Source organism: Oncorhynchus nerka, linkage group LG2, assembly GCF_034236695.1.
Source record: "Oncorhynchus nerka isolate Pitt River linkage group LG2, Oner_Uvic_2.0, whole genome shotgun sequence".
NCBI lineage: Eukaryota > Metazoa > Chordata > Actinopteri > Salmoniformes > Salmonidae > Oncorhynchus > Oncorhynchus nerka.
The window spans coordinates 79,423,680-79,536,803 of NC_088397.1; the positions used below are offsets into that span (position 1 = coordinate 79,423,680).

The 113,124-nt window shown below is 44.8% G+C and overlaps 2 protein-coding genes across 3 annotated transcripts; one reads left to right on the top strand and one right to left on the bottom strand.

The window, feature by feature from the left end:
• Positions 1-35,558: 35,558 nt before the first annotated feature.
• Positions 35,559-56,023, bottom strand: LOC115143108 (ubiquitin carboxyl-terminal hydrolase BAP1-like). Of its 2 annotated transcripts, none has more exons than XM_029683201.2 (17): positions 55,794-56,023; positions 55,493-55,522; positions 55,328-55,382; positions 47,359-47,491; positions 45,624-45,743; positions 45,470-45,531; positions 43,845-43,987; positions 43,398-43,476; positions 43,181-43,304; positions 42,576-42,723; positions 42,161-42,333; positions 41,867-41,988; positions 41,212-41,714; positions 40,601-40,836; positions 37,219-37,311; positions 37,002-37,074; positions 35,559-36,678 (listed from the first exon to the last, which is right to left on the bottom strand). In XM_029683201.2, the coding sequence occupies exons 1-17, from the start codon at positions 55,828-55,830 to the stop codon at positions 36,545-36,547; spliced, it is 2,265 nt and encodes a 754-aa protein (XP_029539061.1). In that variant the 5' UTR covers positions 55,831-56,023; the 3' UTR covers positions 35,559-36,544. The 2 variants fall into 2 exon arrangements, with proteins under 2 accessions (XP_029539061.1, XP_029539069.1); XM_029683209.2 differs by having other exon boundaries at positions 41,242-41,714; positions 55,794-56,022.
• Positions 56,024-56,554: 531 nt separating this feature from the next.
• LOC115143127 (helicase ARIP4-like) lies at positions 56,555-91,547 on the top strand. The gene is made up of 22 exons (XM_029683239.2): positions 56,555-56,661; positions 63,427-63,593; positions 64,934-65,549; positions 67,328-67,461; positions 69,133-69,333; positions 69,819-70,054; positions 70,671-70,853; positions 71,013-71,146; positions 73,815-74,011; positions 74,485-74,827; positions 75,072-75,249; positions 78,017-78,241; positions 81,223-81,341; positions 81,531-81,655; positions 84,614-84,713; positions 85,131-85,336; positions 85,593-85,768; positions 85,954-86,150; positions 86,384-86,568; positions 87,010-87,099; positions 87,504-87,596; positions 87,799-91,547. Exons 2-22 carry the CDS (start codon positions 63,470-63,472, stop codon positions 88,785-88,787), a joined length of 4,851 nt encoding a protein of 1,616 aa, XP_029539099.1. The 5' UTR covers positions 56,555-56,661; positions 63,427-63,469; the 3' UTR covers positions 88,788-91,547.
• Positions 91,548-113,124: the final 21,577 nt, after the last annotated feature.

The window sequence follows — 113,124 nt, forward strand, 5'->3', positions numbered from 1 at the left end:
CACTGTTATAACGCTGACCACACTGTTATAACGCTGACCACACTCACTAAATGACTCTGTTATAACTCTGACCACACTGTTATAACCTTGACCACACTCACTAAATGACTCTGTTATAACTCTGACCACACTGTTATAACCTTGACCACACTCACTAAATGACTCTGTTATAACTCTGACCACACTGTTATAACCTTGACCACACTCACTAAATGACTCTGTTATAACTCTGACCACACTGTTATAACCCTGAGCACACTCCCTAAATTACTCTGTTATAACCTTGACAACCCTGTTATAACCATGACCACACTGTTATAACCCTGACAATACTGTTATAACCATGACCACACTGTTATAACCCTGACAACACTTATAACCCTGACCACACTGTTATAACCCTGACCACACTCCCTAAATTATTCTGTTATAACCCTGAGAACACTGTTATAACCATGACCACACTGTTATAACGCTGACCACGCTGTTATAACGCTGACCACACTGTTATAACCCTGACCACACTCATTATAACCCTGACCACACTCATTATAACCCTGACCACACTCCCTAAATTATTCTGTTATAACCCTGACAACACTGTTATAACCCTGACCACACTGTTATAATGCTGACCACACTGTTATAACGCTGACCACACTGATATAACGCTGACCACACTCACTAAATGACTCTGTTATAACTCTGACCACACTGTTATAACCTTGACCACACTCACTAAATGACTCTGTTATAACTCTGACCACACTGTTATAACCTTGACCACACTCACTAAATGACTCTGTTATAACTCTGACCACACTGTTATAACCTTGACCACACTCACTAAATGACTCTGTTATAATCTTGACCAAAGCCCTGCTCAGATCATCTCTACCATTGTGTCGCTGAGTTGTCGTAGTGCTGCAGCAAATGTACATTGTCCAAGGGCTTTGCAGCTCATCCGGCACTATCAGTCCAAACATAACTATCACTGTCATGTCTACCTCGGATAAGCCTCCCAGTAAAGCAATAAAAACAATTGAGAATCCCAGAAAAGTTCTATAAACAGCCCACATTAACATATGTAGCCTAAGAAAAAAGGTTCATGAAATCGATAACTTGCTAGTAACTGACAACATTCATATACTATCTCTGAAACTCACATAATACATTTGATGATAAAGTGGTAGGAATACATGAATCCAACATCTTCAGAAGAGACAGGCATGTCAATGGGGGCGATATTGCTGTATTCAGAGCCACATGCCTGTAAAGCTTTGAAAGGATCTCATGTTAAATACGGTTGAAGTAATATGGCTACAGATTCACCTGCTTGACTTAAAGCCCATTCTTGCGGGAAGCTGCTATAGACCAGGTACTAACAGTCAGTATCTGGATAATATGTGTGAAATGCTTAATAATGTAAGTGATATCAACAGAGAGGTATATTTTCTGGGTGATTTAAATATTGACTGGCTTTCATCAAGCTGCCCACTCAAGAAAAAGCTTCAAACTGTAACCAGTGCCTGCAACCTGGTTCAGGTTATCAGTCAACCTACCAGGGTATTTATAATCAGCACAGGAATGAAATAATCAACATGTATTGATCACATCTTTACCAATGCTGCAGAAATCTGCTCGAAAGCAGTATCCACATCCATCAGATGTAGGGATCACAATATAGTAGCTATAACTAGGAAAACCAAAGTTCCAAAGACTCGGTCTAATATAGTGTATAAGGTCATACAAGACATTTGCAGTGATTCCTATGTTGAAGATGTTAAGAACACTTGCTAGTCTGTGGTGTGTAATGAGGAGCAACCAAACGCTGCATTTGACATATTTATGAAATTGCTTATACCAGTTACTAATAAGCATGCACCCATTAACAAAATGACTGTAAAAACTGTTAAATCCCTGTGGATTGATAAAGTATGATTGAGAGGGATGAGGCAAAAGGAATGGCAAATAAGTCTGGCTGCACAGCCGAATGGCAAACATACAGTCAATTGAGAAATCATGTGAATTAACTTAACAAAAAGGAGAAACTGTACCGTGAAACAAAAATAAATGGCAGGTAGCCTAGTGGTTAGAGAGGGGTGGCAGGTAGCCTAGTGGTTAGAGAGGGGTGGCAGGTAGCCCAGTGGTTAGAGAGGGGTGGCAGGTAGCCCAGTGGTTAGAGAGGGGTGGCAGGTAGCCTAGTGGTTAGAGAGGGGTGGCAGGTAGCCTAGTGGTTAGAGAGGGGTGGCAGGTAGCCTAGTGGTTAGAGAGGGGTGGCAGGTAGCCCAGTGGTTAGAGAGGGGTGGCAGGTAGCCCAGTGGTTAGAGAGGGGTGGCAGGTAGCCTAGTGGTTAGAGAGGGGTGGCAGGTAGCCTAGTGGTTAGAGAGGGGTGGCAGGTAGCCTAGTGGTTAGAGAGGAGTGGCAGGTAGCCTAGTGGTTAGAGAGGGGTGGCAGGTAGCCTAGTGGTTAGAGAGGGGTGGCAGGTAGCCCAGTGGTTAGAGATGGGTGGCAGGTAGCCTAGTGGTTAGAGAGGGTGGCAGGTGGCAGGTTAGCCTAGTGGTTAGTGGTTAGAGGGGTGGCAGGTAGCCAAGTGGTTAGAGAGGGGTGGCAGGTAGCCCAGTGGTTAGAGAGGGGTGGCAGGTAGCCTAGTGGTTAGAGAGGGGTGGCAGGTAGCCTAGTGGTTAGAGAGGGGTGGCAGGTAGCCTAGTGGTTAGAGAGGGGTGGCAGGTAGCCCAGTGGTTAGAGAGGGGTGGCAGGTAGCCTAGTGGTTAGAGAGGGAGGCAGGTAGCCTAGTGGTTAGAGAGGGGAGGCAGGTAGCCTAGTGGTTAGAGAGGGGTGGCAGGTAGCCTAGTGGTTAGAGAGGGGTGGCAGGTAGCCTAGTGGTTAGAGAGGGGTGGCAGGTAGCCCAGTGGTTAGAGAGGGGTGGCAGGTAGCCTAGTGGTTAGAGAGGGGAGGCAGGTAGCCTAGTGGTTAGAGAGGGAGGCAGGTAGCCTAGTGGTTAGAGAGGGGAGGCAGGTAGCCTAGTGGTTAGAGAGGGGAGGCAGGTAGCCTAGTGGTCAGAGGGGGAGGCAGGTAGCCTAGTGGTTAGAGAGGGGAGGCAGGTAGCCTAGTGGTCAGAGGGGGAGGCAGGTAGCCTAGTGGTCAGAGGGGGAGGCAGGTAGCCTAGTGGTTAGAGAGGGGAGGCAGGTAGCCTAGTGGTCAGAGGGGGAGGCAGGTAGCCTAGTGGTTAGAGAGGGAGGCAGGTAGCCTAGTGGTCAGAGGGGGAGGCAGGTAGCCTAGTGGTCAGAGGGGGTGGCAGGTAGACTAGTGGTTAGAGAGGGGAGGCAGGTAGCCTAGTGGTCAGAGGGGAGGCAGGTAGCCTAGTGGTCAGAGGGGGAGGCAGGTAGCCTAGTGGTTAGAGAGGGGTGGCAGGTAGCCTAGTGGTCAGAGGGGGAGGCAGGTAGCCTAGTGGTCAGAGGGGGTGGCAGGTAGACTAGTGGTTAGAGAGGGGAGGCAGGTAGCCTAGTGGTCAGAGGGGGAGGCAGGTAGCCTAGTGGTCAGAGGGGGAGGCAGGTAGCCTAGTGGTTAGAGAGGGGATGCAGGTAGCCTAGTGGTTAGAGAGGGAGGCAGGTAGCCTAGTGGTCAGAGGGGGAGGCAGGTAGCCTAGTGGTTAGAGAGGGGAGGCAGGTAGCCTAGTGGTCAGAGGGGGAGGCAGGTAGCCTAGTGGTTAGAGAGGGGATGCAGGTAGACTAGTGGTTAGAGAGGGGTGGCAGGTAGCCTAGTGGTCAGAGGGGGAGGCAGGTAGCCTAGTGGTCAGAGGGGGTGGCAGGTAGACTAGTGGTTAGAGAGGGAGGCAGGTAGCCTAGTGGTCAGAGGGGAGGCAGGTAGCCTAGTGGTCAGAGGGGGAGGCAGGTAGCCTAGTGGTTAGAGAGGGGATGCAGGTAGCCTAGTGGTTAGAGAGGGAGGCAGGTAGCCTAGTGGTCAGAGGGGGAGGCAGGTAGCCTAGTGGTTAGAGAGGGGATGCAGGTAGCCTAGTGGTTAGAGAGGGGAGGCAGGTAGCCTAGTGGTCAGAGGGGGAGGCAGGTAGCCTAGTGGTCAGAGGGGGAGGCAGGTAGCCTAGTGGTCAGAGGGGGGAGGCAGGTAGCCTAGTGGTTAGAGAGGGGTGGCAGGTAGCCTAGTGGTCAGAGGGGGGAGGCAGGTAGCCTAGTGGTTAGAGAGGGGATGCAGGTAGCCTAGTGGTTAGAGAGGGGAGGCAGGTAGCCTAGTGGTCAGAGGGGGGAGGCAGGTAGCCTAGTGGTTAGAGCGTTGGATTTGTAACCGAAAGGTTGCAAGATTGAATCCCCGAGATGACAAGGTAAAAAACTGTCGCTCTGACCCTGAACAGACAGTTAACCCACTGTTCCTAGGCAGTTAACCCACTGTTCCCAGGCCGTCATTGAAAATAAGAATTTGTTCTTAATTGACTTGCCCATGTTAAATAAAGGTAAAATGTAAAAAAAATATATATATATACAAAAGTATGTGGACACCCCTTCAAATGAGTGGAATTGGCTATTTCCGCCAAACCTGTTGCTGACAGGTGTATAAAATCAAGCACACCACCATGCAATCTCCATAGACAAACAGTGGCTTTAGAATGGCCTTACTAAAGAGCTTGGTGACTTTCAACGTGGCACCATCATAGGATGCCACCTTTCCAACAAGTCAGTTCGTCAAATTTTTGCCCAACTGTGCTGTTAATGTGAAATGGAAACGTCTAGGAGCTACAACGGCTCAGCCGCGAAGTTGTAGGCCACACAAGCTCACAGAACACCAATTGCTAAAGCAAGTAAAAACCATCTGTCCTTGGTTGCAACACTGACTACAGAGTAACAAACTGCCTCTGAAAGCAATATCAGCACAAGAACTGTTTGTCGGGAGCCTCATGAAATGGGTTTCCATGGCACACAAGCTTAAGATCACCATGTGTAATGCCAAGCGTTGACTGGAATGGTGTAAAGCTCACTGCCATTTGACTCTGGAGCCGTGGAAACGTGTTCTCTGGAGTGATGAATCACGCTTCACCATCTGGGACTGTTATTCATGGTTCAGGCCCCTTAGTTCCAGTGAAGCTAAATCTTAACGCTACAGCATACATTGTTGACAATTCTGTGCTTCCAACTTTGTGGCAACAGTTTGGGGAAACTCAACAAGAAAGTCTGATTTCATTATTACTTGTCACGGATCCCTCCGGAAAATTCATCACGCACACCTGTCGACCTATCCCCACTGATTAGTATTTGTATATATATGTGCCCTTTTGTTTCCATTGGGCTGTCGATTATTGTTACAATGTCTGTTGGTGCGTGTGAGTACCTTTGCTGTGTGTTTTGGGCTTTCGTGCCCTTGTGGATTGCGCAGATGATTACGGGTCTCGTCCCGTGCGTTAATCATTGTGCGCGTGTGTTATTTATTCGAGGTACTCCTCGCTCTTTTGTTTGGGTTTCTACCGTGTGTTTTGTATAGTGTTTGTTTGGTCTTCGTCCCCGTGCCTTTACACGGCATCCGGGAATTTGGGTGTAATAAAAACCCTTATTATTTGACCATGCTGGTCATTTATGAACATTTGAACATCTTGGCCATGTTCTGTTATCGCCACCTGGCACAGCCAGAAGAGGAATGGCCACCTCTCATAGCCTGGTTCCTCTAGGTTTCTTCCTAGGTTTTTGCCTTTCGAGGGAGTTTTTCAGAGCCACCGTGCTTCTACACCTGCATTGCTTGCTGTTTGTGTTTTAGGCTGGGTTTCTGTACAGCACTTTGATATATCAGCTGATGTAAGAAGGGCTACATATGATTACATTTTTAATTTTATATATTTGAGGGAAACAACCTTCCAAGCTCTGCAGATTTTGCTGCAAAAAGACAGGCATTAGATTATTATTTTGGTACTGTCCATATGTACAGTTGAAGTCGGAAGTTTAAAACCCGTTTTTCAACCACTACACAAATTTCTTGTTAAAACCTCTTGGTGTTAGGGGGCAGTATTTTCATTTTTGGGAAAAAAACGTTCCCGTTATAAACGGGATATTTTGTCAGGAAAAGATGCTAGAATATGCATATAATTGACAGCTTTGGATAGAAAACACTAACGTTTCCAAAACTGTAAAGATATTGTCTGTGAGTATAACAGAACTGATGTTGCAGGCGAAAGCCTGAGAAAAATCCAATCCGGAAGTGCCCCAGGTTTTGAAAGCGCTGCGTTCCAATGACTCCCTATTCAGCTGTGAATGTACCATCAACGAGCTTACGCTTTCTACGTATTCCCCAAGGTGTCTACAGCATTGTGACGTAGTTTTACGTATTTCTGTTGAAGAATAGCCGTAGGCGGCCACATTGCGTAAGTGGTCACATGGTGGCTCCGAGAGAGATTCTCACGTAAAATACAGAGGTAGCCATTACTCCAATCGGTCCTAGTGAAAAACGAATTGTCCCGACGGATATATTATCGAATAGATATTAGAAAAACACCTTGAGGATGGATTCTAAACAACGTTTGCCATGTTTCTGTCAATACTATGGAGCTAATTTGGAATATTTTGTGGTGACCGCATTGTGGTGACTGCAATTTCTGGGCGATTTCTCAGCCAAACGTGAAGAACAAACGGAGCTATTTCACCTACAAAAATAATCTTTTGGGAAAAAATTAACTTTGGCTGTCTACCTGGGAGTCTCGTGAGTGAAAACATCCGAAGTTCATCAAAGGTAAATTATTTAATTTGATTGCTTTTCTGATTTCCGTGACAAGGTTGCCTGCTGCTAGCAAGGCATAATGCTATGCTAGGCTATGATAAACTTACACAAATGCTTGTGAAGCATATTTTGAAAATCTGAGATGAAAGGGTGATTAACAAAAGGCTAAGCTGTGTTCCAATATATTTCACTTGTGATTTTCATGAATAGGAATATTTTCTAGGAAGATTTATGTCCGTTGCGTTATGCTAATTAGTGTCAGATGATGACAACGGTCCCGTTCACGGGATGGGGTGTCACTACAGGTTAACAAACTATAGTTTTGGCAAGTCGGTTAGGACATCTACTTTGTGTATGACACAAGTCATTTTTCCAACAATTGTTTACAGACAGATTATTTCACTGTATCACAATTCCAGTGGGTCAGAAGTTTACATACACTAAGTTGACTGTGACTTTAAACAGTTTGGAAAAATCCAGAAAATTATGTCATGGCTTTAGAAGCTTCTGATATGCTAATTGACATCATTTGAGTCAATTGGAGGTGTACCTGTGGATGTATTTCAAGGCCTACCTTCAAAGTCAGTGCCTCTTTGCTTGACATCATGGGAAAATCTCAGAAAAGTCTGGTTCATCCTTGGGAGCAATCTTCAAAAGCCTGAAGGTACCACGTTCATCTGTACAAACAATAATAAACACCATGGGACCACGCAGTGCAAATCAATCCCAGAACAACAGTAAAGGACCTTGTGAAGATGCTGGAGGAAACAGGTACAAAAGTATCTATATCCACAGTAAAGTATATCCACGAGTCCTATATCGACATAACCTGAAAGGCCGCTCAGCAAGGAGGAAGCCACTGCTTCAAAACTGCCATAAAAAAGCCAGACTACGGTTTGCAATTGCACATTGGGTCAAAGATCGTACTTTTTGAAGAAATGTCCTCTGGTCTGATGAAACCAAAATAGTACTGTTTGTCCATAATGACCATCATTATGATTGGAGAAAAAAGGGGGGAGGCTTGCAAGCCGAAGAACATCATCCCAACCGTGAAACACGAGGTGGCAGCATCATGTTGTGGGGGTGCTTTGCTGCAGGAGGGACTGGTGAACTTCACAGGATAGATGGCATCATGAGGTAGGAAAATTATGTGGATATATTGAAGCAACATCTCAAGACATCCGTCAGGAAGTTAAAGCTTGGTCGCAAATGGGTCTTCCAAATGGACAATAACCCCAAGCATACTTTAAAATTTGTGGCAAAATGGCTTAAGGACATCAATGTCAAGTTATTGGAGTGGCCATCACAAAGCCCTGATCTCAATCCTATAGAAAATGTGTGAGCAGAACTGAAAAAGCGTGTGCGAGCAAGGGGACCTACAAACCTGACTCAGTTACACTCAATTAGTGTTTGGTAGTAGCTGGTGTATGTAAACTTCTGACCCACTGGGAATGTGATGAAAGAAATAAAAGCTGAAATAAATCATTCTCTCTACTATTATTCTGACATTTCACATTCTTAAAATAAAGTGGTGATCATAACTGACCTAAGACAGGGAATTTTTACTATGATTAAATGTCAGGAATTGTGAAAAACTGAGTAACACATATACAGTTGAAGTCGGAAGTACACATAAACCTTAGCCAAACATATATAAACTCAGTTTTCATAAAAAAATACACAGCGGGGACTGTGAAAAGACACACACACACACAGACGCACGCGCGCACGCACGCACACACACAGATTTTGTGTTGTAGATATGTGGTAGGAGAGTAGTGGCATGAGGGCACACACTTAATGTGTTGTAAAATCTGTTGTGAAATGTATTATAGTGTTTATAAAAGTTTACAACTGCCTTCATTTTGCTGGACCCCAGGAAGATCATAACAAATACAAATACAAACCACATTCTATGACCCTGACCACATTGTATAAACCTGACCACATTGTATAAACCTGCCTTCATTTTGCTGGACCCCAGGAAGAGTAGTTAATGGGGATCCATAACAAATACAAATACAAACCACATTCTATGACCCTGACCACATTGTATAAACCTGACCACATTGTAAGTCGCTCTGGATAAGAGCGTCTGCTAAATGACTTAAATGTAAATGTAATGTAAATGTATAAACATAACCACATTCTCTATTCCTGATGTCCTAACCAGTTCAAACGTATCATACAATGTCAAATATACTGATATACATACAGTGGCCATATTAGGACAGCCTTTGTGTCAGTGGGAGCTGATTCAGTCTCAGAAAGAAAACTGAGGATGTCCTAATATGGACACTGTATAAACAAACAATCTCATCAGTAGGCACAGTAGCACATGATCCACTGTTTGTTCCTACCTCGGTGAGGTGCGGGTTGGGGTTGAAGCCACACTGGTTGCACACCATGGATCGGCACTGGGTGCAGGTGCTGCAGTTTGGCTGGTTGTCCTCCGTGGTGCCTGTCAGGTCAGCTGTCTTACAGACGGGGCACAGCTTGCTGCTGGGCATGGGGGCGATCTGGGGCACAGAGTAGGGGGAGGTGGGGGTGATGGCGGGGGACACCGACGGGGAACGTCCCATCCTGCTACTACCCACGTCCACCTGGAGGTTCTTACGGGCGGCGTGGCCCTGGCCCTGCTGCTCCCCCTGGGATGCCAGGCGGTCCCCTGTACCAGGCCCAGTCTGGACCCCCGCCTTGGGGCTGGACCCAGGGTCTGGCTGGGGGGGTCTTCCAGAGACACTGTGGATGACAGATATGTGGTAGACTCTTGTGAGAGGATGTTGTGTTACATCTCAGAACAGCATGGCTTTAAGGCTGGGGCTTTGAAGCAGAGCTTTACAAATAGGACAATACACTTTCAAATCAAAGTTTTGTCAGATGTTTTCAGACCTCTAAAGTAGTCTAATGTCAAAATGAAACCACATCACACGACATTGATTGTGTAGATGCAACTATACTGCCCTACAGAGCAAAAAGGCAGTAACTGCTCATTTGGTCGACAATTAGTTAATGTCATTTTTGCCACATTAAATACATGCTTAGTCAAGTGGACATGTATCCTGCCTCTATTGTGTTTTGGAGAAAATGGGGGGTCATGTTTAGCAGTAACTGCATAAAGTTACTGTGAAACCAAGGTAAATAAAAGCCACATTTATCAGTTCCATGCTATGAGCAGTTAGTGCCTTTTTGCTAGGTAGAGCAGTATATGCCTCAAGAACAAATACACAACCATGTATGGCAATGAATCTTGAATGAAAGGGTTTACAAGTGGGACATTTGCTTTGCCCAATGCCAATATGGGTACATGAAAAAAGAAGAGTGGGTGAGTTGGAAAAAGAAACGGTTTTATCTTGATGAGATAAGGATAGAACAGGATTTTCAAAGAGCTGAGAATTTTTCTTCCTTTCTGTTTCACTTCTTCCTCCTCCTCACCCACACTTTCAGTCTTCTGACCCCTGGCAGTGGAAAAGACATGGGCTGTGTCTGAAATGGCACCCTATTCCCTATATAGTGCACTGCTTTTGACCAGGGCCCGATATAGGGAATAAGGTTCTATTTGACACAGACAATTTCCTCACGGTAAAGTTACTCTGGAGGAGGCAGTAGGTAACTAAAGAAACACTCACCCTCTCAATCATACACACACATACACACACCTTTCTAACCCCACTGTCCGCTGAAGAGCTGAGCTGAGCATGCATACCTGTAGTGGTCTGTGTTCAGTTCATATGGTATAGACATGGTAGTGGTCTGTGTTCAGTTCATAGGCCTCCTGGGCCATATACAGCGTTCCTCACTAAGTTCCCTGAATTCCTATCGGACCTTGTAGTGATAGCAGATAATATTACATTTTTTAATATTCACATGAAAAAGTCCACAGACCCACTCCAAAAGGCTTTCGGAGCCATCATCGACTCAGTGGGTTTTGTCCAACATGTCTCTGGACCTACTCACTGTCACAGTCATACTCTGGACCTAGTTTTGTTCCATGGAATAAATGTTGTGGATCTTAATGTTTTTCCTCATAATCCTGGACTATCGGACCACCATTTTATTACGTTTGCAATCGCAACAAATAATCTGCTCAGACCGCTTCCAGACAAAATGGAATGGAAATGGCACCACACCAAACTGGAAGTCTTCCAACTAGCTTGGAAAGACAGTACCGTGCAGTATTGAAGAGCCCTCACTGCTGCTTGATCATCCTATTTTTCCAACTTAATTGAGGAAAATAAGAACAATCCTAAATGTATTTTTGATACTGTCGCAAAGCTAACTAAAAAGCAGCATTCCCCAAGAGAGAATGGCTTTCACTTCAGCAGTAATAAATTCATGAACTTCTTTGAGGAAAAGTTCATGATTATTAGAAAGCAAATTACGGACTCCTCTTTAAATCTGCGTATTCCTTCAAAGCTCAGTTGTCCTGAGTCTGAACAACTCTACCAGGACCTAGGATCAAGGGAGACACTCAAGTGTTTTAGTACTATATCTCTTGACACAATGATGAAAATAATCATGGCTTCTAAACCTTCAAGCTGCATACTGGACCCTATTCCAACTAAACTACTGAAAGAGCTGCTTCCTGTGCTTGGCCCTCCTATGTTGAAAATAATAAACGGCTCTCTATCCACCGGATGTGTACCAAACTCATTAAAAGTGGCAGTAATAAAGCCTCTCTTGAAAAAGCCAAACCTTGACCCAGAAAATATTTAAAAACTATCGGCCTATATCGAATCTTCCATTCCTCTCAATATTTAAAAAAAAGCTGTTGCGCAGCAACTCACTGCCTTCCTGAAGACACAATGTGTACGAAATGCTTCAGCCGGTTTTAGACCCCAGTGTGGCACTGAGACTGCACTTGTGAAGGTGGTAAATTACCTTTTAATGGCGTCAGACCGAGGCTCTGCATCTGTCATCGTGCTCCTACACCTTAGTGCTGCTTTTGATACAATCGATCAACACATTCTTTTGGAGAGATTGGAAACCCAAATTGGTCTCCACGGACAAGTTCTGGCCTGGTTTAGATCTTATCTGTCGGAAAGATATCAGTTTGTCTCTGTGAATGGTTTGTCCTCTGACAAATCAACTGTAAATTTCAGTGTTCCTCAAGTTTCCGTTTTAGGACCACTATTGTTTTCACTATATATTTTACCTCTTGGGGATGTCATTCGAAAACATAATGTTAACTTTCACTGCTATGCGGAAGACACACAGCTGTACATTTCAATGAAACATGATGAAGCCCCAAAATTGCCCAGAAACTTTCTGTCCAAAAATTATGCAGAAAAATTAATTCATGCTTTTGTTACTTCTAGGTTAGACTACTGCAATGCTCTACTTTCCGGCTACCCGGATAAAGCACTAACTAAACTTCAGTTAGTGCTAAATACAGCTGCTAGAATCCTGACTAGAACCAAAAAAATTGATCATATTACTCCAGTACTAGCCTCCCTACACTGGCGTCCTGTTAAGGCAAGGGCTGATTTCAAGGTTTTACTGCTAACCTACAAAGCATTACATGGGCTTGCTCCTACCTATCTTTCTGATTTGGTCCTGCCGTACATACCTACATGTATGCTACGGTCACAAGACGCAGGCCTCCTAATTGTCCCCAGAATTTCTAAGCAAACAGCTGGAGGCAGGGCTTTCTCCTATAGAGCTCCATTTTTATGGAATGGTCTGCCTATCCATGTGAGAGAAGCAGACTCCGTCTCAACCTTTAAGTCTTTACTTTATGGGTCAGGTGATTGAGTGTAGTCTGGCCCAGGAGTGTGAAGGTGAACGGAAAGGCTCTGGAGCAACGAACCGCCCTTGCTGTCTCTGCCTGGCCGGTTCCCCTCTCTCCACAGGGATTCTCTGCCTCTAACCCTATTACAGGGGCTGAGTCACTGGCTTACTGGTGCTCTTCCATGCCGTCCCTAGGAGGGGTGCGTCACTTGAGTGGGTTGAGTCACTGACGTGATCTTCCTGTCTGGATTGGCGCCCCCCCTTGGGTTGTGCTGTGGCGGAGATCTGTGTGGGCTATACTCGGCCTTGTCTCAGGAAGGTAAGTTGGTGGTTGAAGATATCCCTCTAGTGGTGTGGGGGCTGTGCTTTGGCAAAGTGGGTGGGGTTATATCCTTCCAGTTTGGCCCTGTCCGGGGGTATCATCGGATGGGGCCACAGTGTCTCCTGACCCCTCCTGTCTCAGCCTCCAGTATTTATGCTGCAGTAGTTTGTGTCGGGGGGCCAGGGTCAGTCTGTTATATCTGGAGTACTTTTCCTGTCTTATCCGGTGTCCTGTGTGAATTTAAGTATGCTCTTTCTAATTCTCTCTTTCTTTCTCTTTCTATCTCTCGGAGGACCTGAGCCCTAGGATGTCTCAGGACTACCTGGCATGATGACTCCTTGCTGTCCCCAGGCCACCTGGCCGTGCTACTGCTCCAGTTTCAACTGTCCTGCCTGCGGCTATGGAACCCTGACCTGTTCACCGGACGTGCTACCTGTCCCAGTCCTGCTGTTTTCAACTCTCTAGAGACAGCAGGAGCGGTAGAGATACTCTTCATGAGGCCAACTGACATTTACTCCTGAGGTGCTGACTTGTTGCACCCTCGACAACTACTGTGATTATAATTATTTGACCATGCTGGTCATTTATGAACATTTGAACATCTTGGCCATGTTCTGTTATAATCTCCACCCGGCACAGCCAGAAGAGGACTGGCCACCCCTCATAGCCTGGTTCCTCTCTAGGTTTCTTCCTGGGTTTTGGCCTTTCTATGGAGTTTTTCCTAGCCACTGTGCTTCTACACCTGCATTGCTTGCTGTTTGGGGTTTTAGGCTGGGTTTCTGTACAGCACTTTGAGATATCAGCTGATGTAAGAAGGGCTATATAAATACATTTGATTTGATATGGAATAGATATGGTAGTGGTCTGTGGTCAGTTCATATGGAATAGACATGGTAGTGGTCTGTGTTCAGTTCTAGGTGCGGCAGGGTAGCCTAGTGGTTAGAGCGTTGGACTAGTAACTGGAAGGTTGCAAGTTCAAATCCCACTGTTCCTAGGCCGTCATTGAAAATAAGAATTTGTTCTTAACTGACTCTCCTAGTAAAATAAAGGTAAAAAAAAATAAAATGGAATAGACATGGTAGTGGTCTGTGTTCAGTTCATATGGTAGTGTCTGCTGCTTATGCAAGGTTTAGGATGCGAACTGGTGAGGGCCCAAAAAGGTGACACTTCTTTTTATGTTGCACTGAAACATGCAAAACATCCCTGCTAGGAGGAAATATAGGTTTTTAAATAATTAAACAACAAAGAATATGATCTACATGATCAGTCTCTGTGTGTAAAATAAAAAGTGGTTCATATGAACCTAACTCACAGCTAGAAAAATGTAAAGAAAGCCATCCAATGTTATTTGTTGCCTATAATTTACTGCAAATGACACTCAAGTCATGAGAAAAAAACAATACACTAATATTGCAGTTAGCCATGACAGCCTTTATAATAGAACGCTTGTGACCACACACACATCTAAATATTGCACTTGGGGGAAAAACATCTTAAAGTAGAAACAGAACGAATCAAACAGGCATTCTATTTTTGCTCTATTATAGTGGCCACTATAGTAGACATCGATCAAGTGCACAAGGCTACATGAGTGCAAAAATAACATTCACTGAGTAAAAAGTTCAATAATCCTCCCTCCCTCACACACACACACACGTATTACTGTCAAGTTCAACACAAAAGCAATATCTTTGGGCTACAGTGCAGGTTATTACATTGTACACTTCCTGCCTGTTGACATCTGTTCTACAATGTGCCAGCAGCAGAGCATGAGACCCTTTGCTGGCATAATTGATCTCTCAGGCAGAGTACACCTGGCAAACCCCTTTTATCCACTGTATTGAACAAGTGAGAAATAGGCAAGTGTGTGGTGTTCCTTTCACCTCTACACTGTCATCCAGCTTAGAAACAGAATAAACTAAAATAATTCTGTATTTATTTCAGATGTATCTGTTATATTTTAAGCAATAAGGCACCTTGGTGGTTTGTGGTATATGGCCAATATACCATGGCTAAGGGCTGTATCCAGGCACTCCGCATTGTGTCGTGGATAAGAACAGCCCTAAGCCATGGTATATTGTGCATATACCATAAACCCCTGAGGTGCCGTATAGCTTAAATATAACACAGATACATGCGCATGTGAGGTTTCCAATAATAATGTTACTACTACTAGCTTGCTCTCTCCCTACTTCTCCTGAACATGTTGATCTGATAGAGCTAGTTGTTATTGTTCTTACTTGCTCTTCCAAAGCAGACTTTTCTCCTCCTCGCTAGTCTTCAGATGCTGTGGCTGTAATATGGACATTACATTTGAACAAATAGTAACACTCTTCGAAAAAAGGATTCCAAAAGGGTTCTTCAGCTGTCCCCATAGTATAACCCCTTTTGGTACCAGGTAGAATCCTTTTGGGTTCCATGTAGAACCCTTTCCACAGAGGGTTCTACATGGAACCCAAAAGGAACCCAAAATGGTTCTACCTGGAACCAAAAGGGTTACCAACAAGGGTTCTTCAAAAGGGTTCTTCCTATAGGGACAGCTGAATAACTTTAAGTTCTAGATAGCATATAGGATTGAGCCACTAAAATACCTTGACTTTGTTGTCCTTAAGCCATTTCGCAACAACTTTGGAAGTATGCTTGGGATCATTGTCCATTTGGAAGACCCATTTGCAACCAAGCTTTAACTTCCTGACTGATGTCTTGAGATGTTGCTTCAATATATCCACATAATGTTTCAATCTTCATGATGCCATCTATTTTGTTAAGTGCACCAGTCCCACCTGCAGCAAAGCAAAGCACCCCCACAACATGATGCTGCCACTCAAGGTATTGGAGTGGCCATCACAAACCCCTGACCTCAATCCTATAGAACATTTGTGGGCAGAACTGAAAAATTGTGTGCGAGCAAGGAGGCCTAAAAACCTGACTCAGTTACACCAGCTCTGTCAGGAGAAATGGGCCAAAATTCGCTCAACTTATTGTGGGAAGCTTGTGGAAGGCTACCCGAAACGTTTGACCCAAGTTAAACAATTTAAAGGCAATGTTACCAAATACTTATTCAGTGTATGTAAACTTCTGACCCACTGGAAATGTGATGAAAGAAAAGCAAGCTGAAATAAATAATTCTCTCTACTATTATTCTGACATTTCACATTCTTAAAATAAAGTGGCGATCCTAACTGACCTAAGACAGGGAATTTGTACTCTGATTAAATGTCAGGAATTGTGAAAAACGGAGTTTAAATATATTTGGCTAAGGTGTATGTAAACTTCCGACTTCATGTGTCATGTGTTGCTGCCAGGTCTCTCTCTTGACGGAGGGGAGAGGAAAAGAGAGACGAGGAGAGGTGTCACGACTTCCGCCAAAGTCGGTTCCTCTCCTTCTCGGGCGGCGTTCGGCGGTCGACGTCACCAGTATTCTAGCCATCGCCGATCCACCTTTCATTTTACATTTGTTTTGTCTTGTTTTCCGTCACACCTGGTTTACATTCATTACTAATGTAATGATTACCTCATTACTTTTTTTTTTTAAATTCTTCTTTTTTTTTACCCCTTTTTCTCCCCAATTTTGTGGTATCCAATTGTTGTAGTGGCTACTATCTTGTCTCATCGCTACAACTCCCGTACGGGCTCGGGAGAGACGAAGGTTGAAAGTCATGCGTCCTCCGATACACAACCCAACCAGCCGTACTGCTTCTTAACACAGCGCGCATCCAACCCGGAAGCCAGCCGCACCAATGTGTCGGAGGGTACACCGTGCACCTGGCAACCTTGGTTAGCGCACACTGCGCCCGGCCCGCCACAGGAGTCGCTGGTGCGCGATGAGACAAGGACATCCCTACCGACCAAGCCCTCCCTAACCCGGACGACGCTAGGCCAATTGTGCGTCGCCCCACGGACCCAGGGACTCCCACGCGAACCCAGGGACTCTGATGGCACAGCTGGCGCTGCAGTACAGCGCCCTTAACCACTGCGCCACCCGGGAGGCCCATTCCCTCATTACTTGTCTTGTATTTAACCCTCTGTTCCTCCCATGTCTGTGTGTGAAATTGCTTGTTGTAAAGTGCTTCTGCACTCTGACTGGTTCGCGACGGGTTATTTTGTACCCATATTTTGTTGTTCTGGGTGCCGTTGGTTTTGCATATTAAACTGCTCCGGTTATTACCCAGTTCTGCTCTCCTGTGCCTGACTTCCCTGCAGCCAGTCACGCACCCCTTACAAGAGGAAGAGCGGAGAGAAGAGAAATTAAAAAACGAAAAGTGACGAGATCAGTTGAGAAGAACGATGGTTTATCATATGTCTGCAGCACTAATGACTTCTCTTTTGTCTCTGTCATTCTGGCCTGTAGACACCCACGGCCAGCCCGTGGATTAGCCACAGCAATTAAAATAGAAATCATAGCTTTCTGCTTTCTGTCACAACAACAACGCTACGCAGGCCTTGTTTTGTCGTTCACATCTTCTTCAAAGGCCAGTAGTCAGTACACTGCTCGGCAGCCAGCCACCACTTCCAGGGTGGGAGAAGGAGATGGAAATGAGGGAAGAGAGAATTAAAATAGAATTGTTTGTGACAGTGAGTCACTGAAGATGGGCTGAGCAGAGTAGAGCAGAGCAGCTGGTTGTGAAGCAGCACAAATCACCCAGTTCCTCTCTTTCTTTGTCTCTCTCTCTTCAGGAATCATTCTGTTCACCTAAGACCTGTTCACAGAAACACTAGCACTATATAAAGGCTTGGCAAAAACTGTCCTTAAAAGTCTTCCTGGCGGTGTGCCATCTCCGCAATAGAATCTGTATTAATGAGCCAAATGAATTGAGCTGAGCTAGGCTCCTGGTTACATCAAATACAAATCTATGAAATTAATTCTTTTCTCGTTAGAAAACCGCAAGCATTTCGTTCTACATTGGGCAAAGTGATGGATAGCTCAGTTGTAATCACAATGGACTCTACTACTTGCTCTGTTTCTATGACAGAAATAAACACTGTTATTATAGTGTTGAATGGTCATTATGGTGATTGTCAGGGCCTTTGACAGAAGCGGACCAAGGTGCAGCGTTGTGAGCGTACATGTTCTCTTTATTAGAAAAAGACCCAGAACAAAACAATAAACACTACAAAACAAACCGTGAAGCTTCAGGCTATGTGCCATAAACAAAGTCAACTTCCCACAAAGACAGGTGGGAAAAAGGGCTACCTAAGTATGGTTCTCAATCAGAGACAACGATAAACAGCTGTCCCTGATTGAGAACCCTACCCAGCCAAAACATAGAAATACAAATAATAGAACATAGAATACCCACCCCAAAATCCCACCCTGACCAAACCAAATAGAGACATAAAAAGGATCTCTAAGGTCAGGGCGTGACACAGTACCCCCCCCCCCCCCAAAGGTGCGGACTGCGGCCGCAAAACCTGAACCTATAGGGGAGGGTCTGGGTAGGCATTTATCCGCGGTGGCGGCTCAGGTGCGGGACGCAGACCCCGCTCCACCACTGGCTCACCCCACTTTGGTGGCACCTCTGGTGTGGGGTACGGCCCCGGACTGGAGACCATCGCTGGGGGCTCCCGGACTGGAGACCATTGCTGGGGGCTCCCGGACTGGGGACCGTCGTTGTAGGCTTCGTGGCATGGATCATCACTGAAGGCTTCTTGCCATGGATCATCACTGGAGGCTTCGTGCCAAGGATCATCACTGGAGGCTTCTTGCCAAGGATCATCACTGGAGGCTTCGTGCCAAGGATCATCACTGGAGGATTCGTGCCAAGGATCATCACTGGAGGCTTCTTGCCATGGATCATCACTGGAGGATTCGTGCCATGGATCATCACTGCAGGATTTTTGCCATGGATCATCACTGGAGGCTTCTTGCCATGGATCATCACTGGAGGCTTCGTGCCAAGGATCATCACTGGAGGCTTCTTGCCATGGATCATCACTGGAGGATTCGTGCCATGGATCATCACTGCAGGCTTTTTGCCATGGATCATCACTGGAGGCTTCTTGCCATGGATCATCACTGGAGGCTTCTTGCCATGGATCATCACTGGAGGCTTCGTGCCATGGATCATCACTGGAGGCTTCTTGCCATGGATCATCACTGGAGGCTTCTTGCCACGGATCATCACTGGAGGCTTCTTGCCATGGATCATCACTGGAGGCTTCGTGCCATGGATCATCACTGGAGGCTTCGTGCCATGGATCATCACTGGAGGCTTCGTGCCATGGATCATCACTTGAGTGGAGAGAGGACAGGAGGCCTGGCTCTGGGGAAAGGCACAGGACTCACCAGGCTGGGGAGAAATTACAGGAGGCTTTGTCCTTGGCAGAGGCACCGGATACACTGGGCCGTGGAGGCACATTGGCGGTCTCACATTGTGCCCCTCCCCCCAAAAATGTATGGGGGTAACCTCTCGTGCCTGCTTCGATGGTTAGCCTCCTCATATCGCCGTCGCTCAGCTTTAGCTGCTTCCAGTTCCTCTTTCGGACGGCGATATTCCCCAGCCTGCCTCCAGGGTCCTTTCCTGTCCAGGATTTCCTCCCAAGTCCATGAATCTTGAACACGCTGCTCCTCCTTACCATGCTGCTTGGTCCGTTTGTGGTGGGAAGTTCTGTCATGACCGTTGAAAGAAGCGGACCAAGGTGCAGCGTGGCGAGCGTACATATTCTCTTTATTAGAAAAATATGCTGAACAAAACAAACACTACAACACAAACCGTGAAGCTTAAGGCTATGTGCCATAAACAAAGTCAACTTCTCACAAAGACAGGTGGGAAAAAGGGCTACCTACAGTGGGGCAAAAAAGTATTTAGTCAGCCACCAATTGTGCAAGTTCTCCCACTTAAAAAGATGAGAGAGGCCTGTAGTTTTCATTATAGGTACACTTCAACTATGACAGACAAAATGGAGAAAAAAATCCAGAAAATCACATTGTAGGATTTTTAGTGAATTTATTTGCAAATTATGGCGGAAAATAAGTATTTGGTCACCTACAAACAAGCAAGATTTCTGGCTCTCACAGACCTGTAACTTCTTCTTTAAGAGGCTCCTCTGTCCTCCACTCGTTACCTGTGTTAATGGCACCTGTTTGAACTTGTTATCAGTATAAAAGACACCTGTCCACAACCTCAAACAGTCACACTCCAAACTCCACTATGGCCAAGATCAAAGAGCTGTCAAAGGACACCAGAAACAAAATTGTAGACCTGCACCAGGCTGGGAAGACTGAATCTGCAATAGGTAAGCAGCTTGGTTTGAAGAAATCAACTGTGGGAGCAATTATTAGGAAATGGAAGACATACAAGACCACTGATAATCTCCCTCGATCTGGGGCTCCGCGCAAGATCTCACCCCGTGGGGTCAAAATGATCACAAGAACGGTGAGCAAAAATCCCAGAACCACACGGGCGGACTTAGTGAATGACTTGCAGAGAGCTGGAACCAAAGTAACAAAGCCTACCATCAGTAACACACTACGCCGCCAGGGACTCAAATCCTGCAGTACCAGACGTGTCCCCCTGCTTAAGCCAGTACATGTCCAGGCCCGTCTGAAGTTTGCTAGAGAGCATTTGGATGATCCAGAAGAAGATTGGGAGAATGTCATATGGTCAGATGAAACCAATATATAACTTTTTGGTAAAAACTCAACTCGTTGTGTTTGGAGGACAAAGAATGCTGAGTTGCATCCAAAGAACACCATACCTACTGTGAAGCATGGGGGTGGAAACATCATGCTTTGGGGCTGTTTTTCTGCAAAGGGACCAGGACGACTGATCCGTGTAAAGGAAAGAATGAATGGGGCCATGTATCGTGAGATTTTGAGTGAAAACCTCCTTCCATCAGCAAGGGCATTGAAGATTAAACGTGGCTGGGTCTTGAGATAAACTTTTGTTATTTACCAAATACTTATTTTCCACCATAAGTTGTAAATAAATTCATTAAAAATCCTTCAATGTGATTTTCTGGATTTACTTTTCTCATTTTGTCTGTCATAGTTGAAGTGTACCTATGATGAAAATTACAGGCCTCTCTCATCTTTTTAAGTGGGAGAACTTGCACAATTGGTGGTTGACTAAATACTTTTTTGCCCTACTGTAAGTATGGTTCTCAATCAGAGACAACGATAGACAGCTGTCCCTGACTGAGAACCCTACCCGGGGCCAAAACATATAAATATAAATAATAGAAAATAGAATACCCACCCCAAATCACACCCTGACCAAACAAAATAGAGACATAAAAAGGATATCTAAGGTCATGGCGTGACAGTGATACTGAATATCATTGATAAGTGTTCAACTCATGGCAATCAGTATTTGCATTCTATACTTTTCAACTGAACTGTCTTCCTAACAAACAACAACAGTTTTGGAAAAGGGTTAGATATAAGAGTATTAAAAAGTTGTTTTGGGATATTTCACTGTTTAAAACAAAATGTTATGCTTATAACAAAGGCTTGTAGAATTGAATCCCATGTGCTCCTTAGAAAGCCCAAACCTCAGGCATCACAGGTATTAAACCAAAGGGCAAAAATCCATGGAAGGTATAGCAGCGCTTCTCAGCCAATGAGCACTCTGTTGACAGGGCTAGGGTTAGGGCCAGTGAATAACACTCTGTTGACAGGGTTAGGGCCAGTGATTAACACTCTGTTGACAGGGTTAGGGTTAGGGCCAGTGAATAACACTCTGTTGACAGGGTTAGGGCCAGTGAATAACACTCTGTTGACAGGGTTAGGGCCAGTGAATAACACTCTGTTGACAGGGTTAGAGCCAGTGAGTAACACTCTGTTGACAGGGTTAGGGCCAGTGAATAACACTCTGTTGACAGGGTTAGGGTTAGGGCCAGTGAATAACACTCTGTTGACAGGGTTAGAGCCAGTGAATAACACTCTGTTGACAGGGTTAGGGCCAGTGAATAGCACTCTGTTGACAGGGTTAGGGCCAGTGAATAGCACTCTGTTGACAGGGTTAGGGCCAGTGATTAACACTCTGTTGACAGGGTTAGGGCCAGTGAATAACACTATGTTGACAGTGTTAGGGCCAGTGAATAACACTCTGTTGACAGGGTTAGGGTTAGGGCCAGTGAATAACACTCTGTTGACAGGGTTAGGGTTAGGGCCAGTGAATAACACTCTGTTGACAGGGTTAGGGCCAGTGAATACAACTCTGTTGACAGGGTTAGGGTTAGGGCCAGTGAATAACACTCTGTTGACAGGGTTAGGGTTAGGGCCAGTGAATAACACTCTGTTGACAGGGTTAGGGCCAGTGAATAGCACTCTGTTGTTAGGGTTAGGGCCAGTGAATAACACTCTGTTGATAGGGTTAGGGTTAGGGCCAGTGAATAGCACTCTGTTGACAGGGTTAGGGCCAGTGAATAACACTCTGTTGACAGGGTTAGGGTTAGGGCCAGTGAATAACACTCTGATGACAGGGTTAGGGTTAGGGCCAGTGAATAGCACTCTGTTGACAGGGTTAGGGCCAGTGAATAACACTCTGTTGACAGGGTTAGGGTTAGGGCCAGTGAATAACACTCTGTTGACAGGGTTAGGGCCAGTGAATTACAACTCTGTTGACAGGGTTAGGGTTAGGGCCAGTGAATAACACTCTGTTGACAGGGTTAGAGTTAGGGCCAGTGAATAACACTCTGTTGACAGGGTTAGGGCCAGTGAATAACACTCTGTTGACAGGGTTAGGGCCAGTGAATAACACTCTGTTGACAGGGTTAGGGCCAGTGAATAGCACTCTGTTGACAGGGTTAGGGCCAGTGAATAACACTCTATTGACAGGGTTAGGGCCAGTGAATAGCACTCTGTTGACAGGGTTAGGCCCAGTGAATAACACTCTGTTGACAGGGTTAGGGCCAGTGAATAACACTCTGTTGACAGGGTTAGGGTTAGGGCCAGTGAATAGCACTCTGTTGACAGGGTTAGGGTTAGGGCCAGTGAATAGAACTCTGTTGTTAGGGTTAAGGCCAGTGAATAGCACTCTGTTGACAGGGTTAGGGTTAGGGCCAGTGAATAGCACTCTGTTGACAGGGTTAGGGTTAAGGCCAGTGAATAGCACTCTGTTGACAGGGTTAGGGTTAGGGCCAGTGAATAACACTCTGTTGACAGGGTTAGGGCCAGTGAATAGCACTCTGTTGACAGGGTTAGGGCCAGTGAATAACACTCTGTTGACAGGGTTAGGGCCAGTGAATAGCACTCTGTTGACAGGGTTAGGCCCAGTGAATAACACTCTGTTGACAGGGTTAGGGCCAGTGAATAACACTCTGTTGACAGGGTTAGGGTTAGGGCCAGTGAATAGCACTCTGTTGACAGGGTTAGGGTTAGGGCCAGTGAATAGAACTCTGTTGTTAGGGTTAAGGCCAGTGAATAGCACTCTGTTGACAGGGTTAGGGTTAGGGCCAGTGAATAGCACTCTGTTGACAGGGTTAGGGTTAAGGCCAGTGAATAGCACTCTGTTGACAGGGTTAGGGTTAGGGCCAGTGAATAACACTCTGTTGACAGGGTTAGGGCCAGTGAATAACACTCTGTTGACAGGGTTAGGGTTAGGGCCAGTGAATAGCACTCTGTTGACATGGTTAGGGTTAGGGCCAGTGAATAGCACTCTGTTGACAGGGTTAGGGTTAGGGCCAGTGAATAACACTATGTTGTTAGGGTTAGGGCCAGTGAATAACACTCTGTTGACAGGGCTAGGGCCAGTGAATAACACTCTGACAGGGCTAGGGCCAGTGAATAACATTCTGTTGACAGGGTTAGAGTTAGGGCCAGTCTAAACCACTCACGTATACCAAATACCAATGTCACTGACGATCAAATGATCAGCATTGCTTACCTACACAGGTCAACAGTGCAACTGCAGAAGGTCTACAGCTATTGACAGTATACTATATAAAACAACAGCTATATTCTCAGTCATTACAAATGAAACTACTTAGTGTATACTCTCAGTGCAGACACAGGGCCTAGCTGCTACATTCAGCACACAGAGCTTCTCTCAGAAGAGACAGAGATTCTGTCACAAATGGCACCCTATTCCATAGTGTACTTCGTTTTACCTAGCCCTATGGGCCCTGATCAAAACTAGTGCACTATATAGGGACAGGGTGCCATTTGGGGTGAACACACAGACAGAGCTGACCTCAGAACAGACACTGGGTTGTTCTCACTAATGACTCTTCATGTGAGGCCTTTTAACTGTGAAATATTCTAATCTATACTTAATATACAGTATATTGAACTAAATGGACAGGCAATGAGTGTTTCCTTTATGAACATGGTAGGTGGCAGTGAATTCAATGTCAGCAGTAGAGGCAGATAGTGCTGGAATTGCATCCTAAATGGCACCCTTTTCCCTTATAGTACACTACTTTAGACCAGGGCCCATAGTCATACTGTAGTTGAGTGCCACAACTTATTTGTACTTATCTGTAGAAAATATAATTGGTTAATTGGTTTGACTTGATGATATATACCTGGGGCAATTGACATTCAGGAGAATGGACATTTACAGAATGTTCAGACATAAATCAAATCAAAGTTTATTCGTCACGTGCGCCGAATACAACAGTGAACAGTGAAATGCTTACTTACAGGCTCTAACCAACAGTGCAAAAAGGTATTAGGTGAACAAAAGGTAACTAAAGAAAAAAAACAACAGTAAAAAGACTGAAATATAACAGTAGCGAGGCTATAACAGTAGCGAGGCTATAACAGTAGCGAGGCTATAACAGTAACGAGGCTATAACAGTAACGAGGCTATATACAGTAGCGAGGCTATAACAGTAACGAGGCTATATACAGTAGCGAGGCTATAACAGTAGCGAGGCTATAACAGTAACGAGGCTATAACAGTAACGAGGCTATATACAGTAGCGAGGCTATAACAGTAACGAGGCTATATACAGTAGCGAGGCTATAACAGTAACGAGGCTATAACAGTAACGAGGCTATAACAGTAGCGAGGCTATAACAGTAGCGAGGCTATATACAGTAGTGAGGCTATAACAGTAACGAGGCTATAACAGTAGCGAGGCTATAACAGTAGCGAGGCTATATACAGTAGCGAGGCTATAACAGTAACGAGGCTATATACAGTAGCGAGGCTATAACAGTAACGAGGCTATAACAGTAGCGAGGCTATAACAGTAGCGAGGCTATATACAGTAGCGAGGCTATAACAGTAGCGAGGCTATAACAATAGCGAGGCTATATACAGTATCGAGGCTATATACAGTAGTGAGGCTATATACCCAGAGCATAACGGACCTATTTATTTTTCATTCCCGGATTCATCCCCGGATTCCCACCGCAAACGGAACATTTTCCAGCTGGATCTTCACAACTAGCTATCTAGCTATCTACGAACTGTTAGCTTGCTTTTTTCTCTTTTTGATTTTTAATTTGTTTATACCTTCCGGAAACCTGCCTCACCCAATGTGATACGGAATCGCTATTATTTTTAATTTTTTAGAACACACTCAAGAACCTCCAGAAGCTAAGCAGCTAACTAGCTACAAGCTATTTAGTCATTGTTAGTTTTTTTTAACCTGGATAACACTCGCCAGTCCAGCTTCCCTGCCCCATCCACCGCTGCCCCCTGGACACTGATCTCTTGGCCACATAGCTGATGCACGTTGGACTGTCCATTAATCACGGTACTCCATTCTGCTTGTTTGTTTTATCTGTTGGCCCCGTTGCCTAGTCAACGCCATTTTACCTGCTGTTGTCGTGTTAGCTGATTAGGTGTTGTTATCTCACCTACTGTTTTAGCTAGCTTTCCCAATTCAACACCTGTGATTACTGTATGCCTCGCTGTATGTCTCTGTCAAATGTCAATATGCCTTGTATACTGTTGTTCAGGTTAGTTATCATTGTTTTAGTTCACAATGGAGCCCCTAGTTCCACTCTTCATACCCCTGATAACTCCTTTGTCCCACCTCCCACACATGCGGTGACCTCACCCATTACAACCAGCATGTCCAGAGATACAACCTCTCTCATCATCACCCAGGGCCTGGGCTTACCTCCGCTGTACCCGCACCCCACCATACCCCTGTCTGCGCATTATGCCCTGAATATATTCTACCATGCCCAGAAACCTGCTCCTCTTATTCTCTGTCCCCAACGCTCTAGGCGACCAGTTTTGATAGCCTTTAGCCGCACTCTCATACTACTCCTTCTCTGTTCCGCGGGTGATGTGGAGGTAAATCCAGGCCCTGCATGTCCCCAGGCACCCTCATTTGTTGACTTCTGTGATCGATAAAGCCTTGGTTTCATGCATGTCAACATCAGAAGCCTCCTCCCTAAGTTTGTTTTACTCACTGCTTTAGCACACTCTGCTAACCCTGATGTCCTTGCTGTGTCTGAATCCTGGCTCAGGAAGGCCACCAAAAATTCAGAGATTTCCATACCCAACTATAACATCTTCCGTCAAGATAGAACTGCCAAAGGGGGAGGAGTTGCAGTCTTCTGCAGAGATAGCCTGCAAAGTAATATCATACTTTCCAGGTCCATACCCAAACAGTTCGAACTACTAATTTGGAAAATTACTCTCTCCAGAAATAAGTCTCTCACTGTTGCCGCCTGCTACCGACCCCCCTCAGCTTCCAGCTGTGCCCTGGACACCATTTGTGAATTGATCGCCCCCCATCTAGCTTCAGAGTTTGTTCTGTTAGGTGACCTAAACTGGGATATGCTTAACACCCCGGCAGTCCTACAATCTAAGCTAGATGCCCTCAATCTCACAGAAATCATCAAGGAACCCACCAGGTACAACCCTAACTCTGTAAACAAGGGCACCCTCATAGACGTCATCCTGACCAACTGGCCCTCCAAATACACCTCCGCTGTCTTCAACCAGGATCTCAGCGATCACTGCCTCATTGCCTGTATCCGCTATGGAGCCGCAGTCAAACGACCACCCCTCATCACTGTCAAACGCTCCCTAAAACACTTCTGTGAGCAGGCCTTCCTAATCGACCTGGCCCGGGTATCCTGGAAGGACATTGACCTCATCCCGTCAGTTGAGGATGCCTGGTCATTCTTTAAAAGTAACTTCCTCTCCATTTTAGATAAGCATGCTCCGTTCAAAAAGTGCAGAACCAAGAACAGATACAGCCCTTGGTTCACTCCAGACCTGACTGCCCTCGACCAGCACAAAAACATCCTGTGGCGGACTGCAATAGCATCGAATAGTCCCCGTGATATGCAACTGTTCAGGGAAGTCAGGAACCAATACACGCAGTCAGTCAGGAAAGCTAAGGCCAGCTTCTTCAGGCAGAAGTTTGCATCCTGTAACTCCAACTCCAAAAAGTTCTGGGACACTGTGAAGTCCATGGAGAAAGCTGCCGCAGTCATCCCCCTCTTCAAAGGGGGAGACACCCTGGACCCAAACTGTTACAGACCTATATCTATCCTGCCCTGCCTATCTAAGGTCTTCGAAAGCCAAGTCAACAAACAGGTCACTGACCATCTCGAATCCCACCGTACCTTCTCCGCTGTGTAATCTGGTTTCCGAACCGGTCACGTGTGCACCTCAGCCACACTCAAGGTGCTAAACGATATCATAACCGCCATCGATAAAAGACAGTACTGTGCAGCCGTCTTCATCGACCTTGCCAAGGCCTTCGACTCTAGTCAATCACCATATTCTTATCGGCAGACTCAGTAGCCTCGGTTTTTCGGATGACTGCCTTGCATGGTTCACCAATTACTTTGCAGACAGAGTTCAGTGTGTCAAATCGGAGGGCATGCTGTCTGGTCCTCTGGCAGTCTCTATGGGGGTGCCACAGGGTTCAATTCTCGGGCCGACTCTTTTCTCTGTATATATCAATGATGTTGCTCTTGCTGCGGGCGATTCCCTGATCCACCTCTACGCAGACGACACCATTCTATATACTTTCGGCCCGTCATTGGACACTGTGCTATCTAACCTCCAAACGAGCTTCAATGCCATACAACACTCCTTCCGTGGCCTCCAACTGCTCTTAAACGCTAGTAAAACCAAATGCATGCTTTTCAACCGATCGCTGCCTGCACCCGCATGCCCGACTAGCATCACCACCCTGGATGGTTCCGACCTTGAATATGTGGACATCTATAAGTACCTAGGTGTCTGGCTAGACTACAAACTCTCCTTCCAGACTCATATCAAACATCTCCAATCGAAAATCAAATCAAGAGTCGGCTTTCTATTCCGCAACAAAGCCTCCTTCACTCACGCCGCCAAGCTTACCCTAGTAAAACTGACTATCCTACCGATCCTCGACTTCGGCGATGTCATCTACAAAATGGCTTCCACCACTCTACTCAGCAAACTGGATGCAGTCTATCACAGTGCCATCCGTTTTGTCACTAAAGCACCTTATACCACCCACCACTGCGACTTGTATGCTCTAGTCGGCTGGCCCTCGCTACATATTCGTCGCCAGACCCACTGGCTCCAGGTCATCTACAAGTCCATGCTAGGTAAAGCTCCGCCTTATCTCAGTTCACTGGTCACGATGGCAACACCCATCCGTAGCACGCGCTCCAGCAGGTGTATCTCACTGATCATCCCTAAAGCCAACACCTCATTCGGCCGCCTTTCGTTCCAGTACTCTGCTGCCTGTGACTGGAACGAATTGCAAAAATCGCTGAAGTTGGAGACTTTTATCTCCCTCACCAACTTCAAACATCAGCTATCTGAGCAGCTAACCGATCGCTGCAGCTGTACATAGTCTATTGGTAAATAGCCCACCCATTTTCACCTACCTCATCCCCATACTGTTTTTATTTATTTACTCATCTGCTCTTTTGCACACCAATATCTCTACCTGTACATGACCATCTGATCATTTATCACTCCAGTGTTAATCTGCAAAATTGTAATTATTCGCCTACCTCATGCCTTTTGCACACATTGTATATAGACTCCCCCCCTTTTCTGTAACAGTAGCAAGGCTATAACAGTAACGAGGCTATAACAGTAGCGAGGCTATATACAGTAGCGAGGCTATAACAGTAGCAAGGCTATATACAGTAGCGAGGCTATAACAGTAGTGAGGCTATAACAGTAGCGAGGCTATATACAGGCACCGGTTAGTCGGGCTGATTGAGGTAGTATGTACATGTAGATAATGTATGGTGTAGATCAAATATGACTGTCAGATAGACATATACAGAATAGGAGATTGTGTGTGTGCTCTATTCATTCAATTTATATCTATGCAATTGCAGATACAGCCCTGCCATTAGTTGAAGGCAGCCAATCCAATAGTTTAAAAAAATGTGTCACTTCCTGAGAAATAGTTTTAAAAAGGGGGATCTGTATTCAAATATTATCCCAGTTCTGCTGCATACTGCAATCTATCTATGCTCCTGTGTGCTTTATCCACCCTCATCATGTATGATGAAGACCAATGGGGAAAACGTTGTCAATAAAGCTTAGATGTAAAGACAGCGAGTCCATGGCTCAGTCACCACACATGGCCAGCGGTCCAAATGGCCCCCCTATTCCTTCCTATATTCCCTGTGGGCCCTGGTCAAAAGTAGTGGACCACAAAGGGAATAGGGTGCTATTGAGACAGCGCCAGCGTCTATCTGTTCCCTTTGGATTTGGGTCTCCCTGTTTAAGGCAGTTGTCAGGAATATGAGGCTACGATAGCAGTGAGCCTTTAAACCACCTACTGGGTTTTTAAATGAGACATCACAGTGGGTTTCTATCTTCTCTCTCCCTCTCTCTTCTCTCTCCAGAGAGACAGCGACACACATCTATGTTGCAGTCTCGCACCAATTCATTTACATGGGCTATTGGCTGAGATACATTATATGACCAAAGGTATGTGGACACCTGATCGAATATCTCATTCCAAAATCATGGCGATTAATATAGAGTTGGTCCCCACTCTGCTGCTATAACAGCCTCCACTCTTCTGGGAGGACTTTCCACTAGATGTTGGAACATTGCTGCGGGGACTTGCTTCCATAAGCCACAAGAGCATTAGTGAGGTCGGGCACTGATGTTGGGTGATTAGGCCTGGAACTTGGTAGTGAATGTTGCAGCTGAGGACAGACGATTGTTACGCGCTACGCCCTTCTGCACTTGATGGTCTCGTTCTGTGAGCTTCTGTGGCCTATCACTTTGCGGCTGAGCTGTTGTTGCTCTTAGACGTTTCCACTTCACAATAACAGCACTTACAGTTGGCCGGGGAAGCTCTAGCAGGGCAAACATTTTACAAACTGACTTGTTGGAAAGGTAGCATCCTATGACCGTGCCACATACAGGCCATTCTACTGCCAATGTTTGTCCATGGAGATGGCATGGCTGTGTGCTCGATTTTATACACCAGTCAGCAACGAGTGCAGCTGAAATAGCAGAATCCACTAATTTGAAGGGGTGTCCATATACCTTTGTATATACAGTGTATCATCATAAAACATAACTGGAGAAAATGCAGAGCGAACAGAACCAAGCGTCAACCCATCTGTGCTCGTCACCGCTTGGTGATGTGTGAGATACCACCACCATCCAGCAAGTTGGAAAGACACTGACACGTGAGGAATCAATATTATATTGCACATGTAAAAATAGAACCTGAGTGACAAATCCTTGTCACTCATTGTCATGCCAAACGGACAAGAATAGTCCTACATACGATACATACTGTAACACACAGAAAATACATGCCTTCATACTATACAACAGAGAACCTTTTTCAGCAGACATACAGGCTGTCAGAGGTAAGCTACACACTGGATGAGGTTACGTCCTAATTGGCACCCTATTCACTATATAGAGCTCTAGTCAAAAGTAGTGCACTATGTAGGGAGTAGGGTGCCATTTGGGACGATAACACAGTAAAAGCAGGCAGCTGTATGTGAGTATTCTGGTCTCCTCAGTTTGTCATCCAGTCACACCGATGCTAGGGACCAACCATCTGTAGGTAATCTACACATACAAACTCACCACAGACAGGTCTTCATCTCAGCATTCTGTGTGTGTGTGTGTGTTACAATTGAATAATGAGTTGCAAATTAATATTAACAGCAAACACACCATAGGAGGCTACACTGTACAACTTACTAAAGGCCACAGTGGGGAGGGAAAGCACTATTCTTCACGTGGGGCATATTATTCACTAAAATTCGGCGTTGTTGTAACATTAACATTAATCAGGAATGCAGCTTGTAAACTCGAGTTTGCACAATCCACTTCATTGTCTCGTTCGTGGTAAAATATTGATGTTTCATAAACGATATGGTGTTCCAACAGCACATGCGACCATTTACAATGTGTGGCGATACAAATTATTCAGAGGCTACCGGGAACACACGTTGACTCCCTATGCTTCCATCCCCTCACCCCGCCTCTATGGAATATTAGCCTAATAAACGTTGTTCTTTTTCTATTGGAATAATCTCGATAGGCTATGTGATGATGGATAGTATGCTATGTTTTAAACTCGAGTGAGTAACGGTCGCCTATTAGACGGGCAATTATCAGGCGACTTTGGTCATTGGTGGGAAAGAATAATTGGTCTCATGGATAGCCCATTATCGATATTCTCTGAATCTACGTCACGTGAGAAGGCCACTAAGGTCACAGCAGTTGTTATCGTCACAAGTCACGCCCATCGTGGAATCAAAGCGTACAAATGAATGGAATTGCTTATCAGCTAAATACAGGTACATATTTTAGATGGTATCGCTCGTAAAGAAAACGTAAAATAACATGAACAAGGTGTTTCGGTCCATTTTTACAAAGAGATGGCCCCTCTAGTCTAGCTACAATCTGATGGCCCACACTCACCGTGCGAGGGCGGGCGTGGAATCTTCATCAATGAAAATGTTCAGTTTGGTGGCTACAATACGCACGCTGTAAATTACACAGTTTAGAGCTGTGGCCATTCACGATTTAAAATGTCTACTTCCCCTTTATAGCTTATACAATAGCCTTTATCTTACCCGCCTGTTAACGTGAGGTTTTTGCTATTGTATGCATGCATCACATTTGTAAATGTAGCCTATGTTCTAAACATACCCTACAATGTAACCAAAATATTAAAACTAGGAATCATCAGGAATCATCAGTATGTGTTACGGCGATATTGTAAATGAATAATTAAAACATCAGCTGTATTTTCTCCCCATTCTGAAAAACGGTCACTATAGGCTAGGCTACATGACATCCGCCACGATAAATAAATATCCTCGAAATGGAAACACTGTCGTTTTATTGTCACGGTTCTGCAGAGAACTGTCCTAGATTGTAGCCTACCTGTTAATCCCCGTGCCGGGTCCGGCCCCTGTACCTCCTGTTGGCGCACCATTGCTGGGCTTGATGAGCTGTCCAGAGACCGCTGGTGCTGAAATGGAAGATGGAGCACTCGCAGAAGGAACAGTGGAGCCGGGCTGTCCCTCTCCCTCGATGCTGCCTTCATTTCCCATCGTCTAGGGAGATGATTAGGAGGAGAGAAACGATGTAGCAGAGGTTTCTACAGTTAGAATAAAAACTCATAGACAACTCAACGCTGCTCTCCTTCCGCCATCATCACCTACAATTCAGTTTCCTGCACGGAGCTCGCGCACTGGCAGAAAGGGTAGGACGCGTGCTGACGCAAACGGGAGAGCGCTCGTACGGGCGCGTGCCCTAAATCCTAATTTGTCTCGGCTGCCTAAATAGATCCTAGTAGGAGGCGTAGGGGTCACGCAGTGCCCGAGGAGGGGGCAAGACACTTGAACCCACTGAACCACTATGAAAACAGACCTTTTTCCAATATAGAGGAAATTTGATCCATGTGACCTGTTATTCATCTCCATTTTCTAAGGCATGTGTAGACCTAGTGTTTGTTATAGACCTACTGTATGCTCCATGGAGAGGGTTGTCAGTGGTGCTCTCCAGGTTGTACACCCTCTTATGTGCTCCATGGAGAGGTTTGTCAGTGGTGCTAACCAGGTTGTACTAAGAATGAATCTCTGAGAATGAAAATGAGTAACCACTAAACAGCAGAAAATAAATCTTCAATGAAGCCTGCACGTTCTCTTTCTCTTAAAAGGGTACATTCTCAAAGGGCACTAGACAGAGGATGGATTCCAAAGGGCACCCTATTCCCTATTTAGTGCACTACTTTTGACCAGGGCCCATTGAGCTCTGATCAAAAGTAGTGCACTATATAGAGAGTAGGATGCTATACGTGATGTAGACAAACTCCCTGTCCCCTTCCCCTGTCAAGCCTCTCTGGCCACTGTGTATCGGTGAGGACTGAGGAGTCACCTGATTAGACTATTGACCAGACGCTGTGCTCTGCAGGACCCAAGGGAATAAACATATCTAATTTCCTCTCTAGCCCAGGCTACTCCATCATTGACAGGGCTATCTATATTCTCTCCCCTCAGCACCATTAATACTTCTGTGAAAAGCCAGTCAATGGTTCATTTTGGACCGAATGGGATGAAAGAGATTGGCAGATAGATAGGTTCACTGACACAAAGACAATGATGGATGTGTGGTTGTTGTAAGAAATGGTTAGTATTTCTGTGTGATCAGCACTGATGTGCATGTACCTCTGCCATGGAAATGTTAAATGAGCATGTCAAGTCATAATTCCTTAAAATGTTTAATCTTCCCTGTAACTTTTCAGGAAATGGACAAACGGGCACATTTTATGAACTGAATGAACACGTATTACAAAACATCAGAAGCTATTTTGAATACATCTCCTTGGTCCTAAAGTCATTAAATGTTCAGATGTTCCAAGTACATTGGGGGGAGTTACTACATTCAATTCAGCTCATCTCCCTGGCATTGTGCCAGTGACATTGAGTTATGAGGGAACATTTTTGTTGTTACACAATCTAATATTAGATCCTGTTGTTGTGTTGTGTATTGAACCGGCAGAACAACATTTTTAATTGAGGCATATGAGACGAAATTACTTGGTTAAGGTTAGGCTTAGGAACAAGGTTTAGGTTAAAATTAGGTATAATGTCAATGAGAATAAGGTTAGGGTTAAGGAAAGGCATGAAAGTTAGCATTGGGTTAGCATACTGTCGTCCACCTCCATTTATTTTCTGCCAGTTAAATATACACTGCCTAAAAGAGAAAGATAACATCCTTTTTAAATGCCTGTACCAACGTGGTCATGTCACTGCACTGTTGACCCTGAGTGAGTGTGCTGGAATATCTACATAGGCGTACAGAGGCCCATTATCAGCAACCATCACCTGTGTTCTAATGGCACGTTGTGTTAGCTATTCCAAGTTTATCATTTTAAAATGCTAATAGATCATTAGAAAACCCTTTCACAATTATTATATTATTAATTAAATGTTAGCACAGCTGAAAACTGTTGTCCTGATTAAAGAAGCAATACAACTGTCCTTTTTTAGACTAGTTGAGTATCTGCGGTATCAGCAAGTGGGTTCGATTACAAGCTCAAAATGGCCAGAAACAAATAACTTTCTTCTGAAACTCATCAGTCTATTATTGTTCTGAGAAATGAAGGCTATTCCATGCGAGAAATTGTTCAGAAACTGAAGATCTCGTACAACGCTGTGTTCTACTCCCTTCACAAAACAGCACAAACTGACTCTAACCTGAATAGAAAGAGAAATGGGAGGCCCCAGTGCACAACTGAGCAAGAGGACAAGTACATTAGAGTATCTAGTTTGAGAAACAGATGCCTCACAAGTCCTCAACTGACTAGCAGCTTCATTAAATAGTACCCGCAAAACACCAGTCTCAACGTCAACAGTGAAGAGGCGACTCCAGGATGCTGGCCTTCTAGGCAGAGTTGCAAAGAAAAAGCCATATCTCAGACTGGCCAATAAAAATAAAATATGAAGATGGGCAAAAGAACAGACACTGGACAGAGGAACTGATGGTTGCTGATAATGGGCCTTTGTAGATATTCCATTTAAATTAAATTAAATTCAAATAAAAAGCTTTTTACAGCTTCAACAGTTATTTACAACAATGTCTACACTGTATTTCGGATCAATTTTATGTTATTTTAATGGACAACAAAATGTTTATTTAAAAAAAGACATTTCTAAGTGACCCCAAACTTTTGAATGGTATTGTATGATACTATTGGACAATGTGCCTAAAAGTATCCAACCTGGCACTGCATTGGAAGGAATCCATGTGGTGCGAAGCCTTGCTGACGGTGGAGAAGTCTTGACTATATAACTGTCCGTGACAAAAACAAAAAAAAGTTCAGCAGCACTCATCCTGTAATCACAGCTACACCTAGTGGACATCGGCAGCAACTGCACAAAAAGCCTGCTTGGCAACAAGCATTACTCACTCGCCCCATCGCGCAGTTTTGACTGAATGGGGTACCGTACAGCTTTTGTCTGACTTTTCGTAGCGGGTTATAATTGACCTTAGCAGGTGGTATAATTAATGCAGCAGGTTAGGATAATTAGATTAAGAAAAGCGTTACATTTCAACTTTTGATGTTCATTTGACAAAAGCTTCTAGCCATAACCCTGTAGCACTGACTGGCGCATAGCATAGCGCAGCAACAAAGGCTCTTCTCCATTGTGGCCCTGCTGATGTTGTTGTAACTGTCTCGACTGTTCTCCGCCACGTTGTCTTGAGCCTCCCCTCTGGTGTCCAATGGACAGCTATTCTTGGAATAGAGTCTGTGTTCTTTCAAAGAAACGTGTCCTATCCAGCTCCAGTGGAGTCTCACCATGTATAAAGCGATTCAAGTTATGAAACAAATGCACTGTCAAAGCCAGGCCCCAGTGATTTTTCAGCTCACCAAATATGACCCAGACATCCACCTATGACATGATGAGTGAGGTCCATAGTGCTTTTGTTGAGTTTATTGTAGTTATTCATGTGACTAGGATAACATTTTTATTTATTTTTTAAAACACTTCCATTACCACTGATGCTGAGCAGACAGATACATACTGTATGTACAAAAACACACTGACAATGCTCTCCAATGATCAGAATCTTAATTGAGAGATTTACAGATAAAACATTAAATGAGTAGATCTCATCTATACAGTTACAGGACCTCCAAAGAGATTTAGATTAAGTCCCAAATGGCACCCCATTCCCTAGTGCACTACTTTTACCAGAGCCCTTGGGCCCTAAAAGTAGTGCACTTTATAGGAAATAGGGTGCCATCTGGGATACAACCACATACAGTACTGCCAAAGCATGATACAAGCAAGCAAATAGTGGTGAACCAGCCCTGCTTGCCAGGAATGAGGATTATATCATGTGACATGATCAGACTAACTCCCAGACTTCCAAGCAGCTTCCTGTGTCCCTCACAGTCAGTTGAGTCATCCCTGGGGTGTGTTCATTAGGCCCCCAATTGAATGGCTATCCGGAATTGCAAATGCTTATTTTCCTATTGCAAAACATTTTCTGCCCTAATGAACATGACCCAGTACACAGTGGGATGGCACAGACAAAGGTCCTTTTAACATGGAGACTAGGTGTTCATCCCAAATGTCATCCTATTCCCTATATGGTGCACTATTTTGACCATGGCCCATAGGGTAGTGCATTATATAGGAATACGGTGCCATTTGGGACTCTAACATGCTTTTTTTTTTTTATGTTACAGGAAAGCATAACGTTACATCATTTGGTTCAGCTAATCAACAGATGGTCCATTGGATGAAAAAAACAGAAAAAAACACTGACACTAAAATACAACATGAATGAGTAATTTTGTCCCTGAAGTCCCAGGACAGTGTCGTGAGTGCAACAAGGGTTTTTGCCTTTTCTCTGCCATGATTGGTGCAGAGGGAACCCAAGCGAGCACTTCCTGGGGTCACTGGCGCTTGGCCTTGTAGGGTCGCGAGCGTTTCCTGCGGTCTGGTTTCCTCTGTTTGTGTAAACGTCCGATGCTCACTCCCTGGCGACGACGCACAGAGATATTCTGCTCAACCAGACTGGCCAACATGCCTGCAGACAGAAAGCTGATCAGAGGACAAATAACAATGACTGAACTCCATTGATTTGATTTAAAAGAGGTTCCTGTAAAATTGCCTGAGATATATATAAAAACATTTCCTGCATGAAAACCCTTGTCAGAGAAGAAAAAGCATAATTTATTAACTACTCTCAACCAGCATGGGTCTCAGACTGCACAGCAGGCAGTAGGGGTGAAATATAGAGATGTGCCATTAGTTAATATGAGTGAAAGGAGAGAGGGAGGTAGAGGAAAAGACAGAATGTGCATGAAAATCCACCTCGGTTGCTATACCAAAGGAAAGAGGTGGCCTTACCTTCTTGTGCCAGCATGGATATGAAGGTGCAGATGAACTCGTCATAATTATGGGTCCTCCTCTGGTCATCAATCTGGTCAGAACATGGGTGAACATTGAGATTGGCACACCAACATACAAAACCCACACACAAAATGCAGAACAAACACACCCACATAGATTTGGAGGTCTGTGATTAAACGTTTTAATGGCTCTGCTTTAGAGCAACTACAATAACCTTGTATTTTTTCCTCTTCTCCACCTCCTCCTTTAGAAACACTTCATAGTTGGCGATGTCAGCCTCCACACACTTGAGCAGAGCAAGCAGCTCCTGCAGGAAACAAGTGAGAAACAAATTGTGACACACTCGAACTGAATTGAGAGCAATTCAAGGGCTTTATTGGCATGCCAATTATATGTTAACATTGCCAAAGCAAGTGAAGTAGATAAAAGTGAAATAAAACAATAAAAATGAACAGTAAACATTACACTCACAGAAGTTTCAAAAGAATAAAAGACATTTCAAATGTCATATTATTAGCAAATAGTTCAAGTACAGAAGGGAAAATAAATAAACATGGGTGTATTTACAATGGTGTTTGTTCTTCACTTGTTGCCCTTTTGTGGCAACAGGTCACAAATCTTGTGGTATTTCACCCAGTAGATATGGGAGTTTATCAAAATTGGGTTTGTTTTCGAATTCTTCGTGGGTCTGTGTAATCGAGGGAAATATGTGTCTCTAATATGGTCATACATTTGGCAGGAGGTTAGGAAGTGCAGCTCAGTTCCCACCTCATTTTGTGGGCAGTGTGCACATAGCATTTCTTCTCTTGAGAGCCAGGTCTGCCTATTGCAGCCTTTTTCAATAGCAAGGCTATGCGCACTGAGTCTGTACGTAGTCAAAGCATTCCTTAAGTTTGGGTCAGTCACAGTGGTCAGGTATTCTTCCACTGTACTCTCTGTTTAGGGCCAAATAGCATTGTAGTTTGCTCTGTTTTTGTTCATTCTTTCCAATGTGTCAAGTAATTATCTTTTGGTTCTCATGATTTGGTTGGATCGAACTGTGTTGCTGTCCTGAGGCTCTGTGGGGTCTGTTTGTGTACAGAGCCCCAGGACCAGCTTGCTTAGGGGACTCTTCTCCAGGTTCATCTCATTGTAGGTAATGGCTTTGTTATGTAAGGTTTACATTGTACGCTGGGGATATTTTTGCAGAATTCTTCATGGAGTCTCTCAATTTGGTTGGTGAGCGGATCTATAACTGTATTTTTAGCCAGATCCTATTTGGTATGTCAAATTTTATGTTCCCTTTGATGGCATAGAAAGACGATATCACTGATATGCTTCCATCTAGACACCGTTGCCCTAGAGCACAAAAAAAATGATGCATACCTCGGCCTAAATATCAGCGTCACAACGAGCTGTTGCCTTGTCGCTCAGCTCGAGCTGTGGCGCTGATGTTAAAGCCGAGGTATGTATCGTTTTTTGTGCGCGCTGGGGCAATGGTGTCTAGATGGTATTTGTGGTCCTGGGAACTGGACCTTTTTTGGAACACCAACATTTTTGTCCTACTGAGATTTCCAGTCAGTCCAGGTCTGACATAATCTGTGCAGAAGATCCAGGTGCTGCTGTAGGCTCTATCCTTACTCATTCCAGGGGTTTCATTTATTTGAACTCTTTTCTAAAATTATAGAAGAATACTTTAGACATCAAAACTATGAAATAGCACATATGGAATCATGTAGTAACCATATATTTTATATTTTGAGATTCTTCAAAGTAGCCACGCTTTGCATTGATTAAAGATTTCTACACTTCCGCATTCTCTCAACCAGCTTCACCTGGAATGCCTTTCCAACAGTCTTGAGTTCCCACATATGCTGAGCACTTGTTGGCTGATTTTGGTTCCCAAGCCATCTCAATTGGGTTGAGGTGATTTAATGCATTTGAATGCATTCCAGGTGAAGCTGGTTGAGAGAATGCCAAGTGTGTGCAACGCTTTCATCAAGGCAAAGGGTGGGTACTTTGAAGAATCTCAAATATTTTGATTTGTTTAACACTTTTTTTGCTTACTACATGATTCTGTTTTATTTCATCATTTTGATGTCTTCACTATTATTCTACAATGTAGAAAACAGTAAAAAACAGTGTCTAAACTTGACTAGTACTAATTATATAAACTCAGTCCCTTTTTCAGGACCCTGTCTTTCAAAGATAATTAAAATAACTTCACAGATCTTCATTGTAAAGGGTTTAAACGCGGTTTCTCATGCTTGTTCAATGAACCATAATCAATGAACATGCATCTGTTTGAAGATTCGATAAGACACTACCAATTTACAGACGGTAGGCAATTAAGGTCAGTTATGAAAACTTAGGACACTAAAGAGGTCTTTCTACTGACTCTGAAAAACACCAAAAGAAAGATGCCCAGGGTCCCTGCCCATCTGCGTGAACGTGCCTTAGGCTTGCTGCAAGAAGGCATGAGGACTGCAGATGAGCCCAGGGCAATACATTGCACTGTCCGTACTGTGAGCTGCCTAATACAGCGCTACAGGGAGACAGGATGGACAGCTGATCGTCCTCCCAGTGGCAGACCACGTGTAACAACACCTGCACAGGATCGGTACATCTGAGCATCACACCCGCGGGACAGGTACAGGATGGCAACAGCTGCCCGAGTTACACCAGGAACGCACAATCCCTCCATCAGTGCTCAAACTGTCCGCAATAGGCTGAGAGAGGCTGGACTGAGGGCTCGTAGGCCTGTTGTAAGGCAGGTCCTTACAAGACATCACTGGCAACAACGTCGCCTATGGGCACAAACCCACCGTCGCTGGACCAGACAGGACTGGCAAAAAGTGCTCTTCACTGACAAGGGGTCTCACCAGGGGTGATGGTCGGATTCGCATTTATCATTGAAGGAATGCACGTTACACCAAGGCCTGTACTCTGGAGCGGGATCGATTTGGAGGTGGAGGGTCCGTCATGGTCTGGGGCGGTGTGTCACAGCATCATCGGACTGAGCTTGTTGTCATTGTATGCAATCTCAACGTTGTGCGTTACAGGGAAGACACCCTCCTCCCTCATGTGGTACCCTTCCTGCAGGCTCATCCTGACATGACAATGCCACCAGCCATACTGCTCAGGAATGTCAGTGTTTTGCCATGGCCAGCGAGCCCGGATCTCAATCCCATTGAGCATGTCTGGGACCTGTTGGATGAGGCCTAGGGCCATTCCCCCCCAGAAATGTCTGGGAACTTGCAGTTGCTTGGTGGAAGAGTGGGGTAACATCTCACAGCAAGAACTGGCAAATCTGGTGCAGTCCATGAGGAGGAGATGCACAGCAGTACTTAATGCAGCTGGTGGCCACATCAGACACTTACTTTTGATTTTGACCCTCCCTTTGTTCAGGGACACATTATTCCATTTCTGTTAGTCACATGTCTGTGGAACTTGTTCAGTTTATGTCATGTCTCAGTTGTTGAATCTTGTTTTGTTCATACAAATATTTACACATGTTAAGTTTGCTGGAAATAAACACAGTTAACAGTGAGAGGACGTTTATTTTTTTTCTGAGTTTATCACCAGATGTGTTTCTAAGAAAGAGGGAAAGGACTTACTTTAGGAGAGTATTTTTCCCCAGATGGTTTGTTGCTTCCAACAGTTTCTGTGGAGATGACCTTTTCCATGCTGGGTTTGACCTCTGTTGCATCTCTGATCTCTTCCTCTTTCACCTCCACCGATGGTCCCTCCTTCCCCTCCTCCTTCACTCCGTCACCCTCTACTGCTGGATTGCTACCTTGCTCTTTTACCTTCTCTGGAGCGCCTGCCTTCTTCTCTTCAAGAGCTGTATCAGCTGTACAGGCAAGAAACAGACCTATTTAGCAGCTATAAACCAGACCTGGGTTCAAATACTCTTAAAATCTTTCAAATACTTTGAGTGTTTGCTTTAGCCTGCCTGGAATGCAATTAAGCACAGATAGTCTTAAAATAATTCAAATAGTGCTTGAACCCAGGTCTGGTTCCAACTCAGTGATATCGTCTTCCATATGCATCTCAAGAGCGGTGTGACTCTGGTATTAGATTAGTATAATCCAGGTATTAATATGGATAATGTAATTAGGTCTGAAGGTAAACAGATGCTCTTTGAAATGTAATTTACGATGATCTTAATCAAGTGCCCATGTTCGCTTCCCCACAGGTCCAATACCTCAATTTCAATCGCTCTCACCCACCCACGCACACACCCGTCCTTCCTCACCGGGTGGTGGTACAGTGTATATAACCCCGTCCTCCTGTAGGTGCAGCAGGGCGGTGCTGACGGAGGGCCCCAGCTCTCTGACGGCCCGGTTCTGTCTGGCATCCAGCCTCAGCAGACCCTCATCCTCCCCAAACAACACCCGGGACAGGTGGGATGCCACAGGGCTGGAGGGCCGCGTGGCCGCCTGGGAGCGGGCCGGGGAGCGCAGTGGTGAGTTGAAGGCGCTGCCGATCTCCGAGGCGGTGTCGGTGCTCTCGTTGCTGGGTGTGGGCGAGGGCTGGGAGGCGGCTGTGATCACGATGCCCCCAGTGCGGCCCTCGGTACGGACGGAGAGGGGCGTGGCCAGAGAGTCCTTCCTCTGGACTTCCTTCTTGAGTTTCTCGGCCAGGACGCCGAGTGCCAGCTTGGTCTCTACGCCGCTGCCTCCCCCGACACGGCCTGTACGGGAACGCAGCACCCCTTTACGCCTGAACCTACGCACACAAATACACGGACAAATGCCCAAACATAACCAATACATTTCAAGCACTCCAATTGCTTGGAAGAGAACATTTTGATCCTAGATCAGCACTCCTACACTGAGACGCTTTGTGAATACGGGCCCATGTGATGTGAAGGAGCTGACCTGGTTGGTGTGCCAAGCTCTTCCTCCTCTTCATCCTCATAGTCATCGTCATCAGAGTAAGGGGGCTGGGGCGCACCGGGCACCCGGGGACGACCCACCCCTGTCGCAAGGTCCTCATCCTCCTGTCAGAGAACAATCAGCGACCTTGCCAAGGCAAACATACAGTATTGGCTTCGAGTCAAATCCTAACTTGAGATAGGAGTATGTAAGTCAAGACTGTTGTAAAAATCATCATGCATTAGAGATTTGTATGGAAATGTTGAGTTATGTCACATCAAAACCCGTCCCCCCGACCTGCATGGGGGACTTGGCGTAGTTGTGGTTGTCCAAGAAGGCTGGTAGGCGAGGGACGATGGGGCTGGTGACAGGCTGGGAGGTCCCCGCTCCCCCCAATGGGGCAGCTGGCTTCCCCATGGCGTTCCCCTTGCCTGAGGAGCTCGGGACCAATTGGGACTGGGCTGCTGTGTCTGCACAACAGGGGAACACATGGTCAGAGTCCATGAATGTCAATGTACCAGTTGAAGCACATCATACCCTGCAACAGGCAGCATCCCAAATGACACCCTATTCCATATATAGTGCATTTCATTTGACAGGGCCCTGGGCAAAGGTAGTGGACAATAATGGCAATAGGGTGACTCATAAGACTCACATTCTCATGTCTATAAAGATAATCAACATTGGGGAGGTTCAGAGCTGAATTTAATACTTGTGGGAGGAGTCTGCTCAGCCCCCTGTGATGTAACAGGTTGAGGGTCCGCCTCTTCTTTTTTGATAGTAGGGGGTGTGTCATCTGAGGGGGAGGAGTCTGGCTTCTTCCTGTCCTGTACAAGCTCTGGCTGGGTGACCCGGATCAGCTGGGGAACAGGTCACACTCATATCAAGTCAATCAGACAGACATTGTGCATGTCTGTATATCTGTGTGTATGAGTCTATGGGTGCATTCATTTTAGCTAACCAAGGGCACCAGGCAAGCTAATGCACCCACAGACACATATAAACAGATATACAGACACGCACAGTCTCACTGGGCGGTATCAGTGGGCTCCGTTGTCTGTGTCCAGATCTACTGTAGCCACTCCAGAACCGTTTGATAGTTATGATTTCACACACACTTTAATCATTTTACAGGCACTCTTATCCAGAGCAATGAAGGTTAAGTGCCTTACTCAAGGGCACATTGACAGATTTGTTTTACCTAGTCGGCTCAGGGATATAAACCAGCAACCTTTCGGTTACTGGACCAACACTCTTAACCGCTAGGCTCCCTGCCACTGTGCGCTCACACACGCACACACCCCTGTGTCTCCTGACCTGCTGTAGACCCTCCAGTACCATCTGTCTGTTCCTCTTCAGGATCTCCAGTTTTGACTCATACTTCACCCTGCGGTCCGGAACCACTGCCATCAGGTTGAAGCGGATATCATGGTAGGGCTCTCTGGGAGGGGCGAGAAAAGTGTGTGTGAGAGAGAGCTAGAGTCTGAACATCTCATTCAGTGTTACTGAGGCAGGAGATTGGCCCCTGACTCACCCAGCCGTGGCCAAGCCAATCCTCTCCATAATGACCCGCCGTGCCTTATCCGTCCACTCCTCCTCCTCTCCCCATGGCCCTGAGAGAGCGAGAGAAAATTAAAGTGTTTACAATTGACCCCCCTCTAAAAACTGCTTTATAGAGCCCATGAGGTCACTGGAGTGTACACCTAGTGTGTGTCCCAAATGGCACCCTATTCCCTATATAGTGCACAAATTCTGACCCTAGCAGAACTGGCCAAGAGTAGTGCACTATACCTGGAATAGGGTAGCATTTGGGAAACAGCCATTGTAGTCTAACAGTAGTCCTCAGGCGTTATATCGTTATATTATAAAGCCACGCTGTAGATTAGAGAAGTCAAGGTACTTTGAAGGCGCCAGGCTGTCTCAACGTGAGTTAGTGGTACAATGCTGCTTCTCTAAGTCCATCACAGTTTGCAGTTCTTACCGTGGTCAATGGGGTACGCCTTGAGGCCGTCTAGCTCAAACAAGCGGTCTTTGATGGGCACGTAGCTGACAAAGTGGAATGCTTCCATGGTCCGCACGGCGCTAATCCCGTTCTGCTTCTCCGGCAGGTGCCTGGGCTCCGGTCTCCATGGAAAGAGAAGGAAGAGGTGTGAGAATTGGACAGAGCTGAACGTCGCTGGTAGCCCTTTCCATTCACTGCCCGCAACCAAAATCAAATCAAATCAAATGTATTTATATAGCCCTTCGTACATCAGCTGATATCTCAAAGTGCTGTACAGAAACCCAGCCTAAAACCCCAAACAGCAAGCAATACAGGTGTAGAAGCACGGTGGCTAGGAAAAACTCACTAGAAAGCAACCTTGTTCTGTACACCTCCAAAACAAAGGTCATGTGGTTTGATAAGAAGATTGCTGCTCCTCTCCCCATAGGTGTGATTACTACCTTTGAGGGTTTTGAGCTTGAGGTAGTCACGTCATACAAGTACTTGGGAGTATGGCTAGACGGTACACTGTCCTTCTCTCGGCACATATCAAAGCTGCAGGGTAAAGTTAAATCTAGACCTGGTTCCCTCAATCATCTGCCAAACTAACCCTGATTCAGATGACCATTCTACCCATGCTAGATGACAGAGACATCATTTGTAGATCAGCAGGTAAGGGTGCTCTCGAGCGGCTAGATGTTCTTTACCATTCAGCCATCAGATTTTCCACCAATGCTCCTTATAGGACACATCACTGCACTCTATACTCCTCTGTAAACTGGTCATCTCTATATACCCGTCGCAAGACCCACCGGTTGATGCTTATTTATAAAACCCTCCTAGGCCTCACTCCCCCCATCTGAGATATCTACTGCAGCCCTCATCCTCCACATACAACACCCGTTCTGCCAGTCACATTCTGTTCAAGGTCCCCAAAGCACACACATCCCTGGGTCGCTCATCTTTTCAGTTCGCTGCAGTTAGAGACTGGAACGAGCTGCAACAAACACTCAAACTGGACAGTTTTATCTCAATCTCTTCATTCAAAGACTCAATCATGGACACTTTTACTGACAGTTGTGGCTGCTTTGCGTGATGTATTGTTGTCTCTACCTTCTTGCCCTTTGTGCTGTTGTATGTGCCAAATAATGTTTGTACCTTGTGCTGCTGCCATGTTGTGTTACTAACATGTTGTCATGTGTTGCTGCCATGCTATGTTGTTGTCTTAGGTCTATATAGTGGTGTGTTTTGTCCTAGATTTTTTATTATTATTATTTTAATCCCAGCCCCCGTATGAGGCCTTCTGCCTTTTGGTAGGCCGTCATTGTAAATACGAATTTGTTCTTAACTGACTGACCTAGTTAAATAGAAAAATAAATGCAATACCAGTCAATCATGGTGGCAGTGCCACATTTGTATACAGCAGGGTTGTATTCGTTAGTGCACAGCATAGCAAAACATTTTGCAACGAAAAATGAAAACAATCGTTTCTTATCGGACAAGTTCAGGTAGGTCATTTCCTGTTTCAGTCTTTTCTTACGTGCCTAGTGAATAAAACCTAGTGCTAGACCCAGAATGAAGGGGCATACACAATAGGGAGTGGCAGGTGCAACAGTGCCCCCTACCTGGCATGGCTGTTGTGTGCTTTAGCCAGCTCTGGGGCATTTCCAATGGCGTAGCCTTTACTCTGAAAGAAATAAAATACCATAATGTAAAATTGATTAATCACAACACCACAGTAAAAATTGGAGAGAGGTGTGTGGTGTGTGTACACCTCACCTCTGGGCCGAAGCCTTTAGTGAAAGTCTTCATGCGACTGAGGGTAGTGCCCAACTCAACCCCACTACAGTTCAGGAGCACACTCAGAAGTGCATGGGTGGCGCAGGAGTTTGGGATCAGCTGGACACAAAAATAATAACTGAAAGGAACTCAATGGCATAAAAAGAAAAACAATGCCTTCCTAGGACACCGTCGGCACAGTAGGACATGACGGAATGCACCACTTTCTGACATCAATATACAGTGTCTTCGGAAAGTATTCATACCCCTTGACAAGTCCACATTTTGTTACAGCCTTACTCTAAAAAAAATATGTTTTATTATCCTCAGCCATCTACACACAATACCCCAAAAATCCAAAGCGAAAACATTTTTACTAATTTATACAAAATTTTAAAAAAAACATTTCAGAGCCTTTGCTATGAGACTCAAAATTGAGCTCAGGTACATATTGTTTCCACTAATCATCCTTTAGATATACAACTTGATTTGAGTACACATGTCGTAAATTCAATTGATTGGACATGATTTGGAAAGGAACACACCAGTCTATATAAAACGTCCTACAGATCACAGTGAAAATAAAAGGAAAAACCAAGCCATGGAGGTCAAAGGAATTGTCCGTAAGGCGCAGAGACAGGACTGTGTCAAGGCACAGATCTGGGGAAGGGTACCAAAACATTTCTGCAGCCCTGAATGTCCCCAAGAACACAATGTCCTCCATCATTCTTCCTAGAGCTAGCGGTCTGGCCACACTGAGCAATTTGGAGAGAAGGGCCTTAGTCAGGGAGGTGACCAAGAATGGGATGGTCACTGAAAGAGCTCCAGAGTTCCTCTGTGGAGATGGGAGAACCTTCCAGAAGGACAACCATCTATGCAGAACTCCACCAATCAGGCCTTTATGGTAGAGTGGCCAGATGGAAGCCATGCCTCAGTAAAAGGCACCTAACTCGCTTGGAGTTTGCCAACAGGCACCTAAAGACTCTCAGACCATGAGAAACAAGATTCTCTGGTCTGATGAAACCAAGATTGAACGTCACTTCTGGAGGAAACCTGGCACCATCCCTACGGTGAAGTATGGTGGTGGCAGTATCATGCTGTGGGGATGTTTTCCAGCAGCAGGGACAGGGAGACTAGTCAGGATTGAGGCAAAGATGAACGGAGCAAAGTACAGAGAGATCCTTGAAGAAAACCTGGCTTTGGGACAAGTCTCTGAATGTCCTTGAGTGGCCCAGCCAGAGCCCGGACTTGAACCTGATCGAACATCTCTGGAGAGACCTGAAAATAGCTGTGTAGCAACACTCCCCATCCAACCTGACAGAGTTTGAGAGGATCTGCAGAGAAGAATGGGAGAAACTCCCCAAATACAGGTGCGCCAAGCTTGTAGCGTCATACCCAAGAAGACTGGAGGCTGTAATCGCTGCCAAAGGTGCTTCAACAAAGCACTGAGTAAAGGGTATGAATACTTATGTAAATGTTTTTTTTAAATAAATTAGCAAAAATTTCTAAAATCCTGTTTCTGCTTTGTCATTATGGGTTATTGTGTGTAGATTGATGAGGAAAACATTTTGTTTTATACATTTTAGAATAAGGCTGTAACCTACCAAAATGTGGAAAAAGTCAGGGGGTCTGATAACTTTCCGAAAGCACTGTAGCCTCCCAGCATTCAAATATGTATTAAGGCAAACTGACTGCCCTGAACCGTACAGTGTAGTCAAGGATTAAACAGACTCACCTGGTGGGCAAAGAACATGTCATTAACAATGTCATCATCAATGACAGAGGTCTCATCCACCAAAGTGGAGACTTTCCTCCTAGACCTTCGCTCCTCGATCCACTTGAACAGGAAGATGAAGCCATACACAGGGCTGGGGGGGGGGGGGGTGATAGGAGTTATAGGAGCGGTCCACAGATTTGGGTCTCTCATACACAGTGGGGTTCATTTACATTAGTAAGGCTTTCAAAGAGGTTGTCAGTGTGAAATAGGGCTCTGGTCAAAAGTAGTGCACTATGTAGGGAATAGGTAGCCCTTGATCTTGAGTAAGTTCCATTACACATACCAATAATGCTACATTTACATGGTACACAGCAAACCAGATGTCTGTTTTCAACGACAGCATGACGGTAAATGCTGTCAAGGCTGGCAGTGGATGCTGGAGTTCAAATATCTGCCATAGCCTTGTTTTCTACCGGATGTTTGTTTACTGAAATCACCATAGCAACATACTGATTTTTATAACTAAACCAAGATAGACCACAGCCCGTTGTTTCAAATGGGAACAAATTAGTCATACTAGGCAGAAAAAGCAAAGAGCTGGTCAGAGCCAAGTACGAGCTTGAGTTAGGGAACGCCTACTTTGAAGTGCATGTGCGCAATAACTCAATTCACCTTTGCACTCCAAAACAAAAAATAAATAAAAATAGGGCACTTTAGCAAAGGGTCTACAAAATGCAAAGCAAAGTCTACAAAATGTTGTCCTCTCTGTTCATAACAGATTCTAGTTTTGGGAAGAGAACTCTATGGAGAGCAAATGTTCCATTGATGAGAAAATTTGCAGGATGTCGGCCAAAAGCCATCTCGTTCCAGCTTCTCCAACTGCGGGACACTTCGCTTCCTCTCACTACCATATTTGGCTCTCACTACCATATTTGGTAGTGAGTGGAAACGCCAAGAGGATGCTTCACATCTATACATCCGGTGAAATATCTGTCTCACTGCTCTATCTGTGCCGGCTTGCTTATGCAGTCACCGTCTTTCTTGCCCCGCTATGCTGACTTGTATGACGTTTTTTGCGACCCACATCTAAACACAGCATAAGTCATTGTACAAAAGATGCGTTTGTACAAGTAAGTTTTGTTAAGATGCAGTCTGAACAATTCATCCCAAAGGTGTTCGATAGAATTGAGGTCAGGGCTCTGTGCAGGCCAATCAAGTTCTTTCACACCGATCGACAAATCATTTCTGTATGGGCCATGCTATATGTAGGGGGAATTGTCATTCTGAAAAAGGGAAAGGGCCTTCCCCAAACTGTTGCCACAAAGTTGGAAGCATAGAATCATCTAGAATGCCATTGCATGCTGTAGCATTAAGGTTTCCCTTCACTGGAACTAAGGGGCCTTGCCCAAACCATGAAAAACAGCCTCAGACCATTACTCCTCCTCCACCAGATTTTACAGCTGGCACTATGCAATGGGGCAGGTAGCGTTTTCCTGGCATCTGCCAAATGGTGAGGCATGATCCATCACTCCAGAGAACGCGTTTCCACTGCTCCAGAGTCCAATGGTGGTGAGCTTAAAACCACTCCAGCCGAGGCTTAGCATTGCCCATGGTGATTTTAGGCTTGTGTGTGGCTGCTTGGCCATGGAAACCCCATTTCATGAAGCTACCGACAAACAGTTATTGTGCTGACGTTGCTTCCAGAGGCAGTTTGGAAATTGGTAGTGAGTGTTGCAAACGAGGGCAGATGTTTATTACGCGCTACAGAACTCAGCGGTCCCGTTTTGTGATCTTGTGTGGCCTACGACATCGCAGCTCCTAGACCAGTGGTTCTTAACCTGGGTTCGATCGAACCCCAGGGGTTTGGTGAGTCAGTCTCAGGAGTTCGGCGGAGGTCAAGACACACATCCGATTCATATGATTCGTGATGACACGCCCCGCTTGGCCATCATTGGCTGCAGGTGATCACGCTACATCGCTTGGCCTAACTGTGCTGCAGGGAATTTGGTGTGCTCAGTAGTCGACTTGTGACTGTCGTGATGGTATGTCTTGTGATTTCTTTCTTAATATTTTAATCCCTTCATACTTATGTCGAGCAAAAAAAGAAAGTGGTTGGACGAATATGTACAATATGGATTCACATGTATAACGGAACGTGATGGGAGTCAGTGTCCTAACTGCATGATTTGCAATGCCAAGTTGAGCAATTCTAGTTTAGCACCGGCAAAACTAAGAGAACACTTCCTTAAGCTGCATGGAGATGGAAAATACAAGAGCACAACGCTCACTGAATTCAAGGTGAAGAGAGCCAGATTCAATGAAAAGGCTACTCTGCCTGTTCTCGGCTTTGTACCCTTCAACAAACCGATCCTCACAGCATCGTACGAAGTTGCTTACCTGATCGCAAAGCAGGGCAAACCACACACCATTGGTGAAACACTCATAAAACCAGCTGTGTTGAAGATGGCGAATATCATGCTGGGAAAAGAGGCTGAAGTTAAGTTATCCCAAATTCCTCTTTCAAATGACACCATTAGCGACAGAATAGAGGACATGAGCAAAGACATCTTGGCTCAAGTAGTTGCAGATCTGATTTCATGCCCGGCAAAATTCAGCCTTCAACTTGACAAGACCACAGACGTTTCCAATCTAAGCCAGCTTGCTGTATTCGTGCGCTATGTGAAAGACGACGTGATAAAGGAAGATTTTTTATTTTGTAAGCCTCTTACAACAACAACTAAGGCAGCCGATGTGAAGAAACTTGTGGATGACTTCTTCAAAGACAACAATCTTTCGTGGGATATGGTTTCTGCAGTTTGTTCGGACGGAGCTCCAGTCATGCTGGGAAGAAAGTCTGGTTTTGGTGCGCTAGTGAAAGCCGATGCACCACACATCATTGTTACGCATTGTATTCTGCACAGGCATGCGTTGGCAACAAAAACATTGCCTCCAAAACTGTCAGAAGTATTAAAAATTGTAGTGGAATTTGTGAACTATGTGCGAACTAGTGCTCTGCGGCATCGCATCTTCAGTGAGCTGAGCTGTGTAAAGAAATGGGCTCTGAATTCGAGGTACTTCTGTGCCATTCTAACGTTCAGTGGTTATCCCGGGGACAGGTGCTGAATCGTGTTTTTGCCGTGCGTGTGGAATTAGCCCTGTTTTTGCACGAGCACCAACATTGTCATGCAGATTACTTCAAAAATTCTGAGTTCATTCTCATTTTAGCGTACATGGCCAATATCTTCGCAGCTCTCAATCATCTCAATCAAAAGATGCAGGGCGGTGGAGTCAACATCATCGAAGCGGAGGAAAACCTGAAGGCTTTTCAAAAAAAGCTACCGTTATGGAAACGACGAACAGAGAACAATAACTTCGCAAACTTTCCCTTGCTGGATGACTGTGTAAGTAAGATCGAAGATGTATCTGGAATCAGAGACATTTCTGTAGCTGCGGAACTGAAGCAAGCAATTGCCACGCACTTAGATGAGCTTGCAAAGTCTCTCGACGGATACTTCCCTACAAGAGAGTCCTATCCAGCATGGGTGAGACAGCCGTTCACGTTTAGTGTTGAGACAACAGATGTCAATGATGAATACCTCGATGAAATCATTGAAATTCAGCAGAGCCAGGTTCAACAGCAACTCTTCAGAACAACAACACTTTTAACGTTTTGGTGTCAACAAATGGTAACGTACCCTGTTATTGCTAAGAAAGCTCTGGAGATTTTCATACCGTTTGTTACAACATATCTTTGCGAGCAATCGTTTTCGTGGATGCTGGACATAAAAAACGAAGAAAAGGAACAGACTGTTGCGAAAATGACATGAGAGTGGCACTTGCCAAGGTGAAGCCGCGCATTTCTGAACTGGTCTCTGAAAGGCAACAGCAGAAGTCACACTGATTTGCAGTAAATATTAATTATTATGTTTTTGTTTTTGTGTGAAAATCATGTTTTGATGATTTTGTTCTTTGAACACAGTGATGTTGATGCACGGTTCATTTTGTGCACCAGTCAAATATATACCTATGTTTTGAATTTGAAAAAATAATTGTATTTTTCCAATTAAGAAGGGTTCGGTGAATGCGCATATGAAACTGGTGGGGTTCAGTACCTCCAACAAGGTTAAGAACCACTGTCCTAGACGTTTCCACTTCACAATAAGGGCACTTACAGTTTGACCGGGGCAGCTCTAGCAAGGCAGAAATTTGATGACCTGACTTGTTGGAAAGGTGGCATCCTACGAGGTTGCCACATTGAAAGTCACGGAGTTCTTCAGTTCGGACATTTATACTGCCAATGTTTGTCTATGGCAATTGCATGGCTGTGTGCATGATTTTATACACCTGAAATAAACGAATCCACTCATTTGCAGGGGTGTCCACATATATTTTAGTGTATACAGTTGAAGTCTGAAGTTTACATACACCTTAGCCAATTACATTTAAACTCAGTTTCACAATTCCTGACATTTAATCCTAGTAAAAATGCCCCGTCTTAGGATCACCACTTTATTTTAAGAATGTGAAATGTCAGAATAATAGTAGAGAATGATTTATTTCAGCTTTTATTTCTTTCATCACATTCCCAGTGGGTCAGAAGTTTACATACACTCAATTAGTATTTGGTAGCATTGGCTTTAAATTGTTTTTACTTGGGTCAAACGTTTCAGGTAGCTTTCCACAAGCTTCCCACAATAAGTTGGGTAAATTTTGGCCCATTCCTCCTGACAGAGCTGGTGTAACTGAGTCAGGTTTGTAGGCCTCCTTGCTCACACACACTTTTTCAGTTCTGCCCACACATTTTCTATAGGATTGAGGTCAGGGCTTTGTGATGGCCACTCCAATACCTTGACTTTGTTGTCCTTAAGCCATTTTGTCACCACTTTGGAAGTATACTTGGGGTCATTATCCATTTGGAAGACCCATTTGCGACCAAGCTTTAACTTCCTGACGGATGTCTTGAGATGTTGCTTAAATAGATCCACATAATTTTCCTACCTCATGAAGCCATCTATTTTGTGAACTGCACCAGTCCCTCCTGCAGCAAAGCACCCTCACAACATGATGCTGCCACCTCCGTGCTTCACGGTTGGGATGGTGTTCTTTGGCTTGCAAGCCCACTTTTTCCTCCAAACACAACGATGGTCATTATGGCCAAACGGTTATATTTTTGTTTCATCAGACCAGAGGACATTTCTCCAAAAAGTACAATCTTTGTCCCTATGTGCAGTTGCAAACCATAGTCTGGATTTTTTATGGCGGTTTTGGAGCAGTGGCTTCTTCCTTGCTGAGCGGCCTTTCAGGTTATGTTGATTTAGGACTCGTTTTTCTGTGGATATAGATACTTTTGTACCTGTTTCCTCCAGCATCTTCACAAGGTCATTTGCTGTTGTTCTGGGATTGATTTGCACTTTTTGCACCAAAGTACGTTCATCTCTAGGAGACAGAACGCGTCTCCTTCCTGAGCGGTATGACGGCAGCGTGGTCCCATGGTGTTTATACTTGCGTACTATTGTTTGTACAGATGAACGTGGTACCTTCAGCCATTTGGAAATTGCTCCCAATGATGAACTAGACTTGTGAAGGTCTAAAAAAAAAATTCTGAGGTCTTGGCTGATTTCTTTAGATTTTCCCATGGTGTCAAGCAATGAGGCACTGAGTTTGAAGGTAGGCCTTGAAATACATCCACAGGTACACCTCCAACTCACTCAAATCAGAAGCATCTAAAGCCATGACATAATTTTCTGGAATTTTCCAAGCTGTTTAAAGTAGAGGTCGACCGATCATGACTTTTCAATGCAGATAACGATTATTGAAGGACCAAAAAAGGCCGATACCGATTCATCGGCCAATTTTTATTTAACATATTTGTAATAATGACAATTACAACAATAATGAATGAACACTTATTTTAGCTTAATATAATACATCAATAAAATCTATTTATTCTCAAATAATGAAACATGTTCAATTTGTTTTAAATAATGCAAAAACTAATTGTTGGAGAAGAAAGTAAAAGTGCAATATGTGCCATGTAAAAAAGCTAACGTTTAAGTTCCTTGCTCAGAACATATGAAAGCTGGTGGTTCCTTTTAACATGGGTCTTCAATATTCCCAGGTAAGAAGTTTTAGGTTGTAGTTATTATAAGACTATTTCTCTCTATACCATTTTGTATTTCATATACCTTTGACTATTGGATGTTCTAATAGGTACTTTAGTATTGCCAGCCTAATCTCGGGTGTTGATAGGCTTGAAGTCATAAACAGCACAATGATGGAAGCAGAGCGAACAGCTGCTGGCAAATGCTCCTGCATTTGTGTGGTGTTTGAATTCATGCTTACGAGCCTGCTGCTGCCTACCACCGCTCAGTCAGACTGCTCTATCAAATCAGACTTAATCATAATAACACAGAAATACGAGCCTTAGGTCATTAATGAGAACTTGTTCTCAACTAGCCTACCTGGTTAAATAAAGGTGAAATAAAAAAAAGAAATGAATATGGTCAAATCCGGAAACTATCATTTCGAAAACAAAACCTTTATTTTTTTCTGTGAAATCCGGAAGCGTTCCGTATTTTATCTAACGGATGACATCCCTAAGTCTAAATATTGCTGTATGTCATAATTATGTACCATTCTGGCAAATTAATTACAGTTTTGTTAGATAGAAATGGTCTTCACACAGTTCACAACGAGCCAGGTGGCCCAAACTGCTGCATATAACCTGACTCTGCTTGCACAGAATGCAAGAGAAGTGACACAATTCCCCTAGTTAAAAGACATTTGTGTTACAAGGCAATATTAACTAAATATGCAGGTTTAAAAATATATACTGTATTGATTTTAAGAAAGGCATTGATGTTTATGGTTAGGTACACATTGGTGCAATGACAGTGCTTTTTTTTCGCGAATGCGCTTGTTAAATCACCCATTTGGTGAAGTAGGCTGTGATTCAATGATAAATTAACAGGCACGGCATCGATTATATGCAACGCAGGACAAGCTAGATAAACTAGTAATATCATTAACCATGTGTAGTTAACTAGTGATTATGTTAAGATTGATTGTTTTTTATAAGATAACTTTAATGCTAGCTAGCACCTTAACTTGGCTCCTTGCTGCACTCGCATAACAGGTAGTCAGCCTGCCACGCAGTCTCCTCGTGGAGTGCAATGTAATCGGCCATAATCGGTGTCCAAAAATGCTGATTACCGATTGTTATGAAAACTTGAAAATCGCCCCTAATTAAAATCGGCCATTCCGTTTAGTCGGTCGACCTCTAGTTTAAAGGCACAGTCAACTTAGTGTATGTAAACTTCTGACTTCCTGGAATTGTGATACAGTGATTTTGATAAGTGAAATAATCTGTCTAAACAATTGTTGGAAAAATTATTTGTGGCATGCAAAAAACGATAGTTTGTTAACAAGAATTTTGTGGAGTGGTTGAAAAACTTGTTTTAATTACTCCAACTTAAGTGTATGTAAACTTCCGACTTATACTGTATAGTGTCTTTCATATTAGCAATAAATAACTTTCAAAAAATAAAACTATAAATTGATACACCTTTATAGGGTTAGTGTTCCCACGCAGCAATGTTACAGCACGTGTTTACGGAAGACAGAGGGACCACCTGTGCTAGCTATCTATCTAGATAACTCTGAAACACCTGTGTGTAATGGAAGAAGGCCGCCAGAAACGTGTTGTCACTGAAAAATACTGTTGGCTATAATGACAGTTAAAACACTAAGTGTGTATTTTGCATTTGTGAAATTAAAGTAGAGGGCTTTATGTTTCTATAACCGTACAACAACTGTGTATCAATTCACGTTTAGATGGGAGTATTTGGCTGTTTTGGCAGACAGAGCCAGCCTACCTCTGAAAATAACATAAGGGTATAACGATAGGCTCCTTAAGAATACATCTTTGGCTAGAGAATAGGGTGCCATTTCAGATAGTGACAGTAGCCAGATTATCATGACTCCATACCTTGGACACTTGCTTTGTAGGTCGTATATCTCCTCTACCTGGACCCCCTTCACACCTACATTATAAACACACATGCAAAACACACAAAGGGATGCTCAAAGTATGTGCTGTTCAAACTTATCTAGTACATGTTACTTTAACAACCAGCCTGTCAAATCAACTCACCAAAATCCTCCACCAAGAGCGTGAAAAGCCCTGCAAACACCATAGAAAACCCACACGTTAATGAAGCGTTTAACACTATGGCATCGACCATAGAGATTATTATTCCTCCTTGTGCAACTGGCTAAGGAACAATATAGCTATTAACGTTAGTTGTGGTAATAACATACGACTATAACGTTAATTGCTATTATTAAACGTGTTGATGTGTTTAGTGACAGTAAAACATAGAATATAAAACATTTCGATTACAGATTAGATTTGACAACGAATTGGTTAATGTTAGCTAGCGTTAGCTTCTTACCCGGGTCACTCTCGAGCTCCAGCCACCCTTTGTTCATTTTTGCATGTACACACAGTCAATCGATATTAAATCTAGTCCGCCAGTCCATATTTATAGAATCACTACATATAGTTTATCCAATTAGCTAACGAAACGAAGAAAAATGCATTTCTAAAACGTCGTAGCTGGTTGAGAGATAAACACAAAAGAATGACAGCTCGGACGCCTGAAATCTACGTAATTTAGATGCGACTTCGATAGAGTCGCGTTCAAGAGGGTTTCCACTAGATAGCCGACCTAAAATTGCTCTATTATACAAATTCATGAAAACAAAATGTGCTTTTTGGTCTTAATATAAGGTTAGGGTCAGGTATACGGTTAGCGGTGTGGTTAGGTTTAAAATCAGATACATTTTAGAAATAGACGGGGTTTAGACAAAAACAGTACAGTGGTTTAGCCATAATTATGACTTTGTGGCTGTGGTAACTAGTGACGACCGTCATTCAATCCATTTATCCAGCAGATGGAGCCATAATATACTTTCTCGTGTGCATTTATAGGCAAATTACATAAATGCTCTAATTACTATGCTATTATCATTGAGTCAATTATTTCGTGTTGCTAGGTACAACACAAACTTAAATAAAATAGGAATTTTGGGCCCTGCCTGAAAGCAGTTTTGGGCTGCTTTTAAACTGTTTTGGGGAATTCGAGTGTTCCTCCGGAACTATGTTCTGGCGTGTTGTTTTTCCATGCGTGTAGGGAACATTGTTACTGTTACCCTTGAAGAAACTGTGAGGGGGGAATCAAAAAATAGCTAGCTACACTGTTTATTAAAAAAAGATTAATCATTAACATATCGTCACTATTTCCTAAGGGAATGCAAAATGTAAGTACATAGTTTGGCACCTTTTTGTTTCGAATTTAACTTGTTTTTCAGTAACATAAGGGGCTTTCTAGATTAGCCATCCCCTGGACAATAGACGTTGGCTGAGAACAGCGATTTGTATGCTAACATGATGCTAGCTCGCTAACAACAAGCTAGCTGCTCAATCACGCACGAACTAGCTACTATCTGGCTGTATTTAGTACGACTTGTTTGTTCATATTCATAGAAATCGTTCAGATTTAGCTAGCTAACTAATTGTGGCAAAACAAAATATAGTAGATAATCTGGTTATAGTTATCGCGGTAGCTAGTTTACCCAGCCTTAGAATAATACTGTCTTTTGAATGGGCACGGTAGCTAGTGCTAACGTTAGCTAACTAGCTATTTCTTAGCAGTGTTCCAACCCAGATTAGCGTTAAAAAAAACAGTATCTGATTTGCTTGCTAATATTCGTAGATTCTACATTTTTTATAATGTTGATGTTCGCTAACGAATAACATATTAAACGTTAGGAGGGTGGGTACAGAAAACAAGTAAGCCAGGTATCGGCTACCTATTTATGGCTGTTCGTCATAGCCACTTACAGAAGCTAGAGTTGGATACAATATTTTGCATTTATTTAGCATGTTTATGTAACACACTGCACTATGGCTCAGTAGTAGTGTGTGGGAGAGGAAGTTATGTTTTCTTAAATCTAAATTCAAATAACACACAATTATTGCCTTGGGATCATAGTTTGATATGCAGGAGGATAGGTATTATTACATGCTGCTCAGTGTAGTGGCCATACAGTTGATATTTTGTAAGCAGCTGTGCAGGAATGTATAAATATTTTATGCTGGACATGCATGTATTATTGAAAACCTTATAATGTATCGGCTGACTCTATCTGGGTTCACCATGGATACCGATCACAAAGAAACTGAATGTTGAGATTCTTGAGTTTGAGATCTGCGATCTGTGATTCTGACTGACTGTGCTGCAGCTTTCTTCCTCTGTCAGATTTGACACTATATTTTGTTTTTTTTACACAAGGTTTTCACCTCTAGTGTTCTCTCAATCAGCTCTGGGCCCCTATCCACAAAGCTGGTCTATGAACAGTTTAGCCTTTTATATAATAATTTATGAACAGTGGGAACCTGATCCTAGATCAGCACTCCTAAATACAGTCCCTGTTAGCCTACATAGAAAACCTGAATAACACAGCTAGTGAGATATATATAGGCAATTCCACGGTAACATAATTATGATTTGACTAATTTGTCACTTTAAAATGCATGCCAAACAAAAGCCATTGCTTTTAAATTTTAACAAATCATACAACTTCTCTACTGTGTTGTCCAAACTTGTGAAACATAGACATCTATGATTGGTTCAGATTCGGTCTGGTCAGGGCTGACACCAGATTTCAACTACTTTTCAGGATGCTTGTTACAGTAAATGAAATGAGGGTAGGTGACATTAACTGGTGAGTGAGTGAGTGAGAGGGAGGGAGGGAGGGTTGTCCAGACTGTTTTCACAGTCTTGCTTTGAGCGCCAGATGACAGAAATAGAAGAAGAAAAAAACTTATGAGCTGAACATAACAGTATGTCAGTGGGAGGACAGTGGCAAACTGGTTTGTGACGACTATGATTTCCCATTGTAGCTAATTCAATGCCGAAATTCTGTTACTGATTTTGGGGGGGAAATTAGAGTTTTAATCACTTAATAATTCCTAAACAAACTTGATGTCAGGTCCCCTGAGTGGCGCAGCGGTCTAAGGCACTGCATCTCAGTGCTAGAGGCGTCACTACAGACCCTGGTTCGATCCCGAGCTGTATCACAACCGGCCGTGATCGGGAGTCCCATAGGGCGGCGCACAGTTGGCCCAGCGTCGTCCGGATTAGGGGAGGGTTTGGCTGGGGTAGGCCATCATTGTAAAATTAGAATTTGTTTTTAACTGACTTGCCTAGTTGAATTAATAAATAAAAAATCTGTAAAACACTAGAACTAACTTCTGTTACTTCTGTGAACTTTCATTATCCTCCACGAGGGAGAGAAATTAGAACATTTCTGAGACATGGGTTTTTGGTAACAGAATTACAAGGCACAAAGCAATGTTTCTTAAACTTACTGAAGGCAAATCATTTATCCCCAACTAACTGAAGGCAAATAATTTATCCCCTTTACTTCAACAATGTGTTTCTAATATCTTAAATAAAATACATCTCTGCATTATACAAGCCTCCTTTTATGGTTTCTAGAAACGTTTGCAAATGTATTGAAAATGAAATGCAGAAATATCTCTGTTTATATGACTATTCACACCCTTGAGTCAATACATGTTAGAATCACCTTTGGCAGCGATTACAACTTTGCACACCTGGATTGTACAACATTTACACATTGCTCTTTTTTAAATTCTTAAATCTGGTTGTTGCTCATTTCTAGACAGCCATTTTCAAGTCTTGACATTAATTTTCAAGAAGATTTAAGTAAACTGTAACTAGGCCACTCAGGAACATTCGGTGTCGTCTTGGTAAGCAACTCCAGTGTATATTTAGCCTTGTGTTTTAGGTTATTGCCCTGCTGAAAAGTACATTTGTCTGTTGGAAAGCAGACTGATCAAGGTTTTCCTCAAGGATGTTGCCTGTGCTTAGCTCTATTCCATTTATTTTAATTTTTTTTTAAACTCCCTTGTCCTTGCTGATGACAAGCATACCCATAACATGATGCAGCCACCACCAGACTTGAAAATATGTGGAGTGGTTACTCCTTGATGTGTTGGATTTGCCTCCCAAACATAATGCTTTGTATTCAGGACATAAAGTTAATTTCTATGCCACATTCTTTGCTGTTTTTTTAATTTATTGCAAACAGGATGCATGTTTTGAAATATTTTTTTTATTCCATACAAGCTTTCTTTTCACTCTGTCATTTAGGTTAGTATTGTTGAGTAACTACAATGTTGTTGATCAATCCTCCGTTTTCTCCTATCACAGCCATTAAACTCTAACTGTTTTAATAAAGTCACCATTGGCCTCACTGAAATCGAAGAGCGGTTTCCAGGGTCTTTAGTGAGTTAGGAAGGACGCCTGTATCTTTGTACTGACTGGGTGTATTGCTACACTATCCAAAGTGTAATTAATTGACCTCACCATGCTCAAAGGGATATTCATTGTCTGCTTTTTATTTTATTTTTACCCATCTACCAATAGGTGCCCTTCTTTGCGAGGCATTGGAAAACCTCCCTGTTTTTTTGGTTGAACCTGTGTTAGAAATGTACTGCTTTACTGAGGGACCTTACAATTATTTGTATGTGTGGGGTACAGAGATCAGGTAGTCATTACATTTACATTTAAATCATTTAGCAGACGCTCTTATCCAGAGCGACTTACAAATTGGTGCATTCACCTTATGACATCCAGTGGAACAGCCACTTTACAATAGTGCATCTAAATCTTTTAAGGGGGTGAGAAGGATTACTTTATCCTATCCTAGGTATTCCTTAAAGAGGTGGGGTTTCAGGTGTCTCCGGAAGGTGGTGATTGACTCCGCTGTCCTGGCGTCGTGAGGGAGTTTGTTCCACCATTGGGGGGCCAGAGCAGCGAACAGTTTTGACTGGGCTGAGCGGGAACTGTACTTCCTCAGTGGTAGGGAGGCGAGCAGGCCAGAGGTGGATGAACGCAGTGCCCTTGTTTGGGTGTAGGGCCTGATCAGAGCCTGGAGGTACTGAGGTGCCGTTCCCCTCACAGCTCCGTAGGCAAGCACCATGGTCTTGTAGCGGATGCGAGCTTCAACTGGAAGCCAGTGGAGAGAGCGGAGGAGCGGGGTGACGTGAGAGAACTTGGGAAGGTTGAACACCAGACGGGCTGCAGCGTTCTGGATGAGTTGTAGGGTTTAATGGCACAGGCAGGGAGCCCAGCCAACAGCGAGTTGCAGTAATCCAGACGGGAGATGACAAGTGCCTGGATTAGGACCTGCGCCGCTTCCTGTGTGAGGCAGGGTCGTACTCTGCGGATATTGTAGAGCATGAACCTACAGGAACGGGCCACCGCCTTGATGTTATTTGAGAACGACAGGGTGTTGTCCAGGATCACGCCAAGGTTCTTAGCGCTCTGGGAGGAGGACACAATGGAGTTGTCAACCGTGATGGCGAGATCATGGAACGGGCAGTCCTTCCCCGGGAGGAAGAGCAGCTCCGTCTTGCCGAGGTTCAGCTTGAGGTGGTGATCCGTCATCCACACTGATATGTCTGCCAGACATGCAGAGATGCGATTCGCCACCTGGTCATCAGAAGGGGGAAAGGAGAAGATTAATTGTGTGTCGTCTGCATAGCAATGATAGGAGAGACCATGTGAGGTTATGACAGAGCCAAGTGACTTGGTGTATAGCGAGAATAGGAGAGGGCCTAGAACAGAGCCCTGGGGGACACCAGTGGTGAGAGCACGTGGTGAGGAGACAGATTCTCGCCACGCCACCTGGTAGGAGCGACCTGTCAGGTAGGACGCAATCCAAGCGTGGGCCGCGCCGGAGATGCCCAACTCGGAGAGGGTGGAGAGGAGGATCTGATGGTTCACAGTATCGAAGGCAGCCGATAGGTCTAGAAGGATGAGAGCAGAGGAGAGAGAGTTAGCTTTAGCAGTGTGGAGCGCCTCCGTGATACAGAGAAGAGCAGTCTCAGTTGAATGACTAGTCTTGAAACCTGACTGATTTGGATCAAGAAGGTCATTCTGAGAGAGATAGCGGGGAGAGCTGGCCAAGGACGGCACGTTCAAGAGTTTTGGAGAGAAAAGAAAGAAGGGATACTGGTCTGTAGTTGTTGACATCGGAGGGATCGAGTGTAGGTTTTTTCAGAAGGGGTGCAACTCTCGCTCTCTTGAAGACGGAAGGGACGTAGCCAGCGGTCAGGGATGAGCGAGGTGAGGTAAGGGAGAAGGTCTCCGGAAATGGTCTGGAGAGGAGGGGATAGGGTCAAGCGGGCAGGTTGTTGGGCGGCCGGCCGTCACAAGACGCGAGATTTCATCTGGAGAGAGAGGGGAGAAAGAGGTCAGAGCACAGGGTAGGGCAGTGTGAGCAGAACCAGCGGTGTCGTTTGACTTAGCAAACGAGGATCGGATGTCGTCGACCTTCTTTTCAAAATGGTTGACGAAGTCATCTGCAGAGAGGGAGGAGGGGGGGGGATTCAGGAGGGAGGAGAAGGTGGCAAAGAGCTTCCTAGGGTTAGAGGCAGATGCTTGGAATTTAGAGTGGTAGAAAGTGGCTTTAGCAGCAGAGACAGAAGAGGAAAATGTAGAGAGGAGGGAGTGAAAGGATGCCAGGTCCGCAGGGAGGCGAGTTTTCCTCCATTTCCGCTCGGCTGCCCGGAGCCCTGTTCAAAAATCATGTTAAATACTATTATGGCACACAGAGTGAGTCCATGCAACTTATGTGACTTGTTAATCACCTTTTTACTCCTGAACTTATTTAGGCTTATCATGACGCTGGGTTTGAATACTTATTGCAGTGTTTCCCAAAATCTGTTCACGGGACTCCATGAGGTGCACGTTTTGTTTTTTGCCCGAGCACTACACAGACAATTAAAATAATCAAAGCTTAAAGATTAGTTGATTATTTGAATCAGCTGTGTAGTACTGGGGGGAAAACCAAAACGTGCACCCTTTGTGTTCCCGGGGACTGAGTTTGGAAACACTAACTTATTGACTCAACATTTCAGCTTTTCCTTTTGAATTAATTTGTAAAAATATTGAAAAACATAATTCCACTTTCACGTTATGGGGTATTTTGTGTAGGTCAGTGACACAAAATCTAAATGTAATCCATTTTAAATTCAGGTTATAACATAACAAAATGTGGAAAAATTCAGGAGGTGTGAATTCTTTCTGAAGGCACTGTAGTTTGCCCGTCAACTCTTATGACCAAGTATGAGCCTTGCCAAGTTTCCTACTCCACACATTTATAAGAGACATGACATAAAATATCTAATTTCTAGCTTTGCAGCACACTCTGCATCTTTCATTAATAGGAGAACTTAAAGTAGACTTAAAGACTTAAAGCGTGAGAGAATGTCTGTCTTGCGTGTGTGGGCGGGATCTGTGACACTCGGACCTGACACAGTCGTTTCATAACCACCTGAAGGAACCGTTTCGGACCTGCCCTGAGACTGTATGTAGGGATTTTGTATGTGAGTGAGGTGAAAGAAAGGGGCAGAGAGACCATGCTCTGTGTGTCTATTGGGTTAGCCTGTTCAAGGGAAGGCACAGCCTGAGTGGCAATGGCCAGTTATGTAACTTAGGTCTTATGTAATTGGCCAGCTCGCTCACGCTCTCTCTGTCTCTCGCTCACACACATAAATACACACACACACAAGCTCCTTTTCCTCTTTTCTCTCTGACTCTTTGAGAATGCAAGCTTTAGAAGAGGCAGAGTAAAGTGATGACAGTTTATAATTCACTGTATTGTTCTATTGCAAGCACTTCTCTGTCTTAGATGACGAAAGTGAAAATGAAACCATGTGATTGATAACGATCTACTCGCTGATGTGATTTATGTTATCATGCTTTTGTTGTTTTTCCACATTTTCGTTCTATTTTCCAACCCCCAACAAGACAGCCCACTTCACAACAATAAACTCTGCACATTTTGCCAAGCTTAAAGAGAGTTCGCCAAAATTACATATTTGTTTTCATACCCTGAATTGGCCTAGGTCACCTACCCCTTTAAATGGGGTCTCTGCTTTGTTGTTTGACAAATTGGCTAAAGCGTGTGTACTCTATTTGATTGCAGGTACCCCAAGTGAGGATGTGTAGGTAATGCTCTGTGGGACGCCATGTCTGAAGAATCGATCTCAGGAAGTGACCTGGACCCCAGCGTTAACAGTGAAGAGGAGGATCTGGAAGAGGAGGAGATTGATGAGGGTGACAACGATGGGGATGATGAAGATGATGCAGTCGGTGAGTGGCGGGGGGGAAGGTGTCACCTCCGTAGATTTGCCTCTAGTTTACTACTCACAATTAATACATTCTAGAAGTCATTCTAATTCACTTTAAATACTATATCTGTTAAAGGTAGAGTAGGTGATACATAAAGTAAACAGCACTTGTCCACTGTTGTGCTGCAGCTACCACGTTGCAGCAGAGCGAACCGTACCCATCCACATTTGCAGATACTCTGTGCGAGTGCATCGTCTTGCATTGCGCTCAATATTCTCAGTTCATCCTGCTGCTCAGGGCAATGTCATATCGCGGAGTCTGTTTTAAAATGGTTGTACAGCAGTCTGACGCAAAACATCTTTATTTAAAATGTGAACTTATGTAGTCAACCAATCAGAGTACGTGTCCCCAATGGCACCCTATTCCCTACTTTTGACCAGGCTTATGGTACCTGGTCAAAAGTAGTGCACTACAGAGGGAATAGAGTGCCATTTGGGACACACACAGTCAGGTAGTGAGCCAGGCACTTGGAGAGAGTCTTCGGAGCCACCGTGTCCCACATTGTTACAGACGGACTAGTGTCAGAAACATGTTAGAACAGACAGAACCACAGGCAGGAGAATGCAGGTTCTGATGAATGCTGCTGGAATGAAACTTCCATCCTGGAGCTGCCTGCATCTGCTCTGAGCAACGCCTCCAAACTATGTGTTCAATGCCAAGAATGTGAGAGGCTTCCAGGGGTAAGGAACACCAGGCAAGGCCCCACTAACTCTCACAGCCTGGCTGCCGAGAAGGATGGGAGACTAATGAAGACACTGTATGCATCCCAAATGGCACCCTATTCTCTTTCTAGTGCTGTACCTTTGACCAGGGCCCTAAGGGCTCTTGTAAAAAGTAGTGCACTATTAAGGAAATAGGGTTCCATTTGGGACGCAAACACTGTATGTAACATGTCTTACTGGGGTCATACAGTAATAGCAATGAATGAACCATAGAGAAAATGATTATTTGGCTCATTAAAGAATACAAGAGTTAGGATTTAAGGACGATTTCCAAGACACATCATTAAGCCTGATCCTGGACTTAGAATGTTGTTCAATTGAGATTCTCCATTGAAAGTACCCCAGAAACTGATCAACCAATGCTTCTGTAAGGGAAAGGGGGATATCTAGTCAGTTGTACAACTGAATGCATTCAACACCATTCAATAGTGTCCAAGGGGGATTGGAGAAACTTCCCAACAAACAATGCTTTCCCAAAAGGGTTTGTCTATTTCTCTAACCCTATTGGTCAGTTTCCCAGACACTGATTTAATAATTAGTTGACTGATTGATGTCATTCTCTGCTCCTCTGTCCCACAGAGCGGCCAGAGAGTGGCCATGGCAGTACAGAGATGGAGACCCAGGGAGGGAGGGACTCCCCCTCAGCTACCTCACCCTCGGAAGAGCCTACCTCTGGGCCCCCGTCTCAGCCTTCCTCCAGACCTTCCTCCCAGCCCAACTCGAGACCTGCGTCTCGATCCAAGCCCCCGTCTGGCGATGGCTCCCAGCCCCCATCCCGTCCTGAGAGCCCCAGTCAGGACATCCCCCCTGTGGACAAAAAGCCAGCCTCCAGGCCTTCCTCTCAGCCAAACTCGAGACCTGCATCTCGCTCCCAGCCCCCGTCCCGTCCTGAGAGCCCCAGCCAGGACATCCCCCCTGCGGGCAAAAAGAAGAAACCAAGGGCCTCCAAGGCTTCAAAGTCCCAGGCCCCTTCGTCCGGTCCTGAGAGCCCCAGCCAGGACAAGACCTCTGTGGGCAAAAAGAAGAAACCAAGGGCCTCCAAGGCTTCAAAGTCCCAAGCCCCTTCGTCTGGTCCTGAGAGCCCCAGCCAGAACAAGCCCTCTGCGGGCAAAAAGAAGAAACCGAGGGTCTCCAAGTCTAAGGACCCTAAGCCTGCTAAGACCTCTAAACCAGCACACATGAGGAAGAACATCAGGTATTTGTTTGATAGGGCGGTGCCAATGTATAATGCACCCTCTGACCCATCCTCCTTTCATCTGACCTGTCCTCCTTTCCTCTGACCCGTCCTCCTTTCCTCTGACCCATCCTCCTTTCCTCAGACCCGTCCTCCTTTCCTCTGACCCGTCCTCCTTTCCTCTGATCCGTCCTTCTCTCTTCTGACCCGTCCTCCTCTCTTCTGACCTGCCCCCTCTCCGTCCTCCTCTCTTTTGACCCGCACCCCCCATCCTCCTCTCTTCTGACCCTCCCTCCGTCCTCCTCTCTTCTGACCTGCCCCACTCCGTCCTCCGCTCTTCTGACCCGCCCCCTCCGTCCTCCTCTCTTCTGACCCGCCCCCCTCCGTCCTCCTCTCTTTTGACCCGCCCCCTCCGTCCTCCTCTCTTCTGACCCACCCCCTCCATCCTCCTCTCTTCTGACCCGCCGTCCTCCTCTGACCCGCCCCCCTCTGTCCTCTCTTCTGACCCTCTGCCCCGTCCTCCTCTGACCCGCCCCCTCCGTCCTCTCTTTTGACCCGCTCCCCGTCCTCCTCTGACCCACCCCCTCCGTCCTCCTCTCTTCTGACCCGCCCCCTCCGTCCTCCTCTCTTCTGACCCGCCCCCCTCCGTCCTCCTCTCTTCTGACCCGCCCCCCCCCCCTCCTCTTTTCTGACCCCCTCCCCGTCCTCCTCTGACTCGCCCCCTCCGTCCTCTTCTGACCCACCCCCTCCGTCCTCCTCTCTTCTGACCCGCCCCCTCCGTCCTCCTCTCTTCTGACCCGCCCCCTCCGTCCTCCTCTCTTCTGACCTGCCCCCTCCGTCCTCTCTTCTGACCCTCTCCCCGTCCTCCTCTGACCCGCCCCTCCCCCCTCTCTTCTGACCCCGCCCCTCCGTCCTCCCCTCTTCTGACCCGCCCCCTCCGTCCTCCTCTCTTCTGACCCGCCCCCTCCGTCCTCCTCTCTTCTGACCTGCCCCCACCTCCGTCCTCCTCTCTTCTGACTTGCCCCCCCCCCGTCCTCCTCTCTTCTGACCCGCCCCCTCCGTCCTCCTCTCTTCTGACCCGCCCCCTCCGTCCTCCTCTCGTCTGACCCGCCTCCGTCCCTCCTCTCTTCTGACGCTCTGTCCTCCTCTCTTCTGACCCGCCCCCTCCGTCCTCCTCTCTTCTGACCTGCCCCCACCTCCGTCCTCCTCTCTTCTGACTTGCCCCCTCCGTCCTCCTCTCTTCTGACCCGCCCCCCTCCGTCCTCCTCTGTTCTGACCCTCCCCCTTCTCCTCTGACCCGTCCCCCTCCCTTCTGACCCGTCCCCCTCCCTTCTGATCCGTCCTCATCCTCCTCCTCTGACCCGTCCTCCTCCTCCTCTAACCTGTCCTCCTCTCCTCTAACCTGTCCTCCTCTCCTCTGACCCGTCCCCCTCCGTCCTCCTCTGTTCTGACCCTCCCCCTTCTCCTCTGACCCGCCGTCCCCTTCTCCTCTGACCCGTCCCCTTCTCCTCTGACCCGTCCCCCCTCCCTTCTGATCCGTCCTCATCCTCCTCCTCTGACCCGTCCCCCTCTCCTCTGACCCATCCCCCTCTCCTCTGACCCGTCCCCCTCCCTTCTGATCCGTCCTCATCCTCCTCCTCTGACCCGTCCTCCTCCTCCTCTAACCTGTCCTCCTCTCCTCTAACCTGTCCTCCTCTCCTTTAACCTGTCCACTGTCCTCATCTACTTTAACCAGTCTTCTGTGCTCTCGTCTAACAAGTCCTCCTCTCCTCTAACCCGTCCTCCTCTCCTCCGAACAGGAAGCTGCTAAAGGAGCACCAGATGGAAGCAGTAACCAAGGCAGCCCAGCAGGAGGAGTTAGAGAGGCTGAGGCGTCTGGAGCAGCAGAGGAAGGACTATACAGCACCACCTGTCACAGATTGTCCTCCCCCAGGTGAGAGTTCTACCCCAAACCACCCTCTGGACAAAGAAAATACATTTGGGGGGGGGGGGGCTTCAATGGAAACGCTCTTGCGAGAGAGCTCTGCTTATTTCAGCAGAAGAGTGGGGGAAGGGTGGGGGCCAGTGAATGTGACAGTCAATGTGTGTAGGACTAAGGGAGAAAGTAACCAAACCGAATCGTGCAATTTAGACAAATTTGTTGTGGCCTGTCTTTGCTGTATAAAATCGTTGTAAAGAATCTAGCTAGCTACAGTAGCCAACTAGCTAGCTAAAGTAGCAAGGCTAATTAAGGCCATTTTGAGGCGTCCTTGTCTACAACAACTCTATTGATATGAAGCGGCCTACTTGTTGGTTGATCATTGTAGCCTAAGCCTTCTTATTTAGCCAACTTAATTTGGTTGTTTAAATTACATTTACTATTGATTAGAAATCTCCCACTTCACTTGCTACACATGGAGCCAATGACTGTAGCGCCACTTCTACCAGTGCCTCTTTTTTATGGGATGCACTCATAAACACTGTCAAACTGTTTTATTAAAATTTAGTTGGGGCAGAGGTCTGTGTGGGGTTGTGATTCTGAATGTCTAGATAGCTAGCAAGAAGCTGCAATGTGGGGAATTGTAGGTGGCACTTTTCAGCTAGTTTTATCTTGTTCTAGATACCATGTTTTGACTCATTTACATTTAAGTCATTTAGCAGACGCTCTTATCCAGAGCGACTCATGTTACGTCTATGCTAATACGGCAAAAATTCACTAGCTAGCTAACCAACAACTGTAACAATATAGTTGAGACAACAAGTGCTCATTGTGCAAATGTATTTGGGTTTTCAGTAAACATTGGAGACAAAATATAGTTGGTATATTGTCAACAATCTTAGCCAACCCTGTCTGTTTTGCCCCATATTTGTGCATATGTTGGTTTTCTTGCGAAACAACCAACCCGCCTATGTCCAATAGATAATTTTAGTACATTTTAGACAAAGCCCCCGCAAAAAATGTAATACTTTCTGATGTACTGTGCTCATCCCTTCTCTTTCGATCTTTCACTTATACCCTGTCTACACTGCTCGCATCACAAAATAAATGTAGGAATCTATGTTATTCAATTATTGCACCCACACTGCTCGCATGGGTGATTGAAAGACGAACTGTTGCCGGTTGTTGTGGTAATACTATGAAAGTTTAGATGCCAGTCACCATATAAGTTAAATGATGAAAAGGCCTGGAAGGAGGAGAGATGACTTGAAACGATTCGGTTGACCGTTTTTTTTATGTGTGGATTAATTGTTGGAGTAGAGGACCTTGTGCATTTCAGGTAAAATAACAACCTAATGTTTATATCCCAGGACAAATTAGCTAAAAATGGCAAGCTAGCTAAATAGGACAAATTAGCTAGCAAGTGCAAGCTAAATTGCCATAAATGTTTAATGCTTTTCGACCTGTCCCCAAATTAATATCATTGGTTCAAAGTTTGTTTTGATATTTTAACCTGCGTGTCGTGATCACGTTTGGTGTAGGGGGACAAAATAAATGTATGCACGATGGCGCACGCGCGCAGCAGGATTGGGTTCCATGTTACCCGTATCCTGCTCTGCCTGTCTGTGTCTCTCTCTCTTTCTTTCTCTCATTGTTCTCAGTGCATTTCCCTCTCTCCTCCAATAGAATCGGTGTTGAGGCCTGGGGAGGAGGAGTGTCAAGGTCAGGGGTCGTTAGAGGCTGCTTTCCTAGCCAGGCAGGACGTCATCTGCCTGGACAGCAGTGACAGTAGTGAGGAGGAGGAGAAGCAGGAGGATGTCAAGCCACCAGCTATCCCCATTATCAGACTGGCTATCAGACCTGCTGTCAGACCTGCTATCAGAGACGGTAAGACTGTAGGAGGACTGCTCAAATAAAGGGAACAACCACAACTCTCTGGCTGTGTCCCAAATTGAACCCCGAGACTCTATGCACTTGTGGAGATCTGAGACTATTCGATTGGTGTACATAATATGGTGTAACTTCCCCATAGCCTATCTATCAGAAGGTAAGGCGGTGCTATTAACATATTTCTTAGACCTGTCCAATCCTTTCAGATCTCTAGAAGGGCAAAGAATGTTATAGATAGGACCTTGAAGTTATAACGTTCCTTGGTTGGACTAACAGGAATATATATACACAGTAATTGGTTAGCTGTCAGGTTATGAATGCTTAATGGCATGAACTATGAATATCAATTTTCCTGCTCGGACCTAATGATGCCTGCTGTCTTCCAGGACCACAGTGGAAATAAGTGTGTTATTTTGATGTTTTTAACTGTGTCGTTGTTTACCCGAATAATAAATACATCTAATCGATCAAATTCCTCCCAGACGTGATCGAGCTGAGCTCTGGGGACGACGACGCCCTGCAGATCAGCAGTGAGTCGGCCAATGAGGAGGAGGACGAAGGTGTGGGGGGCACGGCGGAGAGCAGCGGCGCGCATATCAACGACTCGCTCAACCAACCAGATGCCCAGGGGAGGGTCCTAGTTAATATCAACCACCCCGCAGAGGAAGAAGACCTGTTCCTCGCCCCACAACTGGCCCGGGCCGTCAAACCTCACCAGGTACGTTAACTAATGCACGCGTGCACACGCATACACACACACACTGCAGCACCCTGCAGAGGAAGAAGACCTGTTCCTCGCCCCACAGCTGGCCCAGGCCGTCAAACCTCACCAGGTACGTTAACTAATGCACGCGCGCACACGCATACACACACACACACTGCAGCACCCTGCAGAGGAAGAAGACCTGTTCCTCGCCCCACAACTGGCCCAGGCCGTCAAACTTCACCAGTTACTTTAACTAATGCACACACACACACACACAAACTGCAGAGGAGGAAGAACTGTTCCTCGTCCCACAGCTGGCCCGGGCCATCAAACCTCACCAGTTACGTTAACTAGCTCACGCACACACACAAACACACAAGCGCACCCACACACAGACTGCAGCAACCCACAGAGGAGAAAGACTTGTATCTCACCCCACAACTGGCACGTGACGTCAAACCTCACCAGGTACACTAACTCACTAACACTGCATGCGTTATTTAATTGAGTTCATTCTCTCTTCCTCCATCCCTCATCTCCTTCTCACTCCTTCCTCCACTTCCCCCCCCCTCTCTCGCTCCATCTCTTTCCTCCCCCTTCTTTCCTACCTCTCTCCCTCCCTCCCCAGGTTGGTGGGATCCGGTTCCTCTATGATAACCTGGTGGAGTCTCTGGAGCGCTATAAGGGCAGCAGCGGGTTTGGCTGTATCCTGGCCCACAGCATGGGTCTGGGCAAGACCCTGCAGGTCATCTCCTTTATAGACATCCTGCTCAGACACACCGGGGCCCACACCGTACTGGCCATCGTCCCTGTGAGTAGACCGTTAAGGAGATGATGAGTGTGTCTCGCTCTCTTATCTTGCTTTCTGTCTCTATTCTCCCATTGCTCTCTGTTCATCTCCCCTGTGTGTCTCTGTGTGTGTGTCTGTCTGTGAGCACAGCTGTGTCTTTATCTCTCTCTTTCTCCCCAGGTGAACACCCTTCAGAACTGGCTGGCGGAGTTTAACCTGTGGCTTCCCACCCAAGAGGCCCTTCCCCCTGATAGTGACCCTGCCATCGTCACAGGACGCACCTTCAGAGTCCACATCCTCAATGACGAGCACAAGTATGTGACATTTTATATAGTAAAGCTGACTAACACACTGCACTGTGTCAATTGTATACTGCCGTGTGTGCGTGCTCTGCCGCGCGTGCGTTTTCTGCCACCTGTGTGTGTTCTGCTGCGCGCACGTTCTGCCGTGTGTTCTGCCATATATATATATATGTGTGTGTGTGTGTGTGTTCTGCCGCGTGTGTGTGTGTGTTCTGCCGGGTGCATGTGTGTGTTCTGCCGGGTGCATGTGTGTGTTCTGCCGGGTGAGTGTGTGTGTGTTCTCCCGGGTGAGTGTGTGTGTGTTCTCCCGCGCGCGTGTGTGTGTTCGTGTTCTGCCGTGTGTTCGTGTTCTGCCGTGTGTTCGTGTTCTGCCATGTGTGTGTGGGGTCTGCCGCGTGTGTGTGTGTGTACGCGTGCGTACTACCGTGTGTGTGTTGCCGTGTGTGCTCCCGCCGTTTGTGTACTGCCGTGTGTACTGTACCATGAGGTACTTAATGACAGCCCTGACATGTGTACGGTATAGCCATGAGGTACTTAATGACAGCCCTGACATGTGTACGGTATAGCCATGAGGTACTTAATGACAGCCCTGACGTGTGTACGGTATAGCCATGAGGTACTTAATGACAGCCCTGACGTGTGTACGGTATAGCCATGAGGTACTTAATGACAGCCCTGACATGTGTACGGTATAGCCATGAGGTACTTAATGACAGCCCTGACGTGTGTACGGTATAGCCATGAGGTACTTAATGACAGCCCTGACATGTGTACGGTATAGTCATGAGGTATAGCCCATGAGGTACTTAATGACAGCCCTGACGTGTGTACGGTATAGCCATGAGGTACTTAATGACAGCCCTGACGTGTACGGTATAGCCATGAGGTACTTAATGACAGCCCTGACGTGTGTACGGTATAGCCATGAGGTACTTAATGACAGCCCTGACGTGTGTACGGTATAGCCATGAGGTACTTAATGACAGCCCCATGTGTACGGTATAGCCATGAGGTACTTAATGACAGCCCTGACATGTACGGTATAGCCATGAGGTACTTAATGACAGCCCTGACATGTGTACGGTATAGCCATGAGGTACTTAATGACAGCCCTGACATGTGTACGGTATAGCCATGAGGTACTTAATGACAGCCCTGACATGTGTACGGTATAGCCATGAGGTACTTAATGACAGCCCTGACATGTGTACGGTATAGCCATGAGGTACTTAATGACAGCCCTGACATGTGTACGGTATAGCCATGAGGTACTTAATGACAGCCCTGACGTGTGTACGGTATAGCCATGAGGTACTTAATGACAGCCCTGACGTGTGTACGGTATAGCCATGAGGTACTTAATGACAGCCCTGACGTGTGTACGGTATAGCCATGAGGTACTTAATGACAGCCCTGACGTGTACGGTATAGCCATGAGGTACTTAATGACAGCCCTACGTGTAGCCATGAGGTACTTAATGACAGCCCTGACGTGTGTACGGTATAGCCATGAGGTACTTAATGACAGCCTTAATGACAGCCCTGACGTGTGTACGGTATAGCCATGAGGTACTTAATGACAGCCCTGACCGGTACCATGAGGTACTTAATGACAGCCCTGACGTGTACGGTATAGCCATGAGGTACTTAATGACAGCCCTGACGTGTGTACGGTATAGCCATGAGGTACTTAATGACAGCCCTGTATAGCCGTGTGACAGCCCTACGGTATAGCCATGAGGTACTTAATGACAGCCCTGACATGTGTACGGTATAGCCATGAGGTACTTAATGACAGCCCTGACGTGTGTACGGTATAGCCATGAGGTACTTAATGACAGCCCTGACGTACGGTATAGCCATGAGGTACTTAATGACAGCCCTGACATGTGTACGGTATAGCCATGAGGTACTTAATGACAGCCCTGACATGTGTACGGTATAGCCATGAGGTACTTAATGACAGCCCTGACGTGTGTACGGTATAGCCATGAGGTACTTAATGACAGCCCTGACGGTACGGTATAGCCATGAGGTACTTAATGACAGCCCTGACATGTGTACGGTATAGCCATGAGGTACTTAATGACGTGTGTACGGTATAGCCATGAGGACTTAATGACAGCCCTGACGTGTGTACGGTATAGCCATGAGGTACTTAATGACAGCCCTGACGTGTGTACGGTATAGCCATGAGGTACTTAATGACAGCCCTGACATGTGTACGGTATAGCCATGAGGTACTTAATGACAGCCCTGACATGTGTACGGTATAGCCATGAGGTACTTAATGACAGCCCTGACATGTGTATAGCCATGAGGTACTTAAGCCATGTACGGTATAGCCATGAGGTACTTAATGACAGTACGGTATAGCCATGAGGTAATGACAGCCCTGACATGTGTACGGTATAGCCATGAGGTACTTAATGACAGCCCTGACATGTGTACGGTATAGCCATGAGGTACTTAATGACAGCCCTGACATGTGTACGGTATAGCCATGAGGTACTTAATGACAGCCCTGACATGTGTACGGTATAGCCATGAGGTACTTAATGACAGCCCTGACGTGTGTACGGTATAGCCATGAGGTACTTAATGACAGCCCTGACGTGTGCCTGTGTGCGAGAGCATGTGTACGTAACATTGCTTACGTATGATTGTGTGTGCCCTACAGAACCACGGTGGCTCGGGCTAAGGTAGTGGAGGACTGGTCCAGGGATGGAGGTGTCCTCCTGATGGGGTACGAGATGTACCGCCTGCTGTCCCTGAAGAAGAGCTTTGTGACAGGCAGGAAGAGGAAGTCCAAGAAGCCCCAGGGACCCGTCATCATCGACCTGGACGAAGAGGAGAGGCAGCAGGAGCTCATGAAAGGTAAGGGTTCAGTGGTCAGAGGTCGCTGCAGGGCCCACTATAGGTGTTCTGGGGCCGGAGTAGTAGTAGTTTCAAATTAGGAGTGCTGATCTAGGATCAGGTCCCACATGTCCAGCTAATATTATTTATTGTGATCCTAAAATGCAAAACTGACTCTGAGAAGCTTTATGAATATGAGATAATGTATCACCAATATAAAGATACAATACTGTAGGCTGACAGCAGTTCACTAGACACTGGATGAGTAATGCCTTGTAAAAAAAAACGCCATAAATGACCATATTAAAATGCCATGGCTGATGAATTGCAATGACATTCTACTACTAATAATAGATCAGAGAAAGTTATTATTTTATCCATTCATCATCATTTATGTTATTAGTTATGTTACTCTTTTTTTCTCACACACCTACAAACACACACACATTCTCCTACCTTGTGTTTTACTCTCTCACTCCTCCTCCTCCTTCTAGGTATGGAGAAGGCCCTGGCCAGGCCCGGTCCAGACGTGGTGATCTGTGATGAGGGCCACCGCATTAAGAACTGCCATGCCAGCACCTCGCAGGCCCTGAAGAACATCCGCTCCAGGCGACGTGTGGTCCTCACAGGATACCCCCTGCAGAACAACCTGATAGAGTACTGGTGCATGGTGGACTTTGTCAGGCCTGATTTCCTGGGCACCAGGCAGGAGTTCAGTAACATGTTCGAGAGGCCCATTCTGAACGGGCAGTGTGTGGACAGCACGCCGCAGGATGCCAGGGTGATGAGATATCGAAGTCACGTCCTCCATAGTCTGCTGGAGGGCTTCGTCCAGAGGTGAGAGCAGAGAAGAGTGCAGACTTTTTAAAATTTTTCTTCACCTACCTCTCCTCACCTTTTGCTTTTTATATTGCTCTTTCTGTCTCTCACTCTCTTTCTCGATTTCTCTATCCTCTCTCTGTCAAATATGGTTTCTCATCCTAAATCAACCCCTCACTCTTAGCCCCTACTCTCTCCTATAGATATGTGAAGGATTGGTTAGGTGTATATGCAGTCTGATAATAATCTGTGTCTGTCCCAGGCGAGGCCACGACGTACTGCGGGACCAGCTCCCCTCCAAGGAAGAGCATGTGATCATGGTGCGCCTGTCACCCCTGCAGAGGGCCCTTTACACTGAGTTTATGAACCGCTTCAGAGAGGCAGGCAACAGCGGCTGGCTGGGCCTTAACCCACTCAAGGCCTTCTGCGTCTGCTGCAAGGTGAGGCTGAGATTGCTGTACTGGTGCTGTGGGATTAGACAGAGACAGACAGGCATACCACAGACCACTCAAACTCAACGCTGGACCTCAAAGTCAGTTCCACTGCATTTTTTCAAATCAAATCAAAGTTTATTTGTCACGTGCGCCGAATACAACAGGTGTAAACCTTAATGCAAATAGTCCGGGTAACCATTGGTTACCTGTTCAGGAGTCTTATGGCTTGGGGGTAAAAACTGTTGAGAAGCCTTTTTGTCCTAGACTTGGCACTCCGGTACCGCTTGCCATGTGGTAGTAGAGAGAACATGCTATGGCTGGGGTCTTTGACAATTTTTAGGGCCTTCCTCTGACACCGCCTGGTGTAGAGGTCCTGGATGGCAGGCAGCTTTGCCCCAGTGATGTACTGGGCCGTACGCACTACCCTCTGAAGTGCCTTGCGGTCGGAGGCCAAGCAATTGCCGTACCAGGCAGTGATGCAACCGGTCAGGATGCTCCCGATGTTGCAGCTGTAGAACCTTTTGAGGATATCAGGTCCCATGCCAAATCTTCCTGAGGGGGAATAGGCTTTGTCGTGCCCTCTTCACGACTGGCTTGGTGTGTTTGGACCAATCTAATTTATTGTTGATGTGGACACCAAGGAATTTGAAGCTCTCAACCTGCTCCAATACAGCCCTGTCGATGAGAATGGGGACGTGCTCGGTGCTCCTTTTCCTGTAGTCCACAATCATCTCCTTAGTCTTGGTTACATTAAGGGATAGGTTGTTATTCTGGCACCACCCGGCCAGGTCTCTGCCCTCCTCCCTATAGGCTGTCTCGTCGTTGTCGGTGATCAGGCCTACCACTATTGTGTCGTCAGCAAACTTAATGATGGTGTTTGAGTCGTGCCTGGCCATGCAGTCGTTGGTGAACAGGGAGTACAGGAGGGGACTGAGCACGCACCCCTGGGGAGCTCTAGTGTTGAGGATCAGCATTGCAGATGTGTTGCTACCTACCCTCACCACCTGGGGGCGGCCTGTCAGGAAATCCAGGATCCAGTTGCAGAGGGAGGTGTTTAGTCCCAGGATCCTTAGCATGGTGATGAGCTTTGAGGGTACTATGGTGTTGAACGCTGAGCTGTAGTCAATGAACAGCATTCTCACATAGGTGTTCCTTTTGTCCAGGTGGGAAAGGGCAGTGTGGAGTGTAATAGAGATTGCGTCATCTGTGGATCTGTTTGGGCGGAATGCAAATTGGAGTGGTCTAAGGTTTCTGGGATAATGGTGTTGATGTGAGCCATTACCAGCCTTTCAAAGCACTTCATGGCTACGGACGTGAGTGCTACGGGTCTGTAGTTATTTAGGCAGGTTGCCTTTGTGTTCTTGGGCACAGGGACTATGGTGGTCTGCTTGAAGCATGTTGGTATTACAGACTCAATCAGGGACATGTTGAAAATGTCAGTGAAGACACCTGCCAGTTGGTCAGCACATGCTCGGAGCACATGTCCTGGTAATCCGTCAGGCCCCGTAGCCTTGTGTATGTTGACCTGTTTAAATGTCTTACTCACGTCAGCTACGGAGAGCGTGATCACACAGTCGCCTGGAACAGCTGATGCTCTCATGCATGCCTCAGTGTTGCTTGCCTCGAAGCGAGCATAGAAGTGATTTAGCTCGTCTGGGAGGCTCGTGTCACTGGGCAGCTCGCGGCTGTGCTTCCCTTTGTAGTCTGTCATAGTTTGCAAGCCCTGCCACATCCGACGAGTGTCGGAGCCAGTGTAGTATGATTCAATCTTAGCCCTGTATTGATGCTTTGCCTGTTTGATGGTTCGTCGCAGGGCATAGCGGGATTTCCGGGTTAGAGTTCCCGCATCTTGAAAGCGTCAGCTCTACCCTTTAGCTCAGTGCGAATGTTGCCTGTAATCCACGGCTTCTGGTTGGGGTATGTACGTACAGTCACTGTGGGGACGACGTCCTCAATGCACTTATTGATAAAGCCAGTGACTGATGTGGTCTATTCCTCAATGTCATCGGAAGAATCCCGGAACATGTTCCAGTCTGTGATAGCAAAGCAGTCCTGTAGTTTAGCATCTGCTTCATCTGACCATTTTTTCATAGACCGAGTCACTGGTGCTTCCTGCTTTAATTGTTGCTTGAAAGCAGGAATCAGGAGGATAGAGTTGTGGTCGGATTTTCAAAATGGAGGGCGAGGGAGAGCTTTGTACGCGTCTCTGTGTGTGGAGTACAGGTGATCTAGAAGTTCTTTTCCTCTGGTTGCACATTTAACATGCTGATAGAGATTTGGTAGAACTGATTTAAGTTTCCCTGCATTAAAGTCTCCAGCCACTAGGAGCGCCGCCTCTTGGTGAGTGGTTTCCTGTTTGCTTATTTCCTTATACAGCTGACTGAGTGCAGTCTTAGTGCCAGCATCTGTCTGTGGTGGTAAATTAACAGCCACGAAAAGTATAGCTGAGAACTCTCTAGGCAAGTAGTGTGACCTGCAGTTTATCACAATATACTCAACTTCAGGCGAGCAAAATCTAAAGACTTCCTTAGATTTCGTGCACCAGCTGTTGTTTACAAATAAGAGACTGATTTAGTGGGTGCAATTAATTATCAGGTAGAACAGAAAACCAGCAGGCTGCGGACCTCATAGGGTAAGAGTTGAATACCTCTGTAATAGACCATAGTGACGATAGGGTACTGCTGTGGGTTAGTTAGCATAGCCAGGAATTACACCCCGATCTTAACCTGGAATCAGTAACATTATTAAAGTCAGTCCATTGATGTGTGCGTAGATCTGGAACCACCCTGACGTGCTGTACGAGACCCTTCAGAAGGAGAACCTAGCCAACGAGCAGGACCTAGACCTGGATGACATCACGGCGGCCGCCAACCCTCGCTGCCCCGGCGCCAGCCTGAAGGCCAAAGTTGCCGACTCAGCCAACAGCCGGATCAACGTCGCCCTGCCCCCACTCAACCCCATCCAGGAGAGAGCCAATCAAGTCATCACCTACGAATGGGTACGTAACGCCACTCTCTCAACCCACAGGCTGGCATGGGTACGTATCACCACAACACCACTCTCTACCCACAGGCTGGCTGGGAACTTGTTAGATACTTCTCCTATGTTAGCCTGGGTCCTATTCATTTGTAAGAAAACGGGCCGAAACGGGTAGAAACCTATAGCCTCACCTACCTGTGTTTGTCCAATAAGAAATGCTTGTTTTCATGTTCAGTTGCAAAGCATTTTGCTGCGGTGTGCACTAATGAATACAACCCTGGTTAAACCAGACTGAATGCTGTTCACATTATTGCATGAATTTCCACTGTAAGGATTCTGAAGTTATATTGTAAAACCTAGGGATGTAACGATTCACCAATACGCATCGTTCCCCGGATTAAATGTTTAAGATATGAGCGCATTGGTACACGGGACCCCAAACCGATCCAAATGTAGCATTCATCGGTCAGAAAACCAATTCAAACGTTACGAATCGCCTGTTCATAATTTTTTGGGGCTGCTCAAATAACTTTCTACCTTCAGAAAATACCTAATCTTTTGTGACCACTGCTTCCTCTTCTTAAGGGTCGAAGTAAGCATGCCGTTATGTTGACAGTCATTGATCTACACGTCATTTTGCATGCCAAACAACCCCAGGCAATATTAGTAGCCAAGTCAAACTGCATGCTGTGCGCCCATCTGACACATCTACGTGTCACAGGATAGCATTCAAATGTTTGTAAAATTGCTTGCACAATCTTAGTCTTGGTTAGTTGAGTGACAACCGGTGTAATTTGATAGGTTATTTTTATATAATGCGCTTTGAAAATGGTGTTTTACCTGAATAAAAGTAGCTTAAGCTACTGCCGGAGACACAACTCATCTGGCTATACATGCTGATCAGGGTTTACATGACATTTTATTTCCATTGTTCAGGTTCACCATCAGCAATAATTCTGCAAGTTTTACCTGAAGCAATCAGTATATGATCATTTGTAGATATACAGGGTAAAGTTGATCATTTCATAACGAGGCCAGCGGTCACTTTTTCGACCCGCACTACACGGTCGAAGAGGCAGAAGAAGAGAATCTCACTAACCATTCGATTATTAGATGGGGGTGGAATCCAAAGTTGTGCTATATATTCATTGGCTATGTCATAGCTAATTGTACAGATAAATGTTGAAACATTACTTGCTGAAACACTTTTAATCTGCAAAAATGACATTCATTCGTGGGTGATGGTGGGGGAGACAAAAAGCAAACATTGCCCCCAACTGGTAGTGTGTTGGTAGATGCCAAGTTTCCCTTATGGCTCAGCTCAGGTGCCTACATCCACCATATACACTACCGTTCAAAAGTTTGGGGTCACTTAGAAATGTCCTTGTTTTTAAAAGACTCTTTTTTTTAAATTGTCCATTAAAATAACATCAAATTGATCAGAAATACAGTGTTGACATTGTTAATGTTGTAAATGACTATTGTTTTTTTTAATGGAATATCTACATAATGGGCCTCTGTACACCTGTCAGCAACCATCACTCCTGTGTTCCAATGGCACTTTGTGTTAGCTAATCCAAGTTTATCATTTTAAAAGGATAATTGATCATTTATTAGATAACCCTTTTGCAATTATGTTAGCTCCTGTTCTGATTAAAGAAGCAATACAATTGGCCTTCTTTAGACTAGTTGAGTATCTGGAGCATCAGCATTTGTGGGTTCAATTACAGGCTCAAAATGGCCAGAAACAAAGGACTTTCTTCTGAAACTCATCAGTCTATTCTTGTTCTGAGAAACTGACGCCTAACAAGTCCTCAACTGGCAGCTTCATTAAATAGTACCCACAAAACACCAGTCTCAACTTCAACAGTGAAGAGGCGACTCCAGGATGCAGAGTTCCAGTGTCTGTTCTTTTGCCCATCTTAATCTTTTATTTTTATTGACCAGTCTGAGATATGGCTTTTTCTTTGCAACTCTGCCTAGAAGGCCAGCATCCTGGAGTCGCCTCTTCACTGTTGACGTTGAGACTGGTGTTTTGTGGGTACTATTTATTGATGCTGCCAGTTGAGGACTTGTGAGGCGTCATTTTCTCAAACTAGACACTTTAATGTACTTGTCCTCTTGCTCAGTTGTGCACTTGGGCCTCCCACTCCTATTTCTATTCTGGTTAGTGCCAGTTTGCGCTGTTCTGTGAAGGGAGCGTTGTACGAGATCTTCAGTTTCTTGACAATTTCTCGCAGGGAATAGCCTTCATTTCTCAGAACAAGAATAGACTGACGACTTTCAGAAGAAAGTTATTTGTTTCTAGCCATTTTGAGCCTATACTCAAACCCACAAATGCTGATGCTCCAGATACTCAACTATTCTAAAGAAGGCCAGTTTTATTTATTCTTTAATCAGAACAACAGTTTTCAGCTAAGCTAACATAATTGCAAAAGGGTTTTCTAATGATCAATTAGCTTTTTAAAATGATAAACTTGGATTAGCTAACAAAACGTGCCATTGGAACACAGGAGTGATGGTTGCTGATAGGTGTACAGAGGCCCATTATGTAGATATTCCATAAAAAATCAATAGTCATTTACAACATTAATAATGTCTACACTGTATTTCTGATCAATTTGATGTTATTTTAATGGACCAAAAATGTGCTTTTCTTAAAAAATAAATAAAAAATATAATTCTAAGTGACCACAAACTTTTGAACAGTATGGTGGATGTAGGCACCTGAGCTGAGCCACAAGGGAAACTGGGCACCACTACCAGTTGGGGGCAATGTTTGCTTTTTGAATGTGTTTATGAAACAAATGTTAGTGCATCGCATTGAACCTAATCTTTTCAAACAAAAAAGTATTGTTCCTGTATCATATCAGAGCCCATGTATCGAATCATCTTGAAAGGGAAAGATGCACATCTCTCGTAAAACCTAAGATGTCCTCATTGGTGTGAAAGAATGACCTTCATTCACCCATCTCCTGTCCTGTATCTCTGTCACTCCAGGCCAAGGACATCATGAACAACTACCAGACTGGGGTTCTGGAGAACTCTGCCAAGATGCTGCTGCTCTTCCACCTGATTGACGAGAGTGTGAGCAGAGGAGACAAGATCCTGGTCTTCAGGTTGGACCTCTTCCTATGTTTGACATGGAACACTTCATCCAAACACTCCCTATGAGCATAGTCATACTTAGACTTTATTGTCCTTAGAGAGACTGGAAATGTGTGTTTTTGCTTTTCACCTCAAAGTATCCATGTGATACTGACTTGAATGTATTTTTAATGTGTGTGTGTTTGACGTATGTCCATCAGTCAGAGCTTGTCCACCCTGACGGTCATTGAAGGCTTCCTGTCCAGACGGCCGTTGCCAGCAGGCCGAGTCTCCCCCGACAACCAAGGCCAGAACCAGACCTGGGTCCGCAACATCAACTACTACAGTGAGTCATCATCCACACAAACACACACACACACGGCACAACCATGTTCCCATGGCAACCACTACTACCCAGACCCTGTCATCATGATTTCCATGGCAACCCTTTGACTCTTAATTTGTGCTAGCTCAGCTGTGATTTGAACCCAGATCCCACTAATGTACTCTGTTGTTCCAGACTATTAGACTAGTTAGCTTGTTTTCACAGCATCCTGTCCTGTGGAATATTTTGGCTTCAATCTGCTAACTGAACAAATCTACTCTCACTTATGGTCTCTAATCTCAATCAGTCTTTCTGTGATTCCTCATATCCTATATAGGGATGCACGATATATCGGTGAACATATCGGAATCGGCCGATAGTAGCTAAAAATGCCAACATCAGTATCGGCCAGATGTCTAGTTTAACGCCGATGTTAAATACCGGTGTCAAAGCTACCGTGCATTCCTATATAACGTAATGATGCCATGTAAAATTTTGCGCTACACGTGCAGCACAGCATTCCTAACCTATCCCACACAATGTCTGCTGTGTGGATCGAGCAGTCATTTGAAAGAGTAAGAACATTTCAGCAAGACAACTCAAAGGCGAAAATCCATTAAAGCCAAGATAATGGAATTCATTACCCTTGACAATCAACCATTCACTGTCGTGAGTGATGTTGGCTTTCACCGACTGGTCGAACACCGGTACATACTACCAAGTGCTCTATTTTTCAGGTGTTGCCCTACCGGAGTTATACAGTAATAGCGTCACTGCTATTAGCTTCATGACATACATACTATTGAATGCCATTTGGGTCTTTGCGTGTCAAAAAAGATACAGTAGCACTGTCAAAGCTGTACAAAATAGTCTACAAACACGGGCCACGAACGATGTGTTTACAATACCACGTTGGTAATAAAGCATCATTTGTTGGACCGCAACTTCTGGGGTAGCTAGCTTTAGCTTGGTACCTCGCTAGCACCAATACAACCAGCCTGAAAACAATGACCCGTAGAAACTGAAGTCATTTTCATTATTCTTAGCAATGATTTAGGAATCCTTGTAAGTATTAGCTAGGTTGCCAGTTGTTGTTCGCCTATTGAAATTGAACTTCAGTTCATGAAAATAAATAGCTAGCCAGCTACTTAACCCTGTTGCCCAAAGCTAACTTTATAAGCAGCCAGCTAGCTTCATCTGGCTAGTGATGCTTGACCGGACCGGGTTATGTGTTGTGAAGCTAGCCACAATAAGAATTAGGCACAATAGTGGAATTTGCGGTTTGCCTTGATAATAAAAGTATGTAATTGACAGTGATGCAAAGGAATACAAATAGTAGAATTGGGCATAATTATACTATTTGTATTAATTTGCATCACTGTCAATTACATACTTTTATTTTGAAGGCTAACCGCAAAGTCCACTATTCTGGCGAATCCTTATTGTGGCTAGCTTCACATAGATGGGTCTGACCACCATTAATCAAATAAGAACTGTCTTATAAATTAGGGTTATTTTAGATGATGACACCTAGCTATGTAGTTAGCTAGCTAACTATAGCTACTGAAACAGATTGTTGTTTTGCTATGTTTTGGGGAAGAACATTGTTTGCATCCATGAGCTAGCTAGCTTTTTTTATGACCAGCACTGTAGGTGCGCCAGACAACTCTACCAGCATCATAGCATACGCATCGATGAATCGTTGAGACATATGAAATACGAGTGATTGTGTAATCAATGTGTAATAACTACGTAAAAGATTTATGAACGCGTTAACTTATTATGTGACGTGCAGTCATATTCAGGTCCTGATTGGTCAACAAGCTTATTTGACACGTCAAATAGTGTTAGTTGACACGTCAAATAGTGTTAGTTTATGTGTATCTTTTTTGACGTGCAAAGAACCAAACGCCATTCCATAGAAATCCTGGTTCGGAATGAAACGACTGAATAAATTAACAATGAAACAGCACAGCAAGTAAGTGAAAGAAATAGGTTTTGATTATGTTTTACTGGTAATGGGGACATATGTAAATGTAATCAAAATACTGTGTGTGTGTGTGTGTGTGTGTGTGTGTGTGTGTGTGTGTGTGTGACCTTTATTTAACTAGGCAAGTCAGTTAAGAACAAATTCTTATTTACAATGACGGCCTGGACGACCCTAGGCCAATTGTGCGCCGCAGTATGTTACTCCCAATCACGGCCGGATGTGATACATCCTGGATTTGAACCAGGGACTGCTGTTACGCCTCTTGCACTGAGATGCAGTGCCTTAGACCGTCTGCGTCCGTGTGTGTGTTAACTATTTAACTGTATTAGAGTGCTTAAAAGGCAGCAAAAAATTTCAATATCGGTATCGTATTAGGGCTTTTCTGGCAAGGAAAATATTGGATATCGGTATCGGCCAAAAATGTCATGGCGGTGCATCACTATCCTATTTCCTCGCCTCCTTCTCAACTGTCTTGTAAGGAAAGGTCCAGGGTCTCCATCAGATCTTCTTTTCCAATGGGTTTGGAAATGGAGGCAATAAGAGACAATGTGAGAAATTCATGAAAGATGAATTAAGAAAGAGCCATGCTTTTTCTCACCCATCGATCTCTGGGTTAATTATTTAAATCTACTGCCCCCTACTGGATTGGCTACCACACTACACTAGATGCAGTGTTGTGTGTCCCAAATGGCACCATATTCCCTAAATGGTGCACTACTTTTGGCCAGACCCCTATATGAGCCCTGTTCAAAAGTAGTGCACAACATAGGGAATAGAGTACCATTTGGGACATCACCTATTCCTAGCCACCGTGTTTCTACACCTGCATTGCTTGCTGTTTGGGGTTTTAGGCTAGGTTTCTGTACAGCACTTTGAGATATCAGCTGATGTACGAAGGGCTATATGAATACATTTGATTTGATTTGACCTATTTGTCTGGAATCACCCCATGATGCTTATTTAGTGAATGTGTCGGTTGTCTCCCCCAGGGTTGGATGGGAGTACGTCTGCCTCGGAGAGAGAGAAACTCATCAACCAGTTCAACGACCCAGAGAACACCTCCACATGGGTCTTCCTCTTGTCAACAAGGTAATAGACTGTACAGACACACTGATACACACACATAGAAATGTAAATGAAATTGCTGTGGTCTGATGAGCTCTGCCCCTTCTAATAATTATATTTCTGTGCTTATATATTCTTCACTCAAATACACAACAAACGCTGTGTTTACACAGGCAGCCCAATTATGATAATTTTTTCACTAATTGGTCTTTTGAACAATCAGATCAACTCTTTTGCCTATAATTGGACAAAATATCACAATTGGGCTGCCTGTGTAAACACAGCAATATACACTCAATTAGACACACCCGTGCACACAAAGATATTTATTCACACACATTGGATATATTCTCCCTCCCTTTTACATACACTTTGATCAGCCATTCACTTACACAAACACACTTGCGCATGTTGTTAATAAGCCTGGGTTGTGACTTGCAGGGCGGGCTGCTTGGGAGTGAACCTAATCGGGGCCAACCGGGTGGTGGTATTTGACGCGTCATGGAACCCGTGTCACGATGCCCAGGCGGTGTGTCGGGTGTACCGCTACGGCCAGAAGAAGCGCTGCCACATCTACCGCCTGGTCTGTGACTTCACCCTGGAGAAGAAGATCTACGACCGGCAGGTCTCCAAGCAGGGCATGTCTGGTAAGAGAGAGGGAGGGAGGTTCGGTTGGGAGGGAGAGAGAGTGGGGGGGGGGTGATGATGCTCCTGTGTGTTTGACAGGGCATGTCTGGTAAGAGAGTGTAGTGTGTGTGGTTAAATATATTGAATGTGGGATGGCATGATATTGAAGTTGAAATGCAAATGGCAGCATAGTACAGGGGAATCTCAGTGGTCAGTAACACACTGTGATTGGCTATGTCCAGTGGTCAGTAACACACTGTGATTGGTTGTGTCCAGACCGCGTGGTGGACGACCTGAACCCAGTACTGACATTCACCCGCAAGGAGGTGGAGTCGCTGCTGCACTTTGCAGAGGAGGAGCCTGACCCGGCCAAAGCCCCTCTGCAATCTCACGAAGAGATGGAGACGGTCATCAGCCAAGCCTGTCAGATCTACCCCCACCTCATCACTAAGGTACACACTCACACACACAGATACACACTCACACGGTTTATTAGGTACACCCGGTACTAGATTGGTGTACCTAGTAAACAGGCCACTAAATATTTATACACACCGTCATGTCATGGATACTGTATTAATATGGTACACACACACACCACCCACACTAACATCCCTGTTGATCTGTACCCCACCAGGAACCCTTCCATCATGAGTCTCTGCTTGTAGACCGGAAGGAGTCCAAGCTTACTAAAGCAGAGAAGAGAGCTGCTAAGAAGAGCTATGAGGACGAGAAGCGTGCCTCTGTGCCCTATTCTCGCCCCTCCTACGCGCACTACTACCCAACCAGCGACCAGACACTCACCAACATCCCAGCCTTCAACCAGCGCAACTGGCGAGTCGTCCAATGAATTCGTTATCCTACCCCTATCACACAGCATCCCTAACCAATCCTTCAACAGGGCTGTGTAAGCCTGTTAAGCAGGCCTAAACAACAGCCTATCCGTACAAATGATCCTTCTAGCCTCCAAACTCAACCATGCCATCTGCAGATATCATCAGTCTAGAAAACTGTCCCACATCAGACTGTGTAATGGTATGATCCTCATGTGTTTTTGAATCCCCTAGGCGTCCCATAGCTCGGGGTGATGAGAAGCCCATGGCCAGCGTCCGGCCCGTCCAGTCCACCCCCATCCCTATGATGCCTCGCATGGCGGGCATGGGCATGGCCGGCTCCAGCTCCGGGGTCAGCTTCCCGGTCAACTACCTGCAGAAGGCCGGTGTTTATGTCCAGAGGATCGTCACTACCACTGGTACAATACATATCCCCTCAGGGACAATAACGTTTTAATTGAATTGGTACTGATAGACACTGATACTCTTGGTAAGGGTTCATTAGGGCACATACGTTCATTAGGGCACATCGTGTCAAAACGTTTTGTCACGTACAATGAAAATTAGCCTTTCTTATTGGACAAGGTCAGAAGGTACTTCCCTGTTTCGGAGCGGTTCCTTCTGTTTTGGGCTTAATGAACACGACGGGTTAGGAATAACTCCTGGTCTTGGGTCAGGTGAAATGCTTTGGGGCTGCATTAGGATAGACCAGTGATATAGGAGCTACATCCCAAATGACACCCTATTCCCTATAGGGTGTATACTACTTTTGACCAGGGCCTATAGAGAATAGGGTGTATTTGGGATACTCCCGTGGTATTGTTTGGAAATAATTAAACTCTTTCTGTTTGCCCCTACAGATATAGTGATCCCTGGAGCCAACAGCACCACGGATGTCCAGGCACGTATCGGTGCAGGCGAGAGCATCCATGTGATCAAAGGGTCAAAAGGTGATAATAACATATACAGTAGAAGATGTACCTCCTATCTACCTGCATGTGTAGTTCAATTAATTCTCTACATACTCTAATTGAAATAGTGTGCACACCTTGGAGAGCGGTTTACAATATCCACATGGACACCTGAATTCCCAGGTTGTTATCTCATTTATATAAAGGGCTCGGTACTTTAACCTAAGAATCAAAACTGACTGGTGCTTCCCTGCATGCTTATTTTTGTTTCTTACTTTGCCTTATTTTTTCCTGAATATTTGTATAGTTTTATTAACTAATGTCATGAGAGGAGAGCATTCAAGTAAGCATTTCATTGCATTGTGCACACTTCTCTGTATCCTGTGCATATGACAAATTAAGTCTGAGTTGATATCCGCCATTAACTGCTGTCTTCCTCACAGGTACCTACATCAGGACCAATGACGGGAGGATTTTTGCCATCCGCTCAGGGAAGCTCAGCAGAGCAGTGCAGGGAGGATCTGCTACTAACAGAGGTGCACTGTACATACACAAAGTACTTTACATTACATGATGAGGAATCCATGTGACAGGATATGACAAAACAACGTGACTTGGTGTTCAGACTACATAGACCAGAGAGGACCTAGTACGGAGCCCTGCGGGACACCTGTGGTGAGACAAGATCAACATGCTCAGTTATGGGAATAATGACTCTTTTTACCCTCTTTGCCGCAGGTTCCCAGGCTTCCCTGCTCCACGCCATCGGTAACGGCTGTTTGTCTCCCATGGAGCGCCAGCGGCTGAGCCCCGACAGCGCATCCCGTCCCTCTACCCCCGAGAGCCCTGAGATTCTCAGAGAGCTCAGCCGCTACGCCGTCAACGTGGATACCGTGGCCATGGGCAATGAGCTGCCGTCGCCATCGGACATGGTTACAGGGGATGGAGAGGGAGGGAGCAGAACGCAGCAGTACAGTCAGAACACGGAGTCGGACCTCAGCCGGCAGCTCAGAGAGGACATCGGAATGAGCATCAGCGAGGCTCTGCGATGCTCCAAACGCAAGATGGCCGCAGCAGCGGGTGGACACAAGCAGGCGGGGGGCAAACGCAGCTCATCTGCAACCGGGTTCCCGGGTCTCTCCCTGGGTAGTGGAGGGCTCAGCTTCCCCCCCCTGAACCAGGCCCTGCTGGGGGGACACATGAGCCACCCGATGCTAATGGGAGGCAGCTCCTCGTCCCCGTTCCTCCAGTCAGCAGGACAGACTCTGGGAGACCTGCAGACCATGTTCCCCTCGGCAGGGGCGGATCTCCTCAGCCATGCCTCCTCAGCCACAGGAAACAATGGACACCTCCCCTCATCCTCCTCCTTGTCCTCCACCTCTTTCTCCTCCACCATTAACACCATGCCCATGTCCTCGGCCTCAACATCCTCCTCCTCCTCCACCCTTCCCCCCTTCCTGATGAACCCCAGCGTGACTGGTCTGCTGTCCCCAGGGTTCCCTCTGAACTACAGTCAGTCCCTCCTGCCTGAGCCCACGATGTACCCCAACACCCTGGGAGGAGGCCCGGCCAGCACTGGAGGAAGCTCCAACTTCCTCTCCCACTACCCCTCTTCCCCCTCCAGCCTCCTGGGTGCAGCGCTCAGCCAGCCTGACTCCCACCATCTAGCCACAGAGAACGGTGGCAGCAGCTCGGACGATGATGTCATTGAGGTGACAGGACAATGAGCATTCTTAGACTCTGACAACCCCCCATCCCAGCTCTAACATGGCTAACCTTCATAGCCCCCCCTACACACACACACACAGACTCTCCCATGAGCGAATGAGTGAGAGAGAATGAGTTGTACCTCATGTGCTAACCAAGACAGAGTAACAAATCCTTATGCTGAATATCTTACTGAAGAAGAGACTGAAGATTTGCCCGAGCCCCTGAGGTTGGTGAGGCTGAGCACTGGAGACCATGGATGGGAATGGATTGACGTTTTGTTGAGATGGACCAGTTGAGATGAACATGGGGCTTCCAAGCACTCCCTCTCCGGCTATATCTTCTAGCATTGCCCGCCATCCCCTTATTAGACCCCCATGACGATCTCTGAGGCCAGTCAGGACACTGTCTGAACTGAGCTCACATCAGATGGAACGATGTAATCATCTGTTGGACCGTTTGCATAAAAAAAAAAAAAAGTGCTTTTAGAGTCGTTAGCTGTTTGCTAGATATTGTAGCGTCCCCCTGTTGGAAAGGATGACAAGACAATACAGTATATGTGACCTGGATGTTTTGATTCTACTAATATTCTAAACTGATCTTGTTGATATTTTGTAAATGGTGGTTATAATCATTAGTTGTTTATACAGAGAGTTCAGACTGGGCCAGGGTTGAGTTAAAAGTTCAAGGGGAAGGGTTGGATAGAGAGACAGTATGTTCTTATGATCAAGTTGTCATAATGACGGCGGCGCCCTTAGCTTGGTGCCGAGGCGGCCATTTGAGTTAATTTTATTTCAAAGAGAGACCTTAAAAGGTCAAATGAATGTACATCCATGTCAGCCTTTTGATAACACAGGGGGCTGACCTGGGTGGGTTCGGACAATGCGTTCTCATTTGTTCGTTTAGCCTTAAACGACACTAAGGGGTCTTTTTCTTGAATCTTAGCATTTACACCTTTAGTACACCCTTTCCCCTTCGTAACGACTTCAGACAGAACTACTGAGCATCCAGACAGGTTGGTGACAGGCTCCACTAGCTCTAGTCCAGAGCATTACGTGCAGTTTGCCAACACTCTGCAAGCTGCACGTAACACCCTGGACCAGAGCTACAAAACACTAAGACACTTGCACTATACAAATGGGGATATGGATCATATACAGTCAAACAGTTTATTGTTCTGGGCCCATATTAATCAAGTGTCTCAGTATGAGTTCTGATCTAGAATCAGGTCCCCTTGTCCATCTAATGTTTTCATTATGATCAAAAAGGCAAAACTAGCCCTAGATCAGCACTCCTCTGAGACCCTTTTATGAGTACAGGCCCATAAAGCATCCATTGGAGCCATAGGTTTACTCTGTAGCATGACTTGGGTGTATACCTGCAGAAAGTGACAAACCCACAACCATTTAGCTACAGTAGTTAACAATGACTACGGTAACCCACCATGTGGCCATTTGTGTGGCATAGTTAAGCCAGCCCGTTGTGTGGGTATGGATGGATTGATGGCCTTACCCAATGAGAAGCAAGCAGCACACAGGAGTAGCCTGTCTGAGGTAGCTAGGTGTATCCCTGACCGCACGGCAGACAGACAGTCCGTGTAAGTAGCTTCTCTCAGTAGTGTATCTCTGTAGCTCTACAGTGCTTTGGGTCTGTCTGTGCTGTTCTGTGGTTGGTTGATACGTTTTTCTTTCTGTGATGTCATCTCAAAATCATAACGTGAGGGGAATGGATCGGGCCTCCGGGTTATTTTTCTCCACTGGAATTGTACATGGAACTCAAGTTGGGCTACAGGAGCCAGGATAAATGTCTGATATATATATAAATATATATATTACCCAAGTTTGTGTGGAGTTTCAGTTTAGTCTCAACTCCCTATTCCACCTATTGGACTATAAAAGAATGGGGGATTCCACCACACACCCCTCACAACCTCAACTCTACCCTGCTTACTTACCTGTCCTTATCCTTACAGCCTGTTTCTAGTCGATCATGTATGTTGGATGTTTTCCTCCACCTCACCTCGCAACCTCCTTAACCTTTTTCTAGTTGGCCCGGTCTTGTGTCCATCAAATGATTCAGCCAATCATCCCAGTCTTTTTAATAGAGATGTTTATTTCCTTGGAGGAAGAAGCCCCATCCTCCCTCCCAATCAGAATTGTTTTACTGTGCTTCTTTTTTGTTTGTTTTAAGTGTCATCATGAGGAGAACTCCATATCCATATGTTATTTTTAGTTTTTTTTAGTAGCAATGTTCTTTTTTTAACATCTTGATGTTGGCTCGCCTCTACTAGTTTGTCCTTTTATTTCAATGTATGAATTTACCAAAATGATTTATTTATAATGATCTAAATGAATTCATCTGTCTTTTTTTTGTACATTATACTCTCATTTTTTATTCTCTTTTTATCCACGTTGATCTTTTCACCAGTGTCTGTGAAAGAGCAGACCAGTGTCTGTGAAAGAGCAGACCAGTGTCTGTGAAAGAGCAGACCAGTGTCTGTGAAAGAGCAGACCAGTGTCTGTGAAAGAGCAGACCAGTGTCTGTGAAAGAGCAGACCAGTGTCTGTGAAAGAGCAGACCAGTGTCTGTGAAAGAGCAGACCAGTGTCTGTGAAAGAGCAGACCAGTGTCTGTGAAAGAGCAGACCAGTGTCGCAAACTGACTGTGTGAGATCAGGAAGTCAGTCACCACATGTATCCAGCATAGAGGCGAGCATAAAATGACGACTGTGTTACTTTGTTAATATCATTTTAACAGTGAATAAAACACTTAACTTGCGTTATTACATAATTTTGATTGTGTATTACACTGACGTGATGCTCTTTGCACAGATGTTTTTTGAACATATATTCACATGGAAACACAAACCAATATGCTAAATGTATTTTTATTGAAATTGCAAGAATAATGTTCAACTCAACCTTCAATTGCACTCTTGCAGCTGGGAATCTGTGAAGGATAATGGATTTGGATATGATGAAAAATGATACGTATGTCCTTATAGTAAGACTGGTGCTGGAGTTACAGATAGGATGGAAGCAAATACTGCACAGCTTTTTGACACTACATTGCAGTCAGTCTTCCACATCAGTAAATATGACATCTTACGTATTTGGCTGGAATTTCATACCTGAGTGTTAAAACTAGTACAATATTAGCAGATATCTGGTCCTCTGGTTTCAAGACATGCCATTTTGGGGGCACTGCACAAGTGTCAACTTTGGAGAAAATAAATTAATCGCAAGAAATGCGCATTGGTCCATTCAAGCCTAAAGGCAATGCAAAGAAAACAAAGCAGTAACATCATTATCAACAACCAATATCACCACTTCCTGAGTTTTAGACACAAAACCGACTGTCCTTTTCTTCTTGGCTCTCAGATACAAAATACTACTTTTACATTACTAAATACTTCCAAAGACCACCCTCTGCTGTCTCCTGTGAAGGAGATAAAGAACTGAGGCCTGTCATGAAAAAACATCCCTAGAAAGGCAGATGATCGGCAGCAACAGCGCTGTCTCATGGACGCTTTGTGTTCCACATATGAAGTTAGTAAGTATACACTACTACACTCCTGTGTAATTCTCTGCCATACAACACTTTTCTACTAGGCCATGCTGACATGTGCTATCCAATTATATCCTTATTGGTGATTACATACCACTTCTTTGCTCAAAGTAAAGTTAACACACAATTTGAAACAATTACCAAGCTATGAAATGCTCTTCCACTTTGAAATTAAAACTAGTTCAGGAGTAGATGTGACCAAAACAAAGTTGCACTAATGTAAGCCACTGATATTTTTGGGCACTAGGCAGAATGCATGTTGGTCCTCCAAAGAGCTCTACAGTAAAGCTTCTATTAATGCTTTAAAGGAGAAGTTCACCCATTTTTACATGTGGCCTTATCTTCACTCTTTCTGTGCTTGTAGTTGATCCCCCAAACCGTTTTTTAATATTTTGTTTCGTTACAGAGAGAATCGGTTGTCACATTTAGCTGAGTCATCACATGCTATATGGACTACAATGCATCATGAAAATGTGTCTAAGCATGTTATAAACAGTAGCGGTGTGTGGGTAAAAGTACTGGGGAACCCAAGCCAGAAGAAAATGCCATTTTACAACCTATGTGTTGTGATAATTGCGTTGTTTTCTTTATAACCTGATCATTTGTTTTGCCACTGTGATAAATAGGCCTAAAGCAGGGACAATAAGAAGAAACAGTGGCAGAATAAATTGAACCGCACATTTTTTCTATCACAAAACCGGAGAGCTACCTAGGTCCGGTAAAGTCCACAAAGCATATTGCATGTAACGGTTACATGACATACAGCAAGCAAGTTAATATTTACATTTTCAGACTACTAAAACAACTATTAATTTATAACCACAGAGAGTTACCGCAAGTCGGAAAGAAAACAGGAACAGCCTCCACTATTCCAGCACCATTTCAACTTCAACATTTCAACATCAAATCCCCTATGCTCACAGTGACAACTAAAAGATACAACAACAAAATTGGCCAATCAACATAAGCTAAATATGATGTGGCTGTCCATGGTTCTGATTTCTCTCCGTATGTGTGTGTGCGTGCAAGTAGAAAAAACATGTTAACCCTACTTGTAGAGAAACGCCAATGTCATCCTCCTCTCTTTCATGTTGACGAAACAGTCTATGACTCTGGCATACAGTACACACTTTTAGTTGTTGACCTAGGCTACCTGACTAAAATGCTTGCTCTCTAGTCTAACTTCCTTTCATGGGCAACAATGAACCAAATAGTTAACATTAGCCTACTACATCTAGCCACATTTTGAACTTCCATCCTCTTCAGACAGGGGCACAATGTATGCATTTATGGTTAGATCAGAATCACCGTTATAATGATTGGCCAGTATGGAGAAATAATTCAAACCATAAGTCCAAATCCCTATCTCCGTTCATGGCTAATTTAGGAAAGGGCTCATTTGAGCTATTTAGCCATCGGATGACAACAACACAATGAGATGCAACAATTCAAGTTCTGTCTGTCGTTTGGTATTTTGATGTGATGTGTTTGGAGTGAAGATAGATCCAAACTGGCTTCCCTTGACACCTTTCTTTTGGTGTGCATGACCCTTCACAGTTGAGCTCACTCAGTTTAGCTCAACGCTAATTGGATATTATTTTATACTTTTTCTTTTCTTTTTTTCTTAATGGCTTCCCTTGCATTCAATGCTATGGGTGGCAATAGTGTCATACTCTTTTTGACCAGACATCAGATGGGCTACACATACAGAAAGAGAGGGGCGCTGTTTGGCTCGCTCGGATGCTTTCTCTGGTGAGATACATTCAACCTCTTGCAAATTGAAGGAAAATTATGAAACACAGAGAGACTGGTTATAAAACACTCCAAACTACCTCATATTACAACAGAATCTCATTCTGGATAATGTCTCTGTACTTTTTTTTGTTTTTTTTTTGTTTTCCACTGTTCTATGAATCCATATTTGCACATTTTAGCTGTTGTAAACTGCATTATTCAAACATTGATTTATGTCACAGTGAAAATAACATGAGTGCAAAAGCATTATTCAGATTGAGAGTGTGATGTAATACGAGTTGGTTTGGAGTGTTTTATTACATGCTTTAGACACATTTTCATAATGCATCGTAGTCTACAGCAAAATCTGACAACCAATTTTCACTGTAACATAAAATCAAAAAATACATATTTGGGGGATCAACTACATGTAATGGATGTACACAAAATAGTCCAAATTGGTGAAGTGAAATGAAAAAAATAACATGTTTTAAAAAAAATCTTCATTGCTATGAAGCCCCTAAATAAGTGCTGGTGCAACCAATTACCTTCAGAAGTCACATAATTAGTTAAATAAAGTCCACCTGTGTGCAATCTAAGTGTCACATGATCTGTCACATGATGTTGTCCGATGAACCATCAAACAGGCAAAGCATCAATACAGGACTAAGATCAAATCGTACTACATCGGCTCTGACGCTCGTCATGTGGCAGGGCTTGCAAACCATCACAGACTACAAAGTGAAGCACAGCCTAAAGCTGCCCAGTGACACGAGCCTACCAGATGAGCTAAACTACTTCTATGCTTGCTTCGAGGGAAATAACACTGAAACATGCATGAGAGCACCAGCTGTTCCGCAAGACTGTGTGATCACGCTCTTCGCAGCTGATGTAAGAACTTTAAACAGGTCAACATTCACAAGGCTGCAGGGCCAGACGGTTTACCAGGACGTGTACTCCGAGCATGCGCTGACCAACTGGTAAGTGACTTCACTGACATTTTCAACCTCTCCCTGTTTAAGTCTATAATACCAACATGTTTCAAGCAGACCACCATAGTCCCTGTGCCCAAGAACACTAAGGTAACCTGCATAAATTATTACCGACCCATAGCACTCACATCTGTAGCCATGAAGTGCTTTGAAAGGCTGGTCATGGCTCACAACACTATTATCCCAGAAACCCTAGACCCACTCAAATGTGCATACCACTCCAACAGATCCACAGATGATGCAATCTCTATTGCACTCCACACTACCCTTTCCCACCTGGACAAAAGGAACGCCTACGTGAGAATGCTATTCATTGACTACAGCTCAGTGTTCAACACCATAGTGCCCTCGAAGCTCATGAATAAGCTAAGGACCCTGGGACTAAACACCTCCTTCTGTAAATTGTATCCTGGGCTCCCTGACGGGTTACCCCCAGGTGGTAAGGGTAGGTAACAACACATCCGCCACGATGATTTTCAACACAGGGGCCCCTCAGGGGTGCGTGATCAGTCCCCTCCTGCACTGCCTGTTCACTCATGACAGCAACACCATCATTAAGTTTTCCGATGACACAACAGTGGTAGGCCTGATCACCAACAATGACGAGACCGCCTATAGGGAGGAGGTCAGAGACCTGACCATGTGGTCCCAGGACAACAACCTCTCCCTCAACGTGTTCAAGACAAAGAAGATGATTGTGGACTATGATTTGGCATGGGTACTCAGTTCCTCTGTCACGTTCGCTGTCTTCAAACTCCTTATCATAAATGAGCCAAGGCGCAGGGTGCATCTAATTCCACATCTTAAATCAAAGTGAAACCTTTCACAAAAAAACAGTTAATCAGAACGTGACGCAACCGTGGCACACACAAACACTCATAGAAAATAAATAATTACCCACAAACACAGGTGGGAAAAAGGCTGCCTAAGTATGATTCCCAATCAGAGACAATGATAGACAGCTGCCTCTGATTGGGAACTATACCCGGCCAACAAAGAAATAGAAAACTATAATTCCCACCCAAATCACACCCTGACCTAACCAAAGAGAGAAATAAAAAGGCCCTCTAAGGTCAGGGCGTGACATATTCAAAATGTTCTACAGCGGCACCATTGAAAGCATCCTGACTGGTTGCATCACTGCCTGGTATGGCAACTGCTCGGGCTCCGACCGCAAGGCACTACAGAGGGTAGTGCGTAGTGCCAGAACAAAGGAGACGATTGTGGGCTACAGGAAAAAGAGGACCGAGCACGCCCCGAATCTCATTGACGGGGCTGCAGTGGACCAGGTTGAGAGCTTCACGTTCCTTGGTGTCCACATCAACAACAAACGATCATGGTCCAAACACACCAAGACAGTGGTGAAGAGGGCACGACAAAAGCTATTCCCCCACAGGAATAGCGCCAACTGAAAAGAGCGCCAAGTCTAGGTCCAAGAGGCTTCTAAACAACTTCTATCCCCAAGCCTCCTGGATACCTAATCAATTGGCTACCCAGACTATTGGCATTGCCCCCCCCCCCCCCCTTTACACCACGCTGCTACTCTCTGTTGTTATCATCTATACATAGTCACTTAAATGCTCTACCTACATGTACATATTACCTCAACTAAACGGTGCCCCCGCACATTGACCCTGTACCGGTACCCCCCTGTATATAGTCTCAATATTGTTATTTTACTGCTGCTCTTTAATTACTTGTTATTTTTATTTCTTATTCTGATCCATATTTTTTTTAACTGCATTGTTGGTCAGGGCTCGTAAGTAAGTATTTCACTGTAAGGTCTACCTACACCTGTTGTATTCCACGCATGTGACTAATAAAATTTGAATTGATTTGAACATGAAGACACTGCAACCAACTGTCTGTCTACTTACATGTGCTCACACCATGTGCTCTCTCGCGCAATCAATCAATCAAATTTCAATCAAATGTATTTATAAAGCCCTTTTTATGTCAGCAGATTTCACAAAGTGCTATACTGAAACCTAGCCTAAAACCCCAAACAGCAAGCATTGCAGATGTAGAAGCACAGTGGATAGGAAAAAGGAAGAAACCTAGAGAGGAACCAGGCTCTGAGGTGTGGCCAGTCCTCTTCTGGCTGTGCCGGGAGATAATAAGGGTACATGGCCATTTATGGCCAGATTGTTTTTCAAGATGTTCCAACGTTCATAGATGACCAGCAGGGTCAAATAATAATCACAGTGGTTGTAGAGGGTGCAAAAGATCAGTACCTCACAGAGTAAATATCAGCTTGGCTTTTCATAGCCGAGCATTCAGAGGTCGAGACAGCAGGTGCAGTAGAGAGAGAGAAAGTCGAAAACAGCAGGTCCGGGACAAGGTAGCACGTCCGGTGAACAGGTCAGGGTTCCCTAGCCGCAGGCAGAACAGTTGAAACTAGAGCAGCAGCACGACCGGGTGGACTGCGGACAGCCAGGAGTCATCAGGCCAGGTAGTCCTGAGGCATGATCCTAGGGCTCAGGTCTTCCGAGAGAGAATTAGAGGGAGCATACTTAAATTCACACAGGACACCAGATAAGACAGGAGAATTACACCAGATATAACAGACTGACCCTAGCCAACCGGCACATAGACTAAGGCCAACCAGGCAGGATATAACCCCACTCACTTTGCCAAAGCACATTCCCCACACCACTAGAGGGATATCAACAGACCACCAATTTACTACCCTGAGACAAGGCTGAGTACAGACCACGAAGATCTCCTCCACCGCATGAGCCCAAGGGGAGCTGGTGCGGTCTCTCTCTCTCTCTCTCTCTCTCTCTCTGTCTATCTATCTCTCTCTGTCTCGCTCTCCGTCTCTCTTTCTCTCTGTCTCTAACTTTCTCTCTGTCACTCTGTGTCTCTCTCTCTCTCTCTCTCTTCCTCTCTCCTACTTTCTCTCTGTCTGTCTGTTTGATTATACACTACTTGTATCTTAGTTTATATTTCAACTGTGTACAAATGGACAGGAAGGAAACAAGCTGTTTGCCATCATTACCTTTTCCTCTTGCCTTCTATTTGCTTTTTCAAGAATGAGAAAAAAACTATTTCTACAACACAACACACCAAAAGGTAGGAATACACTTTCTTGTAATTCATGAAATGGTTTCGGTTCAGGATTTCCAACTGGGTCAATATTAATAATCCAACATATTTCTTGTGAATCAGTTTTGCATCCTGTTAATTAATGTTTGTTTACTCTGCAGAAAATAGCCTACTCTGATTGATTAATTGAAATGAGGGGATTAATTTTGGTTTTCAGCAGCCATAGCAAATCAGAATTGAAAAACAATTAAAAGTGTGTTCCAATGGGAGAGAAGTAGAGGATTCCTCCCACTATTGTGACCCATGGCTGAGTGTCAGACTCTCTCTCAGCCCAGTGTTTGTTATCTACTATGGGCCTCTTGGAGTCCCTCCCTTGGCCCTGATAAAGATGGGACTTCCTCTCTGAGTAGGGAAGAAGATCAAGGATGAACATAAATTCATGCTGGGCGCAAACCATAAACAGCAGGGAACATGATAGTGTATATGCCAACCATGCAGATCACTATGGGGGGGGTCTGCCTCCCCATAGCCCACACCTGCTGTTTATCACTTTATCACACATTCATCTTGTTCTATATATTGCCTTTAAAATTCATACAATATAGCCTAACGTCTCTGCTTACATCTCCACTGTGTGTTTTGGAGAACATGGCTCCATATTTCTAACCCGAGGATTCTCTTCGGGTGATCTCCAAAACATTGAACATGTTCATATTTAATCAGTCAGACAGCCAACTTCTCTATAGGGCATTTGGTGAATTGGAAATTACACACTGTCTTGGAATATCATATCTGATTCATATTTTAATATTCAAAATTACATACCTAGTCTAGTATTTTAATATCACATCTCATTAAATGGACTGTCTTACTTTCTCTCAGACCTTTCTGCTGATCGATTTCAGCACCTTCAGCTCTGGACAGCTTTCTATTGGCATGTACTTGCAACTTGTTTCATGTGAACAATTACATTTTTTTTTTTTTAATCCAGGAATTTGTAGCCTTTGGAAGTAGTAAATGTAGAAATATTCTGCTCTGTTTGATGGAGAAGAAGCTATCCGGGTAAACGGATGAGTGGGGAACGACGTGAAACAGGACTGGATTAGGCATCAGTAATCTCTCGACGACAGTGTGCATGCGCAAACATTGATGAGATTGACAGTTTTGGGGGGAGAAAAAAACGAATCTATTGCCCTAAACCTTGGACCCCAGTCAACATTTGCCCACGGTTAATACGTAACCAATGATGAGGAGGTGAACACAAAGAGAGGTGAGCAGACTTCCAAAATCATATTTTACGAACGTAAAGTTTGTGGTGCATCATGGTGGGTCGCGCGCGGTGTCACTGAAACTGGGTAACTCACCCGGTTTCAGAGAGCCATCGGATTAAAACGGGTGGTTAACTGGTCGTTATTAACATTGTCATCGAGAATAGTGATGTTCTGGAATATATATATATCTATAGCCTAGTGTGAAATTGCGTTTAAAGAAACGATGTGATGACATCTCCAATGGTAAATTACAATTTAACACCAATATACACTATAGGCTTTCCTTTTTATCCTATAGATTTTTTAAACTGTTAAACATGGTCGAGTCTGTGGAACTAATTTGTAACCAATGTGGATAGTTGTTGCTGAGCTACACGTAGTGGTGACCCAGTTGGCGAGGTGTGACCGTGCAGCGCCTGTTCTTATTCTTGTCAATACATTACGCTATAGGGGACACAATCGTTCCAACTCCAACAACTGCATTCCTAATATCAAAAATATTATAGTTGCACTTGACTTGGTCACAGCTAGGGGGTCTAAGGGGTCGACCTTTGTCAGGGCTGCTCTTTTAGCTAAGATATATCACTTTCAATTCAGAGTGAAGGAAATCCTTTATTCTATTCCAGGAGTTAAAACCTAAATGAGCATACTGCACATGCTTAGAATAGCAATAGATAGGCTATTGTCATTCAACCTCTCAATTGTATGCATTCCCTAGTAGAATAGTGCCTTTTTGTCTACAGTCTGTATAGTCATGGATAATTTTTTCCTCATGTCAATCCCCGATGAGTGCCTCTTTCCCAACAGTCACATGAATACAGATGGCCTGTCATGTTGTCATGTTTCTGTCATGTCAAAAGTTTCCATTGAATGTCTGAAATATCTTCCTCATTCGCTGTCACGTGAAAGCTATGCTCTCTGCTGTGCTCTCGTGCAAGATTAAACTAGTCAACTTGTCCCACATTTTATATATAATCTTGGTTTTGGCTAACAAATATTAATCTATTTTTTTTTCCATTTGTAGGCTATATTTCATATGTAGCCAGAGCCAGCTGTATTCTACCAACTACTTTTCTTGCTGTTGAACTGTTAAAGAGAATTTAAATCTTTCTCTAGTTTTGGTGGATGAAAATGAAGTCTGCGAATGGCATGGTGAAAGGAATGAGTGCAGTCAGCTGGTTCATCTTCTGTCTTTCTGTTCCAAGTATAGACAGCAGTCAGAATAATGGGATGTGATGAAGTCTGATTGTGATTATAGAACTCCTGTAGAAAGATTTATTTTTCAAATTCCCTCTGATTTAGAAAGCCTGGCTGGTCTGTGACAGAGCCTGAAGAGGACTCCAAGAGCAGATGTTGTTCAGCTGACACGTGTTCTGGCACACTGCTCATCATGCCGAAGATAGCTTCACAGCCAACACTTTCTCTGCAAGATAGACATCATCTGACATGATCAAGGCTTAAAATACGGATGCTGCGATGGTCCGTGGACGGATTAATAACAGCGAGACTGAGTTCGCTGCATGGACCAGGTGTAGGTGTAGTCCATGCTAACCATGGGCAGTGAGTCCCCACAGGCCATTGCCCGGGTGTTTGCCTGGGTCAACGGGATCTCCAAGTGTGAGCTGATTGAGCTGAAAGATCTCAGCCTAAATGATCGCATTGAGCTGGCACCGGAACCACCAGCCGCTCTGCCCCCAGCAGCATCCCTGACTCCCAGGCAGGTGAGAGATTCCCAGAGGTCCAGCCAGGTGGTCCAGCTGGTGGGGGACAGTGTGAGAGTTGAGGGGCCCTCGTTGTTCACAGGGCAGGGTGGGAAGGGACATGACTTCCAGCCTTGCAGCTACACCCAGATCACATGGTGCGACCTGTGTGGAGAATGAATCTGGGGCCTTTACAAACAGAGCCTAAGCTGTGCTAGTAAGTATCCAACCCAGTGTGTGTGTGCATGCGATCACTGTATGTGTGTTGGTTTGTGGGTATATACACTGAGTACACCAAACATTTGCACCCCCCCACCCCCTTACCCTCAGAACAGCCTCAATTCATCGGGGCATGGACTCTGCAAGGTGTCGAAAGTGTTCCACAGGGATGCTGGCCCATGTTGACTCCAATTCTTCCCACAGTTGTGTCAAAGTCCTTCGGGTGGTGGACCATTCTTGATACACACGGAAAACTGTTGAGTGTGAAAAACCCAGCAGTGTTGCAGTTCTTGACACAAATCTGTGCGCCTGGCATCTACTTCCATACCTGTTCAAAAGCACTTAAATCTTTTGTCTTGCCCATTCACCCTCTGAATGGCACACCTACGCAATCCATGTCTCAATGGTCTCGAGGCTTAAAAATACTTCTTTAACTGGTCTTCCCCCCCTTCATCTACACTGATTTTAAGTTTATTTAACCAGTTACATCGGTAAGGGATCATAGCTTTCACCTTGATTCACCTGATTAGTCTATGTCGTGGAAAGAAAAGGTATTCTTAATATTTGTTATTCTCAGTGTATATGCGTGTGTGTGCAGCATGTCAATTTGTGTGAGTTGAGAGAGTCAGACATTCACACAAGCAGGAATATATATATATAAGCGTGTGAGCATGTTTTCTGAAGCAATCTCTTTTTCCTATAGTGTGATAGAGCCTTAAAATAATATTTCTCCCATATACTGTGTACTCATCCCAATAGGATGTTTATTGATTGGGAATCAGATCTGTCTTATTGCATCTTAATAAAGATAACTAATCAGACTAATCTTTAGATTAAGTCGATTATTTCTCAAATATGTGAACTACTCCTTGAGACAAACAGCCTGCTTTTTGGATTTGTTTTCTCATCCAATCAGGTGAGAGCTTGTCCCAGAGCACGACCCTATCAGCAGGAAACCTGGTGTTTTTAGAGCATAGGGGATAGCAGGAGCATGGGAACATTCTTGTCTTCTAAAAGAACCTTTGGACTGCATGTTTTTCTGTGTTGTGTATTTTAAGTGAAGAATGAAACTGCAACGGCCATCAAAAATATATGGCCAATCCCAAATGGGCCCCTAGACCCTATGCACTTGTGGAGACCAGAGAAGATGTCACATGTGGTATCTTAAGCTTTCTTAAGATGAATGCACTAACTTTAAGTCTCTCTGGATAAGAGTGTCTGCTAAATAGTGGTTAGCGAGTTGAACTAGTAACCGGAAGGTTGCAAGTTCAAACCCCCGAGCTGACAAGGTACAAATCTGCCGTTCTGCCCCTGAACAGGCAGTTAACCCACTGTTCCTAGGCCGTCATTGAAAATAAGAATTTGTTCTTAACTGACTTGCCTAGTTAAATAAAGGTCAAATAAATAAAAAATGACTCAAATGTAAATGTAAAAATTGTAATAGCTCCCCCTTGCCCTCTGATAGGCTAGAGGGAAGTTTCACAATGTTTCTTACAGCAATCAAGTCTTCTCAGATCTCCACAAGGGTGTATAGTCTAGTGATCCATTTGGAATAGAGCTCACCAGCTTTGCTATTTTGTTGTCTTAGGTCTCTCTTTATGTAGTGTTGTCTCTCTTGTTGTGATGTGTGTTTTGTCCTATATTTATATTGCATTTATTTATTTTAATCCCAGACCCCCGTCCCCGCAGGAGACCTTTTGACTTTTGGTAGGCCGTCATTGTAAATAAGAATTTGTTCTTAACTGACTTGCCTAGTTAAATAAAGGTTACATTTTTAATTTAAAAAATATTTAAAAAATAGCTTGTAATCCTAAAACCCGGAAATTAGTTACCTCTGGTTCGTTCAGCCATCCCTATGGGAATTGTTTTGGGGGAATGAATAGGGATTTGGAATAAACACAGAAATTAGGAGATCCTACGTTTTGTTATGAGATAATATCAGTCAGTTAACATGACCTTTAGGAATTATGAAGCCTTTATGTGTTTTTTATTTAAGTAATATTGCCCGAGAAGCTGGTGTTTGGAGGATATATTGGCACAGGTGTTTAGACCCGAGACAAAGACGAGGGCCGGCAAACCGTGCCAACATATCCTCCAAACATTGGCTTCAAGGCATTATCACTTTTATTCAACGGCTTACCAACATATTCAAATAATGATTAACATATTTTCATGAACTTTATTTTTATGAATTTATTCATACTATTTCATGTTTGCAAAATATATAGTCCCGACACAAATCTAAGTTTGCTACCCAAACCGGCTAGTCATTTGTTCTATCGGTTCGGTTCCCAGAGACTCGACTCAGTCGTTCAGCCTTTTTGTTCTGTATCTGTGGACGCAACCCAGATGTTTGTTCTGCATGTTCCATTGCCATACTGGCTGGTAACGTTTTTATCTCTTGCTTGCTAGCAAGCCAACTATGGCTAACTTAGTCACACCAAACAGTGCAGCCAGAATAACAAGAGTAGCTGCATTTGTTTAAGCAGTTTTCTAGTGACATTTATTTGGATACATCCATAACAATGAGCTAATGAGGCGCGATTTCACCTGGCATAGAAAATATGCTCTCTCGTCAGGTCACTGTTGTTCAGAGGAGCTAGCCAACACAATCACTTCCAACTGAAGCTGGAAATACTGCAAACTAGCTGCACACCTTTTTTCAATGAACATTTCTTTGAAAATATCCATTAAAATATGATGCCAGCTGATTCATGATTTCGACTGGCTGAGAAACGCTGCCTGCTCTCTCATCCTGACTCCCGACACGTTCATTACTATGGGAATGCTGGAGATCTAATTTGAATATTGAAACAATGTTGCAAATGTCAGAAACAGACAACAAGGTTTATACAAACCTTCGCTGTTGAAAACTACATGTTAGTCTAAAAGAAATGTGAGATTAATGTCTCGATGCTTTAAAAAATATATATATATATTTCACCTTTATTTATCCAGGTAGGCTAGTTGAGAACAAGTTCTCATTTGCAACTGCGACCTGGCCAAGATAAAGCAAAGCAGTGTGACACAGACAACAACAGAGTTACACATGGAGTAAACAATAAACAAGCCAATAACACAAACAAGTCAATGACACAGTAGAGAAAAGAAAGTCTATATACAGTGTGTGCAAACGGCATGAGGAGGTAGGCAATAAATAGGCCATAGGAGCAAATAATTACAATTTAGCAGATTAACACTGGAGTGATAAATGAGCAGATGATGATGTGCAAGTAGAGATACTGGTGTGCAAAAGTAAATAAAATAAAACAGTATGGGGATGAGGTAGGTAGATTGGATGGGCTATTTAAAGATGGACTATGTACAGCTACAGTGATCGGTTAGCTGCTCAGATATAAATAAAAGTCTCCAACTTCAGCGATTTTTGCAATTCTTTCATTCACTGGCAGCAGAGAACTGGAAGGAAAGGCAGCCAAATGAGGTGTTGGCTTTGGGGATGTTCAGTGAGATATACCTGCTGGAACATGTGCTACGGGTGGGTGTTGTTATCGTGACCGGTGAACTGAGATAAGGCGGAGCTTTACCTAGCATAGACTTCCAGATGACCTGGAGCCAGTGGGTCTGGCGACGAATATGTAGCGAGGGCCAGCCAACGAGAGCATACAGGTCGCAGTGGTGGGTGGTATAAGGTGATTTGGTAACAAAACGGATGGCGCTGTGATAGACTGCATCCAGTTTGCTGAGTAGAGTGTTGGAAGCTATTTTGAAGATGACATCGCCGAAGTCGAGGATCGGTAGGATAGTCAGTTTTACTAGTGTGACGACCCCCCCACTCTGTCTGCCTTATTCTCTCTTTGTTCTTGTTTCCTTATTAGGATGTCGGTGGGCGGGTTGGGAGGGTCGTCAGCTACATGGGAAACACCTGGTCCCGGTGTGTCCCAGGATAAATAGACCTCTTCCACATTCATGGAAGAGACTCTCTCCATGCAGACACCTTTGTAGATTTTGTTGTGTTTCTTGGTGGTTTTTTGATTGGTTGCTTTGGCATCTTTCAACACACCATTGTATATTATACTTAGTTACTGTATTTAATAAGTATATTCTTTGTTACTCCTTATCTCCACATTGTCTCCCTTTTGTTACGGGCTTTGAGCCGGTTCATGACAAGTTTGGCGGTGTGAGTGAAGGAGGCTTTGTTGCGAAATAGAAAGCCGATTCTAGATTTGATTTTGGATTGGAGATGTTGAATATGAGTCTGGAAGGAGAGTTTACAGTCTAGCCAGACACCTAGGTATTTATAGTTGTCCACCTATTCTAGGTCGGAACCGCCCAGGGTGGTGATGCTAGTCAGGCGTGCGGGTGCGGGCAGCGAATAGTTGAAAAGCATGCATTTGGTTTTACTAGCGTTTAAGAGCAGTTGGAGGCCACGGAAGGAGTGTTGTATGGCATTGAAGCTCGTTTGGAGGTTAGTTAGCACAGTGTCCAAGGAAGGGCCAGAAGTATACAGAATGGTGTCTTCTGCGTAGAGGTGGATCAGGGAATCGCCCGCAGCAAGAGCGAAATCATTGATGTATACAGAGAAAAGAGTCGACCCGAAAATTGAACCCTGTGGTACCCACATAGAGACTGCCAGAGGTTCGGACAACATGCCCTCCGATTTGACACACTGAATTCTGTCTGCAAAGTAGTTGGTGAACCAGGCGAGGCAGTTGTCAGAAAATCCAAGGCTATTGAGTCTGCTGATAAGAATACAGTGATTGACAGAGTCGAAAGCCTTGGCCAGCTCGATGAAGACGGCTGCACAGTACTGTCTTTTATCGATGGCGGTTATGATATCGTTTAGTACCTTGAGCGTGGCTGAGGTGCACCCGTGACTGGCTCGGAAGCCGGATTGCACAGCGGAGAAGGTACGGTGGGATTCGAAATGGTCAGTGATCTGTTTATTAAGTTGGCTTTCGAAGACTTTAGATGGGCAGGATGGATATAGGTCTGTAACAGTTTGGGTCTAGGGTGTCACCCCCTTTGAAGAGGGGGATGACCGCCGCAGCTTTCCAATCTTTAGGGATCTCGGACATTTACGAAAGAGAAGTTGAACAGGCTGGTAATAGGGGTTGCAACAATGGCGGTGGATAGTTTTAGAAAGAGAGGGTCCAGATTGTCTAGCCCAGCTGATTTGTACTGGTCCAGGTTTTGCAGCTCTTTCAGAACATCTGCTGTCTGGTTGGAGTAGCCAGGAGGAAGGCATGGCCAGCCGTTGAGAAATGCTTATTGAAATGTTTGATTATCATGGATTTATCAGTGGTGACCATGTTGCCTAGCCTCAGTGCAGTGGGCAGCTCAGAGGAGGTGCTCTTGTTCTCCATGGACTTTACAGTGTCCCAAAACTTTTTGGAGTTAGAGCTACAGGATGCGAATTTCTGCTTGAAAAAGCCAGCCTTTGCTTTCCTGACTGACTGCGTGTATTGGTGGGGACTATTCGATGCTATGGCAGTCCGCCACAGGATGTTTTTGTGCTGGTCAAGGGCAGTCAGGTCTGGAGTGAACCAAGGGCTATATCTGTTCTTAGTTCTGCATTTTTTGAACAGGGCATGCTTATCTAAGATGGTGAGGAAATTACTTTTAAAGAATGACCAGGCATCCTCGACTGACGGGATGAGGTCAATATCCTTCCAGGGTACCCGGGCCAGGTCGATTGGAAAGGCCTGCTCGCAGAAGTGTTTTAGGGAGCGTTTGACAGTGATGAGGGGTGGTCGTTTGACCGCGGACCCATAGCGGCTACAGGCAATGAGGCAGTGATCACTGAGATCCTGATTGAAAACAGCGGAGGTGTATTTGGAGGGCAAGTTGGTCAGGATAATGTCTATGAGGGTGTCCATGTTTACAGATTTAGGGTTGTACCTGGTGGGTTCCTTGATGATTTGTGTAAGATTGAGGGCATCTAGCTTAGATTGTAGGACTGCCGGGGTGTTAAGCATATCCCAGTTTAGGTCACCTAACAGAATGAACTCTGAAACTAGATTGGGGGTGATCAATTCACAAAGGGTGTCCAGGGCACCTGGACACCCTTTAGAAGTTAGAAATTAGAAGTTCAAACTGTTTGGGTATAAACCTGGAAAGTATGACAGAACTTTGCAGGCTCTCTCTGCAGTAGATTGCAACTCCTCCCACTTTGGCAGTTATATCTTGACGGAAAATGTTGTAGCTGTGTATGGAAATCTCATAATTGTTGGTTGCCTTCCTAAGCCAGGATTCAGACACGGCAAGGGCATCAGGGTTGGCGGAGTGTGCTAAAGCAGTGAAGCATGAAACCAAGGTTTTTTCGATCACAAAAGTCAACAAATGAGGGTGCCTGGGGACACGCGGGGCCTGGGTTTACCTCCACATCACCCGAGGAACAGAGGAGGAGTAGGATGAGGGTACGGCTAAAGGCTATGAAAACTGGTCGCCTAGACAAAGAATAAAATGAGCATATTTCTGGGCATGGTAGAATAGATTCAGGGCATAATGTGCAGACAGGGGTATTGTGGGGTGCGGGTACAGCGAGGGTAAGCCCAGACACTGAGTGGTGATAAGAGAGGTTGTATCTCTGGATAAGCTGGTTATAATGGGTGAGGTCACCACATGTGTGGGAGGTGGGACAAAGGAGGTATCAGAGGTATAATGAGTGGAACTAGGGGCTCCATTGTAAACTAAAACAATGATAACTAACCTAAACAACAGTATACAAGGCATATTGACATATGAGAGAGACATACAGTGAGGCATAAAGTAATCACAGGTGTTGATTTGGAGAGCTAGCTAAGACAACAACAACAGCTAATCAGCTAAAACAAGAAACAGGTAAAATGGCGATGATTGGGCAGAGGGTCAGTTAACTACACACAGAGCCTGAGTTTGCGGCTGGTATGGTAGGCTGGCGAGTATTATCCAGGCAAATATATATATATATATATTTTTTTTTAAAGGGCTGGTACCTGTGCAGAAGGTAAATGCCGCCAGCAGTGGCTAACAATGACTAAGTAGCTAATTAGCTGGTTAGCTTCTGATGGCTGTGGTTCTTGCTATAAGGTCTAAAAATGACAAATAATAGCGGAGATCAAGTTTATGAATTGCCTGGATGGGCTGATGAGACAACAGATTGCGCAGTCAGAGGAAACAAAGTAAATACACATTTTAACGTCATAGATTTAGCCTTGTGGAATAGACACCTGCTGGAATGCGCTTTTAACCAATCAGAATTCAGGATTAGACCCACCCGTTGTATAATATTACATGAATGTTTCAAAATGAACAAAAAGTGACGTAAATTGAGAAAGATTATCTCAGAACAAAATATATACAATATCCTAAGCCTGTGTTTACCACACAACTTATTTTCTGTGTTTATCCAAAACACCTCCAAAAACGCCATTCATTTTCTCCATAGGCTTTATCCAACAAACCATGACAGGGATTGTGCCAACAAAAAGACACCATTGCTATTGGTCTCTATTGGGCTCATGAGAGTTAATTATGTGTAGATAGTATGGGGCTGAATACTGTAAAGTCTGTTTATCCAAAGCCACTAATTCATTAGACTTGCTTGCCAGACTCATGGCGGCTGTGGGATGAGACTCATTCATAGTTGATGTGATGGACAGAATCAACAGCAGAGGGCAGTGAAGACCTACAGTGGGGGAAAAAAGTATTTAGTCAGTCACCAATTGTGCAAGTTCTCCCACTTAAAAAGATGAGAGAGGCCTGTAATTTTCATCATAGGTACACATCACTATGACAGACAAAATGAAAAAAAATCCAGAAAATCACATTGTAGGATTTTTAATAATTTATTTGCAAATTATGGTGGAAAATAAGTATATGGTCACCTACAAACAAGCAAGATTTATGGCTCTCACAGACCTGTAACTTCTTATTTTAAGAGGCTCCTCTGTCCTTCACTCGTTACCTGTATTAATGGCACCTGTTTGAACTTGTTATCAGTATAAAAGACACCTGTCCACAACCTAAAACAGTCATACTCCAAACTCCACTATGGCCAAGACCAAAGACCTGTCAAAGGACACCAGAAACAAAATTGTAGACCTGCACTAGGCTGGGAAGACTGAATCTGCAATAGGTAAGCAGCTTGGTTTGAAGAAATCAACTGTCGGAGCAATTATTAGGAAATGGAAGACATACAAGACCACTGATAATCTCCCTCGATCTGGGGCTCCACGCAAGATCTCACCCCGTGGGGTCAAAATTATCACAAGAATGGTGAGCAAAAATCCCAGAACCACACGGGGGGACCTAGTGAATGACCTGCAGAGAGCTGGGACCAAAGTAACAAAGCCTACCATCAGCAAGGGCATTGAAGATGAAACGTGGCTGGGTCTTTCAGCATGACAATGATCCCAAACACAGACAACGAAGGAGTGGCTTCGTAAGAAGCATTTCAAGGTCCTGGAGTGGCCTAGCCAGTCTCCAGATCTCAACCCCATAGAAAATCTTTGGAGGGAGTTGAAAGTCCGTGTTGCCCAGCAACAGCCCCAAAACATCACTGCTCTAGAGGAGATCTGCATGGAGGAATGGGCCAAAATACCAGCAACAGTGTGTGAAAACCTTGTGAAGACTTACAGAAAACGTTTGACCTCTGTCATTGCCAACAAAGGGTATTTAACAAAGTATTGAGATAAACTTTTGTTATTGACCAAATACTTATTTTCCACCATAATTTGCAAATAAATTCATTAAAAATCCTACAATGTAATTTTCTGGATTTTATTTCTCATTTTGTCTGTCATAGTTGAAGTGTACCTATGAAGAAAATTACAGGCCTCTCTCATCTTTTTAAGTAGGAGAACTTGCTTAATTGGTGGCTGACAAAATACTTTTTTGCCGCACTGTATATCTGCTCTGCTGCTGCTGACACCAATGACACTCTCGATGATAATGAAAAATTGTCAAAGACGCCAGCCACCCAAGTCCTAGACTGTTCTCTCTGCTACCGCACGGCAAGCGGTTCCTGGAGCGCCAAGTCTAGGTCCAAAAGGCTTCTTAACAGCTTCTACCCCCAAGCCATAAGACTCCTGAACAGCTAATCAAAGGGCTACCCAGACCCCTTTTTTACGCTGCTGCTACTCTCTGTTTATTATTTATGCATAGTCACTTTAACTCTACGTACATGTACATATTACCTCGACCTACCGGTGCCCCCGCACATTGACTCTGTACTGTATATAGCCTTGCTATTGTTATTTTACTGCTGCTGTTGAATTATTTGTTACTTTTATTTTCTATTAATTTTTTACTCAACACGTTTTTCTTTTTTACTTCTTAAAGCATTGTTGGTTAAGGGTTTGTAAGTAAGCATTTCACTGTAAGGTCTACATCCGTTGTATTCGGCTCATGTGACACCTGTCACTACCAATGTCAACCGTTTATCCAGTTGGATTACATCACAGATAGAAGGCTCCTCACTACCGACCAAACGGATGTTTCTGAAGACACGGTGGAGACAGATACTAATGTGGATGTGGTAAGTAACCTCCCGAATCTCATAGGGCGGCTCACAATTGGCCCAACGTTGTCCTGGTTAGGGGTAGGCTGTCAATGTATATAAAAATTAGTTTTTCAAATCAAAATGTATTTGTCACATGTGCCGCATACAACAGTGAATTTCAACTTACAGTGAAATGCTTACTTACAAGCCCTTAACCAACAATGCAGTTTTCAGAAAAATGCGTATTAAGTAAAAAATAGATAAGTAAAAAATGTAAACTAAAAGTAACAAATAATTAAAGAGCAGCAGTAAAATAACAATAGCGAGGCTATATACAGGGGGTACCGGTGCAGGGGCACTGGTTAGTCGAGGTAATTGAGGTCATATGTACAAGTAGGTAGAGTTAAAGTGACTATGCATAGATTATAAACAGAGAGTAGCAGCAGTGTAAAGAGGGGGGGAGGGTTGCAAATTGTCTGGGTAGCCATTTGATAAGCTGTTCATGAGTCTTGTGGCTTGGGGTAGAAGCTGTTAAGAAGTATTTTAGACCTAGACTTGGCACTCTGGTACCGCTTGCCGTGCGGTAGCAGAGAGAACAGTCTATGACTAGGGTGGCTGGCATTTTTTAGGGACTTCATCTGACACCACCTGCTATAGACGTTCATGATACCAAGCCGTTGCCATACCAGGCAGTGATGCAACCAGTCAGGATGCTCTCGATGGTGCAGCTGTAGAACTTTTTGAGGAACTGAGGACCCATGCCAAATCTTTTCAGTCTCCTGAGGGGGAATAGGCTTTGTCGTGCCCTCTTCATGACTGTCTTGGTGTGTTTGGACCATAATAGTTTGTTGTTGATGTGGACATCAATGAACTTGAAGCTCTCAACCTTTTCCACTACAGCCCCGTCGATGAGAATGGGAGCATGCTCGGTCCTCCATTTCCTGTAGTCCACAATCATCTCCTTTGTCTTGATCACATTGAGGGAGAGGTTGTTGTCCTGACACCATACGGCCAGGTCTCTGACCTCCTCCCTATAGGCTGTCTCATCATTGTTGGTGATCAGGCCTACCACTGTTGTGTCATTTGCAATCTTAATGATGGTGTTGGAGTCGTGCCTGGCCATGCAGTCATGAGTGAACAGGGAGTACAGGAGGGGACTGGGCACGTAACCCTGAGGGGCCCCCATGTTGAGGAGCAACGTGGTGGATGTGTTGTTACCTACCCTTACCACATGGGGTGGTCCATCAGGAAGTCCTGGATCCAGTTGCAGAGGGAGGTGTTTAGTCCCAGGGTACTATGGTGTTGAATGCTGAGCTGTAGACAATGCATAGCATTCTCACATAGGTGTTCCTTTTGTCCAGGTGTGAAAGCGCAGTGTGGAGTGCAATAGAGATTTCATAATCTGTGGATCTGTTGGGGTGGTGTGCAAATTGGAGTGGGTCTAGGGTTTCTGGGATAATGGTGTTGATGTGATCCATGATCAGCCTTTCAAAGCACTTCATGGCTACAGATGTGAGTGCTACAGGTCGGTAGCCATTTAGGCAGGTCACCTTAGTATTCTTGGTCACAGGGACTATGGTGGTCTGCTTGAAATATGTTGGTATTACAGACTTAGACAGGGAGAGGTTGAAAATGCCAGTGAAGACACTTGCCAGTTGGTCAGCGCATGCTTGGAGTACACATCCTGGTATTCCGTCTGGCCCAGCGGTCTTGTGAATGTTGACCTTTTTAAAGTTCTTACTCTGCTGCCAATGACTGGAACGAACTGCAAAGATCTCTGAAGCTGGAGACTCTTACCTCCCTCACTAGCTTTAACCACCGAAGTTCACCGACTGACTCAGCCCAGGGACATAGTAGTGTAAGCTAGGAGAGAAGGTAGAGATATTTAGAGCAAACATGTGGGCTACTACTATGGGTGTTGTGAGGCCTGGATTGGGCACTACTGTGAATGACTGGAAGAAGTTGTCTGAGGAGTGAGGACCGGCGATAACGTCATTGACTGGACACCCAGGAGATGTCCTGGTATGGACACGGCTTAACTGGAGAACTGGAGTTTTTCCACTGGGAAAATGTATTCTGCTGCTCAGATGTTGGGGGAGGTTGCAATAACTGAAGATTTAATTGTATTGAGCTGTTGTTACTCCAATAATTCCCCTTGTTAATAAAGGGATCATTAAATGCGTCTGACATGCCAATCTGTTGTGGGCTTTCTCTAGATTTCTATCTTAGTTTAGGGGTGTGATGAAACTTGACAACCGTTTTAGACCAGGGCTGTGTAGTGCATACTGTAGCAAAAATGTATTTCAATCAAAAACAAAATTCTGTGTTCTTACAGGGACAGTTTAGGTCTCTCCCTGTTTAAAAAAACATTTTCTTCCTACTGCAC

What these genes read in the sequence shown, in the direction of transcription:
- LOC115143108 (XM_029683201.2), bottom strand. Translation starts at nt 55,830, where the DNA reads ATGAACAAAGGGTGGCTGGAGCTCGAGAGTGACCCGG. An exon ending in GAGCTTGGCACACCAACCAG is followed by an intron (nt 41,715 to 41,866) that starts GTCAGCTCCTTC and finishes TTGTGTGCGTAG; the next exon opens with GTTCAGGCGTAAAGGGGTGC. An exon ending in ATCCATGCTGGCACAAGAAG is followed by an intron (nt 36,679 to 37,001) that starts GTAAGGCCACCT and finishes TTCTGTCTGCAG; the next exon opens with GCATGTTGGCCAGTCTGGTT.
- LOC115143127 (XM_029683239.2), top strand. Translation starts at nt 63,470, where the DNA reads ATGTCTGAAGAATCGATCTCAGGAAGTGACCTGGACCCCAGCGTTAAC. An exon ending in GACAAGATCCTGGTCTTCAG is followed by an intron (nt 81,342 to 81,530) that starts GTTGGACCTCTT and finishes TATGTCCATCAG; the next exon opens with TCAGAGCTTGTCCACCCTGA. An exon ending in CTCCAAGCAGGGCATGTCTG is followed by an intron (nt 85,337 to 85,592) that starts GTAAGAGAGAGG and finishes GGTTGTGTCCAG; the next exon opens with ACCGCGTGGTGGACGACCTG.